Source organism: Cupressus sempervirens, chromosome 10 (assembly GCF_028749045.1).
Source record: "Cupressus sempervirens isolate cs-2001-9-10 chromosome 10, ASM2874904v1, whole genome shotgun sequence".
Taxonomy (NCBI): domain Eukaryota; kingdom Viridiplantae; phylum Streptophyta; class Pinopsida; order Cupressales; family Cupressaceae; genus Cupressus; species Cupressus sempervirens.
The window spans coordinates 631,410,612-631,554,790 of NC_143127.1; the positions used below are offsets into that span (position 1 = coordinate 631,410,612).

Consider the following 144,179-nt stretch of genomic DNA (forward strand, 5'->3'; position numbering starts at 1 on the left):
AACTAGACATAAATTCAATAAACTATCAACCAACTAATTTAATTTAAAACTAACTAAATAAAATGTATATATATACTAAAGTTTAAACAAATGACTTTGCACAATATCATAATTTAAAAAATAACTTAAACTAACTACTAAGCAAAAATAAATCAACTAATAAATCTATTAACTAACTAAGAACAAAAAAAAACATAAATTTTAAACTAATCTAAATTTCATAAATTTAAACAAGTTTAACTTAATTACATACTAAAACTATCAACTAAAAACAAATTTTAATAAACTTAAACTAATTAAAAACTAACTATCATAATATACTAACCTAACTTACTAACTAACCTACCTACTAACTATCCCTACACTGTAGTCTACCCTAACTATTTAACACCTAACTATCCCCACTTGGCCACTAGCCAAGTTGACTTGACCCCCCCCCCCAAATGGGTGCTTCCCCAAGGTTGGGCGTGCTACACAAGGGATTTGCGCGCATCCCCAACACAAGGACGTGACAAGGCTCAAGGAAAGGGGAGACTCCTAGGAAACTGGTGTCAGCTCCAAGGGTCTCCTCAACAGGTCTTGTCCCCCCCCCCCCCCAAAGCACAAAACCAAGACTTTCATTGGAGCGCTCAGGAAGAATAAAGAAGATGGGGAAAAAAGATAATGGGGACAAGTGATGTCATCAACAACCATGATGGCACTATCAAATCAATCGCCTAGGGAGAAAGCAGGGGTAGATAGAGACCATGGGGGTAAGCATTAAGTTAGAAAGTTAATTTGGTAAGAATAGGATATTTAGATATATGATGCAATAAATATATTTTTTTGATTTTCTTTGTTAATCTAACAAGTATATCTATGTTTTCCTCTATTTGTTTTATTTCAAAATTTAAATAAAAAAGGATAATTTAAGGAATATTCTCTGTTGTCCATTTCAAATTAAAATGGTCTCCCATACAAATTCTAGTGAGCAATTTTGCTCCTGGGAGTGTATTTTTTTGAAAAAAATTCTAAGTATAGATTACAAGGCAAAGTATATGTATATATTTTTTGGTCTATATTTTAAGGTGTATTTTTTTTTAATAAATTTAAAATATTGATACCATAGCTTGAGTCACATTGACACCATAATCATTTGATCTCCTATATGACTTAAATTGGAATAATTCGACCTTTGTCATTATTTCTTTTTAAAGCAAATCTATAAAGACTTGTTACAACCTTAACATGCCAAGAATTTGAATTATTCGTTTTGTTCGATAATGCAATAATTGTTTGATTCTAGTAATCATGAAAACTGAATCTACATGCATGATCATAATTTTCATTTTCAACATATAAGAAACTTGAAATTTTGCCAAATTAAATCAACACCAATTCCATCCTATTTTTGATGTGCATCCATCTAAATTTAAATCACAAATAAATCACATGATAACCAATTATACTCAAACACCAATTTTATTGGCAAACCTGATTCAAAGACTCAGCCGGGAAAGAACCAGGAAGAAAACTCGGCTTCGTTGCCATTACAACAAGGTTTTGAAATACAAATTACATAGGATATCAATCCCAATTACAACAATTTAATTGAATTTTCTTCATGACCCTCATCAAGGGATTCATAACGATTTCTGCAACACATCTCAAGAACCATGGAGGGAACAAAATCTGATCAGGTGACCACAAGTATGATCAAGAACCATTCAAACATGCATATACATACAAGATTATCACAATCTAATTCACAATGAATCAACACTAGGGAAAGGTGGATTCTTCCAACAGGAGAAGTCAAGCACAACACCAAAATAGATGCCCAATCGGGGCTATAAACCAAGAACTTCCGTTCTTCCATTTTAACATGCCATACTCATACAAGGTTTGTGCTGACAGGTAGGGGCCAATAACACCCTACCCTCTCTCCCTCTTCTCATCCTGAGAAGAGACTCTACACTGGTTGGAGTCCAACTAAACAGACCTTTCCCAAAATTGGTCACTTCTGCCCTATCCAAAGGTGAGTAATACCAAAACACCCATGCAAGAAAATCTCAAAATTTCAAACATAAACATGAAAGGAAACCATCCAAAAAAAACATGGTTTTCAAATCTTCCCAACATACCCACAATCATACAAACATTCAAATAACAACAAGGTAGCATAAGCATGAAACAAACATGAAAATATGTACAAGAGAGATGAGAATTCCTACCTTCACAAGAGGTAATGGAAAATGAACAAGATTGAGTAGAGCTTTTCCCTTCCTTGCTTCAATCTTCCAAGACTCCTCTCTAAATGTAGAGATTGGGTAACAACCTCCACTAGTCCAAGAAGGGCCTCTAAATAAGCCTCAAACTCAACCACCAAAGGGATCAATAACTTCACCCACCCACCTACAAATCTAGAAGCTCCTAACTCAACCCACACTATGGTTAAACACTAAATGGAGGTGAGGTGAGGCAACTCATGGTAGCCATAGTCAATTTTCGCACAAAGGCAAAAAGAGACTTTTTGAGTGGCCTCAAAAGTCAATAAAAGGGGCTTAGGGGTTGGAAAAGACCCCCAACCCATACCCATACCCTTTGGGTATAATTATTTCATGTTTTAAGCCTTAGGAAATAGGTTTAGAGCCAAACAAAAGCTAGGAATAAAATAGGACCATCTAACAACTCTAACAATGCAGATTAAGCACTAATCCAGATTAGGGATGACTAAACTCGATTAAGAACCAAATAGCAAACTGACACTAACTTAAACCAACTTAGGTCCAAAGGTTACACAACTAACCCTAATCAGCACACTGAAGAACATAAACAATTTACGAGTGTTAAGCGACACTAAAAGAACATAGTTACGAACACTAACATTCACTGAACACAGAAAGATACATACATCTCACAATACAATACTAGAATTACGAACAACAAAGTTTCCAAAATTAGCACATAGAGATCAGTTCTATTCCTCCGTATGGTTTCTTGGCTAAAATATCTGCACACTCATTGCACACATCAGTAGACCCGTAAAATCACATGTACATATATGTATACGTATCAAAAATTCACATAAATTGAAACATACATCAATAAGGGTTTCTTCATCCTTCTTAATTCTTAACCATTTAAAATCTCTTAAATCAAAGTCTCAATCCTACATTTACTGATTTCATCAACATACATATACATGAAACATTAAATGACAACCATCAAATATATCTGAAAGTAACATCACACGACATGAAATAATATAGTATGTTCTAAGCATCAGATAATGTCTTGACATCTCGAGTCGTGAGTATCAAAATAATAGTAATGTATCACTATGCTACGATGGGTCAGGGCGAGGCCTCACATCCTCCCCCACTAGGCATGAACTTCCTCCTGGAGTTCATAAAAAAGATACGGGTACTGAGACCGCATCTGCACTACATCCTCCCATGAAGTTGTGACCTCATCGTAACAATCCCATTGGACCCTAACCTAGTCCATCTCTCGGCCTCCAAGTGCTAGGGTTCGTCAGGCAATAATGCAGATAGGCTCCAGTGCTAGCTATCCGTCCGACTCCACCTGTAAAGCATCCCAATCTATAATATGAGACTCATCATAAATGTATCCTCTAAGTACAAAAATATGAAACACATCGTGGATGCGTGACAAGCTAGGTGGCAAAGCTAAATGGTAAGCAACATGTCCTATCCTCTCTAGGATCTCGAACGACCCAACAAAATAGGGTGCCAACTTAGAGCCCTTTCTGAATTGAATCGGACTCTTGTGTGGTCGCACCCTCAAGAACACTCTATCACCAACCTGATACTCTTGATCCATCCTCTTCGCATCAGCATACTTCTTATGCCTATCCTGTGCCTCTCTCAAGTGTTGTCTAATCAGGGTCACCTGCTGCTCCATCTCTTTTACTAACTGGAGACCAATAGATACTCGATCCTCGATCTTGTCCCAACTCAAGGGTGTCCTGCATGGTCTTCCGTACAAGGCCTCATAAGGCGGCATACCTATGGAGGAATGATGCCCATTGTTATAGGCAAACTCGACAAGATGTAGGTATTCCTCCCATTTGACCTAATGGTCCATCACGTACATACGTAGCATGTCCTCCAAAACCTGATTCACTCACTCAGTCTGGCTATCGGTCTGAGGATGGTACGTTGTACTAAAATTGAGCCTAATGCCCAAAGTTGACTACAACTCTCTCCAAAATGAAGAAGTGAACAATGAGTCTCTATCGAAGATGATCTTACGAGGAACACCATGAAGTCTGACAATGTCTCGCAAGAACACCTGAGCTATGTCTCATGCAGTGAATGTAGTACACACGGGTGAGAAATGGGCAACCTTGGTCAATGTGTCAACTATCACCAAAATGGCATCATGGCGACGAGATGACATAGGAAGACCAACAATGAAATCCATAGATATAGTATCCCATTTCCACTCTGCAATCTCATGCAGCTGGAGAAGCCCACCAGGATGACGGTGCTCTACCTTCACTCTTTGGCACTCGAGGCATCTCGCAACCATGCTAGCAATCTACACTCTCATGCCTGGCCAATGATACAACTGCCTCAAATCTGCATGTAACTTTTTAACACCGGGATGCACTGCATAAGGTGCTCTATGAGCCTCAAGTACAATGAGCTCGCGCAAACCCCTAATGGAAGGTACGTACATACGTCCCCTATGATGCAAAAGTCCATCAAACTCCAAGGAATACTCTGCAAACTTCCCTTCCAAGGGTCTCTGAGAATGTACTAACTGACTAACTTCTACATAAAGCTCATCAGCTGGTAAGTGCTGTAAGATCCACTCTCTCAAGTCAGTGCAAGTAGTCACAGATGAAAGCTCATGGCGCCTTCTACTTAAGGCATCTACAACCACATTCTCCTTTCCCTTGATGTAATGAACATCAAAATCATACTCATACAGAAACTCCATCCACCTTCTTTGCCTAGCATTAAGGTTCGGCTGCGAAAATATGTACTGCAAGCTTTGGTAATCAGAATGAAGCTCGAATCTATGACCCAGAAGGAAATGTCGCCATCTCACCAAGGCATGAACCACTACCACAAGTTCTAGGTTATGAGTAGGATAATTGAGTTCATGAGTCTTCAACTTCCTAGACTCAAAGGAAATAGGTCATCCTTCCTGCATCAGGACTACCCTAAACCATCTAAAGATGCATCGGTGCACACCACAAAATCTGCAACAGGATCTGGTACTGCAAGAATCGGTGCACTCGTGAGGGCTCTCTTGAGCTCTTGAAAAGCTCTACCACACTTCTCTGTCCACTCGTACTTCTTCCCCTTTTTCTGAAGAGATGTGATGGGGTGTGCCAATCTAGAGAATCCTGATATGAAACGTCGATAATATCCTGCTAGCCCCATAAAACTCCTCACTTTAGTAACACTGGTGGGTGCTAGCCAATCCATGATGGCCTTAATCTTTGATGGGTCTACAGAGACTCCATCACCTGATATGACATGACCCAAATAATGTATCTTAGGTCTAAAGAATGCACACTTCGACAAACTGCCAAACAACTGATTCTCTCTCAGCTTCTGCAATACCTGTCGCAGGTGCTCTTCATGCTCTCTCTCATCATGAGAATAAATCAGAATGTCATCAAGAAAAACAACCACAATCTTATCCAAAAAGGTACAGAATACTCCATTCATAAGGCTCATGAATACAGCTGGAGCATTTGTAAGGCCAAAAGGTACCACTGTGAACTCGTAGTGACCATACCTAGTATGAAAAGTTATCTTGGAGATATCACTATCCACAATCCTCAACTGATGATAACCTGACTTTAGATCAATCTTTGAAAATACTCGAGCATCCTGCAACTGATCAAAGAGATCATTGATTTTGGGAAGAGGATATCGGTTTTTGATGGTCACTTTGTTTAATTGCCAATAATCAATACACAACCTAAGTGATCCTTCCTTCTTCTTGACAAAGATCACTAGTGCACCCCAAGGTGACACACTAGGTCAAATATGCCCCTTCTCTAAAAGTTCCTCCAACTGAGCTTTTAGCTCACTAAGCTCATGAGTAGTCATCCTGTATGGTGCTCTCGAGACTGGCTCAGCTCCTGGCACAAGATCTATGTGAAAATCCATTGCTCGAGGTGGAGGCATACCAGGAAGCTCTGAAGGAAACACATCTACAAACTCCTACAGGATTGGAAAATCATCGAGGGATGGCTCCCCCTCTGGATCTTCCTCTCTGTCACTAATGGTGATAGCAAACAACTGACAACCCTTCCGCATGCACCGCCTAAGTTTCATAGCAGAAATCATACGAAGGGACACATGCCTTTTCACTCTGAAGATCTCCCTAGAGATACCATCATCCACACATTCCAACCTCTTTTGTTGACAATCCATCTTGGCGCTGTGGGCATAAAGCCAATCCATGCCAAGAACAACATCATAAGAACCTAGAGGGGTAATGCATAGATCAATCCTAGTGGACATAAAAATAATTTGGTTTTTCAAAATAATGAAAGATTCACCAATAATTTATATCTTTTTCTGGAGGGGGGTTTCTTAAAGTTTATCCTAGAAGGAATTGTGGATGTCGAAGCCACATCCATTCAAATTTAAAAGATGGTTGATGCTTGAAATCATGTTGTGCCAAAGGGGGCCTATGAGTAATGATATAGGGAAGTGATTTGAACCTAGTAATGGCAGCATATTTGATTGGAAGGTGTTGTTAGTTAACTTCCATTTGTGCGAAATGAGAAACCTATCCAATCTTACTGCAATCTGGGAAAAATTTGCTCTTTTATTAGTCCATGTGAAGGTACCATTATTAGGCTCCACATCCAACAAAATATTGCCCTCTATAAATCCTGAAAAATCTTGTATAGTTTTTATTGGTGGACAAAAACCCCCATTCTTTTCTGTCATCTTGAGGATGGCATTGAAATCACCACCCAGAATTATATGTTGGTCACTATGTATCTGAAAATTCTGAGTCAAGTCTGTCCATAATTTATGTTTACCTTGGGTTGAAGTAGGACCATAAATGTTTATCAAAATAAAGGAGAGCTCAAATTTATTCATTTTCAAAAGCTACCAGTTGTCTTTTTTGTCTAAGAGTTGCCCTTGCACATAAGCAAAGTTTCAAAGTACAACAATAACACCCAAAGCTCCTATCCCCTTTCTATGTACCAAATTCCATTTAGACCATTTGGCTACTGTCTTCTCAAAAGTTTCTTGTGACATCTTAGTTTCCTGTAGCAATATGGTGTATGCATTCATAGAATTAAGCTCCTTTCTAATTCTATTTCTTTTGTCAGGAGGATTCAGGCCCCTGACATTCCATGACACGATTTTCATTGCTGACAAGGAGAACTCCTAGTTCTCCTTGTCACTCTTTTAGATGGTGTAAATTTACCATTGATTGTTGATTGAATTCCAGCAACAATTTCCTCTTTTGTCTTAACTCCCTTAGGCTTTCTTCCCCTCTTCTTGGGTCTCATTTTGGCTTGTATGTTCTGTCTATGAGTCTATTCAATAGATAGCACTAAATTGTGATCATACCCACCTTTACAGTCATACTGAACTTCCTTTTGCAATTCCTCACATGAGTATTAACTAGTATAAAATCACATTTGTAGCTTTAATAAACTAAATTAATTAATTAAATTATAAACTAAAAAGAGCAAATGTGATATAATTTTTAATATAACTCTATTCAATTTTATTAATATAAAATTATTATGTTTCAAGTTGTAATGACTTTGTATATCACTTTGTTATAGGTAGAAGTATTCTCACTAGCACTAAGAATATTCTTTTTTCTGAATTACTTATGTACTCACATTCTTTTGTAAGTACATCTTTAATTTTGTAAGACATTCTCACATTGAGTGAATACAATAGTAGACAATCATTTATGTAAAACTATATGACCTTACTATTTCATAAAGTTAATTTTCAATGGTAAAATGCCTATCGCCTTACACAGTGGAACAATTTCATTCTTGGAGAACATGATTTATATCCAATTGACCCCTTTTGATTTTTATGCATGAATTATATTTTGCATTATATCATTTACGTGGAAGGTGTAACTGAATCCCCTCTGAGGAAACTATTATGAATTCTAGAAATAATTTCTTGTATTAATGCTCCCCTTTTACTTGTAATTTAAATATCCCTACGTGGAAAAAATGATTCAATGAAGACTGTTTATTGATAATTAGGGATAAGACACACTAGTTCAAAGAATATAGGGTTCAACTTAAAGCCCTCAACAAATGACAATGACAAGGAAGAAGTATGGGTTAAAAAATGTTTTATAAAATATTATATTGCACAAGCCCACAAATCCATATATAAGACTTCAATTAAAGCATCCAATTAAAATATAGAAAAATAATATGTACAAATTATAAAGTTAGAAATTTGGGATATATATTTTAAGAAACATGATATCTACAATAGAACATCAACCATAATTAATTTTAATTGGTCAACTACAACTCATTTAATCACTAGTTAACAAGATCAATTTGTAAACTGATATAGTAGTACTTAGCCTACTGACAAGTACTAATAAAAAATTGTGTATTTAAATAAAATAATTCTAAAATAAATAAAATAACTCTTAAGTTAATGGAACACTATACTACTTATAAGTGATTATAGTAATATTTATTGAAAAATATAATTTATTTATGAAACTAGAAATAAATAATGTACAAAAATATTTATAAAGATAATTTAACAACTAAAAAATGACACAAAAAATATGAAATGTACTAGATATACTAAAGAATTGTAGCTCAACTAGTTGAGTACAATTGATGAGGATAAATGAACAAAATGCTTTAATATCATAATATTTTAACATCACTAAGAAATCTCCAAAGTTTTTTGATAAAAATACCACTAAATAATTTTCATTTTTTTCTCATATAAGATCTCCAAAAACAAATCTTGGTTAATTTGAACTTTGTCAAATAACTATAAGTCCTTGTTAGAGTAATAAAGTTTTTTCTTATTAATTAAATCATATTGAATAGTTTACTTAAGCTAAACTTTGGGCATATAGTAACTAATTCTTTTATTAATTATTATCATGCAACTTGGGTTAGTTACCTGTTAGGGTTTTGATCTCCTTTATAAGGACGATCTCTCTTTGTAATTTATTCATTCACTTTTGATAGTAGCAATCTCTCTTTTTGCTCATCAAGAATGTCTCATTTGTAGATCTAGGAATTCTAGTCTCTATAGCTTTTGCTTCTCTCTTTCTGTGACAAGTGTTTGCACGTAGGTGATTCCTAGGAGCTGTGGGGTTGATCTTTCATCAACCCCAACATGGTATCAAAGCTCTAGGTCTTCATGCCCCTATTTTGTTTATGAGAGGTTTGGCTTGACTTTTAGATCTGTGCTTTTTCTTTCAAAGGTTTCATTTTTTAGAGCAATTTTGTATTAGATCTGGGGGCTATTGATTTTTAATGCACTCTAAGAAAAAATGGGCCTCACCATTGGATTCGTAGTGCCCAAAAACCCTTATTTTCATATAAATTTTTTAAAATTTGGACATAGTTGGAATCAGAGGCAATTTTTTTTTCTCAAATTAGGCACGTTTCTCGAGGTGATGATTGTATGATTTTCAACATGAAAATCGATATTTTTCAACACAAAATCAATATTTTTGGTTAAAAAATTGAGACAGCTTTTGGTACAAACTTGACACGCTTCTCGAGATAATTTTACTAATTAATACACTTTACGAGGCAATTTTGCTACAACACTTGCACGCTTCTGGAGATAATTTTTGTACATAACTGGCACACATCCTAAGGTAATTTCTCTTACTAGTGGCCACACTTCTCGAGGCATTTTGGCACTGGTCCCAAGGCAATGATTTTTTATTTTTCCCTTCCAACTCTTTTTGGACCTACCTTCTCATTTTTTCTCATATCTTGAGTATATGAACTCAGTTTTTTGCAAACAAGATATCACTAAAAAGCTAGTTCCGAGCCTGTCACAATGGTATATATATTTTTAAGTTTTGATGCTTTTTTAAATAATTTTTTCTGCTATCAAAGGTCAAGGGTTCTATTTTGCACTCTAGGAGACATATCTCGAGCATTTGATCTCCGATTTGGGAATTCTTGATATCGCTTAAAAGGTCTTTTAGAGATTTTTCCAATGATGCAAGTTGGTTTTTCAGATTCTACTTCGAGCACATTCTATATTTTTTTTTTGCATTTATGCATTCTGGTGGATATTTTGGTTGTTTCAAGTCTACAGATCAGTTTTGTTGCTCCAGATGATTAGTCATGGTTTGTACTATCTCTTGTATGATCCTTATGTCCCTTTTGATCTTTTTTGACATTTTGTTGTAGTATTTTTGCAAATGCACTAATATAAGGTGCCACTCTATTACATTTCAAGATCTTGCACATCTTTGTGTTTTGTTGTACTCACATAACATTATAAAGTACCTTAGGGGGTTTCATGTTGGCCATATTCACCATCTTCCTTTGTTAAGTATTCCTTCCATGAAATTAGCCTCGTGATGTGTTGATGACACATACCATTATAGGTGTTTGTACTTCTTTTGCACTCTCAATGTTCCTAGTTCTTCTTTCTATAAGAGATATTGCATTCAGTTTCATTGTTCATGTCTTACCTCTTAGCATTATAGGGGGCTATGTTGGTTATATTGCTTTCTTGGTTTGATGGAGTGAGCTATGTATTCAGTATTTGATCCTATGTCCTAGGTGATTGTAGTGGTTGGATACATATGCATTTTTGTGAGATGGATCACTTACCATATAAACATTCTTTCATTCCTATTTTTGGAGGCCATGAAGATACCTTCCATCTTCGATTTATGAGCTCTTCAAACCTAGTCTTCTCTACGTGGTCATGTTTTATACAGTGGAGGTTCTTTAGATCAACAGTTTGGTAGTGTTTGTAGCTTTATGCTTCAATGGTGTTCTTCATGATCATCCTTTTGTTCGTATCTTCTGGAATATTTTATTTCGATCTCTTTTTGGAGTAGGGTTTTTCCCATGTGGTTTTCTCTATTTCTCCTCTTTTTAGATATTTGGTTGTACTTGGGTACCTCATCAAGCCTTTTTGTCAGGACCCAAATTTACTTTAAGTAGTAGTTTCTAGGTTTTTAGCTACTCCCTAAGTTTATCATAAGGTGGGGCATTACAGTAATAAACTTTTTTTTTCTTGTTAATCAAATCACATTGATTTAATTATTAAGTCACTTATTATCTCTAACTTACTTAAGCTAAACTTTGAGTAAAAAATAATTAATTCTTTTATTAATTATTATTATGTAACCTAAGTTAGTTACCTATTAGGGTTTTGATATTCTTTAGAAGGATGATCTCTCTTTGTAATTTATTCATTCACTTTTGATAATAGAAATCTCTCTTTTTTCTCATCAAGAATGTCTCATCTATGGATCTGGGAATTCCAACCTCCATAGCTTTTGCTTCTCTCTTTTTGTGACAGGTGTTTACATGCAGGTGATTCTTAGGAGCTATGGGGTTAATCTTTCATCAATTTCAAGAATCCTTAATTATGATATTCATCTTGTTAACCAATAGAAATTGAGTTTTCCCTCTTGTATTTTGTGAACACTGTCCCATGCTCAATATATTGTAAAGTAGGATGCAAATTGAGTCATTTTCAACCCCACATTTTCTCATCATTAAACAATGTCCCTTGTGACTCAAACATGTGTTTTCAACTCAACTAATTTGATTATAACCATAAAGGTCATTGCAAATACCATGTCAACAAAAAACAATAGATCTTGCAAAGTCGAGAGCCTAAACACAAAGATTGCTATGATAAAAAAATGTGTTCTTAAAATTCTTTTATCTATTCATCTATCGGTAAAACTCGCATGAGTATCATTGCAACCATGATTATGAGAAGATGTGTTTTGCATTATATTTATTTTTTAATATTATATAATATGATTATTTAGTTTAATCTAGTATATATTAAATCATGATAGTATTTTCAATTACTCTATACAAAGTTAGAAGAATAAATTGGAGAGGGGGTTAGTGTAAGGAAATTTACTAAAAAAAGTATTACCATTTCTACATAACCCATAATAGATCTAAAAATAAATAAGCACTTAGAATCCATATGTAATATAATAGACAACATACCTACAAAAATGTGACACGAGATATACCCTAGGAAACCCTCATTGAGAGGAAAAACCTAGCCTCCAAAAGCATATATCACCATTTATTATTCAACAAATCACCATTGCAATAAAACTATGGAAGCCCCTAAAGCCATATTCACATCCAAGCAATCCATGTGAACAAGCATGAATCCACACATCTTATGCCATGCTTCCAACTTCCACAAATGCTAAAGTCATAGCCACATCCAAGCAATCCATGTGAACAAGTATGAATCCAAACATCCTATGACATGCTTCCAACTTTCACAAATTCTCCCTTGGCTAACATGTCTTTCCTTGCCTTGCTCGACTTACTCTTTCTCGCATCAAAAACTACCCTTGTGGTTGCTTTTATAGTATTGAGCTCCCACAAAACCACCAAGTGCTATTGCATAAATCACATGCTAAAACTGTGTGCTGCCTAACCCCCACTAACCCACATTTAATTATTTCCCCAATACTAAATAATTACATAAAATATTATAACAATGTTACAATATAATTCATCAAGGATATTCCATGAGAATCTCTCCATGTTGCATGCTTATCTAGGTGCTCCTTGGTGCAACATTACATATTAAAATAAAATAATAAAATATATTTTTATTATAAAATGTGTGCAACAAACATAATCTCAACAATCTCCCACTTGTTGTATACATTACATAGGGGTCAATCTATAGCTACATAAATGAACAATGAAATAATCTCCCCTAGCACATCTACTATCATGAATCAAAGTACACCATGTTCTCTAGCCTAGTACCCACAACAAAATCAAAGTATTCAACATCTCAAATATGAATGATGCCACCTCCTATTATTCCACTACCACCTGACCTACATAGATGCCATCCAAAAAGAAAATCATCCAACTTGCCACATAAGAATCATAAAATCTTATACCAATGGAAATGTCAAGCACAAACCACATGATCAAAAGGTAGTCACATGTATTTATATTTGTGAAAGTTCATAGCTACTATAATACACACAACAAGTACCAACCCATCCAACTATTCATACCTCCAAAAGTATACTAAGTGAATCTCACATCATCAGCATATCCAATCATAAGCTTCAAGAGAAATACCTACCAGATGTACACTGAGAAGCTCTTATTAGAAAAGATATTTTCAAATATGTAACCAATCCACTGACAACATCTCATAGAAGTGAATCCATGCAGTATCAATGACATCCACAATACATTAACCAATGACCTACAAGAACAACTCTCATAATATGTCTCCAACACTCTCCTAAGTTCTCCTCAACCAATAGAGATAAATGAATAACCATGTCATCTCTCACATTATATACATGAATACAAACAAGTGATCACAAGCTCCAACTAATCCCAAATCCAATGTAAGTGAAATAGAACATCTAAGAATATAACCAAGACCAAAGAGAAACCATGCAAATTATAACTTGTATCATGTTCTTGTACACACCCTCTAGATGTAAATTGTGCCAAGTAAGATCTCCTCCATAAAACCCCAACCAAGAAGCCACAAAAATACCCAAACCATACCATATAACTAATCATGGTTATAAGCCTCTCACAATATGATCAAACTTATAAGCCATTCCTAAATCAAGGAATAACCATTCATAATCCAAGGAACATGCTTAATATAAAACCATCTCCCAAACTCAACCAACATAACAATAACGTATGCATAAGGAGATAACCAATGCTAAACCATCTCTAAAATTAACCGTGCAAAAATAACTCATGTACCATAACTTATGATCCACTTCAATGAAAGACAATAATACACATAATGCACTTGAGAGAAATAGTGGGCTATACCTCTCAAGTAGTAAAGTGTCGAGTAGACCAGTAGTGGAAAATGAGAATTCTTATCAAGATATCCAAGTCTCCAACCAAGACTTGTCTAAGAACAATCTCCTCTCAAGTCCATATAAGGTGAATGCCCCTTAGACTTCATACTGAAACTATCAACTGCCCCAACAAATAGATCTCTAATCACAAGAGAAATCATCATCACCATTATCTCTTAGTATGCATGAGCACCTATATCGACCAATCCATGCCAACTCCAAATGTGACATAGTAATATCATAAAGTATCCAACAAATGATTAATATACCCAATACAAAGAGACTAAACCAAGTCCAATGTCAAATTTAAACATGAAAACATTATCTAAACCATCTCAACCAAAGAGTTAACATGCTCCATATGAACATACCATAACATGTCAAAACTCAAAACTTGTATCAAGAGTATGTCATGAAATAATATTGAAACCATCCTAACACCAAGAATAACAAGTCAAATAAAAGAATAAACTACATCCTTACCAAGATCCCCATGAGTCCTCGAGATGTAACCATCTCAACACACCATAAAGATAAACACCACCAACAAGTGCACTATGCAAATGTCAAAGATGCTTTTGCAACACACAATCTAACACATCCTTCAACATTTGTAAATACTCAATAAATATATCAATGCCTATAACTCCCACTCAACTATGGTATTGAGTCACCCATGTCATCATAAAATCCATCTCCTACATGAAGATCCTCCAGGTCTACACAGACACAACCAAAGTGTTAGTATCAAGTGAAACCAAGATCTCTACACCAAGAAGATACAAACCAAACTAGGAACCAATCCTACATTTATACATCATCACTATCACAAGCTCATACTAAATTGTGTATCCAAGCTATCCATGATGTAGTGATGAAAAACCATCCTCTAACCATGAGAATCAACCAAGTGATCAAACCATCAAAGAAATCAAAACACACATCATAATCTCCTCAAAAGAAATCAAATAACCATGATAATCAGCTAAAAAGATATACCATCATTACCAAATCACAAATCCAAACCAAGAAGCATCAATAAAGTACGTGTCTATCCAACCATGTCATGCCAAAATCCATGGCACTGTGACCCCATCCATGAATTGAGCATCTGACTATTGAAGTGTCCAACCTGTTAGCATAAAATAATCAACAACAATCCTCCACCATGAATGTACCTGATAATGACATCTCCTCTCCTCAAATAGAAGAAAAAATAGTAAATCTTATGAATAAAGGGAATACACAACCCAAATTCGAGCCACCAATAAGAATATGCATCAATATTGAAAGATAAATGGACAAATACAACCCATTTCCAAGCCACAAATGCAACCTGTAAGTATAGACCACTTACAATACTACATAACTTGCATACATAACAAGTCATCCTACTTATCCAAACCAAACATTGAAAACAATATCATCATGTGACCAATTTGAAATATAAGTTGAGTATACAATGACATCAAATCTCAAATCTCCAAAACATACAATGTCATAAACTCACAATGTCACCATATTTAATATAAATCCTAAACCATTTAGATGACTATATTACAAAATAAATCATGCCAAACCTACACCAAATCTAAATCAATGTGTAGAGTTCTCAAAGAGCTTTTCCGTGACTATTCGAAGTCCAAAATTTGACTCCATATAAGTTATGCCCAAAATTGATATAAGAATAAAAAAATATAACTTTTGGGATAAAAACACCTGACAAAATGTTAAAATCATAGAATCCAACCTATATCAAACTATAGTGCTTTGAATTATCTTTCCAATGACTATAGGAAGTCCAAAATTTGACATCTTGAGTGAAATTTGTGACCATTTTACCAAGACAACCTATTTGCTAATACAAACCATTTTTTAATTATAATGACAAAAATTCTAATGGGATTAAATTTGATAGTTGTCACAACTTGCAACAATAAAGCTTTTGTATTTTCTCTCAACATGGTCAGACTAGGGCAAACTATATATCAAAATTTATGTAAAGACCAACCTGGGTCTAATGGTGAGGTCTATTTTTGCCCGAGAGGTTATTTCTATAAAATCTCCTTGAAACCCTCATTCAAATGAAATATCCAAATAACCCTTTTGACCAATAATTTCACATGCCCAAAATTTGCCAATAATCCATCATAACAACAAACTCAAAACCCTCAAATATGCAATAAATAATCTGCAAAACTCATATATCTTACCCTTTCTTTCATGATTTCATGCATTCACATGGATTTAATATAGAGTTACAACAACAAAACCATAGCTCTAATTCCACTTGTAAGGAAACTTGCAACAAAAATTATTACTATTTCCACTTAAGCCATAATAGATCTAAAAATAAATAACCACTTAGAATCCACATGCATGAGAATATATAACATACCCACAAAAATGTGACACAAGTTATGCCCTAGAAAATCCTCATCGAGGGAAAAAACTCAGCCTCTAAAAGCACCCATCACCATGCATTATTCAACAAATCACCATTGCAATACAATCATGGAAGTGTTTAAAGCCATAGCCACATCCAAGAAGTCCATGTGAACAATCATGAATCCACACATCCCATGCCATGCTTCCAACCTTCACAAATTCTCCCTTGGCTAACTTGTCTTGTCTTGTCTCACTCGACATACTCTTTCTCACATCAACAACTACCCTTGTGGTTGCTTTTATAGTAGTAAGCTCCCACAAAACCACCAAGTGGTATTGCATAAGCCACATGCAAAAACTATGTTCTACCCAACCCCAATTGACACAAATTTAATATTTGGGCATCTAATTATTTTTTCCAATATTAGATAGTTACATCAAATATTATCACAATGTTACAATACAACTCATCAATGATATTCCATGGTAAGCTTTCCATGTTGCATGTTTATCTAGGTGCTCCTTGGTGCAACATTACACAGTAAAATAAAATAATAAAACATAAGCAATATTATGCAATGTGTGCAACTCACATAATCTCACTAGTAAGACAATATATAGATCAAGAGAGCTAGGAGAGAGGTAAGAAAAATAGAGAAGGAGAGATAGATAGGTAATCAAAGAAATAGAGAAAAAGAAAGAGACAAAGACGAGAAGGATAGCGACAGACCAAAAGAAAGAGATATAGATAAGAGGGATAAAGATGAATAGATAAAGAGAGAGAGAGAGAGCTGCCTACACCCTAATTTGAAAAATATCATCATTTGAACTCAATCAACTTTAACATACCTTAATGCAATCAATCATTTTTTTACAAATCCTGACAAGTTGGATGTATTTCCTTCTAAATCTATGTAATTGAAATTTCTACTTTGTTTACAATATAGAAAGTTAAATGTTTATAAGATCATTTTTGATTCTTAGTTATAAAGTTATAACCTAAATTAAGCCTTCTAAAGAAAATTAATTTTTCATCTTAGTTCTTCTTGTAGCTCTACTACTCTCTCTTTCTCTTCTTGTACATATCCCTATCTCTCCTTAAATTAGTTTGCTTCAACTTTTTTTACCATTGGATATCCAAAATGTTGTTTGCCAACATACAATTTGTATGAAATTGTTTTTATTTGTAAACAAAATTTGCTAAACTAATTTTGTAATGTTGTAAAGTGTGCCAATTCAATGCCAAAAAGCAAGGCAATACATGTACAATAAGGGTCCCTTTTGTGGCAATATAGGTTAGGTTTTGTAAAAAGATATTACAAAAGCATCTTTGATGGAGGTGCTCTTGTGAGTGTTTACTCTAAAATTCATTGCACTTGCATAAACATGATATCCATTTTATAGTGGGAGAAGAGATCATAAGACTTCCTTTTACATTATTGTTTGAATTGAGAAATTATTTTTAATTGGAGCATTGCTATGAGGGTTATTCTACAATTCTTTAATAATTTTGTAGTATTTTAATTTTTTTTGTCTTATGACATTTCACTTGTGGATTGTTGGTTTTCCCCTATTATTTGTGAGATAATGAAGCTCTGAAACATATATATCCAACCTGCTTAAATGGAATATTATCCTCTTCCAACACTACAATTATGCTTTGATGATAAATCATCTAAGATGTATATATGTCTAAAATGAAGGAAAAATGTGTCATTAGCACAAATCCATTGTTTGACAATGGTGTGGATTTGTTACAAAACTATTTGGGATGTGTGCATGAAATCAAGGCGACTTTATTTTATTAGATGTAACACCACAAATTGTTCATGGAGATTGACTTCAACTCACAAACTTACAATCAATGTCACCGATAAAGCCACCCAATAAATTTTCTTAATTAAAAAGCTCAACATTAATCATTTATAGCAAGGAAAAATGAGGAGACATTATAAAATAGTTAGGAGAATCAGGGTGGGGGAGGTAGGGGAGGGGAGAGAGAGAAAGAGAGTGAGGAGAGGTGTAGAGGGAAGAGTGAGAGAGAAAGCGAGTGAGGAGATAGAGATGAAGATTAAGAAGAATATATATATATATATATATATATATATATATAGAGAGAGAGAGAGAGAGAGAGAGAGAGAGAGAGAGAGAGAGAGAGAGAGAGTTTATATCTTTACAAACAAAGAGACAAATACAACAATATTTTCAAGTTAGTCAAATAGGAAAAAAATTTATGTGCATTCCAATAGCATTCTATGTTAATGTCTTACATGGAAAGTCAAACAAATGTCTTGTCTATTTTATAATGTAATCATCAAAATAGACAAATGATTTCCACATTCAACATATGTTGTTGTCAATCATCTAATATATTTACCAAACTAAAGATTATAAATATTTAGAAGTTTTGAGAAACATATTTAACATAATATTATATCTATCCATGGCCATCTCCATTAGTGTCATCTTCCTTCAAGTCATTGTAAATTACATCTACAAACTTGCTATCAAATTTAAAAAGATATTGTTCATCATCATTATCATTAGAAGGAATATTTATTTATTTGAAAGCAGGAGTCACCTTAGCCCATTTTACAAACAAATCTACAAATACCGTAAGCATCCACATTTTCTATTTATACACATGGGAAAAAAACCAAAATGTTCTTTATTTCACCTTTCATTCCTCTTAGATGTACCTAGGTATTGCGCAATGCAATTTCTAGTTTTAAACTAAAATATTAGAACAAAAATGTATGACCACCATCCTCTCCGTGGTTTTCTAGTATTTTGTATTCAATAAACTAAGCATAATATCTTAAAAGGCCAGGTAAAAATATAAAATTGGTGCTCTTCTTCGCTGGCTCTCGGATTTTCTCCATAATATCGCTCTTTGAGCAAATTCCACGAGGGTTTATCGAAAGGTTTTCGCTGGGAATACAAGAAACTAAAAGTATGGCCATGGCTTCTATGGCTTCGACTTCCCTGTATTTGCAAGGCTCAGACACTCATCTGCGTTTGGCATCTTCCTCATCTTTAACAAAACTGGCATACGCAAGAGCATCAAATTTCGTGTTTCCAAATGGTGGGAAAATACGAGGGAATGTTTTTCGGGGCTTACGCATCGCTTTGCCGAGAACTGGTAAATCTCGTTCGCTGTATGCTTGTTTTTATTTGATTTGTTGAAATTTTGCTTTGGCATATTTTTTGTGGTTTATATTCACGTTATACAGTCAGCTGGTTTGTCGTCACGTTTTACCCAATGTTAGCAATTTACTTCCTTCCTAGGGATTGAAAAGCCCCCTATTCTTCATCCCTTTTGGGACGTTTTATTTTTAATAATAGCTTATATTATAATTCTCGGAACCGAGTCATTTTTATTCATTGGTAGAGCTTATTTTATGGATTGGTTAAGTGCATCATTTCATTTATGGATGCCATATTTTATGGTTTGATGAGCTGATTCCGTTCGATATTTATTTGAACTCGTGGCTCTGCTACAAGGTCCCAGACTGCATCATTTCCTTTTCTGGAATGGGTTATTTTATGGTTTCAATATAGATTTTCATTGCTCATGTCTTTCTCAATATTATTGCCTTTGCATTTGTCGGTAAATTGAACTTTATGTTATTATGGTCTAAGAATTGCATAATTTTCTTTTTGGAATCGATAATTTTATGGCTCCAATTTAGACGTCCAGATTCGTGCCTTCTCATTTCTGAGGTTTGAACTTTAGGTAATTCCATTTGATATGTCGTTCTCTTTATCAAAAAATCTTGCTATGGATTCAGTAACTTCATTTTATTTACTTGAATAGCTTGTTTATGTTTGAGTTTGGATATTATATTCACTCAATTTCAAAACCTAATCTTCTTTTCCTGGGTATAGAATTTAGGGCTCAGCTATGACAGCCCTGACGCTTTTCTATTTTAGCTCATCCTATTTCATTTCTTGGAATATCTTAAATTCTTAACCTTCAGTTTTTATGTTTACAATCTGTTTTACCCAAGTTCAAGACATTTAATCATGTGATCTGGTAATATCAGCATTGGGTTTTTCTTTGAAAACCTTATGCTTTGCCATGAAAGTTCTAACTAGGCTTTACAACTTAAACTTATTTCATTATTTGGACCTGTGGTTCTTAGAAACTCTAAATCTTGTCGTGCTTTATCTTCTTCTGCGTGGAATATTCCAATTATTCGGATGGTTCATTTCATTTACAAGGTTCTATGGCATTGTATATTTGTTAATATGAAAATTTTAAATGAATTTATAATTTAATTTTTCTAACTACATCATTTCATTTACTGGAATAGCCTTTTGACTGTTTTTGACCCAGCTGTGGTGTTTTAGCCAATTTCAACACCTTTATCACGTCTCCAATGGTTTTGATTACAAGGTTTTGCTATAGAAACCCTATTGCTATGCTACATGATCTTATTCCACTTTAGCATTTTTTACCAATGCATTTCCTCTGTTTGAAAGCTTATTTCAAAGTTTTGATCATGTCTTGTGAAGTCCGATTTAACAAAAAATTAGCAGCCTGGGATTTTGGCTTGTTTTGACTTGGACTGAGTGAAAATCAGCCAATGATTACTATATAATTACACAATACACAATCTAATGCATGAGATGCACAAATAATGATTAAAACAAATCAAGCAACTTTTTCAGCTTTAAACCACTAACAGATAATCAGCTTAAAGCATCAAATAAAACATCCAACACATGAAATCACTCAAACATTTGACACAAGGATTTTGTTTTTGTGGAAACCCAACTTGGAGCAGAACCGCAGTAGGGATTAGTACCCACAAATAATTTGTACTTTTCTGAAATACGACATCTTAGGAGCTTAACTCTATTAGGAGTTTACAAATACACGGTTAAGTGCCACCTTGTTAGGGGATTTACCTCTTGCCCTGTTAAGAGCTTTACCCTATTAAGAGTAGCCTTGTTAGAGGACTTTAAACACTAGTTAAAGTGCCACTCAGTTAAAGGATTTACAGTAAGGACGTGTTAAGATCCATTTGGTAAAGGGATTGTACCTGTTGTAACTGTTAGGGAATGACAAAAAGATTGATCTCTAAAACAACACTACTTCTGCCTTATCAGATCCACTTAAGCTCTCTAACTCTTCTCAACTCACTTCTCTTCTTCATTGCTAGATCACACTTTCTACTTCTTCGTACACAAATTGGACCATGATAGTTTATATCACTTCAACTGACTTAACAAAACTCTAAACGTATTACAGTTGGGAAATTCAACTATTTCGCTCAGACGCAACTGCCATAAGATGTTATCTTATGTCACAAATCGCTTCACATGACCACACCAACTACTTCATAGTATTTTGTGCGGTCAAACATGTTTTGACCTGTCATCAGCTTCCTCTAGAATCTTCTTCATAAACTCAATCTTGACCATTGTGATGCCAGATCATCACATCCATCTGTACATCCACGTCACTAGATTACAACTGACTCACCCCAAGTCATTGCAACCTTGTCACCCGTCACTTATTCCAATTAATCGACCGTCACTCAAGAACTCATTCTTTGTTAACTTGTCTGTCATGACTTCAGTTGTTTGTTACAGCTTCACTGGTACATGTTTAACCTGAAACTGTCTCACCTTTCACCTTTCCATCCTGGAAATGGTTTACCTGTCATGATAATGAGTTGCTATTATAACTAAATCGGCTTCATAGTGTAGTGAGCATCATTCTGTGATCGCTCCACTCTATTCACCATGGATTTGATAAACCAATCAAATCACCTGTTTGTCACTAATTGCTCTAGTAGTTGCACTATTGCTTCACCAATCATCTTGCTCTTCATCATACACCTTATTCTCACTACAACACTCAATTATGCTTGGCAACATACTGAGAACACTAGGTGAAGAGTTGACATCATTGACAACACAATAACTGATTATCATGCAATCAAATCATCACTCTTCATAATGTTACATCATCAGTTATGCCAACAATCTCATCACACCATCAGTTATGCCAACACAGAAATCTATAGACTTTTTTGATTATCAAATTTTTAGTATTCAAAGATCATATATGTGATATGGCCTGCAAACACCCAAAATTTAAAATCTCAAAATTGTATATCTGTCAATCACAATCTGCCACTTCTTGCCCTTCCCAGTGCTAGTACTATTGAGCCTCCTCCTAGAAGGTTACTGAAGCATCACAAGGAGCGAATGATATCTCAAACCTGTTCTTCCTCTAGTGCTTTTGTCTTTATTGCTTATCTCTCCAATTCAGCAAGATTTGTGGTAGTGAATATTACATCACATCAAATTCAACTTACACGTATTTTGAAGTCATTCAAGTTGTAATGTTATGAGAGTCTCTCTGTAATGCCCCACCAAGGAACCCTTAGAACGAAGGGTCAAGCAATCACTAATACTTTTTTTTTTTTAAACATTAGCATAACTATTAAGAATGTAAGTGCATCATCAATAACATTACATAAGCAATTACGGAACAAACAATGATCAATCCACTATTGTGCACAAGCGGAGGCCTTACAAGCACTGCTAAGGGTTCCATGACAACCCCAAACCCACACTTGAACAAATACACACGTTCAGCAAGACACCTTGCAAAGGCCCAAACCATGTCCTTCTAACCTCACAAGGCAGGATCGGACAATTGTGCGTGGTCATCAAATCAATGAGATCAAGTCCATCCTCGACAAATGCATAACTAGGTTCATTTATATCCATGGTCATGTCTGGAGCTGGAAAGATGAACACAGACTCCCACTGCTGCGACTTCCTTGAAGGACTGACCTTAAGCTTCAGGCACTTTTCTATTCTCAGCTCATGAAGAACAGGATGTGACTACACGGCTTGTCTTCCTTGTGCAGAGCACAACATACACTGAGATTTGCTATAGAATTAGTTTTGTGGTAGGTGCCAATGTTGTTGATTTTGCCTTTCCAACTCGCGCCCAGTACTTCTTATTTTGTATTTATTAATACCGAATTTTGACTGACAGAAATGATGTTTGTTCCTCCTTCAATGGTGACTGATTACAAACAGTTCAAAAACAAACTTCCTGAATATTGAGCCTTGTTACACAATGCTTCCTCTTGTCTCTGACAGCCTTATCACTTGATCTAAAACACTTGAAAACACCCCATTACCTCCATCGCAGACTTCCAGCACTAGCCAATATGATCACTGGTGAACCTAGAAGCAGACCCACCTCTCAAAGATTGCAATTTCGTCCAATTTGGGATCTATGGAATGTCATCTCTAGAACTATTCAAGTTCAAGCAACAAAAAATTGGTTTCAATTTTCCAAATCACATTCGAATGGCCTCCTCCAAGCAAGATGCTGTACCTATACCCTCAGGCACGTGAGTGTTACCATCCTCATCACATGCAGCCAATAAGACAAAAGAATAACCTAGCCTATTTGGTTGCAAGAATTAGTGAATGCTAAACTCAACTATGCTGGAATAAGCTCTCTTCTGGAATTAGTACATTCTTAAAATAAATTCTGGAATACCATTTAGACCTGTTTGGTTGTCCTGGAAGAAGAGACAGAAGATGCATCTTCTATGTTTGGTTGCAACAATTGAAATAGGAATTGGAATAAGTATTTTTTTGTAATTTTTTGAATGTTTGGTAATCTTTTAAATTTATTTATAAAAATCATCTTGTTTTGATAATTTTTTTAGCATCCTTATTTTTTTAAGTTCGATAAACAGTTGTTCCAAATCAGCGAAAAAACCAACTAAAACATATTGAAGTTCACGTGTTGAATTTCGATCAACTTCACTTAAAAAAAAAATAGGCCACTACACGGAAGCAGGATTTCAATGTGGACACATATGTTCAGATCACAGTGCTTTGATTTGCATGCATAAAATTGTTTATTGGGGTTTTAGTGCCATTTAAATGTCCACTGCAAAAAACCCAAAAATGGTATTGGCTCCACATGATCCTTACCAATGACAAGAAATGGTGAATACAAACGATGCTCTCCGTCTGCTGCAAACAAGGGATGAAAAAAATGGCCGCTATTGTCGTCTTGAAACACTTTCCCTCCAAACAGTTACGAGCGGACCGGCTAGTGCATATATTGGAGCTTATCAAAAGATGTCTACAAAGTGCGGGCCCAACAGTGCATCAAATCGAGCTTATGAAAAAGGCACAATAGGAATTCATTTCTTATTCCACCTTATAAGAGGGAAGAGCGCTATGCCCATTTTGGGCTAAAATTAGCATACATTCATTCTTATTCCGTTTTGACGATTTACAAATAAACATTGAATTGATGCATTCCAGTATTTGACTTTTCTAATTCCGGTCCAATTCCTACTACCAAACGGGCAGGCCCCGTTTGGCTACAAGATTTTCCGAATATGGCATTCATCTATGTTGGAATAAGCTATCCTCTGGTATTTGTGCATTCTTAAAATAAGTTCTGGAATATCATTTGGACCTATTTGGCTGACATGGAAGAGGAGTCGAAATATGCATATTTTATGTTTGGTTGCAACAATTGAAGTATGAATTGGAATAAGTTTTGTTTTAAAATTTTAATAATTAAATTATTATTTTTAGTTTGATAATATTTTAAATAAACAAGATTTTTTATTTATAAAAATTGCTTTTTATTAATGTTTTAAAAAGCCAAATAATTATAATTAGCCTTAATTTTATTTTTTAAATTGACTTTATAAGTGAAAGATATACCACAACCTTTGAAATTCATTAAAATTCAAAGGACATATTATATTGTATATTATAAATTCAATCTAAATTAAATCAAATTATTTTAATGAGTATAACGGCAAAACTAAAATCAGTTTGTTTTCAAATATATTAAAAAAAATAAAAAATACAAATAACTTGAGATCATTAATATGATATTTAAATGATCTTTCAACATAGTTTTAATTATAAGACCAAACACAAGATTTATTTGTAAAGATAATTTTATGAAAGTTTAGAAAAGATATCAAATATGATATTAGTTCTTTTTGTCATTTTTGAAAAAATCCATATTAAATGTTAAATAATGTTGACTTGGTTTATATCTTATGATGAACGGAGACAATAGTCCAAAAGTGCATTTGATGACAAAATACAATCAGATGACAAAGTCATGGACCCGACAACACATCAAATTGGGTTTATTAAAAATTGGAATAAGAATAAGCTATTCTTATTCCATTTTTTTTAGGAATTTCGCTATGCTCATTTTGGGGTCAAATTAGGATAGGGGAATTCTAATTCCAATTTTGTATTTTGCAAACAAATGTCACATTGTCGAATGTGGGCATTTAGATTTTCCTATTCCCACCCAATTCTTGCAACCAAACGGGGCCTAATGGTGATAACGTATCCTTATTATGCTGAAGTTTCAGCATTGAATCAAATAGCATTATATGTGGGAGACTTTGCCATGTAAGAAAAATATTAATAAACATTTAACTCCCCACCACGATGGTAGGACAAACAATGACTACATGGCATCTTTCATAAAGTAAATATTAGCCTACCAAGATAGAAATAGGCTAATCACACATCCTCGAGGATTACGCATGAGAAGAGCGTGATAGTCCTCCTTTGCATGATTGCTTGCCCACAAGTAATCATAAGGTTGGATGCTGCAGATTATTCTCACTTTCCCACATTGCATCCTTAATAGGTAAGTCTTTCCATCGCACAAGACACTCTTTGATACTTCTGTTTCTCCATTGCTTCATTCTTTCTTACAACACCTTTGTAGCCACCAACACCAATTTCCTTTCCCTATCTAAAGGGGACAATCCTAGAGAAGGCATAATATGCCATCCATAGCTCTGGCTGTCATTTGGCATTCTGTTTCATATGGCACTTCTCCAACTCTCTTTATTATGCTGTTAGGTCCTTAAAATCTAGGCTCAAGCTTTTTTGAGCCATTTTTCTTTAGAGAGCTTTGCTTGTAGGGTTGGAGGTGTGAAGACACCATATTCCCAACCTCAAAAGGTCGTTTGGTTGAGTGGCGATCAATGTATATCTTCTGCTGATTTTGTGCATGCTAAATGTTATCTTTGAGAACTTTGAGGATATCCTGCTGATCTTGCAACCAATCTTTTGTTTGTGGAGCCCTGCTATCCTTCAAAGCTAACTTTAGGAAAGATAATGGTTCATAACTGTAAAGAGCTTTGAAACGGGACATGCCAATGGTCATATGGTATGCTGAATTATAACAATATTCACCCAAATGTAGCCATTTGACCCCATGCTCTCTGCTGCTTTGCAACATTATGCAACTATACTGGGAGTCAACTTTGTCCCTACTAGTCTAAATAGTTCCTTCTCTCATATGCAGTAGGGTGTCTCTCTTGCATAAACAATATGCCAATAACCTCACCTAAATCATCACATTCCAACCTAGCGCATCACATTCCAACACAAAGGATAAGAGAAAACTAGAAGTGCTAACTCTGGGCAAGTACTCATAACCTTCTTAAGCTTGTCAAATATCACCTTTTCCTCATCTGACCATTTGAATGCCTCCCTTCGAGTAAGGTCTATGAGTGGATTTGCAAGCTGAGAAAATCTCTTAACAAACCTCTTGTAGTAAGAACAACACACAAGAAACTCTGTCAAATCAAAAACATTTCTTAGTGGTTCCCAATCCAAAAATTGCTTGTATTTTTTTGTGGTGGACCTTAACCCATTAGCCCATATCACATGCCCAAGATATAGGATTTTTGTCAACCCAAACTCACATTTGGATTCCTTCGCAAATAAGGACCGCTCCTCCATAATGCTTAAAATCTCATCCAAATGTTTTAAATGCTCTACCGACTTTTAATGAATATCAACATATCATTAAAGAAAACCAAAACAAACTTATGTAGTTACTTATTAAAAATGTGGCTCACACATGACTGAATGTAGCAGGTGCGTTAGTGAGATCGAAGGGCATCACCAGGAACTTGCAGTGTCCATAATGACATCTTAATGTTGTCTTATGTACATCCTCTTCACAGACACAAATTTGACGATATTTTGAACGAAGATCAATCTTCGAGAAGTAAAGAACCCCATGTGACTCATCCAACAACTCATCAATCGTAGGATAGGATATTTGTTTTTGATGGTCCTCTTATTTAAAGCACGATTATCAACACACATCTGTATAGTTCCATCCTTCTGTTAGACTTGACATGATAGTGCTGACACTGATTGTCATTGATGCCAAAACATTCATATAGATACTTTGGCAGTATTGGTTGTTTGGTGATAGGTTTTGGAATGGTTTGTATATTCTGTGGTATGTTGGTGATGAGAACTTGGCAAAAGTTTTGGGTATGTACAAGAATGTTTTAGACGATAGATATCTCACACTTTCTGATATTATTGAGTCTGTGTACTCGGTTCTACTTACCAATACACTTGGTGTTACTGTATTGGTTCCTGGTGATAATTATGGTTATAATATGATCATTTAGATATCTCTTCATATCCTGAAACTTGTGTAGAACACCGGTTTTTGTTTTGTTTCCTTGACTACAATTTGTGGTGGTTTCTGGTTTCATCAATCATAGTGAAGATCTTTTGATTTCCAATTTTTTGATCTTGGTTGTGGCATTCCAGCAGTGGCAACAATTTTGTTAAACATTGTAATATCCTATATGTGACCTTTACTTCATAATGTAAGTGGTGATTATGTAATCCTAGATTTAGGTTTGATAATTAAATGTACCCTAGCCAATGCATTGGTGTTGTCACACGTTTTGTTATGAAGCCAACATGTGTATACTTTGATACTGATAGAAATAAAGAACTCTTTGTATCCAGTGTGTGCAAGTAGGGAATGATTGCATAGACGTTTATGGCAGTTGAGAGAACGACACCATATCTATGAGACATGTATATGTGAACTTACTTTGATAGCTGATGTGAACTTACTTTGATAGCTGATTTGAGGAAGTGCAGAAAGTAATAGAATATAATTGCAAAGGCTTGGCAACTATACTCTATGTGGGTTTTACTTTCATTCTATCAACATTGAGTGTTATTGTATGGTGGGGCGTAGCCACTTTGACAGTTGATAGTGAAGCCTATTGGTAATACCCCTTCATGTTGCAATGAGCATTTTAGTTAGTTACCTTTGTACAAAATCATCTTGATTAGTGTCACCCTAACTGGTGTTTTTCATTTCATGAAGATTAGCTTATATGCGGTTTTTTCCAGTTTGGATTTTCTAGGTAAATCCTTGTGTTGATTGTGTTGGTGTTTCCATGCTTTCATGCTTATCTTTGCTTTGGTGATTTATTGTGCTTTAACCAATAGATCTTAAGTGCTGGTTGTTGATTGTTAAGTATTAATCGACATATCAAAGTTTTTACAAGTATGTGGGAATAACTAACTCATCTCTCTCTTAGTTATTTGTTCTATTCAATACCTTCTTAACCAAGACCACTGAAGAAGCAAATGGACTAGAGTTGGGTCTAATGTGTCCAATCACAAGAAGATCCTTAATTGTTTTCTCAATCTCCTCCTTGAAATGTCTCAGATGGCAATAAAGAGTGGCAATAATAAGCTTAGTGCCCTCCAAAGACTCTATTACATGCTCAAATCCGTGATTAGGTGGTTTACCTGGAAGGATGTCCCCAAAATCCCTCTTGTGCTTATCAATCACAAACTGTATGTCTATATGATGCTGCTGCCCAATATCAAGAGCCGTTTGATCATCACGTCTAGTCTAATATCATAGTTGTCGCCACCCAGATCCTTGGTCAGAAGCAAACAGCTTAGAGCACAATTACCATTGTCAAGGTCATAAATAACCAGATCGCCATGCATTGGGTACATAGGGGTCCTCTAGACTTACTCTAGATGATTCCAACCATAATAGGAAGTAGGTGAGATGAGCTCATCTCATTGTACCACTTCTTAGGTAATGTAGTCATCATCCCATCCCCAATTTGCCCAAATATTAGGCAACATGTAAGTGATGTGCCATAAACTGATAGCTCATAGGAATCCCCACTCATCATAACCTAATTGCTGTCTTAACATCAATGTACTAGGATGTGTTTCTTGTGAGTAACAAAGATGTAGAAACTCCTTCATTCAACCACACAAATTTTCAGTCCAAATGGAAGATCATTGCAAAATACATCAAATATGATGCCTTTTCGACTTTATTAGCTAGTTTGCATTGTTTGACTAGTTAGATTCGAGTTGGAAACAAAAATGCGGTGCTTAGATCCTCATTTGTTCACACAAAATCAAATGCATTTCTTTATTAGTTGTGTCACTATATTGCATTTGTGCCATTTAAATCTTCATCTAGGCATGTTTCCATTATCATATGCAAATTGCAAATACAATGGCCTCTTAGTGCATCGATTTGGGTGATTTGAGCATCATATTTGTTTATCCACATAAAATGTGCTATTTTTTAGGTTAACTGCATCAAGTCAATTCTAGCTCACTATTGATTTTCTAAAGTCTGCCTAGATCAATGTTTTGGAATCACAACACAAGCAGAAGCTTAGATACATAACATGGTAGGTGCCCGAAGAGATCGACCATACATCCAAGTTCTCTCTGCATGATCTACAACCAAATTCTCCTCCAACATCTCAATTGCTCTGCTCACCAAGGCCTCTAGGAGCTCTTCCAAATTTCTAAACTAGCTGAGTGCAAATGAGAATGAACCACTGTATAGCCCTCATTGCCCTAGCACTTCCATTTCGTGCCTCCCAATACTACCATATGTAGTCAATAGCTTGTTGCTTTGCCCTTTCATTCTGATTTCAACTCGTCTTCTTAATAATAGCCCTCCGGCTTGGCTTTATCATCCTTTCGTGAAATTGACCTTAATTTTATTTTCTACTTAGTTTTTGGAAAGGCATCCTACCTCCATCCCCTAGTACATTGGTGCATACTAGCATGATGCCACCAATTTTCTCACATTTTGTTTGAAACAATGCCATAAAACACGTTGTCTCAAAGAGGGGCAAAATGTAGACACTGAGAAATGATTAGCACATTTTTACATTATTTCTCATCATTTATCCTTCTTAAACTAATTGAATAATTCTATTATTTAATTAAGTTAATAGCATTTCTTCTTACACAATTCAAATTCAGACTTTCTTTCCATTTGCACTTAAATAATCATTAACTGTTTAATTATTGCACAATTTTTTTTTTGGATTATTTCACTTTTAGTGCTCTCTTCTGTGAAGTTGATAGTTTTAAGTTTTATCCTTTCTTGAACACATCTGAAATTACTAAATTATGGATGCATCATCTATGGCGTTATTATATCCTAGTTGGAAATTATGTCCAATTTTCCTCGAATAAATGTCAGAATCCTAAACAGGAATTTATACAATAATAACCAGCAAATAACTAGCACAATTAACCAGTAAATACTCCAGAATTTGTTATTGCATTATAAACCAACAATACTATAACAATCCAATCTTATAAACAATGATAACAGTCAGATTGGATGATCAGAAATGAAATTGAAATGCAACTGTGAACTCCATTGCAAATTCACTAGATGAATTGGGCTACGTCCAATCCACCAAGGAAGAACTTGAGGGTTTGTGTTCGCAGACCTTGAATAGAAGTTGAAGCTTCATAATTTCTCCAAGAGAAATCTCAAACCAAATCAATATCCAAGCTTTCTTAAAATGAACTCCTCATCCTTCTTTTATGCTCAAAATGGGGACCCCTTCAATTTCCATGTTTTGCCTTTTTGACTTTTTCCTTCTTGTCACCTTTAATCCACTTTCTTAAGCCAAAATTAATATTTTATGAATTTGACTTCAGGATTCCTAACGTCCCAAAAAAGGGACATTACAAGTCCTCCCTCTTCGAGATTGCTTGTCCTCAAGCAATCGGTACCGGGATCCGATATAAATCTGCAAGTAGGCCTGTAGCCCAATTTGAAAATTACTGCTACACCCATCCGCTGCACTACTTTGATCAAAACTGCTCTAGGCCCAAAACTGTGTAGCCACTCATCAATATGTTGGTAGAGTAAAGCATCAATCATACCATTACCAGGATCCCACACTATTATACTATCACGACCATCAGATATGAGAAGATATAAATGTCCTGAGGAGATATTAATACTTGACAACTCTCCATCTGTGAGTGATCTCCTGTGGAAATGCATACTAATCTCCATCATAACTGTCCATCCTGAACTACCAATGAAGGAATCAAATTGTTCAATAGTTGAAATCAATATCAAAGGTGTAGAGAGGCCATACATTTTATCATCAGTCTGAAATGCACCTGGATACACCGCTGTCATGAGTAAAGAAAGGACTAAGAATCCATGCCCTATGATCAAATTATAACTCCCATCAATCCTCAACCAAGATATTCAGTTGGTAAAGCAAGGAGTCTATCCAACTCATGTGCAAGTCAGAAACTGAAACCTTATGTGAGCTGATTGGAGAATGAGAAACAATGTTAAATCTGAGAATCGGGTCACCACACTCATCCTGTGAACCAAACTCATTGCTAGGAATTGCAACTGGGTCCCACATCCTCCAATTAGGATCATGCTCATCACAGAAATCAGAAAGATCTTCTCTATTCAGCTCAAAAAGTGGATTATCAATTGTCCAATCAGCATCCACCTCAAACAAAGAATGTCTACTAGCTTACTATTATCCAAAATTTTGTTACTTGATCTCTTGGGGCAGCTATCCAAGTCATAAGTCTGTTGATTGCTATCAAGTTCCTTAATTACTTTTTGGAAAAACACATGCTTCCTTTATCCTCTTATTCCCTTGATTGTTCGGTGACAACAATCTGATTTTTCGCTTGATGAAGAGCAACCAGTGTATTATCCTTATACCTTTTGAGCAACAATAAGCTCCTTGTTGAGGCTATTCACCTCATCCTCTTTTTTCCTTAATTGACCAGCTTAATTTCAGCAACCTTTAAGGTGTAATTCCTCTCTGAAAGTAGGCATAAATAATCTGATTTCAAAGATTCCAATGCTACTTTAACTCTCTGTAAATCAACAACATAAGAATATCTTTCCATTTCCATTTGTCTCTTTTCCATTTGCGCCTTCATGCAAAGATCCTTCATAATCCTACAAGTGTCATCATACCTCCTAAGGCTGCAGCAATCATATTTTCAGCAACTCTCAACTTTTCCTTCAAGAATTGTTTCTCATCTTTGTCATTATGAAGAGAATTTTCTAATTGGTCACCCAAAATACCATCATCCTTGATTGCCATCTTTGTTTGGTCCTCTGAATCACAATCATGCATAAGTGAGTTGCTGATGTAAGAAACACATGACTCATCATATGTCTCAAATTCCCTGTTTGATTGATTTGTGTGCAAGGGGAAGGGTGCTGCTATGTCATTAAACAATTCCTTATGACATGAAGTTTGGTGAACCTCTTTAGAATCATCCAACATACCCTCACTTTGAGTATGATTATCTGTAATAGAATGTTTGTCAATTCCAATCTCTAAATCACCAATGTAGAGTCTTGAATGTTCCATATCTTTGACAATACTTGAGTTCATGTCATCTCCACTAGTTGTGTTGCTTTGTAAGGGTAAAAAGGTAAAATTCTTATCATCCCCATTGCTGGTCTGTATTTCTTTGGTGACCCCATCACCACAAACGTGATTAGGTGTCCAAGAATGGTGACGTGAAACAGATCTGCTTTCTCCTCATTGGATTCTTGCTTGTTTTTGGAGATCCCTTAACCTGTATGTTTGCTGAAATTAACTCAGGTTCAGTCATGAATTCTCTGAACACGTCCAACTTATGTTCAATTAACTCCTCCACAAGCTCCTAAGCCATAGGTGAGATTATGTTCTCCCTTCTCCACATAGCCAGCAAATCTGATTTTAATTGCTTATATGTGTCATCGTTCTCATTAAAGATTAAGACATGATAGTTTTAATGCAAACCTTCACATTGTCTGGATGATGCTTCCTATATCCACTTAAGAAACCATGAAACATATGAAGTATCATTTGTTCAAAACGGAGGTCCAACATGATGATAAAAAATCTAGCCTATAATATCTAATATTTTAGCTTTCTTACGAAAGGTAGGGCCTTTGTCATCTTGTAAGCGACACAAGTTGTCCACTATCAATTGTAGGACCTTCGCCAAGATGTTATTAGCATAGGGCGCAACAGGAGCTGTTATCCTAATAATCTCACTCAAGCAAGAGGCAATTGTAAGTTTCACACCGTTATTCAGATGCTCCAACATTCTGGACTGCACCAATGCAATCATTGGGGGCTGTAAAGCCCAATTGAGAAGTCTACAATTGAATTGTTCAACTTTTGATAGATGTAAATCTAATTTTTCCAGTTTGGAAAGAGCACCATCTAAGGACTTCATGGACTCCAATTCTAAGTCAATCACATACAACCAAATGCCCACTTCCCTTTCTTTTTGCAAGTCTCGAAACTTAGCACAATTGAATGTATCGTTAAATTTTTTCGAGAAGATTTTGTTCTTAAAATTTTCCATTGCTTTGCCTCCACTAATTCTGATGCACTGAAATTACCGAATATCAACTGAGATAACCTAAGCCAAAACTCTTTTATGCTGCCCTATTTGTTCCAACTGAACGTTAACCCCAATTTCAACAAATCCTTTTCTCTATCAACTAATACTACTGTAGGCACTGCCCTGCTTGCCACTAAACCTGTTTACATGCTGCTGTTATACACCAATGCCCCCCAGTTTGTCCCATTTCACAAAAGAAAAACCTATCCACCAGTTCCACTAAGAGATATATTGTTAAACAGTTTGCAGCCATGAATGTGGTTGTGTCTTCAGACTTGCAGGATAGGGCATGTTTTTTGATGATTGAATGTATAAACCACAATCATAAATATCTCAGTAGTTAGGAGGTGTAAACAAATCATTAACAAAACATTTTGATGCTTGCTGCCTCACTTGAGTGTGCTGCGTCCAGCTTCCTCAATGAGAGATAAGTTGATAATGTCTTGAGTTTAAAACTCCTTGCTGTTGCTTACAGTATGCCTAGTTAATACCAATGGCCCTGGAGGATATTGACTGCTTCAGTTTGAGCTGAGCTATGAATTATGTGGGGGAAGAGAGGACGTTACAAATCTTGATATTCTCGACTCAAATTTCAAACACGTCTCAAAGAGAAGAGCTCACACAGTTGCATCATGCATTGCATGTTTGCATGTGTTCACATGACATTTATTTTATTTACCACCATTCACCAGACCAATGATTAAGAAAATGATTTGCAACACTCCTCACGACACTAGGGCTGTTTGTTCCTGCCCGTTAGCATTCCTGACCAACTATGATCACCCGCTAGAAAGAAATGCCTTCAGACTAAAAGTCTTGGAAAATCATGAAATAAAGCAACAATATTCTTAAATGCCAATATTTAAATCTTTGATGCTCGAAAAGAAACTACCGACAGTTGTGAAAGAGTTGCAATTGAATGGGAAAGCAATTGGTTTGTGGACTCAGCCGGGTGTCTCCAGCACCACTGAATTCATGCAACTTATTCTCACAGCAAGGGTTTGTTGCGGTAATTTCAATACGTATGGAATAGTACATATGGCAGGATCTAATAACCGACCATAGTGAGAACAAGATTGATAATGCTGCTACAAACACCAACAAAAATGCTTATTCCCCTTAAATTAAAATGGCTTCCTGAAAACTCACGACCTCTCCAGAATTGTTTAAAACTAGCCACAACACCTTCCAGATTTACATGCATCCACTTGGGCTGAATCACCGGCAAGTACTGTTCCAATCTTTGTTCTGCCGTTAGCAAAGAGCACAAAATAACGCTTGATGGTCGATGCTGTAACCAAGAAAATAATTACAGCTCCTTCAATACTTCTAGCCAAGATTCCTGAGTTTGAAGAGGAAATCAATACTTGGATATGAGGCAATTTCCAACAGGTAAGGTGATTTCTGATAAAATTGAAACATACGACAGTATGTCTGTGTGAGCCAACTTTCACGATGGTTTGTTTCTGCAATGAACTTCACTACAATACCTTCACAAGAGGCTTTGATACTTGAATACTGGATTCAATAACTTGGTGCTCTGTGTCTCTAGTTGGAAGCCATGATAATAGTCTCTCAAAATACTAGAATAGGGAATGTCACGACAATGAATTGATGTCCAATAGAAATGTTGAATTTTCAATTTTTTGCTCTATACAATAGTTTATTTGCCAAAGTTACTTTTTTCATTTATTGAAACCACGATATTGATGAGAAATCAACCTGTGTAGTTTGTGGAAATATATTTCATCTCCTACTGTATTATATAAAATCCCAACAAAACAATTGGGCCTGTGAACTTTAACACTCATATAATTTTGGAGTCAACCTTTAATCAGAACAACCGCAAGCATTAAACTTGCAATACACAAGCCTTCGATATATTAGCCAATAATATATCAGCAGATGAAATATTTGCACCCCGTAAAGAATACACTATTGTTTGAATTTCTTGATAGTAATATGTTGTCGTTGCTTATTAATCTCAAAAATCGATTCCCAGGTTAATCCAAAGGAGATAATGTTACAACCAACAATTAAAAATCTCCAGTGCCAAATATTGGTGATGTCAAATTGTTTTAATTTGCACAAACCAAGTTATTGTTCTACGACAAAAATCCTTGCCTTTCACTTATTTCTGAATCTCAGGTAAATGTTACGGCACTTATATCCATGCCAAGCTGGCCCGCACAATTACGATCACCCAGATTGAAGGTTGAAGGTAAATTTTTTCTTCCGATGAAACCTAAAATTTATGCACTGCCAACTAAGCCAACAAATATTAAATCTCTATAACCACCTAGAAATTGCAGACTTACTTTTCAGTACTCTCCAAAAATGTAATTTCAAACACAAGCTGTAAAACCTTATTTCTCTAGATTTTGCAAACGCTTCAATTTCTGTTCTTTATATTTCAAGTAACCTCACAGGATGGCAGGATACATGACTCTGATACCACTATAATATCCCAGTCGGATATTATCTCCAATATTTCCTCAAATAATTTCAGAATCATAAACAGGGACTTATACAATAATAACCAATAAATACTCCAGAATCCGTTATTGTATTATAAACCAACAATACAATAACAATCCAATTGTATAAACAGTGATAACTGTCAGATTGGATAATCAGAAATGAACCTAAAAAGCAATTGTGAACTCTGTCGCAAATTCATCACAAAGATGAATCAGGACTACATCCAATCCACCAAGGAAGAACTTGAGGGTTAGCATTCTCGGATCCTTAATAGAAGCTGAAGCTTCTTAATTTCTCCAAGAGAAATCTCAAACCAAATCAATATCCAAGCTTGCTCAAAATGAATTCCTCATCCTTCTTTTATGCTCAAAACGACGACCCTTCTGTTGCCTTTTCCTGTCCTTTTGTCTTTTTCCTTCTTGTCACTTTCTTTCTAAAGCCCAAATTAATATTTTATGAATTTGACTTCAGAATTCCTAATGTCCCAAAAAGGGGACATTACAGGTGTCCATAACTAATTTATTTAAGCTGTCATTGATGCTTGAAAATTAGTTTCTTTAGCCCAAGGTGTTTAGCACATTCAAGTAGGTTCATTATAATACAAAAGCTTTATTGTTAACTTTCTTCTTTCCATTTTTTGCTAGATTGTACAGGAGACTCTTTTGTGATGAATTAGGGGCATTTTGTTGCTTTTGACCCGTGTGATATTGCCTTTGGTTCTGCAGCTTACAACTCAAATCGCTTTTTTGCACTTGTGTTTATAACTGCTCTCTATGTACATATAAATTTGATGTTTTTCTGAACATCTTCATGAAGCCCATTTATAAATTTTTTCATTTTAAACTTGCCATTGTGTCACAATAGATTTATGCAGGAACTTGTCAGATAGTGCATTACGAGCATTACAATCCTCTTCCATGGCAAATTTGGGAGATCGGAAAGATGTGGCAGAAAATATTAGTCTGGATGGAAAGGACCCAGAGATAATATCAAATACTGAAGATAGTGAAGATATCGAGTTGGAGAAAGGTTATAAAATGTCAACTGTTTGTGACAGAATGATTGATGTTTTCATGGTTGAGAAACCCAATTCAAGTGATTGGAGGAGGTTACTGGCATTCACTGAGGAATGGGCAAAGATTAGACCTCACTTTTTCAATCGGTGTAGAATGCGGGCAGATGTTTCAAACGATCCTGAAACCAAGCAGAATCTACTCAGGCTTATTAGGAAGGTGAAGGAGGTAAGACAACTTCTAGCTCTTGAGTGTGATGTGGTGTGTACTTTTTGCATTCAGATGCATTAGGTTGAGAATAATTGCAAAGAATTAAATTTCCAGGAGCAGAGCCATACACCATAACTTGTCTGAAGAGTAGAAAAGATGAACACCCATCATCATCTGTATCCTTTTCCTCCCTCCTTGTTTATCTGGTTACCTAGTACAGAACATGCTGGTAAATGGTCTGTATTTTATTTTGGCTTAGTTCCTATTTTGAGTTAGTTGAAAATGACATTTCATTGGGTGCCATATGCTGTAGTCAGGGCAAACACTCATCATCATCTGTATCCTTTTCCTCCCTCCTTGTTTATCTGGTTACCTAGTACAGAACATGCTGGTAAATTGTCTGTATTTTGTTTTGGCTTAGTTCCTATTTTGAGTTAGTTCAAAATGACATTTCATTGGGTCCCATATGCTGTAGTCAGGGCCTTTTCGATTTTTTTTTGTAATGTTCTGTAACATTTAATAATTGAAAATTTTGAATAGCATCTAAATTCAAAGTTGGGTTCCAGGTTGACGAGGACATGCAGAGGCATGATGAACTTTTTAAACAAGTTCGAGAGAATCCATTAGAAATTGATACTGTTGTTGCTCGACGTCGCAAAGATTTTACCAGGGACTTCTTTGAGCATCTTAAAATTATTTCTGACAGTTATAAAAACAATTTGGAAGCAAAGGATGGTAGGTATTAAAGTTTCAAACTTGTCTGATTGGGTTTCAAGTTTTTCTTATGCTTGAATGATCCTCCAGAGTTACTGTGAAATAATTTCTGTTGTTGCTTAGATTGAGAGTATGGTGAGGCAATGCGAGCACAAACTTTTCATTCGTTTTTTTGGCTTATAGATATATTTTCGCCATTATTAATATTGTTGACATTTTTGTACAAGCAGAACTGGCAAGGATAGCAACTAAATGCTTGACAGCATTACAAACTTATGATAAAGCACTTGGAGATCATGAAGCAATTAGGAAGGCATACCTCAAATTTGATGATGTCCTCAATTCACCATCTTTGGAAGTTGCACGCAACAAAATAAATAATTTGTCCAAGAACAACCAACTGGATTCAACATTCATGTTGACTGTCTCTAAGGCATGGGCAGCAGCAAAAGAATCAACAATGATGGAGGAGGAGGTATGAAAGGATTTGCAAGGCTTGTTAATGATCTCTTAAAAGATATTTATACACATTTGTTGGGTGTATTATAAACATTGACAATTAGAGTCTTCATCTTAGATGACCCATTTCCCACAAAAGGGGAATACATTGATATGATAAAATTAGTCAGCTATATGGATGATCTGTAGCTTATATCACAAGCTAGGTTTGGAGGCCTAATATAGTATAATATATAATGATTTTATAAAGACTTTTTGTATCGATCGCATCTTTTAGTCTTTTTGTTGATTAAGTGCTTAAAGTCTTTCTTGTTAGGCATGCTTGTATGATAGATTAAAGTAATTTTTTCTTTTAGTGCCATGATATATGGGTCCCTTATCATTTTATTAAAATAAATTAGATTTCAGCAGAGTTACACAGAGATATGCTCACCATCTTTCTTCCAACCCACGTCTCTGTCATACCTGGTACAGTGGGACAGCTAGAGATGTCCTGTCTGTCCTGCCACTGGAAACTGTTGATTTGTCCTGACAATGTTATTCAGGGGTGCTGACATTACCAGGATTGTGGGAATGGTCAGATGTCACTCCAATTCTCAGCAAAGTTGAACCATACAAAGAGCAAGTGTGTGATAGCATACAACGGTAGAAGGAAAGTGTATAGTTTTTGAATGACTGTAGACATCTAGAATGAAAAAGAAAGTATAATGACAACATGCCTGTCTCACTCTTGACTTTTCATCTGCAGTGATCTGTGTGACATGTGATGTCCCTTTCATATTTCTGATTTCTCCATAGCAGCAAAAATCTTTTGGGGGAAAAAATAAGCAGACCAAAAGTATAAGATTTTCTCAAGAATTAGGGAAAAAATGGACAAAAAGTTGGGATAAAACAGATTATCCAAAACTGCTGAAAAAGGAAAACATACTATTTTTTAATTTTAGTACATTTTAAAAGCGTAAAGATGTAGATAGAAAAATAAGAATGAAAGCATAAATTTAGGGTGGCGGCCCCTAGCATGGTGGAGATGCTTCAAATGGGGGTCCAATGAATAGTGTTCCAAATTAAAATCAAATAATATAAAATAAATTAAATTGCTTATAAAATAGTTTTTGGATAAGAATAAAAGAAAGCTCTGTTGAAATAATTTCAAAATAAAATACAATTTAATTTTTTGGCATAGATGTATGTAAGATTCTATATTTTAAGATCTATTTTGCTTTAACATATTTATTGTCATTTAATTTTATGTATATTGTCTATTTTATTTATTTGTGAAGAGCTATTCATCCATTTCAAAATTATTTTATTTTAATTTAAAATTATTGAAATTTATTATATTTACAATAATTATTTTTGGAAAAAATGGCTCCCAAGCAATGCCGTGATCAACCGTTCCTTCAGCATGAAGGTAGGCATTACAGTGGCCGTTCTAGATGGCAATGGCCTTTTAACAGGCGGAAACAACAACACACAAATTGGGCTCAATACCTATGGCAGTCAAGCTTACAAAGAAATCAGTCACTCAGCCATAGAACAAGGAACAATGTATTACGATAATAGATAGTTTTTATTATCTATGTTTAGCGTCTAATGGTTATCTATTGTAATCTTTTGTAAATAACAAGCAAATATTTCCAATTACTTCGTAATATGGTATCAAAGCCAACACTAATTTGTTTCGAAAATAATTATAATTTCTTGGTTGAAATTATTTGCCTTTTATTTTCAAAATTATTTACATGCATATTTGCTTCCAACTCCTCCTGTAATTTGACTAGGGTTTCTTTTCTGAGATATTTGAATTCGCTGACTTCTGGTTCGGTTTTGCAACCCAGTTCTGTCCAGATCTGTTTGTTTTTTCTGCACATTTCGCCATTTTTTGTGGTTTTTTTTGCAGCAGGGCTGTTTTTGTTCAAAACCCTAATTTTTTGTAATGGATCAAAATCTTTGATATAGATTCTTGGTGGGTTTTTTGAGATCTCAATTGGGTTGTCCATTTTTTCGGGTGCCTCGATTTTCATGCCTTAATTTTCATGCTAGCCGATCTAGAAACTGACAACATATTCTTTCGAGGCTTTTCTAGTTCTCTTCTAGTTCACCCTTTAAATTTTTTGGGTCTACTTTTTGAGGGTTGCATGTACTTGTATGTTGTTTGCATGTGTTGCTTTACCATGCAAAGTCTCGTGTTTTGCCTCCCTTAAAAACTCTGACGGGTTTTCATAATTTTTTTCCCTTAAAGAAAAAGATTTCTGATGGGGTTACATATTTTTTCCCCTAATTTTTTATGGGTTTCTATAAATTTTCCCTTAAAAATTTCAGATTTTGTAATTTGCAAAGTTGTGTGGGATTCCTTTGTAGGTTTGTAATTTTTTTCTCAAAAATTATCTGTTGGGTTTTACCATTTTTCCTTTAAAAAAAATAAATCTTTGTAATGTTGGGTTTTGATTGATTTCTCAACACAAAAATCATGTTGGGTTTTGATTGATTTTTCACTTCAAAAATCATGTTGGGTTTTGATTGATTTTCACCTAGAAAATCATGACTTTTTGTGGTTTGTTTTGGAGCATTATGCTTATCTGCAAAGTTTTGGAGCATTATGCAAAGTACCGTCATTAGTCTTCTCAACAAAGGTTCTTTGCTCCAGCTTCAGAAGGCTCCAGGAAAAAGAACATTCAATTCAACTATTGCCATAAGTATGGGCACCTAAAGGGTGAATGTCGGAAGCACTTAGCTGCCCTATCTAAACAATCTAGTTCGCAGCCCACAGGGAATAGTGTAGAGCACTTTGACCAGATAGAATCTGCTTTTAAATTTTTTTGACAGCTTCGTGCTCTGGATAGATTAACCATTAAGGGAGGGTATTATGATAATAGAGTCTCTATTATCTCTGTTTAGTGTCTAATGGTTATTTATTGCAATCTTATATAAATACTAGAATGTTTTTAATATTTAGTTTTCTGTTTCTAGAATAGAATGTTTCTATTCTTTACGATTGTTTCGTAAGGAAACATCGTTCAGTCTCTTGCATAAACTGATCTCTTGATCACTATTAATAACAAGCAAATATTTTCCAATTACTTTGTAATACAATGATCATAGATACTCAACACAATGCCTGGCACAGGGTTCCCGGGTTCAAATTCAACGAAACCAATGGGGGTATGCTAATCAATGCATACACAAACCTTTTAGCATCTGTAGAAACCCAAGACAACTCTGATGCACCCTGTGAAAGGTGGATGGACAAAATAAACTAAAATGGAAAAATGCTCAATGTGTTGCGGCACTAATATATTTAATTAACCATTTTGTCCATATCAATAACATTACAAGATGCCTCTATTTATACAGGTCTTCGATTGTTTCTAGAAACATCTAAATTAACCAACATAGAACAAATAGACTTTTCTAGAAATATCTAAACAAAAATGACTTCTAGAACTTTACAAAACTAAATATTAATTTGACCTAATCCTATTCGGTAATCTGACAATTTCTAGAATCCTCCATTATTCTTTTACATTTCATTTGAGGGGAAATTACACATTCCAACGACATCAAACTAGTTGAACAAAAGTTTTGGAGACTGAAGACTCCGTATGCGCCCAACCAACAATGGGAGCAAAAGCCTCACATTATTCACTCCACTGCCGTCAAGGTTCTCATAAGAAATAGAGACTGTCATTGCTCAATCTTAGATCTTCGTGACAAAGCTTTTTTTTTGAATGGAGTGTACCCTGGCCAACTTTTAGAAGGATTACAAAGTGGGTTGTAGCTCAATGGAGAAATGGATGCATCATTAAAACCCTTCCAAATGGGTTTTACCTAATCATTTGTGAGCACAACCAAGATAAAGCAAGAATCCCAGAGAACAAGCCCTACATGATGAACGGTAAACAATTTTACATCAAAGATTGAACCCTAAATTTCAAACCTAAAATAGAATACATGGATGCTGTCCCAATTTGGGTAAGACTTTATAATCTTCCCCGTGAATACTGGAACACAGACACACTCAAAGTCATAGGGAATAAGTTGCGAACCTTTGTCAAGATGGATCATGCGGTGGAAGAAAATGACTTCAGTATGTATGCATGAATCTGTATTCTCTGGTTGGCAGTTCACCCTTTCCAGAAATGATAGAACTCATTACACGAGCTATTGTCTGGAAACAAACTATTGAGTTTGAGGAAGCAATCCAATCTTGCAAACACTGTAGTGGTGATGTACACCCCTCTGGAGAGTGCCCCCATGCCTTTACTGGAAAAGAAAAGGGGTTAGATAGTGAAACTTTGCAAGACTTTATCATTGTAGAGGAGGGGTAATCCTGGAAAGAAGATTTGGCTTTTCTTGATGCAAATGGCACTACCCTTCTCCCAGATGAGCAATGTTGAGACCACTTTCGACAGTGTGGGTGATCTCTAACGCACAAGATGTTGGGAAAATTTTCAAAATCTTGAAATTGTGGACTGCTGGTTTTAGGGTTCCACCAAAGGTTGCAGACGAGGTGAATGTTTCCCCTTTTGTGCTTGATCCTTTACTAGTGGTGGCCCCTAGCTTTGTTCTACAAGACTTTGGCCTGTCAGTGGAGGAACTTAGATGCTCAGAATCCTTAGATTTGGCAGTTGGATTGGCTCGGACTATCTCAGAATTGCTAGAGGTTCTCTCAGAATCTCAGTTCCCTGACCATGTATTGTTTGCGCATGACCAATGTCAGATAAGATCCAAGTTTGACCTTGGCCTCAAACCTTACATTTTGGGTAGCTTCAACTTTAGTGGAACTCATGTGTATAAGGAGAAAGAGACAACGTCCTTCGAAGATATACAAGGCTCTCCAGAACGCAGTCTTGAACCCACTTTTGTAGAAACACTGGACAAGGATGCCAGTGATAATGGAGATACAGAGTACATCACAGATGAAGATTGGGAGGGTGATGACAGTTTGGGCATTGAGCCTTTTACCGACATCCTGTAGGAAAGATTCATCATCCAAACATCATCTAAGAAAAGTAAATACAAGGGTGGTGAATAGAAAAAGATAGGTAGGAAAACTATTACAGCCAAGTTGAAAGATGTTGGTTGTGCCTTGGGGAAAACCAAATCGAGATCAAGAAAGGAGTATTACTCCTTATCTCGGGGACAATGAAGATCCTTTCGTGGAGTGTCAAGAGTTGCAATGCCCCTGATAAAGTTCGTTTAATCAAGCGATGTATTGATCAAACTCGACTTGAAATTATTCTCTTAGAAGAATCAAAGTTAGTTGGATAAGATTTGGATGTTTTTAGTAAGCAGTTTCGACAATGGTGTTGGTTCCCAAAATTGTAGATTGGAATCCTACGAGCCTTGTCTGCTTGATGCTGGGATGCCCATTCGGTTATGGCCAACTTGACGGGATTGATCGATGCAATCCAAATCCCGTGCACTTCTGGTTGTGCAAAACCAAGGCGGGTGTACCCGATCTTGGACAAAACACTTAGGTCCAAGACACTTATAGAAGATTGATTAGAGTGCGAATGTATTGAAAGTTTCCCAAACGACAAGGATTATAGAAAACTTCAAACTTGCAATTTATGAACTAAGAATAAAAGTAAAAAATTGTATGAATGTTTTTAAAGTAAGAATAAGTATAGATTAATGCAACAAATGAATATATTAACTTTTCAAAGGAAAGATACGAAATAATTGCCAGCATATGGATTACGAATTATGGAAAATATAAAGACTAGTGCCGAAGGGCAATAGAGTTGGTATTATAAGTTTAAAACATACAACTTTATAAAATTTTACGCACATTAATTATAAATAATTTAGTAATCAAGAGCGATAGATCAAATATATGGATGCAATTTTAAAATAGTGTGGAATGTTTTTAACTCCAATGGTTTGCAGACAAACCCGACATAGATTTGGAAACAATTAAATATTTCTTAATATCTATGATGTTCAATTTTAAAATGCTATAATTGATCTTGTCCACTTATCTATCATATAAATTATTTATAAAATTAAAATAGTAATTATAAAGGACAAAACTATATAATATTTTAACTCTAAAGCTTCATGCTAATAAAGTGAATATTTCTTACTGATCTTGTCGGAAATAAAATTGTACTGGAGACACTCCTTACGGATGATCCATACATTGTAATTTGCTTCCAGAATCGGATAAGAATTTATTCAATAATCCACAATCCACGGGCTTAGTTCAAAAAAATATTTCTTTACCAATGAAAGAATAAAATATATCAAAGTGCGCATATATGTAAAAATTTGTAAGAATATGAACTGTATGTAAAAAATCCCCTATTTATAATTTTCATAGGATGTGGGGTGACTCTTCAAAACATCATGCCCCTTCATAATGAATAACCAATCCTTGATAATAATGAGAGTTTACTAATATTTTTTCTTTATAAGTAAACAAATAAATAAGTCGCATCATTTCATGGCAATCTTTTCGAAATCAAAATTTTCAATGAAGTGTCATCGATTACTGCAGGGAATGTAATTATGCTTTGGCTTTATGATTGTCAGTATCATCGCATCTAAAAATTTGTCTTCATCTTTTGCGAGTGGCCCTTCCATTCTTTCTTCTATGCTTGGGCTCACAAATTTTCTTTTGGCTTTTCATGCTTACTCACTCTTGCCACACACATGTTCATAGCACATGGAAGAATTTCACGGCAACGAGAGGGCTCCTTCAACTGAGATTTCCTCTATATATAATTGTTGTGAATGAAAAGATGATTTCCAATTATGATGTTGAGGTTTCCTTCCTTCTTGCTGGTTCATACAACTCCTTCCCTTCTCGCACATGGTTCTTTGGATTTTTATCTTGTGACAGATATCAAGTCTTCTTCCGGTTCATACAAAAAGCATTGTTAGATGCAAGTCGCTACAAAACATCCACCTATGATTAGCGAATATGACTCATGGCCTCTATTCCATTTCTATGCTTGGAAACTGATCTTGACGCATGCCATCTGGAAACATTCACATGCCGAACTCCATCATTTCTTTTATTGCCGAAACTTGCTTCTAGGACGCTGTGATTGTTTGTGAGCACATCGTAAATCATTCATATGCAAAGAATGACCATCAACGCTACCACTCAATGAAAATTATCTTTGTTTGCTTTATCTCCTTCCAAGATTAATTTGCTCCTGCTGTCGGCAATAATCATGTGCAATTTGGATCAGATTAATCCATACATATCTCTATAGTATTGTAGATTATCCTTTGTTTCTAATCCTCAAACTTCTATACTGCTGCAAAGGATGAGTCATAGTAGTCACTTAGATATGCCACACGATGGAAGATGTGTTGCACATAGTGTGTGATTACCACAATTGTAGGTATGTTGGACTTCAAATACGGCTAACATCCTCATGGTGTACTGCTGCAAAAAATACTACTAAATGATCACGTCAATAATAACTAGCTTTTAATATGATAACACCTTTGGCATGCTGACATTGCACGACTCTTACTTAATCTCTGCAATTGATGTTGTACCAAAGCTCTGTTTGTTAGATTGTGGTGACTGATCAGGAAAGTACTGTACATACTCCATAATTTTGTGGGGTTCGGGGAAATTTTTTTGGTACTATTCGTAGATTCGCCACTAAAGTTATGGCTAATTTATGGCCGACATGTTATAACCCTAAAGTGGTTCAATACTTGTATAAAAGGGCTTAGGGTTTGGGATTGTTTCATAGTGTGATGCGAAATTGGTTCTTGCGGTGGTGTTGAGCTATAAGGGATTACAGATTGTAATCAGCTTGTAATCACTGGATTGTAATAAGATCGGACTTGTTGTTTGGTGGATGTAGCCCAGGGATTGGGTGAACCATGTTAAATCTTGGTGCCTTGTGTTCATTTTTGTGTGATCTATTATTTTTTGTTATTGGTTATATTTGCATGTAGTTTTTATTTCTGTCCGTGGTTTTATCCTAACACTGTCAACTCATAGTGAATTCAGGATCTTTTAGTAAATAAGGTGACGTGCCAAAGATTGAATGTCATATACTTTCATTGTTCTGACCATTGTTAACCTTAATTGGATTGCTCCATCAAGTGGCATTGTTCTTTTGTTGATGCTTAGGGAGCCTCAAGAATGGGCCTACTTTGGAATCTAGAAGCTATTGACATAAATGTAATAACCTCCAACGGTTCTTGGTAGTTTGCTCGTGGAGTATCTAAATAGTTAAATGGGGGCTTTGATCTCATAAATGTCTATGGCCCTACAAACACATGTGGTTTACTAGATCTATGGGAACAAATTTCAAATATTCTTCATCAACATCAAGACAACTTTTTCGCCATTGGAGGTATTTCAATTCTATTCTTCACCTAGCAAATAAATTGGGGGGTCTAGGATGGGATAGTGCAAAGTAAAGGAAATTTTTGTTATAACAATTTGGCTGAAATCCCTTTCTAGTCTAGAGACTTCGAAAAAAGATAGACAGGTTCTTGACAACTAGCAACTGGGCTTTTCTTCCACGGGATTTATTTGCAATCATTCTACGTAAAGCAAGGTTTGATCATTTCCCAATCAACTTATGTATAATGGAGGGTGTTATTCTAGATCATTGCCCTTTCGAATTTGAAAAGATGTGGCTTCGTTTTGAAGTTTTCATAGAATTGATCGAAGACTAGTTGCAGGCATTTCCACAATGGGAAGGTACAAAGCTTTTAATTTGTTCAAAAAACTTAAGTTCTTAAAGAAACAACTAAAAAATAGAATAGAATAGTCTTTAAAAACATCTTTACCCAAAAAATGAGGATTGAAAGTGAACTCAAAGATCTCAATGAAAAAATTATCAAAGAATGAATGACTAGTTTTGACTTTGATGTTGAGAAGTCCTTGAAGGAAGAATACGCAAATGTTTTGCAAAAGGAGGAAGCCTTTTGGAGACAAAAATCCCGAGAGACTTGGCTTCAAGAAGGGGACAAAAGCACATTTTTTTTTCATAACTCAGTTTAAGCTAGACGCTCTATTAATAACATCTATTCCATAAGGACTCTATCGACAATCTACTATTGGAGAAAGAGACTCTTCATAGGGAAGGTGTCAGGTTTTTCACTGAATGGATTAGGATAGAGGATGCCAACTTCCATTATCCTGATAAGATAAGATAATGTCCAACAAGAGACCAACAAGGGTCTAAGGGACTGAAAGATACAACAGTACAGTGAAGAAAAGTAACCAGCAGGAGCACCCAACGGTAATTGGAAAAAAAAACGCTACAAAAAGAGAAAAGAAACAACCAGAAGAAAGAGAGAAGGACCATTAGTCCTTTTTCGGCACAAAGAAATCCTGTATAGAGGGATAAGGACCACGATGAGCAAGGGGTTGGGTCCAGCTTCTTCTCCGCCTCTGTATAATTGTGGGGGTAGGGTGCTGCTGTTTAAGGAACCCAAGCTGAGGTTTGACCGATCTAGTGTGTCTGGAGGCAAGCGAATGGGGTCATTTCCTGCAGCCAAAAGTGGGTGTGGATGGAAAGGAGTCCGTGATGAACCGATCCAGGGTCTGGTTCAGAGGGAACCAGAGTTGTAAGGTGCGATCTCTGAGCTGGGAAGCCTCTTGGAGGTAGAGTGCAAGGCACCTCTGGTTCGAGTAACTGAAAAATGCAGAGAGGGATTTGTAGTCTCTGAATAGGCAGTGGAATCTACCTCTGATCTCATAGTAGATGGGACACCTGAAGATAAAATGGATCTTTGTTTCTGTCTCGAATAAAGTGCAAAGATAGCATACCCGTTCCTCTCTAGACAGGTGGTGATCAGTCTAGCAATGGAGTCAGTGAGCTTCGACTCTAAACGACTCCAAGGTGATGCAGAGGGCATGGCACCAACGACGACTCAAATAAGAGGGGTGAACAATGATACCATCCCAGATCTCCAAAAAATGCTCAGAGTAGAAGGCCATCCAAGGGCGTGAACCATTGGAAGGGCTGATCTAAGCCGTGGAGATGTATTGCTTGTAAATGTTGAATCTGACATGTTTGTTCCGCTCCTGCCGTGGGGGAGGAGGTGAGCGGGAGCATCCAGCAAGAACTGGTATGGCAAAAGACAGTCGATGTCAATATCAATCGAGCTCAGTAAATAGTGGCTTGGGTGTACCAAGAACGAGCCCTATTTGTCCCAATTGAGCTGGTTATGTCTTGTGAGGAATTGAGCTGGTTATGTCTCGTGAGGAGCAGTAAGCAAGCTATCAGTATCTGCATCGGCCCACAAATGAGTCCGCGAAGCCTTTGAGGTGGTGAATGAACCAAATCAAGTCGAAAATGGCATTGAGCTTGAAAGGATGAGCTTCAAACTTGGCCAAAACAATACTATGTGGAGTGCAATAGTGGCAACGGATGATCTGACCGAGGAGAAGTGTTTGCACCCGCTCGATCGAAGCTCAATCAGAGTCAAGAAGAGACAAACCCCAAATCAGTGCACCATAGAGCACTATGGGTCTGACCAGAGAGTTCGATAGAGAAGGCTTGGACTTAGTGTCCTGGAAGTTGTGTCAGAAGCACTGTCTCTCAAGGAGGGCAAGATATCCCATTCCCTTAGCCACTCTAGGAAGGTGGGTAGGTCTCATGTTGAAATGAGGGCCGAAGAACTTGACCCCCAAATAAGTGCATGAATAGACAATCTCAATCTGTTGACCCTGAAAGTTGAAGTGGAGATGTGAAGTCTTCAAGCAGTTGGAGACCATGACCCGAGTCTTGCTCATGTTCACCAGTAGCTGGCATTGATTCACAAAACGAAGCAAGTCGATCAATAAGCCTCTGGAGCCCCTCCGTAGAGAAGGCTAGGAGGACCACATCATCTGTGAACATGAAAATGGAGATCAGAACTTGGTACAAGTAACAACCATCCCCAGGGACCAAAGCCTCACTGAGAAAGGACTCAAGCTCATCAATATAGATGCTGAATAGTGTAGGGGAGAGTGGACATCCTTGCTTCACCTCGATGGTGTTGTGTATCGGATTAGAAAATCCCCCAGGATTCCTAAATCTGCCAATCACCGTCTTATTGAGTCTTATGATTGTCGTCACAAGATGTTAGAAGTGCCAATATCTCTGAGTCTCTGAAAGAGAGCCCCCCTAGGCACCGAGTCAAACGCCTCACAAGTCTATGAAACAACAATAGACTTTCACAGAATGGTGCCGGACCTCCTCAATGATAGCCCACAAGGTCATATAATCTATGGTTTGATAGTTTGCATGAAATCCAGCCTATGCACTAGCACAACATTGTCGCCTGTCAAGGTGTCTGGTAAGGATAATGTTCAACATTGTGGCATAACGAGGGGGAACAAAGTGTGCCAAAAGGATTTTAGATCACTGGTGACTATCGCAAAGGGATCGACACTGAGAAGCCACAAAAGCACACTTCTTGTAGCGGATAAGGTGGTGATATGAGGAGCACAACTATGTGTATGAGGGGGAGTGGGTAGTGAAGGAGGCACGCAAGGAACGGTGAAAAGACTTACATTTATCGTCAAACCAAAGATTCATTGTTCAGGATTTACGGTATGGCCAAGGGGGGAGAAGGTGTGGTGGGGGATGGAGAGGAGGGCGGATTCCCAGATACCATCAGCAACCAAGTCAAAAAGGGGTGATACTGGGAGGGGTTAGTGAAGCGGTTTGGGGGAGCAGTTGTCTAAGATGGAGGGTGAAGATGTAGTCATCGCCATCAGAGAAGCGGAAGGTGGTATGGGGGTACCTGGATAAGGGTGGGGGGTGGAGCTAGGTTATGGCCGGGGGGGGGGGGGGGGGGGGTGAAATTGATACAAAGGCTGAGGATAGAGTGATCAGCTAGGGGGGCGAGTAATGGTGAAGCTGGTGATGGAATAACAAAGGCAGGTACAAGAACGTAGTCCACCACACTTGCACCATTGCAATGGGGCCAACAGGTGAAGGACTTTGAGCTCGGAAAGCAAGGGCGTCCATTCAACAATCAGCAGGTCAGAAGACTCGCAAAACTAAAGGAGATGACGATCATAACCCAAAAGAGGCCCCAGGCTATCAGAAGACTGGCGTTGAAAACCCATGCTAGTCAGATTAGTTTCTCTCGTGCAGATCAAATCAGTAAGGCGGCTGTGCTGGGGGGTTTGGAGGTCGCTGGTCCGAGCATTAAAGTCTCCCAAAATGATGATGTCGCCCAACCCAGAGAACTTCAAGATGCACTCAATAAGGTCAGAGAAGGGATCACCATCGATAGGACTATGGATGGCATATGGTGAGGTGATTGGTGGGAAGTAACATACTGCGATGAAGATATCTTTGGAAGGCCTCACAGAGTGGCTAACTTGGATTCAGATCCACATGAATCAAGCTGTGGTATCAGAGTGGACAACCGAAGTAGCACTGAAGAGTTCATCTCTGATCAAACAAGTAATACCACTCGAACCACGAACACCCCCAGAAGCACGAACCTCCTCCCTACAAATAGAGAGCCACCTAAACCCGCCAAATCCTAGGAGAGGGCGAACCAGACTCTTGCAAGTCTTCGTGACAACAAGAATATCCGCTGAACCCACTACATCAACAAACAAACTCGGTAATGACCAAAGAGTGCCATTACTGTTCCAACAGTTGACATGGAGGGAGCCAAAGGAGGTAACAACTCCATGTGATTGTTGGCAGGACCATCATTTGGCTAGAAGAGTCGGTCTGTGATCCCAATCGATGGGAGGGGATTCACAAATAATAGCTCTAAGGTTACAGATCACCGCCCATTTACCGACACGCCTCATGCCTCGCCTTCGCAACCAAATTCCTTGAATGTCACAATTTGGCCACCTGTGCTCTTGTGAGGTCCTCATCTAAGATCTTTTCTAGGAGAGAGGATAGCTTCCTCTTTGACTGGAGAGCCCACAATCTATCCAAAGGTGAGGTGAATCTCAAAAGAGTGTACTATCCAGTCCCACCCAATATCTGTCCAACGAAATATTAGTGATACCTAGTTGGTCAGTGAGAAAGGATTGGCAACTGTCATGGGATTTGCAGTAATCGTACAAAGGCCCTGCACTCTAAGGTTAAGCTCACAGGCCCTCCTCCATTGTTCCTTGGTAATCTGTCCCTGGACGATCTTCTCAACACCAATAAGAGGATCCTGTATGGTATTCGCACAGAGAGAGGCCCACGACGTAGCCTTTTCAAAGACTTTGTTTTCGATAGAAGAGTAGTGTGTTTGGTCACAAGATCACAGTGTTGTTTTATGAAGGAGTACAGGTCTCTTAGTTGATTGATGACTGTGTCAAAGTGTTTCGTTATGTCTACTGTTTCAGATAGGAGAGTAACAAAACAAGCGGAGATGGTGGACGAGTTGGATTCAACTTGGAGTTTAATTGCTGCAATAGTCTTAAAGAGTTCGAGAACAGTTTCATTTAGGCCCCGGTTATCAGCTTCAGCCTTCAACAGCCTATTAGAGAGACTCTAGTATGTAAGTGGGGGTTTTGGAGTGTTTGCTGTTGGGATAATAGGTCTAGTACCTGGGGAAGGCTCAGAAGATCCCATTTAAAGCTAAATGCAGAGTGCTGGCCGCAATGGCAAGAAGAAACCGCCTGGTGTTCGTGACAGTTGTGTATTAAGGCCATTGTTATCAATTGAAGCAATAGGGAACAACACCGCAGGTTGAGTAGGGAGCTGAGAGCTATATGCAAGCAACCGAAAAGGATTTGGGGCCAGAGCAATGACAGTCGTCATGTGGGAGCAAGAACAAAACTAGTAGTTGGGGGCAAGAAAGGGAGGAGAAAAACTGATGAAGCAGTGGTCGAGGGAGCCGTGGTAGGAGAAATCGTAGTCACGTGAGGGAAGCCACCAACAGAGACACGCGGGTGACGCAAGGGCAGCCACTGGCAAACGTGAGCAAGGTCGGGGCTCCAAATGCGAGTAGGGTGAGCAACTGATGACGAAAAACCCGTCCTGGTTTGAAACATGATGCTAGGAAAATCAGTCTGAGCAAAAAACAAACATGGGGCCAAAGATGAACACCACACCAAACCAGTATAGGAGGGAACCCTTGCTAGTAAAGATCTATCACAGGTAGACTCACGTCACACGGGAGCAAAACCAGAGCCATCGAGGGTCGTCGTGCGGGAGTCATCACGAGAGTCATCAAAGAACTATTAATATCTATTTATCTTCCTATTTGGGATTCCTAAATCTCTTTGATGACAACTTCATCACAATTGGAAAATCTTCTTCACCTTCTTTGGAGATTGCCATTAATGAGCTCTACCTTTCCTTCTATGTCATAGGATTCATTGAATTTCATCCATGAAGTTCGAATCTGGATGACTTTTTATCCTTTCCAACTTGAGGGTATTCTCAACTTGATTCCACCATGTGTCAATGAGGCTCAAAATATAATGTTATTGGACAAAGTCTCACTCTCGGAGATCAAATCTGCTCTTTTTGAAATGGGAGAGGATAAAGCCTTGGGTCCAAATGGCTTCCCTACTATTTTTTTCCAAAAACTCTAGAACATTTTTGCCCAAGACATTTGGGAGGTAGTTGAGGAATAAAGAAAAGAGGGTTTTGTCCCCAAGTATCTGATTAACACCTTCATTGCTTTAATCTCAAAGAAAAAGGAGACAAACATTTGAGAACTTTAGACCGATTGCTCTATGCAACACTATTTACAAGATCATTTGCAAATTTATTGCAAATAGACTCAAATTAGTGTCACTTTGTCATCTCAGTGGAATAGAGTGGCTTTGCCCTAAACCGATCAATTTTTGAAGGTGTTATAGCTGCATATAAAACCACGACTCTATACAACAAGCTCGTGCAATAGAAGGTTGGTGAAATTAGACATCAAGCGTGTGTATGATGAAGTCAATCGCTCCTTCCTACTTGTAGTACTTCGCATAATGGGGTTTGATGCCAAATAGATTTAGTGGATAGAATCATGTATAAGCATGCCAAGATTCTCCATTCTAATTAATGGTAGCCTGCAATGTATGTTTGAAGGCATGAAAGGCATCAGATAGGGCGATCCTCTCTCCCCCTTGTATGTTAATTATGGCAGAAGCCCTGAGCATATTGATTTCAAACTATAGAGTTCTTGGAAGTTGGAAAGGAGATAAGTTGGTCATCAATGTAGAGCAAATCACACACTTGCAGTTTGTCGATGACTCTTTACTTTTTGGTGTTTCTTCCCTCAGAGAGGCACACATGATGTGCAAAACTTTAGATGTGTATAGTTGGGCCCCAGATCAAAAAATCAATTGGTATAAATTGGCTATCTTCTTCCACACTTTAGGGAACAAGAAAAGTGAGATTGGTAGAATCTTAGGTATTAAATTGGGTTCTTTACTAGGAAAATACTTGGGTGTTCCACTATGTGGGGGTGCAAGTAAATCTTTTTTGTGGAAAAATCTGGTAAAAGATTGCTTTGATAGAATGGGAAGCTGGAAAAGCAGATGGTTATCTTCAGTGGGCAGAATTCTTATGTTGACATTGGTGATCTCAGCCATCCCAGTGTATTTGATGATGTGTTTCAAAATCCCCAAAAAGATCATTAAGCCAATCGAACAAAAGATGAGGATGTTTTTGGAATGGTGTATAGGATCAAGATAAGCTACCTCTTGCCTAGGATAAAGTTTGCTCAAATAAGGAGGCAAGAGGCCCAAGCCTCAAGAAGTGCCACACTAATGAAGCTTTAGGAGCAAAATTGGTTTGGCACATGTATACCCAACCATCCTAGATTTGGGTGAGAATTCTAAAATCAAATTATTTAGACACTGATTAGAATGATTGTATTTTAACTATTAGAAATCCCCCAAAAGGATCTTGCTATTTGGAAGTTTCTTGTTTCTTGTTGTCCTATCGTCACGAACCACTTACTTATCTTGGCAAGTGGGGGATGGTGTGGATGCAATATTTTGGGAGGATTCTTGGGGATGTTACAAAAATATTCCAAACACTGTAGACTAGGCACAACTGTAAAACAGGTGCAAAGCTAGTTGGGCTGATAATTACAAGATTACATAGAGCTTAGAGAGGACCCTCTTGGACAACACAGAGAGGATGGAAAGATGTGGAACATTTTGACACTCCAAATATACATATAAATTAACTACAAAGACTTCTTAACTCTAGGGTGATCACTTGGAGCAATGCAATTCATAAGATTATTTAGTGTGCAGCCCAAAATTGCTCCTATCTAGTTAAGAATGGGTACATCCTTTTTGAAAATTCTTGGTAGAGGAGGAATGGCCAGTAGAGCTTTCTTGGAATATCTACCAAAAGCAGGATCTTTCGCATGGCTAGCAAACAGAGGTAGAATCTTAACCGAAGATAGGAGAAAGAAGTTGGGTGTCCAAGGAACATCCAAGTGTGTCTTTTGTGGTGTTGAAGAGGAAACTGTTGTTCATCTACAAGTCTTATGCAAAGTTACAAAGGAATGTTGGTCAATGCTTCAAAGGAAATTGAATTAGAAGGGCCCTCGACAAAATTAACTTAGATATCTATTTCTAGAATGGCTGTAACTTCAAGCTAAGTCTACTTTTTCTAGTAGCTAGACTTCAAGTCCATCCCTGCTCATTTGGGAAATCTATAAGGAACACAATAGAAGAATCTTTCAGAAAAAAGTAGAATCTTTAGACGAACTCCTTCTCAGAATCAATAATGCTATTCATGAAAGTATTGGTGTTGTACCTAGAAGATTCGGTCTTCCCTCCACACCTTATACTTAGAGTGACCAACTTATCCAACAAACATGGCTAGATCTCATGTTTAGACCCATGAATGGGTCTGGTGAGGTTAATCTTATCACTTCTCTTACAACTTCAGTTTAATGGGAAAAACCACAATGTATGGTGGAAATGCAACTTTGATGGGGCTTCCAAAGGCAATCCAAGACCTTCAGGGACAGGCTTTATTATTAGAGATGGAAATGGTGACCTAATTGCACTAGGGGAGAAAAACTTCAAGATGGTATGAATAATGTTACAAAAGCAAAGGCAATTCGGCTAGCAATTAGACCTTCTAAAAAATTGGGGGTTACCAAGTTACACGTGGAGGGTAACTTATTATTATTAATGTTGTCATCAAAGGTAACATGGAAGCATGACATCTACAAAACTACATCCTCAACATTAACCAAGAATTGGTCACTTGGAGGATTTAGATTCACACACATTAAAAGAGCAGGTAACGTTGAAGCAGATAGAATGTCAAGCTGGGGACTGAATCTCAACATGTTTAAAATAGTAACTGAAGACTTCAGAAATGTACAATGGAATGATGTAGCTTTATCAAACTCCTTGGCCACCTCCCATAATAGGACACATTCTCAGCCTTATTAAATGAACAAGCAATAAGGTTTAGTGTTAAGTGTGCCACATTCAAAAAAGTAAAAGTGAATGTGATGGGCATTTATGGAAACACAACTTGCCACCTTTGTTGTGGCTTTTGAACTACTCCTTGTGAGTTGGCAAACAAAATGTTTTTTTCAGTTTTGTTGAGGGCAATTGCTGGGTGAAGAAATGGAGTCTTCCTTCACTCTGCAATGTGTGAATCAAAAAAATCCATCTCATGGAGTCAATGGGAAGGCACATTGGATAACATGTTTCGATTCATTAATGCTAGACTCACATATGTGATTGAATTTCTCTTGGGTGAGATGTTTTTTCTAGTGGAGAACTGCTACTGCACTAACACAAATGTTTACTCTATGATCTTGGCATGGGCATTGCAAGTGAGAGAGTCAAAGAACATTACGAGGTTTATGATGCATCAATTGGTTCTAGAGAGAGCCCTAGTTGGATTGGACAAATTCTTCCTACCTCGGTTCCTAGTTGGAGAATTCATTTGGGTGAAACAGAAATTGGCATTGACAAAATTCAAGGCACAAAACTTACCCCGTTTGTTTTGAGATTTGTGGAAAGCTAGACACACAAACAATTTAGGCATGCTAGGAAAGGTTGGTTTTCCCTAAAATTGTTTGTTATGCAACATGTTACAGACCTAGAAATTGAGCAAATGAAGGCTAGGGTTTGATGGATGAAACAAGATGGAGCTAGGCTTGAAGAATGCCAAAGACCTCGTGTGGCGGGCGACTATGGGGATAACCAATGGGCTGAAGCCAGGGTGAATGCTATGCTGCGGGCAAGGATTGAGGGCTTTGTCCCGAGAGCCCTAAGATGAAGCAAGAATGCTTCTAGACAACCCTTCAGTAGGGATGGGGTGTGGGTTTGATTGTGGTTTGATGATTGAGGTTTTGTCCTTTTCTGCTAATATGTTAAAATGCTTTAGTGTCTGGTAGTCAGTAGTCGAGGTATTTCTTGTTTTGGGGAGTTTACATGTTGGCTCCTACAACAAGGCAATTAAAGAACTCTGTTTTTTTGGTTTCTTCATTGAAGTTAACTTCTAGGAAGTTTGTTTGTCTATAAGAATCCTTTGGTTTCCTCCACTATTCCTTTTCAATAGTTGGAACATGCAATTGTACTTGTGTAAGTCTGGTTTGAGATGACCAGTTTATAGTCTTCAAGGTTACGCTTTCTTGGCCATAAAGGGCTATACAATTTTCATAATTTTGGTGGGTAGGAGATGGATGGTATTATTTCAGATCATGTGTTTTGAAGGAGAATTACACAGGGATGCTTGGAGTCTCATAATGCAGTCACAGGTCCCACCTTTTTATTGTCTTCACGATCTAGCATCACTGTTTTTAAATATTTTTCAGAGAAATGAAACAGTGGGCAATCCAGTTTTGTCAACCCTGCTGTAAGGGAACTTGTGGTTCGACAGTTTATGTGTTTGGTGGGCTTGGTTTAAAAATTATTGTAAAATCTGCCACTAGAGTCTCATGAAATTTTGAAATTTAAGGACTCTTTACTTTGTCAATAAAATAAAAAATTATTACCAAGATTGTTTTTTGAAAAATATTAAATTAATATTAATTAAAAATAGAATATATTTTAATTTATAGATATTAATAATTTTTTTGAATTTTAATATACTGGGAGTCATTTTAAAGAGCTACAAATTTATGAGGTATTTTATATCCATAAAAATTTATAGGCAATCAAGTAGTTTAGAAAAAAAATTCAAAGCTATTGTAGAAAAATATAAAGCAATTTATTTTACTTTGGAACTATTTTATTCTATTAAAGTTAACCCAAAACAAATATTTTTACTTTATATTCTTTTTATCTTAGAAGTTGAGTCCTTTAGTAGAGCCTCTCTGGTCATGGTGTGGTCTGAATTGAGTTCAGGTGTAGGCTTGGGCCTACAAACTTGGCTTTGGATAGGGTTGGGCCCATAAATTGTTGGTTTGGCTTTCGCTGGACCTGACCAAACCTAAGGGTTATTTGCACATTTGCTAAGCAATTCCTAGGCATTTTTTGCCTTTATATTTTTTTGAGTTGTTTAAAGTTTTCTTTTTGCCTGGAAAGGTCAAATTGACCCCAATTCTAATTTTGGCCACTAAAAACATTGAAAATGTAAAACTCATTCCATATATGCACAATTGAAGAAAAAACAAAACTGTTTGTTTCCATTTCCTAAAGAGAGTTGAAGATTGATTGGTGCATGCTCTAAGCTGGTTTGTAATAGTATTCCTATGAGGTTATGACTGTTGATTTGTTTTGAAAGACATTGAAAAGCAAGATTTTAACAAAATAGGTAGGCATCATTTTTATAAATTTTTTCCCTTGTAATTTTTTTTTAACATATTATAATGAAATCTCTAGTTTTTCTTTATTTTTTTATTTTAGTTCGTGGTTTTGTGCCTATCCATTTTTTCATTTTAGTTCGTGACTTTGTGCCTATCCTATACATAATTTGTTGCATTATATGTCAACACTTGCACCACATTCTCCTCATCCACCTCAACTAAGACCTCCTCTAACGCCTCACAAAGGGGTGTAACATTTTTTACATGTTGATAAACATGGAAACACCTGAAAATGAAACAATATGAATGATTCAATAAAGCATAAATTAAAAATTAGAATCACTAAATCAATGCACTGAGGGAAGTACAATCACCTGGGGAAGAAACAAGGGAATTCAGCAGTCCCCTTTTTGCTTGTATCGGTCCAACCAAAAGTCATGATGGTGCAACCCTTCCTCCATATCAAGCACTTTTCCTTTATGTGGCTTTTACATCAGCCACTTTTTCTGTCAAAATTGGATGCTTTAAGTCATCTTTATTAGGGGCTTTGAGCCCTGCCCCCAAATAATTATGGTGTCAACCATATTTTTCCAAAAAAGAAAGCAACACATCTCACAAATAAAATAAATATGATAGGTATTGTAAAATGGAGAGTTCAACTTCAATTTTAAACTCAACATACATCTAAATATAAAAATTCACAAAAGAAGCAAACAATAATTTTTAAAACAATTAAACAAAAACAACTACCTAGCTTGCACTACCATTGGAACTGAAATTAGTACTATTACTAGAAGGAGTAGTAGTAGCACTAGCATTGGGATGAAATGGAGGCATGGAATAAGCCTCTCCAATAGCATCAATGAATGAAAACTCCTTCCTTTGCCTCTTTCTCAGTTCTTTTTCCATCTTAAATTTTTCTAACTGCACTGGCACCTCACAAACAACCCCAAGAGGCACCTCTCTGCAGCCCACAATATCATGGCTGGTATGTGTGCAAGATGGTATTATAGTCTATTAATTCCTTCATGATAAATTATTTTGCAATATGCAGATTTCACCTCTTCTTTATTTTTCTCAAGAAAAATTTCAGCATGTTTCTAAGTGGGTCCTTTCTAATTGGGGTTCCAGACTTCTTGAGAAAATAATTTGAAAAGCTCAAGGCTGCTGCAATTACACATGACTGCAAGAAACTGTATGGTTTGTTCCAAAAAAAAGTGTAGGTTTTGCTCTTTCTTTGATTCAGTTAAATAAAATAGAATTGTTTTTTGAAATATTAAAAAACAATGCAGTTTTTTTGGCTAAAAAACTCAAAATAAATAAATAAATTCAAACTTACCTCTTAAATCGAACTTGAAATTAAAAAAAACTCTTTCCAATTATTGATAGACACCTCTTGATGCACCAAACATTCTTATTGGTTGCCCTACAATGCACTCTAATTTGTTTTAACAACTCTCTTTCTCCTATTTTGCCAATCAAATGAAATGACAATGCTAAGTCTCAGGGTAGAGGGGCAAACATAAGTGGAGGAAAGAGCAACTCAAACACTTTTAAGCTGCTTGACTCTGCCTGAGTCCAAACGACATGATTCCTATAGACTTGCCAAGTCTAGTGAGTCTGCCAGACTTGCTGAGTCGTGCCTAAACTCTTCTGGACTTGTCAAGTTTGAGTCTAGGCTCTTGGGACTCAAACAATGCAGTTTTTTTGGCTAAAAATCTCAATAAATAAATAAATAAATTCAAACTTACCTCTTAAATCGAACTTGAAATCAAAAGAAAACTCTTTCCAATTGTTGATAGACACCTCTTGATGCACCAAACATTCTTCTTATTGGTTGCACTACAATGCACTCTAATTTTTTTAACAACTCTCTCTTATTTTGCTAATAAAATGAAATGACAATGCTAAGTCTTACAGTAGAGGGGCAAACATAAGTGGAGGAAAGAGCAACTCAAACACTTTTAAGCTGCTTGACTCCGCTTGAGTCCAAACAACATGATTCCTATAGACAGACTTGCTGAGTTGTGTCTAGACTCTGCCGTGACTCGTCGAGGCTCCTGGGACTCACTGTTAATGTTATAGCTTCAGTCGGATTGATTTGATCAAGAGATAAACTGTTATGATTACTAGTTAAATACGTGCAGATATCAACCATGGGAAGATACTATGAGACTTAATATCAGTGGAGACACCATGAGCATATACCTTCTCTGGTAGACATCATGAGACGTGATGTCCGTGGACATAACAAGAAAAGATATGAGTATGGTGAATGTCATATATTTGATATTCTTGGGCATACCATACTCTCCTGATGTTACTGTGAGGTAACAGTAGTACACTATGTTGTTTATTTGGATAGAAATTATCCTCCCTAGCTAAGAGGGAGTGTTAATGATTGTAGCTTTGATTAGATGATTCCAATTGATGAAATCAAATGTTTGAATGGATTATTGGCCTTAAACATTTGATGTCTATCCTTCACTATTATTATCATGGAGCATTATTAGTATTGATAATAAATTATTAAAGTGTGTATAACCACACACACATGCACACACACACATATATAATAACCATGATAATTCATTGAGCAAATATTATTTGTGATATATGTTAAAGCAATAACTAATGTGAGTTAAGATATTAACAAGAGGCGCGCACACACACACACACACACACACATATAATAACCATGATAATACATTGAGCAAATATTATGTGTGATATATGTTAAAGCAATAACTAATGCGAGTTAAGATATTAACAAGATTCATGTCTCTACGGGAGACATGCCTCTTTATATCATATATATATATATTGAAAGAGTAACTTGAAACACACAGAAATCGATAGTGCAAAGTAAAGTTACATCAGTGAATTAAAATATACATATGGTGAGATCCTTAACACTCACCAGGCCTGACTTGAATTGTAACTTGCCTAGTCCATGCGAGTGTTGTTTCTTTGGTTTGTTATATTCTGCACATATTACTTTGGCAAGGAGAGGTTTGACCACAGTTGAACTAGTGATAAATTTTTGATCTAATCAAACCTGTCACCACTGTCAATTTCTTCATCAGGTCCATTTATTCTGAGTACTGAGGTCCTTTAATTTGTCCTCCTCTGTTTTCTTTTGACAGTTGGCATCTAAAACTCAGTTTTAGGTGTTAATTTACAAGAATGAGTCTTCATGTTTGTGTGGTTTGAATGAGAACACCAAGCTAGCTAATTTAACCACTGTCGATTTCTTCATCAGGTCCATTTATTCTGAGTACTGAGGTCCTTTAATTTGTCCTCCTCTGTTTTCTTTTGACAGTTGGTATCTAAAACTCAGTTTTAGGTGTTAATTTACAAGAATGAGCCTTCATGTTTGTGTGGTTTGAATGAGAACAACTTAAGTCACCAAGCTAGCTAATTTAACCAATCATATCTTGGATTACATGGAGAGTATGCTTCTACATATTGTTTTTCTTTTGTTCAATTTGTATATAGCATGCTTCCACTTGAATTTTTTTAACCATTTAGATATAAATTCAGTGATATTTTCTTAGTAATGGGATATTATGGTATCATGAACAAACTCAATTTAAGAGTAAGAATCTAGAATGTTGCAATTTGGGTCTTTATAACTTAATTGTGACATTAGCTATTTAGGTGCTTTTTTTATTAGGGCAGGCGGTCATCCTTATCAACATTTACCTAAGCAGATAATTTTGTCATTTCTATTTATAAGAAATTTCATGTAAAAGTTTGTAGAGACTCTTAACTATCTTTATTTTGTTTGTATTTAAATTTTACTTGGCTTGTCATGTTCACCTGCCTGTTGTTTAGTTTTATTAGTGACTTTCATATTAGGCAAAAGTCCATTTCTGGAGGATGCAAATTTTACTCCTTTTGAACTAAAAGTGAGAAATCATTAGGTCTGACCATTTATTTTCTTAAGCAATGGCATCTTGTTGCTTCCGGGGCCTAGATATAATTTGAGCCTTTTCCCTGTTCAAATAAATAAGAGGCTATTTTAGTGTGTGCTAGAAGATTTTAAGTCAATGTTTTTGTTGTGTACAACAATGGTCACTCTGGTGTGAACTTTCATAACTTATCACTTTTAAGAGATGAATGATGTGTGATTTTTTTTTTATAGTGCAAAGATATTATGTTCCATTTGTATATGGATGCGAGGCGGGAACTTCAGAAACAAGTACCAAAAGAAGTACGAATAATCAAGAGTCTTCTAGCAATTAAAGATCCAGAAAAACAATTGGCAGATTTGGCACAGGCCTTTTCACCTGGAGATAAACTTCAAGGGAAAAATGCAAATGCATTGTACACGTAAGAGATATTTGTTTTTCCTTCCTTTATCTGATTTAGTTACTCATCTATTATCTGCACTGATTATAGGTGAATTAAAAATATTAAGAGTTAGCAGTCGGCCTATCTCCTTCCTTTTTTCTGTGAGCTGGACCATTAGTCCATCTGTATGCTTTCAGCATTTGTAAAATTATGAATGATAGGAAATTTCTTTATGTTTTTGTTTGAATGTGTATTGAAACTTTTTTATGAAATTGTATACAATTTTTGAGCAGCAACTTTATCCTGTTTACGCTTTGTAAGCTGTAATGAATATAAAATGTTGTGAATATGATTAAACAGTTGTTAAGTCTCCCACAGATGCGTACATACAAACTATATAACTCTCTCTTTTTCTTTTGCTAGAGGAGGATACTAATTTATAATGGGTCCATCACTTATCTATAGCATCTTCCTTTAGAAGAGAGATATTGGGGAGGCTTTTCCTTGTGATACACCCATTGTTAGTTATTATTGCAAAGAGCACAATTGATGGAGAGAAGCCTTACGAATTTGGGACCAAATGATTAGTTTCACCCAACAGTAAAATCTGTTAGTCTTTGATTGTGTGAGTGCTTAGTCTTATTTCCTTGCAATTAGTGAGTTAATACATTGCTTAGAGGATTGCAGTAATTCATGTTCTTCATTAGGATATGTTGTTGAGGAAATATTATCGGTAATTACTAATTTCCATTTTAGTTTACAGATCAAAATACCTCAAGAAGTCTCTGACACTTGGTTTCATTTTGCAGCATCTAAAGGATTCCTACGTTCTTTTGGCATCCAGATCTGAATCAAACCAGTTGAAACAAACAAAATTGTGTCAAATAATTAATATCCTCTAAGAGCAATTTGAATGGTGAACTTGTTGTAGATTAATACCTTAAGCCAAATTCACCAAGTTATGCAAAGGTAAGGTTACAAATCAACAAGATTCACAGAGCATTTCTGAATCCCAATCAATGCCCTTCCAATATGAAAGATTCTACATTAAATAAGATTTTGTGAAGACTTAAATCATCCATCTTGAAAATGCACATAGATCTCCAAACCAAGTTAAAAAAGAAACTCTGAGTTTATGCAAATTCAATATCTTTATTATTTTTATGCCAATAAAAATAATAATGCTCTACGGGCGAATAGGAATTCCATGTTACATAGGAGTGAATAGAAAATTTTCATGCCACATATGATCATAACAAACTATCTTCTAGAAGTATGTTTCCTTTATCCGTTTACTTGATTACATATGCAATGAATCTAGACATAATTATGTGGAATCATTTGATTCATTGATAACGGGTGCATGCGACATCATTTTGCTTTTCTTGAAATCTTCGTTTGCATTTTGAGTAATATCTCTTGACACTTGACATTTCCATTTTGAATAACTTTTCACTTGTGTAGATATTGCTTGTGTATTGGATCTTCATGGTGGATTTTGCCTTTGAATGTCATTTACCTTGACTTTCTTACAACTTGAAATTGTCTCCATCATGTCTCTGCATCTTGAACATCCTTGATCTTCCTTATGTGGTCGTTGAGTTAGACCATTGTACCTGCATTTCTATTTCCGTCCTTGATCGGTACTCTTTGATTATAATTTCAGTCTTCTTGTGTTGACGAGTCAGTTGACATCGCCCTTGCCTTGAAACTTCTTGTAGATTTCTTCATGTTGTAATCGTCCTCTTGTTGGTTCTTGGATTTCCAAAGGAAATGAAATCCAACGGTCAAATAGCATTTCTATTTATGATGTGATTTGATTTCTTGAATTTAGTGTACCACAGGGACATGTCTCCCCAAAGATACCCACATCCTCTGTGGAGGGATGTTTTCGAAATTGGGGACTTGAGGGAAATGTCCCCCCATGAAACCACCACGTGTTACACCTTTGGCGTGGATGCTGCCAAGTCGCTTACTGTATGGCACATGCCATCATACACTGATGGGAACTTTTAACTTCAAAAGATTAGGTTTCCATATATGTAGCACTTGCAAAATGTTATATTGTAGATTTTTCCTTTGAAGATTTCAATCGGCCTCAATTTGTATAATAGCATCACCTGCCCCATCACTACTATGTCGCTGTTCCCTTCCATCCCCAAACCATCCCCTCACCATTCCCAAATTTACGACATTGGTTCCCCTGTCTTGGAAACCCATCTCATGTTCCCATGTCCCTTCATCAAGAAATTCCGTGGAACTGTGAAATTTGTTGATGTTGAACATCCCCTTTTTCAAGCTTGATTCTTGAGTTGTGAAGGCTCCTTTTCCATCCTCATTTGATGAATTATCATTCCTTGCAAAGAAAGAGAAAATTACTTGTGTTAAGTTTACGAAATAATGAAGGTAAGCAAATTTTAATTTTTTTCTTAGTTTCACATGTTATTACCTTAAGTTTGCACCCTCATCTCTGAAATTTTCACACTGTGGCAGTTTTTTCACACCTTATTGTCAAATTTTCACATTTTAGGGTTCTGATTTTGTATTTCTTCTTGCAGCATTATGTGCTTTATGTCTCTGGGTTTGTCTCCAAATCTGCATCCTAAGAATCAGACCTGAAAGTCTAGCCTTGAAAAAATATTTCTTGTCCTTCAAAATCACTTCCTAAATGATTGGATTTAAAATTTTGCCTATTGCTCTGCTCTGAAATAATCATATTGTGTTTTAAATTGAGTGATGTTAAAATGACATCCCTTTGATCCTTACTAATAGCACTCAAGAGGTGTGACTGAAGGGTTGCGTCTATTTATTAAGGAGGCCAACCTACACTGGAACCCCATCAATTTTAATTTTTTGATTTTTTTCTTGAACATGCTAATTTCTACCTTGGGTGGATTTTAGATAGGACCTGGAAATTTCCTCAAAATGCAAAAATTCTTATGGAAATGAAATTGACTTGAGGGTGGAATTCCTATAAGAAGCAAGGACAATGTAATGTCCCAAATAAATATTTACCCGTTTTTATCTCAAGATAATTCTCAGAACATAAACATATGGAGATGTATTGTAAACCAACAATATAAAGCAGTAGATTCTTATAAAATACCTTAAAATATGTTATTGCATTATACATCAGCAATACAATAACTAGCATTCAAAAATCGAATCTTAAACATAGTTTTAGAGTCAGATTGGAATACTAAGAAAAGAGCCTGTAAGCACATTTGAGACACCTGATGTGACGTCTCTAGGGACAATGGGTTTTCCTCCACTGTCCACTGGCACGAGGGTTTACATTATCAAGCTGGATGAAAGCTGAAGCTTTCCAAATAACTCTCTCAAGAGAGACTAAAATCTGAATCATAAAACCAAGCATAGCTCCGAAAGAATGAGACTCCCTATTTTAAAACTCAACTGTGACTCTTCAGATTCCTATTTCGACCTTCGTCTTATCTCCTTTCTTTAGTTAAAAGAGACATTTTAAATAATTTTTTATTGAACTCCAAAGTCCTTAATTATCTTATAACTTGGACGTGTAATTTTCTAATGTCCCCAAAAAAGGGAGACATTAAAAGCCTCCCGCCTCGAGATTGCTTGTCCTCAAGCAATCGGTACTAGGATACCATATAAATCTATAGGTAGCTCTGTTTCCCAACCTGAAAATAATCCTACCGCATTGTGAAGCAAGGTGTCAAAATTCAATCCATCCAACAACCAAATGCCTGGATCCCATGTAAATTTGTCAAGTATCGCAATATTTGTAGGCTGTGTAACTTTGATCCTAATTGCATCCAGTCTCAAACTGTGTAGAACTACCACAAAATCCTCAAAATGCCACATATACATACGGTCAACACCTAGATCCTATCATTACGATCTTGTTAGGAGTAATGGGTGTCTAACAACCTATCATTCTGGATCAACCAACTGAACAAATAGATCACCCAACCAAAACCAAAAACATATTCCATATGTAGGGAGTCCAACTTATAAGACGCCCACACATTCTGCTGCTATAAGCCATCTCATGAGGCATGTGACCCAAGAGGAAATCAAACTACAACTCACTATGTTCCAAAAGTTGAGCCAAAACTGAAAATATAGTAACAGTCCATGTGCTACTATCGTATGTGAGAAAATCCTTAATCCAATTGAGAACCACACTCCAACTAAGATCACCAACACTGCTAGAGTTAAATAGAGACGGGAACTTAACATCATGCCAACCAGCTCCCTGAGACAATACTGGCCATGATCCTCCTGAGTCCCACAAACAACAAGTCCGTCCACCTTCCATTTGTCTAAAATATCATGTTCCCCCATACTAGAAAATATTAGAATACCAAAAACATCAAATTGCCACCATACCACTCCTCTAACGAGTATGCTGGAATTGTAACTGTATTGAAGAAGTAAGCGAGATATGGCTTCCTCCTTCATGAAGGGAAGTGTAGCAAATCCAGTGCCGAGATTATGCTTGACATTTGTGACAGCAAAGTAACCGTAGGCACTAGACAAACGAGGAAAATAATGAACCAATGAATACCCATCAAACTGTCCTTTCTCCTTATATGCTTCTCGGCCATATTGTTAACCAATTTACTATCTAAGGGTGATTTATAAACAGCGTTATGTCCCCTTGTTAGATGTAATAAATCAGTCACCTCATGGCTGCGATCGTTATCAATCTGTGACTCTTGATCAATATCAAAAGATGTTTCATCATTGAGCTCAAACAATGGATTCTCCAATATCCAATCACTATCCGCTTCGAAGAGTGAATTGCTATGCTTGATCCACTCAACATTATGTGGGTTGAAAGTATTGTCATCATAAGAATAATTATCTTGGTGTGCTGCTACACAAAAGGTTGATCCAAAAGATACCTCAAAATTTCTTGAGGTTATCTATTTCTCTCTGTTGATGTATGTTTTGTGACCACTCCAACATGTAGAATATCCCAGCTTATCTTATCTTGCCTTATCCTCTCTTACACACTAGTTTATATTATTCGTTGAAATTAATAAATTTATCTTATCTTATTCTCTCTTGAACAAGGAACTTCAAATGCTAAACAATATAACAAATGTGTGATCAATGAGGCAACCCCAAGGTTTACTATGGGTATCAATGACTTTATGTTGGATACAACTTATTTTATATGATGTGATATTGATGGTAATAGTGAGGGGACTTATACGAATGTTTTTGCACTTAATCAATTCTTTGCCCTCAAATGTCTAGAATTTAAGTTCTCAAACTAGCTTGAACTTCAAATAAAAACAAAAAGGAAAAGGGTTTTGATAGTCTAAGCTACTTCCTAAGGACATTGATTTCAACAAATGATGCCTAGGTTATTAGATTTCCATTCTTGGCTTCTCCATGCAGAAACAACTACACAAAACATGATGCAATTTTCAAAGATAATGAAGGATTTACATATTGTAAACATTCATCTAAATGCCCAATACTGGAGCAATCGAAATGAACATCCACAATCGCTTGTGCGTAAATTGAGTTCAAACTAAACATGTATTGTGATTTGCAGTCAACAAATAACAAATGGTTTAAACACGAAATTCATCATGCATCTTAACATCTCTTCATTTCGATTAGTTAAGTAAAACTTGGAAGTAAAAACCATGCAATGTTTTGAAACAACACAAAGTCCACCACAACTTAAATGAAATTTATATATTGAATTCATAAGTATTCTTGACAATAGCCTTTGATCTCCTCCATCTACCCCTACTACTACTAGCTCTATGCTGCTATCTAATGACTGACTGACTGATTGACTAACCCCTTACAAATGAGAAGGCCAAGCCTTTTGCAGGCCTTTGAATTATAGTGAAGGGCCTAGATTGATTTCTAGATCGACAAATAAGATAATTCAAAGTAACTCTAATTAGGTTTTTTTCTATAACTAGCACATACAAATATTAAATGCTAGCCAACGAAAATAATAATGCTCTAGGGGCAAGTAGGAATTCCATGCTACATAGGAGTGAATAGAAAATTTTCATGCCGCATATGATCATAACAATCTTCTAGAAGTATGTTTCCTTTATCTGTTTACTTGATTACATATGCAATGAATATAGACATGATTATGTGGAATCATTTGATTCATTGATAACGGGTGGATGCCACATCATTTTGCTTTTCTTGAAATCTTTGTTTGCATTTTGAGTAATATCTTTTGACACTCGACATTTCCATTTTGAATAAATTTTCACTTGTGTAGATATTGCTTGCGTATTGGATGTTCATGGTGGATTTCGCCTTTGAATGTCATTTACCTTGAAGTAAGCTGGAAATATTTTTACCTTGAGGGCACTTTGAAACACAAGCTTTAGATGCCCTTTTACTTTGAGTGGAATTCCAAAGGGGAGCTGGAAATGACTAAAATGCTAGGTCAGAATTCTAGATGGAAGTGGGAAATGAGCAAAGGAAAAGGTCAGATTTCCGTTTAGGAGTTAGAAAAGAGCAAACTGTATTTGAACTTACCTTTATTTATGAAAAGATAATGATTAAAACCTTTTTGAGTTTGGAATAAAATTTGCCATTTTAAATGCCTCATCATCTTGGATTGGGTTTCAACTTTGCTTAGCCATTTTTTTAAATTCTCAGAATGCCATATTTTCTTAAGGTTGGAATTTCATGAGGGAGCTGAAATGCCTCTCTTAGAGGTTGGAATTCTAGCTTGGAGCTCCAAGCAAAATATTTAAGCTCACTTGGTTTTCTCTTTGAAGCTTTCACTTCCTAGTTCAAAACATGAAGACTTGCCTTTTTCTTCTATTTTAAAACTCATCGTGTAATCCAAAATTTGATCTCCCTTATAAAGAGTTTTTCAGTTTTCATTTTCAATCTCAAATTGCTTGACTCTTGCAATTTTCCTCTATTCTTGAGCAGAGTTTAGTGATGGAGCTGGAAATGCACGAGATATGATAGATAAGATAAATGTATTAATGTCCAACAAGAGACCACGAAAAGGGTCGAAGGAACTGAAAGCGTACAAATCAAGGAGGCTACAACAACAGGATCACCAAAAGGTGTCTAGAAAGAGCAGAGCAAAGGAAAGCAATAATGCGAAAGAGAAGAAGAGCAAGAACAAGAAAATGAACAGAAACACCACATAGGCAAGGACTAGGGATCCTTGGTGTAAAGAAGTCCAAAACAGAAGGGTAATGCCCAAGATAACCAAGAATCCTAGTGCGTCTTTGAGTACTCTTGGAGGGGTGACACTGTTGTGTAAGACTGCTAGAAGGTCTCACGGATCTAGAATGACCGATGGTAGAAGTGTTGATCCTATGCTTCACACCCCGAGAGGGAGGTAGGAGTGAAAAGAAGGCAGTGATAAGCTGATCCAAAGCCTGGCTTTGGAGAAAAAGAAGTTGCAGAGTGTGGTCACGGGGCTGCATAGTCTCTCAAAGGTAAAGCGCGAGACATTTGTGTTTCGTATAATTGAATAAGGTGGAGAGAGATCGACTATTTTTGAATAAATAGTAATATCTCCCTCTAATCTCATAGTAGGCGAGGCTTTGGAAAATGAAGTGGGTCCCCGTCTCTACTTGTGCCAAGGGACATTATCAACAAATTCGGTCCTCCCTAACAATGTGGTGATCATTTTGAATCTAAGGTCTGTGAGAACCTACTTGAAAGGAAGCCAAGGAGATATGCAAGACGTGGCTCTAGCGCCGTGACTAATAACCTAGGGGTGTAATAATCCCATCCTGAATATCCAAAAATTGCTTAGCGTAGACAGCCATCTGTGAACGTAACCCCCTCGAGGGATTACTCCAAGTCGTGGCATTGTACTGTCTATAGATGTCAGTTTTGACATGCCCATTCAACTCATGTTGTGAAGGAAGGAGGTGAGCGGGAGAATCCAATGAGAACTGGAAGTGGGGGAGTTTGTCAATCCCAATCAAGCTCAACAAAGAAGGGAGGCCAGATTTTTCCAAACAATCTGGAACTAGATTCTCAAGGAGGTTGGAAATTAGAAGAGATGGAATGCACAAGAGTTGGGTGGAAGTTCAAGTTATAAGTTGGAAATGTCTCTTTGATAAGGTCGGAAATTCATTTTTAAGCTGGAAATGAGCAAACTATAGGTTGGATTTCCAGCTAGGAGCTGGAAATGAGCAATTTAGATTTTCTCTTCTTTTCATTTGCACTTAACTGAATTTCATGCATTTTCCGACAAGGTGTCCACCTTGAATTTTGATTTTCACTTACCTATATTTTCTTTTTCATCCTCCATGTGTATTTTCATCTCCACTCAGCAACATTTCACAACAGCTTGATGATTTTTTACTCAGTGGAAGTTTCACTCCTTTACTCTCAATTGCAACTTTGGCAATGACAACTTTATGCCTCATTCTTGGACCTTTGCTATCGGAATTCAAACCTTGGGCAATTATTCACTCGACATCTCAAGCGAGGAATTTATACTCAACTCATCGATTCTTAGGAGACTAGGAAAAGCAAAATTGTTGCCAACTCGAGGACACCTAAGCCAAATATGAAGCTACTTACCACAACGTGGGGGTCCACATTTGCAACTGGACATGTGTTCATGGCACTCTTTATCTTGGCAAGTTTCTTTTATAAAACTAGGTGATTTATTAACCATAAAATACCAAGATTACAATGTTGCTGGCACAGAAAAAATGTAGAGGAGTTTACAGTAGAGAGAGTCAAGTGGAGTTTACAATAGTGAGAGTCAAATCAGCTATTCAAAGCAACCCATGAATAGAGCCTCCAAATGACCAAAATAGGACCATTATTGTTTATGGGATATTCTTTTAGCTTCAGGTGTTGCATCCAACCCATGAATAGAGCCTCCAAATGACCAAAATAGGACCATTATTGTTTATGGGATATTCTTTTAGCTTCAGGTGTTGCATCCAAGGTGGATTGTTTTTCCAGCAGCTAAAATCTTGAAACTTGAAAGTCTTTCTAGATCCGGATTAAGCATTATTATTCCTTTCTTTGGCTAATAATCAGAGAAACAGGCTGTCATCGATTTCCAGCTCTTTAACATCATCAAGAGCTTTATCTTTTTAACTTTTCTTCTTCATCAGTGTTCTGCAGGTATTCCCGCCTCTTTAAACACCTTGTCTGCCATAAAAACTGCAAAAACAACCAATTTTTCCACAGGGGTAACAAGCGGGGACAACTCAGAAAACAGGTTAACAGGAGTATCCAGATTTCCTTTGTTCCTATTGCTTTTCCTGGTAGAATTTGGAAATTCTTCATTCTTGCCCTCATTGTGTGTGTTAGACTTTGGCTTACTGGGGCAATCTCTTGGGAATGTACATAGTGTTGACAGAAGTTGCATTTGAAATATACGTTCATACTCAATCTTCTGAGTGAAGACCGGTTCTTTTGATCTCAGATTAATGGCCTTAGGAAGTCCCATTAAGGAGATAAACTTCCACAGAATAAAAGCAACTGGGTAATTCTTTTCGTTGGGTCAAACTTAAGTCTTGCGTGTCCCAATAGCATTTCTGTGATAACCCAATATTTTTGAAATGTAAATAAATAGGCAAGGAAAAAAGAACATACCTTGTCTCTATATTTTCATATAGTTTAGAAATTATCTTGTAATAGATGGAGCATGGCACTCACCAAGACATCCATCCACCATGTAGACACCTTAGCTATGCTGATAAGTACAAGTGACCAAAAGGTGATCACTTGTACTTACCACCACAGCCAGTGAGCTATGTGATGGACTGCTGACTTGATGATTGTTTTTAGCAACCATCATCAAGTGAGCACCATCATGCTGTGCACTACATTGAGATTTCATATGCAATGGCATCAACATATATGCATCCATACATAACATCATATATGATGGATGTATAACACATGTCATACATAGATACATCCATCCTACTGTAATTGAATAATTATGTCATTATGACATCATTGTATCATGACATAATCACATTACTCTATCACTGCATTGCCATGGCTTGTAAAGATCCCCAACCGGTTCTAACTTGAATTAAGGCGGTTTGACATTTTTTCGAACACTTATCATGCAAGCTCTGATATTACTGTAATGAACTCAACTGGCTTCTACTGAAATGCTGTATAATGTGTTTGTTTTGTAATGTCTTGCATAGTTTTTTTCAGAATATACGATTTTTGAATTCTGAAGATATGTAATACTGAAATAACACTGGAATGAAATACTATGCAAACCACAATTAACTAGAAACTCGATGCTGCAATTCTATTTCTTAATCACTCAAGGAAATTACAATGAATTTCAAGGGAACTTTCTTGATGTCAGTTTTGTACCACTACATAACATATAGCGATTGAATATTTGATATGGAATATCAAACTCTCAATCCCTCTCTTGAAAAGTAAATACTCATGAAGACATGAAAAAAACTCCAATGTTCCTTACACCTGTGGATGCTAACTCAGTTAAATTGATGTGAATTGCTGGTTGATCACATAGGCGGCCTTATGTTGTTCATTCAAGGATAACTTGGACTTCTTGTGTGATGGTGATGATGTCTGGGTCTGGTAATGTGTATGAGCACCAAATAATGTTGATGGTGATGATGTCTAGGTCTGGTAATGTGTATGAGCACCAAATAATGTTGATGGTGACGATGATGGAGGGTATGTCTGCCTATGATGCTTCTCCTAACTTCCTTCTTGATTGAACTCCAACTACTACACTACTCGCTGCTTTACAACTACTCCTATGAATGGAAAGATTAGGAAACGAGCGGGGATCAAATCTGATGAAAATTTACCAGCGGCTTTATCTCCATAGATGCAATGATTCAAGGAAAAAAAAGACTAGATTACCACACAAGGCTTCCTAACCTTTAGGATGCTAGTGGCCTAGTTTATAGATCCCTATCAAACATCCACTAATATCACCATGTAACTATCCATCTACTCTTACTTTTACTTAACAACTTTCTTGACATAAAATCTACTTTAACAACTTCAAATGAAATCTAACTTTAACTATTGGAAGAAGAAACTATGCAATAACACCAAATGTTCTTAATCACCATGCAAGTCACAACAATGATAAAGAGATGCAATTTTGGTATTATTTTAAGCAACAATTTTCTTGAACCCCTTACAAATGAGAATAAATGACCTTATATAGGGGCCAAAATTATAACCAACGGTAGAGATTAAGAGGCAAAATCAACGATCCAAATCAAATCCCAGAAACCCTAATTAGGGTTCCCCCCAATCGACCAATGAGAAGACGCCACCTCATCATTGGATCAATGAAAAAAAAGGAAAAGTGGCAACCTATGAGAAGGCACCAAAATGATAGCCAATTAGAATCAAACACCTATCCTACCCAAAAGGAAGGAGAAATTGCCGCTTGGGCTTACATCAAATGATCTTCTAATATAATTCTACCCTTTTCTTTCATCTTTTTAGCCAAGGCAATGAACTTGGCTAGCTTGTCGTTGACTTCCTTCATGAGAGGGCAAAATGTATGCTTCACCTTGAGCTCAGCTAAATTTATCATATTGCTTGCTACTTGCTGTGTCTTCTCATGGTCCTTCTCATATTCTTTCGCATATCCGATAAAGGCATTGAGGGAGGCAAGGGTGCCCAAATGTTTCTTCTTGATGGCGACCTTCCCCAACTCATTCAATCTTGATCCAAATTCTGCTTTATTGATGTTCTCCTTTTTGATATCTTCAAAATCAAGTGCGGCCCCAACATTACTCATCATGGTTGAAATGGAAGTATCAATGCCTAGGTTGTGTTGTGCAGTCTCATTTCGTATCTCTTCAAGTATCCTCAATCTGATGGTCAAGGCAACAAACCAAGACTCCACTGTACTCATTCCTCCTCCATCCACCAACTTGGCTCTCACCAAATATCTCTCAGGTAGCTCGATAAATGCCTGTAGCCTAGGAATGGCTAAGTCCTTGATTGGAAGGAAATCCTTCCACTCCCCTTCAAATGCTTTGAATTTGTCTCTAATAGCTACCAATGACCTGAGCCTTGAGATAAAGGAAAGCAAGAAATTTTGCTCATCTTGAATTATATCATGGATCCAATCCTTGACTTCGTGCAACTAAGCCGATGTCTCTTCTATGTTGCTCTTGCTGTCTTGAGGGAGGGCTGCCTGATGCAACTATTGGATAGGCTAGCAATCTCTCCAATACTTGATCTCGGCCTCCAACATCACAATCCTCTCGTTTGCCTTCCTCAACCTTTCTCTAATTGAAACCATGCCTTCCTAGATCTCCTCACATTCCATGTCATCCGTGACTCTTCCCAAGTTATGCTTTACTATCTCATACTCCCGAGCTACAATCTCAACCACTGCCTTGCTAACCTTTGGTATAGCAATCTGAACTTTTTCGGTGACCATCATCATCGCTCTTGATTACCCTTGCCACCATTTTTGCAATTTGTTTTTGTTTCTCGCTATCTTCTTTTTCCACTAACCCTTGAATATCTTCAATTGTATGGACAATCATCATCTCATCTCTTGGCATGAGCATTTGCCTTAACCATAGTGGTGCAGTGCATCTCCCCAAATCTGGATTTGGTTCGACTAGCAAAGCATCACCGAAGGCCTCAGGCACGTAGCTTATTTCTTCAATATCAATTGGCCTATCTTCATCTTCACTAGTAATTGTCACATCATCTCTATGTTGGTTCTCTAAGAGAGGAGAGTACTTGGTACTATTATTGTAATCGCTTGATTCCGAATCAGAGCTCACCTCTACTGCGGCCCCTTGTTCACTTGTATTATTGTTACTGTCTTCATGGCAAAGGCGTCATAAAAATCTTATAATCTTTGGTGTCATGCAAATGAAGTTGTGGATAGCACTCATGCACCAAACATTGCCCTGGTCCATTGCCAATCACTCCTAAGGCCTTACGTCCAGGATTTTCATATAGTCTCGCAATCAGATAGAAAAGATAGGATCCCATATAGAATTGCTTTTGTTTTTGCACTATCCTAAGTTGCAACTCTAGGTTTTCACTTATGATTCGAGCCCAATCAAATTTTCTCTTTCCATTTTCAATTTCATCAATAAAGTAGTACATCCTGTTCTCGAATTGCATACCTTGAGCCACACCCATGATTCAGCTGAGAAGCACAATTAGATCGTCGTACTCTGATTTGAAACCTGACTTGGTGAGCTTCGGTGACTTGGTAACTCCTTGCTTGCCTTCGTGTAACCAATTCTGCTTTAGATGAATGAAGCTTGCTTCCTAGTTATCTTGAAATAACTTGGCCGCTTGATCCATCATTACCACTGTCATGCTTTTATGCTAGGGAATATTAAATACTTCTTCGACCACTTAATCGTCAATGTTGGCTAACACTCTCTTCCCTTCATAAAAAATGATGGATTTGGTAACAATATCAAATTGGGATGCACACTCTATTATCAATTTTGGACAAGGCAAGGTAGGAAGGAAAGCCATTGCGTGTACAATTTCGCTTTTGTAGATCTTCTTCGCCATGGGGGATTGTCCTTCTTACAATTTGTCCTTCAACTGTACCATGTTCGTTGTATCGATATTGGTATCACTTATTCGCCTCATTTTCAAGAAGAAGGTGGTCTTAGGCATCATGTGTTCTTTGTCTTTTTTGGTATTCATTCCCTTTGGGTTCTTGCTTGTACTAACATCTACCATCCTAAACATTTATTTCTGCCATTTCGTTCTAAATGTCTTTTTTGGTATTCATTCCCTTTGGGTTCTTGCTTGTACTAACATCTACAATCCTAAACATTTATTTCTGCGATTTCGTTCTAAATGATATGGACTACACTTATCAATCTCCAACCTTCTTTCTATCAATGGAATCTAGCTTATTTCTGCCTCTTCATTACTTTGGGATGGACTACACTTACATCTCCCAACTTCAATTCTAGGGTGGTTTAGCTTATTTTTGGCTCTCCAAATGTCCTATCATGAAATCTACACTTATATCTCCCAATTTCAGCCTATCAATGAAATGATGAAGTGGTGGATGATGAGTGCAAGAAGAAAATAAGGGAAACAAACCAAACAAAAACAAGAAATAGAATCCGTCTTTAAAACCAATCTTCACCTCTAAAAATGAATAGAATTTTACCTTAAATTTGTCTTTACCAATAATCGGATCCTCTTCAAGTTCGGATCAGATCTTAAGAAATTTCAATCTTTTTTTGCAAATAATGATGCCCTAGCAAAAATCAGAATTTTGACTTCTTTGAAATTGCCGACACTTGCCAAAAATCAGACCTTAAATCATATAGCTTCTTTACCAAATAAAATCGCCCAATTCTGGAAGGAGAAATTGCTGCCAAAGATGGAGAAATCAGACTTCAAAAAAAATCGCCCAAGCTGGAAAAAATCAGATCTGCTCCAAAATCGCCCTAGGGCAGAAATTTGCCCAAACAAGGAGAAAAAATGCTGCCAAGAAATGAAAAATCTGCCCCAAGAAAAATTGCCCAAGTTTGATATTCGCCTCTAAAAGAAAATCGCACATCCAAGGAGGAGGAGGAAGAAGGAATGAGAAAATAAGAGGAGGGGAAGCCCCTCTTATATGACACTTTTTGCCTCTCCACCGACTTGTCTGGAGGGAAAACAAAATTAATTTAGCGCCATAATAAATGACCTAGACTTAAATGCAACATCAAAATTACTTAGTCCATTTAATTGCTAGTTTTGATCAAAATTTGCAAAATAGAAACAAGGTAAGCCTAGGAGATGTCAAAATTTTCATTTAATAATGTTTTGGCAATTAAAATATCATTAAAATCGAATTTAGCACGCCAAAATCAATTTTGAATTTCAATTTAACAATTGTCTTTAACATTTCTAAAATCTTCTAGGCTAAATTTCAACCAAATTAATGAGATTTTGCAATTTAATTTAATTTCAATTTTGCAATACAATTTTAATTTAAAAAAAAAAAACAAAATTAATCATTTTCCTAGTAGTCAAAATTCAAATTCCAAATTCAATTTTATTATCAAAAAATTTGTTTTTCACCAAAAAATTTAAAGATTTTCCAAAATAACTAAATCTAAAAAATTTGTTTTGAAAATGCTCAAGCTTATACAATTATTTCAAATTTTCAAAATTCCATGTAAGTCCAAAAATTTGCAATTTTATCCTGCCAAGTATTCGTTTTAACCATAAAAAAATGTTGTATTTGAATTCTGTTTGATCTAGGGATAAAATTACATGTTCCAGAAAATCAAATTTTGCACTAGGTGAAAAATAAACCAAATCAATCCCTCCAGGCCCCTTAGGTGTCCAAGGTGTAAAATTTTCAATCGAAAACCTTTGGACCACTCCAAATTTGCTAAGGAAACCAAAAAAAATTCCAAAAAAATCTGCGAAAATTGTTAAGGCTTGCCCGAAAAAGGGGTCCCCAAAAATTTTGGGGCGATGGTGTGAAAACCTCACAAGAAACCTGTATGTGATAATCAGTTGCAGAAGACAAATAATGTTCTTCCTTCAGCTTGAGAATCACCAAATGCTGCTTGAATGGGAGAAGCCAATGTCCTTTGTGTAGTCTCCACAATGCCAACAGTGGCACTGAGATTGCAGTGCCTTGAACACCCAAACAGTGGCATTAAAAATTAATACTCCCGACCTGGTATTAGATGCCCAGAATTAGGGATGCGACAGCTTGAAGAAAACTCCAGCAATGGCGTCTAACCCAAGTCTGGCTTCAAACAGGACAGCCTAATTGGGTATTTTAAATGCTACAAAATGCAAGGCCAAAATGCCCAGAAAATACTGCCCAGATTGCAAAATAATTACCATAATTCTCAACACCAAAATGCAGAAATAGTGGGTGTCTATGTGCAGTAATAAATAACGCCCTCCACTTTGCATAAGAAATAGGCGCCAATTTGCAGATATGAATGCCAAGTAGCAGAGATTATGAATGCCAAAGTGCAAGACCAATGTCGCCCAAAATGTATCACCAGCAATTTAAACCCCAATTCCAATATACAGGAAAGATAGACACCAGAAAAACAGAGATATGGAAACCACAAAATGTAGATCAAATTCGCTCAATGGAAAAGATAAATAACTCCAAAACTTCAGCACTTAAATGCCTTTCCAAGATACAGTTATGACAGTAAGAAAGGTTGAGATGTTCACCACTAAAACTCTCCTATGGATGCCACAAATCAGATTGAAAAGTTCCAGTACAATTCACTATACAACAGCAATGAAGTGGAATGTTAATTCAGTGTGAGAACTCAGATTCAATTTCTTTACAACAGCAGCAGTTGATGCACAATTCAAGAGGAATCAGAAAATCATAATCTTAAACTCTCACCAAGAAATATCAAAAAGCAATAAGCAAGAATGAATCTATTTGCTTCGTGAAGCTTCTTTTATAATGCATCTTGGCTTCTCCCATACACCTTTCATTAAGGTTGCTTCATCGACACAACATTCAATTAGAAGCTTCCAATTAATTCTTGTAAATAAATAACGAATAAGCATGTAGCTTCATATAGACACTTCTCATTTAAGAGGCTTCTCAATTACAATTTCAATTTATAACATGAAATAAAATAGAGTCTCTTACTAAATTAAAGCTTCATAAATAACTTATTACAGAAACTCCCTGAGTATGCTCAGTCCACTGTTGATGAAGACAAATCGCCAGTGCCTCCACTAGACTGCTAAATATGGAAACCACCTCAAAATAGACTTCCTATAAATAACAAGTCCACCCAAGAGGCCTTCAAAACATACTGCCAGCACACGGGGGTCGCCGTGATGAACTGACTTAGCCTAATTGCAGGAGCCTGCTAAAACGGCGACATTACACATCCACATTACCATACTTCTTTATAATAGCCGATCCATATATCATGGCATTATCCCTCAACAAGTATGTACCATTGCATTATCATAACATGTGTATACTTCTTGCATTATCATTATCAGCCGATCCATCAAATATCCTACATTTGCATGCCTAGCTGATTTGCATAATCAGGGCTGGCAGTTAGCAATACTTAACAACATATGATTAATGGCAGTACACTGCAATAATAATATTGATTATTGCCATGAACAATGATGACCTTTCATTTGTTAACTAAGATGGGAGGCGACTGATTCATCATGCCTCCTTACTTGGCCAATCATGAGTATATATATGGATATTGCATCATTGCAAGAAAGCACATTTGAATATTGAATTGATTATATAACAGTCCCTTTGTGGATTGCTCTGCTAAGAGCAAATTGATTGCTTACAGTAATCACAGGTGCAAGTATTTATATTAATATCACAGATGGCATTATCCTGAAATATCATTAATACTAGGAATATTGGAGACGGCTTCATCGACAGTGCATAAAAATAAAGAAGGATCAGACACAGTATGTACAATATCAATTGTCTATTGTACTTGATATCTCTGTCACTGGGATATCATTGGCATTATATGACGACCTGTATAACCGACGTGGGTCAATAGCACATATCAGAGACAGCCCACGCAGGTTATTAGTTGCAATTCTCATTGCCATATCAGAAACAACAGTTGTGATTATTGTTATGAGCCTCCTGATTGATTGGAAATGTATGCATTTGGAATTATATATATTTCATCACATCAGAGTATGCTTTTGAAATTATTATTCATTTTTGGCTTACTTACCGATTCGGATGCGGATTTTGAAGCGGATACGGGATTGGGGGATTTTTTTTTTGGATGCGAATGTGGGAGGAAAGATATATATATAAAATTTTATATATAATATATGCAAAGAAATGCAAGAAATATACAAAAACAAATCATTTGATAGTATGATTATGATACTTAACCCTTTATCAAAATTCAAGATATTTCAAATTCATATGATATATTGATATGTGCTTGTCCAACATTAGTTTAGTCTTAGACAATAAGTTCAAATAGGTCATGTTCAAGATTCCAAAAAAATAAAAACTTAGTTAATGATTGAAGACTCAATCAACTAATATGCATCAAAGTGTAAATCATAGGGATTCACAAGAAAATTTACATTCTCATCATCATCTCCAACTGCTGAAATATCATTTGAATCAAACATGGCTCCACTTATGCTTGGTGCACCATGTGCCACGCTATCATCATCACCATCTCCGACTATAGTAAGATCATGAAGTGTTGCATCCAAATCCGCACACTCAAGGGCTACATCCCAAAGCTTTGTTGCCCTTTCCTTGTAATTATCATTCTTATGTGACAAAAGATGCAAGTTGGTGTGGACAAAGACCAAGTCCTTAGCTTTCTTTAGAGCCCAACCGGTTGCGCTTTAGTGAATAGATAAAGGAGTATGTACTCCAATTCCTTTCAACAACAGAAGAACTAGCAACCTAGATAGTTGTCACAAAACATACAAATGAAAAGCAAATTAATTTTAAAGAATGTGTGAAAGACTAAATTTTAGAATGCAAGTGTAAACATAAAAGTTTAAAACAAAACAAAATTAAAAACTTACTTGTGATGGGACCTTGATTGCAAGAGGTTGAAGATGCTTGAAAGCTTGACCATACATGTACCACCATGTGATAGCTCCCATTCTATCTTGGTCCTTTAATGCAAATGGAGAATGCTTTAACCCCGAAGCAAATAGCCCAAATTCTACCCTCACTTTTTCATGCATTTCTTCTAGTGGAAAGAGTTTTGCAAGAGCTTAGTGGCACCCCTCAGCAACCTCCTCATCCGCAAATGGTGCAACTCTACCCGACATACTAGGTACCTCCTCACTATAGTACCTAGGAGATAAGGCATATGCAAGGAGGTGCAATGGGGTAGTCATCTTATTCCAGCGATGGTGGATAGTTGCTTGCACTTGCTTGCATAGGGCTTTCCTTTGTGTGGGGTCACTCTCATGTACTTGTATAGAATGTTTTACCTTCTCAACCATGTTGTCCATGCCATCATACACATCCCCCAAGCAAGGTGTATCTATATCAACAAAATGGAGCATAGTCATGATGGGCTTGGTGAAATCCAATACATATGCCACACGAGCCCACCAACTCTCATTCAAGATCAAATCCTGACCCTTTGTGGTCTTTTTGAATTTGAGGCCTTCCATATGCCCCATTGATTACTGATGACCATTTGGCCCAATGCATCTTTTACCTTGAGGAGTCGTCTCGTAACAATTGTATGAGATGCAAAATGAGTATCAACAACCTAAGCAAGTTAACAATATGTCAATTGACAATAAAATTATAATTTTTAATTTTTAACTAAATTATTAATCCATGAAACTTAGTAATTAAAAAAAATCAATTTACCTTCAGCAACTCTAATTTGGAGTGTGTTCTAAAAATGGATTGTGACATGTGGTGGTTTGTCACAAACATTTGTATGTCCTCCCCCTCTCGGTATATTTTCTTCACCCAATCTGTTGGAGTGCCAATCTTCTGCATGATCAAGTTAAGGGAGTGAATAGTGCATGGGGTCCAAAAAATATGGTCATACCGACTCTCAACTAAAGCATCTGCACCCCTACAATTGTTGGCATTGTTTGTCATCACCTATACCACATTCTCACTACCCACCATCTCAATGGCCTTGATGAGAATTTTAGAAATGAATTCAGAATCCTTCACTTGCCCCTCATAATCAACAGCCTTCAAAAACATTGCCCCTTCAATCACATTAATCAGTGGCCAGTTTCTTGTATCCTTTGAATAATCTGATACAATAGTTAGACCCAAAGTTTTCCAAGATTTTTTGATTGGCTGAAGGTCTTTCTCTATATGTGTCTTCTTTTGTTGCAATAAAGTTATACGCACCTTTTCATACCTCGGGCTTGTGTAGTCAGCTGGTGATTCTTTGATTACTGCCACCATTTCCTTCCTAAATGGTGGTCTTACCAAGTTGAAAGGAAGCCCATTCGCATAGAGGCAACGTGCAATAGCTTCATCAACATGGTTTCTTGCCTCCATTTTAAATGCAGTGTGCAATGGGCCTTTTTTGTGGATTGAAATTCCCACTTCTTCCTCATCCTCTCCTGGCATAGGTACTTGCAAGAATGGGTGTTGGGAGGATGCATGCATCTTGCTCTTTGAGGATGGACCTTGATAGTAACTATTTTTTGATCTATTGATCAATGCATCAACGGCTTCTTGTTCTCTTACAAATGAAAGTATTTGTACACTAGTCATCTCAATACTATTTCTACCTTTGCACATTCCAAATCCTTTGCCAACAGGGCCCATAAAATGGAGCTTCATTTGGGAATATGAGCTATTGAAAGGTTTTCCTTTGTTACTTTGACAATAATTGCACTTCCAATAGTATGAGCCACCTCTTGTGACCTATGATATCCGTGTTGTATGTCTCCACAAAGGAGAACCTATCAGTCCCTTCCCCTCCTTGGCCCCCCACTGAACTTTGACTAGCACTACCACCGGTATCCATTCTTGCCTAGTTTTTTGCAACCTATTCTATAAGAAAATAAATAAATTTTAATTAGGTCCTAACAACTATGAACATCATGCATACAAGTGGAAAGAAGTGAGAAAAAACTACTAAAATAGATACTCAAACTTGCTTCTGTATTTCTTTCAAAATAAAATAAAATTTGAAAACAAACTTGAAAAATTTCTTCAAGAACTTGAAAAAATTCAACAAAAAACTTTAAAAAAAAATCAAAATGCTCAAGAGTGGGATTGATCACTTACCTTGAATGATTTAAACTCCTTTGAGAAAGCTATCTCTCGCCCTTTTGTCAATTCTCTTTGAAAATGCTGAACTTGGCTTCACAACGGCAATGCAAACTAGAGACCAATGAGAAGTGGCTGTAGGTGCAAACAAAGTTCCAAAATGAGTTGTGAATGCTTCAACATTCACCTTTATGATCGTTTTAGGGTTTCATAGCAAAAAAAACCCTTAAAAAATCTATTCCAACATGTGCATATTGGACAACTTAAGTTGTTTTTGGGGCTTTTATATTTGTTTTGGCCGCTAGGCCCATGGATGCTCCTGGATGTGTCTGGAAGCCCTGTGGAAGCTGGCCGGAAGTCAGCCATAGGCTTCTAGATGCGTTTGGAATCTAGGTCTTTGACTTCCAAACACATCCGGAAGCCTGTGGCTGGCTTTCAGCTAGTGGAAGCCAGGTCTCTGGCTTCCAAATGCATTCGGAAGCCTGTGGTTGGCTTCCGGCCAACTTCCATAGGGCTTCCGGACGCGACCGAAACCCATCCGTATCAGCATCAACAACCGGGGGTATTTCACTAGAATCGGTAATGTAGATTTTTGGTATGCATTTGGAATTATGTATATTTCCATCACATTCAGATTATGCATTTGGAAATTTTATTCATTTTCATTTTAATTCAGTATATGCATTTTGATGGCTCTGATTTGGCATTTTTCTTCTTTGTGCACTTCCTGTATGCGTTCTGGGTGTTTATGGAGGATTTCTTTACAGTTTTCTTTCATCTAGGGCACTTGTTTTCTATGTTATGCATCTTCCACTTGATTTGCATTACTTATTCCATGGAGGTGTACAATCAGACCAAGCAGGATACAGAGGTTTCATGTGTTTCATGTAGAGCAAAGAGAGACCATTTGCATATAGGCACTGTGAATACACAACAGTCAAAGCTTGAATCACGTGTTCAAGAGAATGGTGAGACAGATGGGTAGATCCTTAAACAATGATAAGAGAAGAATGACAGTAATGTAACAAGTAATCCTTAGAAGTTTTGTTGGGCAGTTCATTGGTCTATGGATGCCATGTATCAAGAACAATGCCTTATGATGAACAGACATTGCTGCACAGTGATGACAGTGGATTAAATTAATAAGAATCAGAAACTGAAGGCAAAGACAACACATTAGTGAATGGATGTTGTATTTTAATGATAGTGAAAATCAGTTCTTCACACTATCAAGACAGTGACATAACGAGAGAGAGAATAGAAAAATAGTTCAAGAGGAATGAATTGAAAATGCAAGGGTTGTTAATATGATGAAGACCCCATGAAGGAGATAGGTTGTAGGTGTAGCAGTCAAGAAATGCATCAAGGCTAAGTTGCAATACAAAACAGAACAATAAGCATACAAAATAATAGTAATCTCACCATAGAATCATGCCATAAGTACCTGAGATGCATTTGAAGTTTTTAGACCCCTCATTGCAAGCCCTTGTTACAAGTTGGAAATGCAAACAGTATTTTCCCCTACTTGTAATGGCAATTTTAAGTTCCCTTTATGTGTCATGTTGACCATTCAATGCTGAAATTGGGTTTTGAGAGTTGTAGTGTAGATTGTTTTTACATTTGCATGTCATTGTGTTATACCCTCACTTGCAACTGCGGTTCTATAACCTGAAATTGAGCATGATGTAGTCATTCCGGGTTTTGAAACCATCATTACAAGTTTTCATTACAACTCAAAATACAAGCATTCATTCCCCAAACTTACAATATCTTATCCAAAACCCAAATTTAGCCTGCTTGTAAAATATAGCGTTCTTCCCAAAACTTGGAGTTGGCCTTCCAAAACCCAAATGTAGTCTAAAATGCATTCGATCACTTGAAATTGGGTCTCTGAGACACACTTACAAGTGCAAGCTTGTACATTCCCATTACACATGAAACACATCATTCTTCACAATTGCAATTCAATATCCTTGTTTTTACTTATTTGTAATGCAGTCTTCAAGACCCAAAATTAAGCTTTGGCACCTGTTTTGCACCTTGTTCAACCTACCTCTGTCAGTTTTGTTTGCACACAATTTACCAAATCAATAAATCAACACTGGAGAACGATACAAAGCCAGAACAACAACATGACAGACCCATACAGGAGGGGAATAAGTGAAAGGGGTGATTTAGAGCATAGAATGCTTTCAACACTGACATGGTCACAGTATATTAAAAGGGCGCTTCTCCAATAAAGGCCAATGGGATGAAAAAAGATCTAGGATGCAAGTTGCTGTCTCGAGACAAAATAGGTTCGGAACCCGGATTTCTCGAAGTGCAGCATCTTGTGGCATCATGAAGGTAGACAAAGGATGATGTAAATAGAGTCATGTCTCCAGATACGTGCAAAAAAATTACATGTAATGTAAAAAATTGTAATTGCAGGCGATCATATCACTTGTAAAGTTGTAATTACATTTAAACACATTGCAATTCAAGTTACATTAGGACTGGAATTTGGAATAAGTAATGGATATTGTGTAATAAGTTTTAATTAGCTGGACTTCTCCCACTTTTTGCTCTCAGCCCCTCACCTATAAAAAAGTGAGGGTGGGTGGTCATTGCAATTGTCATCTTTTGACAATGCAACAAAACTTTGTCAATTTGTATGTACAAGACTTTGAGGTTAGATGTAAATCAGATTGCTTTCAATAAAAGAGGTGGGTTGTTTTGAGACACTGTGCCGATTCGAAGTTGTCAGGTGACAACATTTTCTAGATTTAATTGAGCTTTGTACTTCTGTTCTAGAGGGATTTGAACTGAATCTTGCAGACTTTGAGTTGTTTATTGTGTTCAGAGTTATAGTTTGGTTTCAGATCTGGTTTTGCAGATTCTGAGTTGCTCATCAAATTTGAAGCTAGTATAGAACGCTCAAGCAAGAGGGTAACTTGCAGACTTTGTGCTGTTTTTATGTTGTCAGTTTGTGCACGTAAGGTGAACTATAGGCTGGAGAATTTGAGCTCCACATACGTTTCATCCTTGTTCCTAAATTCTCATAAGGAGCCATGGAAAGACTTTGAGCTTTCATGAGCTTCTTAACTTTTTAAAATTGTACTCAAGAGATCGTTGTAAAGATAGAAACATGTATTTTGAAATAAGAGAGTACAATGCAAGTATAACACCTACTTTGGGAGAGGAGAGTATGGTTAATTTAATGATCTGTCAATTAGCCTAGTGTACATAATCTTAGGTGTTTAGTATAGGTTGTTTTCAGTAACAGTAGATAGGGGGTGCTTTCCCTTTATTAGGAGATTGTTGGAACCACTGGTTTACAATTGTTCCTAAAAACTGTCAAGAGTGACAAATATTCACCCAACATGAAGGTTCTTCTTTGAGCCCTTATTTTTTAGAGTTAATTGGATCTATGTTGCTTGGCTGGCTTAGTGTAGTTAGATAATCGATATGAATTGTGGAACTCTGATATCATTAATTAGATAATTTCATTAATTTAGCTTTTCAGTCTTTGTTTTACCTTTATCCCATTCACTCCAGCCAATCAGAACACTGGAGGCAGCATAACTTAAATTATTATATAATTGAAATTGACAATTTTTCGTGCACTTCGTAGGTCTGTACTATGTGTCATGCATATTGTTGTTTCCTGTGCGTGTTTAGGGTTTAGGCATAAAGGTGTAAGGAGTTCTCCAAGGGGTGGGTTCTTTGGCATATACATTGATCCGTATTCTTTATGTTTTCCCCAAGGCATCTAAGAAGCAGGTGACATTTCATTATTTGCCATGTAAGTTTCCTGAGACAATATGTTGATGCTAGTCTCTTGATTTTGTGGATGTTATTTTTGGGCCATCTAGTGTGTCTGATTGTAGTGTCATGCTTGCTTCCATATTAGTGTACTGCTTTTAAAACAGAACCCTTGTTTTGGTACTAGTGAAAAAATGACTTCATTATCATATCTTCTATGTTGGTAACTTCTCCCATGACTAGATTCTCATATCCATGTATCAAGTATTTGATATGGATATGATACTCCTAGATAGGATAATGGATCTATATATGAATCATATCCGATTTGAACACAGTACCATTCAAAATGAAAAATAGAAACATTAAAAGTTTTCCCACATTTGAAATCACAAAATATACGGACATGATATAACAAAATAATTATTCCGAACTAAAATCCAAAAAATATATAGAATGTTTTCTATGCCATTAGATGTGGAAATGATTGAATATCTGTATATGTTAATAATTTCTGCATTCAAGAGCGGGCTGGAAAGTTCACCCTATCCATATCTGATACTGAATCCGTTTCCATCTATCTGCTTTTATGATTCATGCAATATTACAAGTCTTGTTCACTGGGTTAATACTCTTTATTGTAATTCTTCATGCAGGAAACCTAAAGATCTACACCGATGGATGGAAATTATTCTGCAGGCCTTCTACTCGAGTAAGCAAGGAAGTCTGATTCAAGAAGCAAGGAAATTGATGAATCCAGTAGTCATTAAAAAACTGGAGGTCCTGAAGAGAGTAGTTGAACAGAATTTCATGTCCTGATACGCATTGGCTTAATACTCCTTGCTGTTACTCGTCATGCCTTTACTGGGGATAAACTGTACAGGAAGATCTAAATGCGTCTGACAAACCCAGTTTATATTGTAGGTACTGGAAGATCTAAATGTGTTTGACAAAACCAGTTTATATTGTACGTTTTGTTGATTTAGCAAGACGTTTAGTATTGAGTTGTATATGCCAAATTGGTTGAATGTTGCAAATTCAAATTGTAATAATAGAAAAGAAGTTAAAACAACTGAAGAGGGTGTTTAACTAAATTTGTTATGCTGCATTTAAAAAGTCCTGGAAATTACTAAGCTCTGAGCTCGTGAGGTTACAAATCGAAGACCTCATCCCACACTTGTTCAAAACCTCAACTCTCCAAGCAAGAGAGGTTTGAACATTGGTGGGCATTTCACCAGCGAACAAGTGCCAAACTCAATTTAAGTGACTTTAGTTTCAAAATAATTTTGTCAAATTTATTTAAAGAGGAGTCGTTTCACTTTTAGTATATATATATATATATATATATATATTTTCAATTAAAGAGCTTTTTTTTCCCTCATTTTTCAAAATAATATTTTCATTAGATCTGTTTTTATTTTTAATTTTATTTTCCATATTTGGTAAATATATATTCTATACTAATTTGTAATTAATATTTAAATATTTTATAATATTTTATAATTGATTTTTTATTTTATAGATTCTAAAAAACTATTTCTAATTTTACAATTATGATATGCTTATAATTTAAAATTAATATAATGGTCAGTATTATATGAAATGTTTATAATATTTATTAGTCAACTACAATTTTCTTTTGAAATGTAATTATAACATTCAACACTTATTTCTCTTCAACTTATAATTTACAAATAAGATAGTAAAACAAATGACATTTCAAAAAACAAAATCAGATGGTAAATGATCATGATGGCTCTTAACAAAATGGTTTAACAATATTTTTGGACCAATCTTTTGATCTATAACCAATATCTATTTTGCCCTTAAATTAGTACCATTGCATCTCTAGTCAACAAATCTTATTGCAATATTATTAAGGTAAGTATTCACCACTATATGGTGCACATTATTATTCACGACGAGGATGATATATATAACATGCCCCACATTATTTATTATCATGATGATGATGGTATACATACATCCATACATAGTTATGACTTAAAAAGTGTTTCAAGACTTTTATTATATTTAGAGGTTGTATAATACATATGATTATGTACATAAAAAATAAAAATGATTGACATTTTATAAAGAATGTAATTATAAATATGAAATTATAAGAATATTAAAGAAGTTTAAATCACAACTAAAAAGTTTACCAGGCGCACTGCAGTTTATAGGGGGGCCGTGTTGCACTGATTCCTGCAGTCTAACCAAAAAAAAAAATCACAACTAAAAAATAGAAAAATACAAATATGTAATTTTTGAGTTTTAATTGAGATTGCTTTTTCAAGGTGGAGCTCTTAAAGGTCCTTTACAGGGTGTTAGGGATTTATTTCCCTTTCTCGAGAATGATAACATTAATAGGAAGTTGGATGTCTTACAAAAGAGATTGATAAACTCTCACTCTAAGGTGGAAAATATCTTAAAATAAAGTTAAAAATAAGTTGGAATTTATAAATCTTCTGTAAAATTTAAGCAAAAGTAAGAGATCGTTGAGATTGGTTTGGTTTGTTATTATTTGTTTTGGGATGTTTTGATTAGTTTTTATTTTTCATTATAATACTATCAGTGGGTCTTTTTCTTAGTTTAAGGGGGAAAGGACAAACATAGAGTGATAAAAGGAGGAGTAAAGAGGGTAACTACACATAATTCTTGATGACATAAAACAATGGTTGGCACGACGTACTTAAGCACCACCCATCACCACAATTGAGGTGGGTGTGGTTATTAATCTCAATAGCTTCTTTGAGCTTCCTTTTGAAGAAGTTATCCTCATAAACGATTTGGGTTCTTTCTAAGCGAAAATGATGTGTAGTGGAAGGAGTGGCTAGTTTCTTTGATGTATGGAGTGTCACAAGAACAAGGTACCCTATAGACCCTTGACTCATAGAAAACAATCTTTGTTTTTTAATAATTATTTTTCATGTTATATTTTTAACTTTTGATTTGGGCTTTTTTTATTTTTGATTTTTCTCCCTCTTTGACCTACCTTGGTCAACTCTTGTTTTTTGTGTTGATTCCCTCTATTACAATGGTGGTTGCAATTACATTAAAAGATCAACCTATCAATGCCTGATACAACTATTAGACTTTTAGAATCCGCGTGAACCAATTAGTCCTTTGTTACAAATCTCTAGGGGAGCACTGACCATTTTGCCAACAATCTCCCCCTCAGTGTTACCCAAGGAGATTTGAACCCGTGACCAAGCACTAATACTAGTTAGAGTGGTGGTGGTTGTTGCACGAAAAGATCGACCTATCAATGCCTGATACAACCATTAGACTTGTAGAATCTAGAAGAGGTGATTAGTCCCTTGTCACGAATTTTGAGGGGAGTGTTGACCTTATTCTCTTGCATGCATTGTAATGATGAATCCTAGTGTGATTTAAAACATTGATGTTAAAAAATGCCATACAATTGAATCCAATTTTTTTTAAAGCATTAGACTTGACTTGTTTTGCCCTTACCTTTTGCAACCTTGAGATGTTAGAATCTCAATATTATTTTTTGACTATATACAACAAAAAGTATGGGCTTGGCTTGTGCTTAATGCTTTGGATGTTTATTGGTAGTTCAACAGAACTCTTTTTATTGAGTTTTTTTGGTATGGTGTGTTTGGACCACTCACATGTTTCACAATGAAGTTTCTTAACATGTTGATTGTTGGTGATTGTTTGCATTGAATATGTGTATATGCTATTTTGTCAAGTTCCTTGCAATATTATATATTTATGTGGTTCTAGGATATCTTGTGATGCATGTGTAGTGATTGTATGCATGATTTATCATTATGTTTAAGGTCATACAGATGCATTGGTTTATATATTAAATAATGTTTTATCTCATTGGATTACTATGCTATGCTTCAACTACTTATATATTGAGTAGGTCCATTTGACATGTGCAACAAGAAGTTACAGTTAGAATGTTATATCTCCACCTAGCAACAAAAGTCGAGCCACTCCTAATGGTTGTTAATTTGGAGATGTAAGTTGAGCCTTACTTTTTGTTGTTCTTTGATTGTTATCATGATTTTGTAACATATAGATGCATTGGTTTATATATTAAATAATGCTTTATCTCATTGGATTACTATGCTATGCTTCAACTACTTATATATTGAGTAGGTCCATTTGACATGTGCAACAAGAGGTTACAGTTAGAATGTTATATCTCCACCTAGCAAAAAAAGTCGAGCCACTCCTAATGGTTGTTAATTTGGAGATGTAAGTTGAGCCTTACTTTTTGTTGTTCTTTGATTGTATTGAAATTGCGTATGTCATGTGATATGTTTTGACCATTTGTCAACTCAAATATGAATGAGGTGATTTCAAAGTTCAACTCAAATATGAGGTGATTTCAAAGTTCACGTTTAATTACTAATAATTATTTGGTTAATGGGTTCATTTCCTTATTTCTCATGACTACAAAATAAATATGAATGAATCAATTGTTTATGCTATGTAGCAAATATTTTTTCATGTTTTGGAAAAAAGGGAGAAAAAAATTCACTTCAATTTTGAAAATTCCTTAAGTGGGGAAATACCTATTTATATTTGAATTTAATCATCTTGATTATACAATTTCAAGTAAATGAATGTCAAATATATTTTTAACTATTGAAATAAATTGATAATTAAAATTTAGAAATTAAGAAAAGTGAAATTGGGCAAGGCAAAAGTACAAAGTTGTGTCACACTTACGAACAAATTATCAACACAGTTGAATTTGAGTTTTTATTACAAAATATTAATTTTGGTTAAACATATGGTCTAGCTAGATTTGTCGTAATTGAGTTAGGTATGACCAACAACTTTTCTAATTAAAAATGTCTACTAAATACATGTGTCATACCACTTTGGTCAAATTACAATTTTTTTTGAAAACCTCAATGTTTCAACAGTTATTTTTGTATTCTTTATGTTATGTGAAGGAAAAAATTGCTCTAAACCATCTTTTGAAATAAAAATGATTTTTGAAAGATTTGACTTTAGAAGGGGATCACTAAAAGATTGGTTTGATGCACATGGTCTTCACTAAAGGGGCTATATAATACCATATGCATTTATATTTAGAAGTTTTAAATGAGCAAACAATGGGGGCAATATATTTCCTAAATCACAAGGAGGGTGGAGATTTATATAAGAAAACAATTGTTGAGGGCATCGTGGGGGTATTGGAGGGGGTGACAAAAAAAGGGGTTGTGCCAATATTTTATGAAATTAGGGGGAATTCTTTAGTTTGCCATGAACGCACATGCTATGATTCTACTTCACTAAGTGAAATCTTCCACTACTACATTTGGGCCCCAATTGTAATGACCACCTGTCATCCAAGCGACAAAACCACAAATTGGCTCCCGTCGGACGAGCATCAAAATTTTGTTGTCGCAAATTGTGACAGCAAGGGGTTTCGTCGCAATTGTGACAGATAGAACTATCGTAACTTGGAAGAAGGAAGGGGCAAGAGTTCATCTTGATGCCGTCTCAATTGCGACAGTAGACCATTGCAACTATGACATCTTAATCTTTTAGTTTGCCGTCATAATTGTGATGGTTTTGTGATAGCTATGCTATGGAGTGACGACTATCCATCGGAACATGCCATCTCAATTGTGATAGCTGTGCTATGGGAGCGACAACTATCTGTTAGAATAGGCCGTCGCAATTGCGACAGGTAGCCAAATTATAAAAAATAAATTGTTGCTTGTCCAGTGAGGTCCTTTTACTGGTTTTGGTTTCTCTTTCAATTTTGAAGGATATGTTGGTTCTTATATTGTTGTTGAATATAAAACACCATGAGATTGACTCTTTTTTTTGCAGAAGTTCTGTCTTTGCTTGTGTGGAGTCCATTGATGTTAGTAGCTCATACATTGTCTTTTTTATGTTGCCTAATGCAATAGATATGGTTTAGTTTCTTTCCTGAAAGGGATTTCCAACTTTTCTAGTCAACATGGTGTGGTAATGGGTTGGTTGGGGATGGAGGATTGTATGCCATAAGTCTCATGTATAAAGACTTACAATCTGCACATTATCATTAATGATCTCAAACTGAGAGCAACCTTGATTTGAGATGGATAGTGGAAGAGATGATTTCTTGGAAAAGGTAAACAATGAGTATAGGGTTGGGATGTGTGGGAGTATTTGAGAATGTTAGTAGCATAGTAAAGCCCATGTTGCAAAAAGAGGAAGGAACATAAAAGGTAGATTTGAGAAGAATATCAATATTTTTGTTTTGCAGCAGTGAAGATCGAATGACTTCTTATGAAATCTAAACATGTTCTTTGCCATGAGTTCGCATCATTGTCTAGGTTGACAACATGGAAAACCAGTCATATTTGTTTCATCATTGTTCTTGTAACTCAGATAAATTTGACATTTACTTTGCAACCTTGAACCTATTTTACTTATTCCTTGGGCATGTCTTTTTCTTGTAACTCAGATGAATTTTCCATGTACTTTGTAGCCATATACAACTTCTGGAAAGAGTTATACATTCAAAAACTATGCACTTTTAAATTTTCATTACCATTTGTTATTATACCAATTTTAGCGTATCCATTGTATCCATTGTTTCAACTCATTTAATCTACCAAGACATCAACTGTATTTCTTAATGTTAAAAGATATTAATATTTGGGTGCTCAAATTTAAAGTAGATGATTGGCTTCCCTACCCATTTACATTCCCTTCACACATGGATACAATTAAAGAAGGGGCTAGTTTCAATTGTTATTTATCCTTAATGAGTCTTGTCACTTGGCAACCGATAGGAAGAGAAGGATTTGGCAGATCAATTGTCAACTCTGCCCCCCATTCGTTATATTAATTATTTGACATGGTAACATCTATTGTATGCCATGGATGATGTCAAGCTCACCCAACTTCCATACCATAACACTGCTAAACAATTGCTAGCCATTAAAAATGTGGACACAAGGACTAACTCCTATCATTCAAGGTTCCAGATCCATAAGTGAACCTACTGAGAATATGATGAGACAAGTATAATGGCGAAAATTTATTGATAAGAAGCAGATTTGGAAGTACAATTGAACTTAAATAGTTGAATTATGATTGAAGGGTGGCATCAATGGAAACTTTAATTCATTCCCTCGTTATTGATGTTGTTCTTAGGCAAAACTTGGCATTCTAAGCATGAATTTGCAACAGAGGGTCAACTACTAAATATAAAAAAAATAGAAATAATTTAACCAAAACTAACCCAACTCATTTTCACCCACTTTTCTTAACTCCTTCTAGTGATACCAATACATGAAATACGTTAGTATTGTTTAATGATGCAAGAGAGTTCGGGATGACAAGCAATCTTGCATCGCCAAAAAACAATTTTCTTCTCAAGTTCATGTTTTGCATCTTTTGTATAGGTTGTGATTTTAAGAGCATCTTGTAGAGTGTTGTAAGGACACAATCTTCTTTTTGATAAAAAATGGCTTCCATCCCAAAAATCAAAGACAACTAGGTTGTTTAATGTGATTATATTACACAATTTCAAGACTTGAAAGGTTGAACGGGTCCATTGGCAAGTTGGAAACTTGTAAAGAAGACTTAATATTTATTTTTATGTTTCTATCAATTTTGATGCCTCTAAAAGTGCTCATGAGACAAGTGACTTTTGGTATTCTATTCTTGTCTTATTCATTCAATTTGGATGCTTAAAAAGGAAGGAAAAGATACTAACTTTAGGAAAAATAATTAATGACTCCTCCATTACCAAAGTAATACAACTTGGTCTAGTATTTTGTTCACTTTCTAAAGGCATCTACAACAGAAAGGCATTTGATATGAAGCAACATAACACACATTTCAGAAAAAAACTATATTTTTATTTCATTATTTTTGAAGGAATTTCAAAGGTCATATTATGGGAAATGAAAGAAAAGATTGTCTCAAACACCACTAGAGTAGATTAGGACATAGGAGCTTGGTTGAATTGGAATTTGCACTAAGCTAGAAGAGGTTTTAACCTAGAAGTCTCCACACCACAATCCAAACGATATTTAAAAGACACTATTAATGCAATTCAATTTCTACACTTTTCACTATAGAAAAGTTGAATTTGGATGATCAAACCATCATAAGATTAAGAAGTTCAGATCTGATTAAAAGCATATCAAAAAATGAAAGATCTCTCTCCAATTCTATTCTATAAAAACTTGTGTTATCAATTCATTGCAAAATGATGAAAAATAAATAACTTGAAAAATGCTGCTTGAAGGCTTTCACATATATTGCCCTTTTTATGATTCTTAGCTTTCACAACTTGATGTAGAAACTTGACACAAAACTTAGACAAAACTTTACCCACACAATAACTTATGTCAAAAAAAAGTTCTTCCAAGCAATCGAATGAATCCCAACGAGGAAACAATATTAAAAAGAAGAAAATTTACAATTTTTTTTGATATATAGAAGCAACATAATTTTGAAATAAGAATCAGAATTCTTGTTTATGATTCAAGAATGTTTTTCCTGAAACAATAGATTACTTGATTTTAATAACATTGTGGAAATTATTAATTGTAATAAGAAAGACCTAAAAGCCTCTTAATGTTGAGGTAACATACCGAGGAAACTAATTCAAGAATTGATTATGCAAAAAAAGAACACACATATGCACAAGATTCTCAAAATAGTTGTTAACATTGTAAATTTTTGAACTTCCATTTGTTGCAATCAATATCTTTTTGAAAAATATGTAGAGTTCCTCAACATGATAATTTGCTATGTAATAAAAATGAGATAATGTGCTATTAAGCCTATTATTTTTCACATGATATAATTTATACAAATGATGGTAAGTAGTGGTATTGATTACTAATTAATTCATGTAGTTTCAGTTACAAATTTACAATGTTGCTGTGTAGATGTGATGTGTGAAAAATGCTACACACTGAATCTAATGATGTAGTAATGTAGCTGGTTTATGCGAGAAGCTACTGCATTTGATATAAAAAAAGGTTAATTTTTCCTATTCAAGAAACCATTTTCATTTAAACATAATCTTATGTCTCTATTACATCTTACAGTGAGAATTTTTCCTCTTATCGAGACTTGAAAGGGTGAGTGCAATACGATTCTAGTGTAAAGGGGAGCACATATTTATTCACTTTGTATAGCTTTAGCCATTCTACTTCAGTGACAATACATAGAGGAAAAAGGACTTGTGTTGAAGAGGACCCATAACATTTTGATGTAGTGTCAAATTGAGATTAATCTTGTTTTTGAAAAGTGGACTATGGGATATTTCCAAAGAGCATGTACTCATCAATGTTGAAGCAATTAAGTGAACTTAGCCAACTTTGAATAACATTTTCTTTGGCATCCTAACTTGCATCAAGGATAACTTTGTTGCTAGAGTTTAAATCAATGTACAATATTTATTTTTGTGGGTTTGACAACAGATACAACAAAAAATTATGGGTTCTAATGAAAAAGCTCTGAAATCTTAAGTTTAAGCATATGTATAGTTTGCAACAATAGTCTAGCAATTAACTAAACTTACTAATGCAAAATTGTAGATCTGAATGACATTATACCCTTGATTTAATAAACTTGTGAATGCCACTCTGAATTGAGAATGCATGTGCAGTTGCGCTCTATATGCATGGACAATAGGCAAAAATGAAATAACCCACCATGTTTACATTTATTTAATCAGTCTATTAAGTTTTTAAAATTATAGACCATCATGACCGTTAGAACTCTAGCTGCTATGGACGAGAGAATGTCCTCAACAAGCCATCACATAGAAAGTCTTGATTTTCTTGCATGCCGAGGACATTACCCTTCCCTATAAGAGCCAAAATTATAATATTCATGATGGTCTATAACTTAAAATACCTAATTAAAGACCTGTACCAAAAATGCAAAGTTGTTGGGATTTTTTAGCTCCACCTGATGTCATATGCATATGAATTGAGATTGCATATTGAGCTATGGCCTCCTTTTGCATTTCCTGAAACCAAGAGATTCACACAATTACTTGTCATGCAATCATAGGTTAATGTTGAGCTTCACTTGGTTTCAAGAATATTTTAATATTCTCTACTAATAAGGGCCAACCGTGTGAAAGTGGAAGCTCATTTGCACCCCCAACATCTAAATTCCCCGTTAAAAAAAATTCATTCTTTCCTTTAATAAAATGTAACATTCATGAATTATCACATGATCACATTCATTAACACATAAGTTTCATTAGAACATTCACATTAACATTAAAACATAATATTCATTAGAACATTCACATGAACATTCAATAGAACATAAATAAAACATCCAAACATAAACATCAATTATTATCAAATAAGTTACATATGTTCACATGAATCATTTATTTTTTCTTTTGTTCTTTTTTGGCCCTTCCCTATATTGTTGCAAAGGCATATCCATGTCGTAATCGATATTTCTTCTCACCCGTGGATGTGATCTCACTTTCCTTTGCAAAGGTGGGTCCTCTACAATAACAAATAAAAGGGTTAAATTAAAAAATTTGAGATTTTAAATATTTTATAGAACATTGTAGCGCTCTTTGCCCGTCAGCTTGGACCTCAACACGCTCATCAGGAACAACCTTTGTGTCCCCTACACCTACAATACAAGATGTTTTCTTAATCCCAACATATATTATAGTTAAATTTGTATTACTACACCAAATTCAATTTAAAATGTTTACTTGTATTAATAATTCAGAAATCAAATATAAAAATAGATACCTTTAGTACTATGATCCACATTCAAATCAATGCCTCCATGGTGCTCGACTGTTGTATCAAGATTGGCAGGCTGCAATCTAATGTAAATAATAGGTGCATTTATCAACAATATATACATATAAATACAAGACGAATATTGGGAAATGTTAATAATTCATTTACACACACACACACAAATATATATACACTTTAAAGTTAAAAGAAAAATATAATCATTGTTTCCTTACTCAAAATAAATATAACGACTTATGTTTTTGGAACTTAATATCAAATATAGTAATTGCTAAAGTATTCAGTTTGAAATAAAAATCAATTGACTTATTTACCTCATCAATAGATCCAATAGAAGAACCTTGGACACTCATTGCTCGGAGTCATTTAGCCACGACTGTATAGCCACGTCTGAAGGCTAATTTTTTGTCCTTTTTAAAAGTTGTTATTTTAAACTCCATGGCTTACATTTTTGCTTGATATCATGAATTTTTTGTTGTAATCAATTTCATCAAGCCCAAATTGTTTACAATTTATAAATATTTGCATATAATTTTAATTATACTTACAATTCGTGCAACAAGTTTTGAATATTCACCCAAGCCGAGGTTGTGCTGCTTGTGCTTCTCTTTTCTTGCTTCAGTTGCCTTTAATGTGTCAGGCAACCTATGTGAAGTTTGAAATATGTTAGATCACATAAGTATTACGAGTAATTATTACATAATTTCATTCTTAATATTATGACATACCTTCTTTCCTCGGGTAGTACCGTTTCTCCATCATCTCTTGCTTTTTTCTCAGTGGAATCCTTTTAAAGATTCTCCCACTCAATAATAGGAATATAGGGGGGCCGCTCATAACAAGGGTTATTTTTCATTTGGGTCATGTAGTTGTACCTAATATACTTCAAAGCTTGGCCCATAGAAGAACCTTGCGCACTCATTGCTCAGATTCGTTTAGCCACGATTGTATAGCCACGTCCAAAGGCTAATTTCTTGTTCTCTCCAGAAGTTGTTTTTAAAAATTCCATGGCCTACATTTTTGCATGGTATCATAATTTTTTTGTTGTAACTAATTTCATCAAAAATAAAATTATTTACAATTTATAAATATTTTCATATAATTTTTCATTTACTTATACTTACAATTCATGCAACAAGTTTTGAATATCCACTGAGCTGAGGTTGTGTTGCTCGTGCTTCTCTTTTCTTGCTTCAGTTGCCTTTGATGTGTCAGACAACCTATGTGAAGTTTGAAATATGTTAGATCACATAAGTATTATGAGTAATTATTACATAATTTCATTCTTAATATTATGACATACCTTCTTTCCTTGGGTGGTACCATTGCTCCATCATCTCTTGCTTTTTTCTCAGTAGAATACTTTTTAATATTCTCCCACTTAGTAATAGGAATATAGGGGGGCCACTCATAACAAGGGTTCCTTTTCATTTGGGTCCTATAGTTGCACCTAATATACTTCAAGCTTGGCCCACTTTCTCAAGGAGCCTAAGTCTTTGAAAGATGATGGGTCCAAAAAGTGTTGTAATGACATCAATGAGTTTATCCTTTAAATCTTTAGTTTGCAAATTCCACCTTTTAAGAAAAAGAAAAAAATCATTAGATTCATAAATGAATTGAAGATACCTTTTAATTTACTTGAAGAAATTGTTCAAAGGAAACACGATCTAGCAATTAAATCAAAACATGTTACCCTATGCATATGGTTGGCCCAAATATATGCAAACATTCATCACTAATTTTTTCATAAAATAGATTATTCCCTGCAAAATAATAATGAGATTAGTAGTTATTGCAAGGGACTGCATGGGAGGTTAGTGCATTTGATTATGAGTATAATATTGTATAGGAGGTTAGTGCATTTGATTATGAGTATAATATTGTATAGTAAAAGAAAGGATCAATCTTTAAAGTACTTGGAATGTTGGGCTACTCTCAGGGGAAGACCATCCTCATTACTCATGAGCAATTGATCATAATTCTTTAGTGTTCCCATAAATCTAACATGGGTACACCCAGGAATGTCCTCATCTCCTCCTGCATAAAATGAATCCAATATTACAAAATGCCCCCCTAAGAAATAATATTCCAAGTGAAACAAAAACATAAAAAATTAGAGAGAGAAAGAGGAATCTAATTACCAATAGTTGATGTGTTGCCGAATTTACAGTCAAAATTACCTCTTCGGTTTTGTTCCTTGTAGCGGGCAACATAATGAATATAGGATCAATGGTAGGAGCTGAAAATGAGATTTTTAGAGCACAATAAAAAAATATTGTTAGAGCTATTTAAAAAATATTGTTTGAGCAAAACAAAAGTGTAGGATAGAACATGCGATATCCTTAAACTGCTTGAAGTATCATCCTCTAAGGCATCACCCTTGTAACTCCTCAACATCCTCTATAAAAATAACACATGCATTTTATTTAATGACATAAATAAAAGAGTATACTATAAAAACCATTATTGAACTTTTGTTATAATTAAAAACTACATTAATACTTACTGTATATGTCTAAACTAGGTGCATCAACTCATCCTTTGTCCGTTGTATTTCAGGAGTATGAGGTCGAGTTGATGCCAATTTCTTTAACCACCTTGCTAAATAACAATGTACCTTTTGCACTACAGCCACATGATCAACAACTGGCACAAAATCAATAATAAATTCATCCTGCTCATCATGCGGTTCCTTGTGGACTACTTTTTCCTTTCCCCTATCCTAATCAACACTCGTTTGTAAGAACAATATTATTAGTGCTATATTTGCAATCACTCCAAAATAGTAGTGAAGACTGAAACATAATAAAAAAAACACATTAACATATTTCTTGTATCTAATTTGTACAACAACAATGAGATTTACTTGTCAAAAAGAAGAAGTCCTGTGAGAACCATCACTACCATGCATATCTTGTCGCTATTGATCCATATTGTAGCCCTGAATTTAAAACAAAAATCATTGAGACATGTTAAAATATGTGTTATTATTCTAAGTGGACTACTTTTTCCTTCCCCCTTTCCTGTTCAACATTCGTTTGTGAGAACAATATTATTAGTGCTATATTTACAATCAATCCAAAATAGTAGTGAAGAATGAAACATAATAAAAAACACACATTAACATATTTCTCGTATCTAATTTGGACAACAACAATGAGTTTTACCTATCAAAAATAAGTCTCATGAGAATCATCACTGCCGTGCATATCCTATGGCTACTGATCCATATTGTAGCCCTACATTTAAAAAAAAATCATTGAGACATGTTAAAACATATGTGATATTATTCTAAGTTAGCAAAAAAAAAATCAAAATTAAATGGTGTGTTGGATTCATTGATTGGAGTTGATTTTTAATGTGCATAGTACATATCACCTTGCCCATGATAGCAGCTTTGTTTGTATCTATGTGATTCAAATTGTAATCAATAAGAAGATCTTTGCCTCCACGTATTGATTCTATTGCACATACAAGTATATGATTTCCCTCACGCACCTCAAATATGCAATTGGGTTGCTTCTTAGTTGATGTAGGTTGTGTTCTATTTATGAAACATGCAATATTACCTGATACTTTTGGCCTTCCATCAATGTATATAGCTCCTATTTTACTTTCTTCACTAAATTTTTGTTGTATGTATTTTTCTGCAAATGCATACCTACACATACTTTTTTTTTATATTTGACAATCTGCATCTATCTACTATAATCATAGCAAGGTCTAACATACTCCATCAATTCAACAACCTTTTCATAAAAGACCTTTATGCCATCCATGGAAAATAGGCCCAAACCATGTAATGAGGATGGTGCTATGTGATATATCCTCTCTCCAACACAAAAATCAGTATTTTTGGAGGAAGTTCACTGGGGACCTATTGTTTTCATAGATTTTTGGAGCTAAAGGGCACATTGGAGTCTCCTTCACTCTCATCATCATAAGAACATGACCCCCCTTGAGCAAGGAAAAAATTCATGCGCTTATTGAATTTCTTTATGATATTTTGTCCTCTAGTCAATCTCCTTGATTTGGACATACTAAATGTCTCACTTTCTTCTTCCATTCCTACATTTTTCTCTCTCGAGGAAGACAAATCCAAAAAATACCTATTCCTTGGTCCTTGAAATCCATGAAATAAGAGAGATAGGTGGTAATGAGAGATATTTTACAAATGGTAAATGACATTAATCTCTATGGGGTGTATTGACTTATACTTGATCCATGAGACTGTGTGGGATGCTCATGAAAGGGCTTCACATTTTTACATATGTAAATCATCTTATGTTAGCTAAAAAAATCATGATACATATACTCAAAATCAAATTGAATATTGGCATCACCTATTAATTATAAATAGTAAAAGCTATAGATAAGTTATTCAAATTAATCATCGATCTATCAATAACTCAATATTGAATAGCATAGGCATTGATCATATAACTATACATTTCATTCTTGTTACTAATAGTCAAACTCCCCTTCAATGTTAGCTAATCAATACCCCCTCATCATTGATATTATTCTTCATCCATCTCATCATCAAGATCATTGTCATCGTCACCACCACTACTATGGTTGTTGTCATCATCATCATTGTCATCATCATCATCATCATCATAATCATCTTCCTCATCCTCCTCATCATCCTCCTCCTCCTCATCATCATCATCATGATCGATAGAAACATCATCATCATGATTAGTCGAAGCATCATCATTGTGATCAGTAGCAACATCATTTGCATCAGGAGCATCATCGAGTAGCTTTTGATCATGATCCACTTCTTCCTCTTCCTTGACATCTTCTTCTTCCATCACATTATACTTTATTGGCCTTCCTCTTGGATCATGTCTAAGAAAAAATGACCAACCTAGTTTATGTGGAACCTTTGAGTAAAATACCTACTTGCATTGGCTTGGAAGAACATAGGGCTCATCTCCAATTGGCTCAAACAAAATCGTTGGAAATCCATTCTCATGCTCAATAACATTTCTACCAGGATCATTTTGATTAAGTCATAGTTTGTATCATTTGATGAATAAGAGAAGTAATTTGAAGAAATTAAAGTCACAGTCAAGTATATCAACCAAAATGCCATAGTATTAATTTTGAGATTCTTGAGGATGTAAATCATTTCTAGATGAAATATTGGGCACATGGAAGATTGCACTTATCCTAGAATCACAAGTTCTCTTCATGTCATCAAAATCTTTGATGCATAATTTATAACCATTTCATAACATAGTCTTGTGGTGTTTCACCTACAATAATGTCAAACATGTATAAATTATTGCATTACAATTTCAAAAATACATAGTTGATTAACAAACTTATAAGTACCTAGAGATCTCTTAATATGCTAAACCTATTTCCTTTTATGTAACATTGGGATCTCCATTACAATGGTCTTATTTAACCAATGAAGACACATATTCCCATTTTAATTTATGACCAAAATATTGACATTGTTCAATCCATACCATCATCTAATTTTTATTTTTTGCAATAAACAAATGTATTACATCTCACTCTTTAGCAACTGTAAAAAAAGTAAATAGATGACTTAGAACATATTTATTTTGAAGATTAATAATGAATTAAATACAATAAACTCTCATAATTTATTACGTTTCACTTTTCTAAATCTATCATTCCCCACCAAGTACTCCCCTTCAAATTTTTTAATGGAGTCGAGATCCCAAATGCAATCTATATGGGTTTTTGCTACAAAATTAGGAATATATTGAGTAATGTACAAAATCATTTGGTATACCATATATCCCTCAATCATAGAACCCTTGAGACGTTCTCTTTGTCAAACCAAACGCTTCAAAAATTTCAAGTGTCTCTCAACCATCCACATTCATCTAGGCTGCACAAGTCCACACAATTCAATCTCCTCAACTTGGTGTATGATGTAGTGTTCTTGTGCATTGAAAAAAGTTGAAGGTAAGCACTTTTTTATTTCACACATTAGTATACCTATTCTTTTCTTCCAGTATTTTATATCTTCTTTATGGATTTCTTTAGATGACAACCACCTACAAGGGATTCAAGACACAAAAACATGTAAATAAGAGACTATACAATATATTACTTAGTTGATATATTGAACAAATATCACTTCTTACCTCATGTATTTTCCAAGATCATATATCACTTGTTTGTGAGTGATAGGGGTAGCACATATTGTAACAATTGTCCACTGATCATTTTTCATTCTTTTCTAATGTAATACAATGAAAATTGAATGCAGTTTCACAAATATATTATAAATACAAAAGACCATGACTTACCTTGATGAAGGTATGCTAATAACCTATTTTTAACCCTAGCTTAAATTCACTTTTGATATGAGATTACTTATTTTCGCAACAAATCCTATTGGAAATCAAAATTTTTGTATGACTTTTTTTATGACATTACTTTTTGCTTCATTAGTAACCAAGGAAGGGCACTTGCATTAATCCAATCTCCATTGCTATTTGATTCAATGATATTTTTCATTGCATGATTGGAATCATGAATGTCACTACAAATTTTGGCAAGTTTTTCTTTGTCATACCTTCCATCCAATATTTTCCACAGTGTCTCTATCAAATTCTTTCCAATATGCATAGTATCAAAAAAATGCACAATTTGTAGCTACTAGTAGTAGGGCAACCTACTAAATTCTCTGGGATAACATTTTAGTCTCTTTGGTAAGTGGCTAGTAATGCCTTGGCAACCTTCATGATCATCAATTACATAATCAACAAACAAAATACAACCATAATATATAATTTCCAAACATAAACCATTAGGTCGAGCGATACTACCTCAAATTCTATTATATTCCAACTGCCATAGGTGAGGTATCATTCTTTGTGGATTTGATGCAATCTCTTATTTCCCATTGAAAAGATAGTTTTCGATACTTCAAAACTTATGATTTCTATGAGGAAGTGCCTATTCTCATCAAACATCTTCTTTCTTAAACTTTTGGAATGATGAGATTTCATCTTTGAACCACACATTGGACATGCAAATTTTCCCTTGGTTTGAAGACCTACAAGATAAAGATACAATTGGATTAAATATGTTCACTTTTGGAATTAGTATTATCATGTACAACTAGATTTTAGCATAACATACCACAAAAATGTGTCAACTCTAGGGCATGATGAATTGTCCACACAAGAATTGCATGAAATTGAAATTGTTTTTATCCAATTGGTCTAGAGATATCATACATAGTGAAACCATTCCATAACACTAGCAACTCATTGATAAGATGTGCAATATATACATTCATATCTTTCACTTGGTACTTACCTAGTTGAATGAACAACATCAGATAATTATTATGGTCATTTCACTCCAAGAATTATAATTACATGTAGATAACAATAAATTAATAAAATACCTAGAACAATCATTACCAACATAATGTGCTCCTTCTTTATTAACATCCATGGAGGAAGGTTATTGTTGATAACAAAAATAGGCCACACCGAGTAAATAGATCTCATCTCTCCAAATGGATTGACACTGTCAGTTGCAAGAGAAAGCCTGTGATTTCAAGGTTATTATTTAAAGTGTGGTCACTTTTCCTCTATATCCATAAATGCTGAACCATCTATAGACATTCGAATAATGTTTTCTTGACTTCTACTATGTGCATGGTAATCCAAAAATTGTGCCAAGCTATTGCACCTAAATAATCGTTTAAGATGTGGAATAATGGGGATGTAATGAAGAACCTTGTGAGGCACCTTTTTTTTCACCTTATCATCTCGATATCTGCTTGGATGACATTTGGGGTACACTGTTGCATTTTCATGTTCTTTATGATAAATAACATGATCTTCAGGACAAGCATCTATTGCTTGATATTCCATTCCAATATGTTTCATAGTGGCACATAATTCTTGGTACGAGTGAGGCAGAACATTTGATGGTGGTAACAAATAGTCACCTATCAATATACAACAAAAAATATAAGTCATTAGTATAAACAATCTTGATGGTACATATTTCACCTTTTATAGACTATAAATATATGACAAACCTTAGTATACATGACATTTTTATGTTGGATAAACCATTCATAACCTTCAAATTTACTGACAACAATACAATAGAGAGAAGAGTTGATTGAGATCCTTTGTAAAGGGCCATGCTTACCTTCTCAAGTAGAGGTATATCATGGATGACCTCGATGTCATCCTCATCATAATAATAATCATCATCATCAACAAGAACACTACCATCAATACCAAATGCGTTATGGATCAATGTATTAGTACCATCATCTTCAAATGTGTTTTTTTGGTACATGATTGTCATCTTCCATGAGATCATGATCTTCTCCTTCAATACTGACACCTCCATGTTCCTCCATATTCACAACTCCATATTCCTTTGAGATGTGGTGGTCCATATTACGTACTATCCTAGTGAGATCAACTTATATAAAAATGAGGATAATCAATCCAACATTCGGTGGTTCATATTTATATTAATTGTAAATACAATCTAACAAACAACTTACCAATGGATGATAATCAAACCCTCCTTCAGTGTGACCATTCTCCCTACAATGTCTCTTAGTTGTTTTGATTTTGATTCTTCTTGTCTTTAAGCCGTTACAACTCTTGGAAGGACAATAAATTTTGTCATTTCTTTCTCTTTGAAAGTTAGACAACAATCCAATGATTGTCTCCCTATTTTGATCAAATTCCCTTGTATTATCTAACATGATCTTTTTTCACAGGAATAACTTATTCTTGTACCCTTATTGAGTTTGTTGTACTTAATGTTTATATCTATACATATGGTTTTGAAAGAAAAAATTGATGTAATTAATGTGTATGTCTGCAAAAATACTGAACATGTTTTACTTAATGTTTATGTCTGCACATATGGTTTTGAAAGAAAAATTTGGTGTAATTAATGTCTATATCTGCAAAAATATTGGACATGTTGTACTTAATGTTTATATCTACACATATGTTTTTGAAATAAAAATTTGGTCATCTCGCTCAAATTCACCATTATTCCTTTTCAACATCCCATCTTTGTATTTCATCCCTATTCATCACATTTCTCACCCAATGATCAACCCATTTTAATATTGTTTCTACCAAATCCAACCAATTGTAGTTGGTTGATAGTCATTTGATATGAAATGCTTGTATATGAAAACTCCATAAATTAGAATTTTATTATTGTTTGTATGTTTGACATGAAAATGGGTCCAGATTCAACTTTGCATGCTAATGCGGAAGTCTGGCATGTTAGTAGTACACGTAGGTTTCTTATGGCTCATTTAGTACATCACTCCTTGAGATTTTAATTTAACCTAAGAACATGTTCTCTTTTCCATATTTTTTCTTGCTTATGAGTTGGGGATGGGAGTGTCAAGAATGTCATAAAATCCTCCAAAAGGATCCCAACACACTTTAAACTAGCAAGGTCTCTTCTAATGGCTGCTGGTCAGTAGTTGGAAGCTTGACATGAATCCATTAACCAATCCAAATTAATTTGACCAACTAAATATATATAAGTAGCACCTTCTTATGATGATAAAATGATTAGAATTACACCCAAGTATTTGTTTTAGTTTATGCTATTTAGTATTGATACTAAATTTTTGTATGTTATTGCCACCGAAACAAATAATTAAGAAAGAAATTCAACAATATGCTTTCTAAAACAACTTCTTAGGTTGAACTATTAAATAAAATAATTCCCTGTTGTTAACAAACTAATATATAAAATTTATATGGTAGATCTAGTCATCAATAATTTTTCATCATTGTAAAGTATTTATATGTGGTTCCAAAGGGTAAGACCCACCTTTGAAAAAGTTAATCACAATTCAGAATGTGCTACAAAATGAATAGAAAAAAATGAAATCAATTTCAAACTACTTAAAGGCAAGGCAAAGAAATTTGACTTCTAATTCCCTATCTAAACACAAAGAAATATTATTATTGATTCATTATGTTTGGGAATATCAAAATATTATTCCAAAAACAACAATATGATCCATCCAGTAATACGTTGTGGACTCAAACTTGTTGTAGTTAAGGAGAACTTTGAAGAGGAATATTTTTATGGCATCTTGTTGAGACAATTAGGATGCAACTAGTTCCTAGTTCTTTGAATCTAGATTATCTTTGTGTTTCACCTATACTAAATACAACCCACCTTTAGGCCTAATGTGAGTGGAAAATATACTAGTACAATTGGGGGTTGTTTTTGGCCTAAATTTTTGATGGCAAGTCAATTTGGCTTGTCAAATTATTTAAAAAAAAAAATGATCCCAATAATGTCAAAATTTTGACTCAAGTTAAGTTGGGAGTCAAAATTTTGACGTCATTGGGGATAGAAACAAAAAAAGAAAGAAAGTGAAACTTTATTTGTTTATGTGGCAAAGTGTGGTTGCATGGGAGGGAAGCTTGAGGAAGAGTTTTACAATGGCAATTAAAGGAAAGATTTTTCTGAACAATTGATAGTTTACTAGTTGAGACAAGTAGTTGCATTTTGAAAAAAAAAAACCCTTCTTTTTTCTACTATTGGAGTTTATATACTATCAGATCATGAAGATATTACATCTATTTCATTTCCTATTCCACCATGGCGGCCATATTTGAGTTTTGGTCAAGAATCGCGGTGGCGAGTTTTGTGCTATGAGCATTTTATCAATGCCATTTTGTCAAAATGTGGGAAGACAATAATTAGAAAATATCCAAATGCACAATGGCCTACAAATCTCTACTAACATATTTGATAAGAAGCTATGTTAGGTTCCGTTAATTCATTTTTAAGAGAATAATGAACTAGAAAATTGAAAACATGAAAAATTCATCATCCAAAAATATATGGATATCGAACAACCAAAAAATATCTACCAACCATTTTCTCCTATTTATAATTTTAAATTATCCTTAAGAGATTGAAAACAATTTTAAGATACAATTATCTATTATCTTTGGAAAAAAATATTTGAATTGCAATAGATTTAAGAATGCAAGTGATATACCCCTCACAGAGATCCCCCAATGATAAGGTAGGTGAGTTGTATTGGCATGAAGTAATTTCTGCACCTCCTCTTTATTTATTAATTTCATTTATTTTCTGCAAAGTTTGATGAGAAATAGTAGCCAACCAAATTGAGGTGAAAAAAAATAGTGTCAAGAAAAATATATGTTAAAATACCTAATTAGGTTAGGTGCAGTTAGATTATTTATGTCATCATATGTATCTCTTTTTAGCTACTCTGAGCAAAATTGTATTTTGGCTTTGATAGATTTTTATTCCTATTGATTAAATAAGATGGAGTGCAAGGTTCCTTTTGAGTTTAAAGGATGAAAACAAGGTGGTGCTAAGAGTTTACCATGGTATGAATCTTTCCCTTATCTCTTTCTTGAGTTGAAATGTTAGCTAAGCATTCACCTAATGTGACATCATGTATATCCATTGCATCTCCTATATCAACTGCTATATTGTTGTTCATGTCATTACAAGTTTGTGACCATTTATCTTGGTAGTATTAATTCAAATATCTCAAGTTGTTATACACAATTTGATCCATTAAGTATGAGCTATCTAATATTAAACCATGTGACCAAAAGTATTCTCCATTGTTTACACTTATCTCCAAATCCATAAGGGGATTCCCTATCTACAAACATCAATTTTAGAGTCCACGACATCAATTTTATACAAAGTTGCATGCATATAGGTACCATTGAAACAAACTAGATGAATGGTTCTATAGCTTCATAGATTCTCAAGAACACTACAAGTGTAACCTTCCTTTTAAGTGCCAAATGGATTATCTAAGCTCATGACTGATGGGTTCTTATAATGCATCACTCTTGGAAGATGGTTCATTTATGCAATTCAAGTTCATAGTTGATGTGTTCTTGTGAATGACTAGTTATATGAATCATATAATCTCAAAGAAAGATACCTAATTATAATGTATTACAAAAATTAGACCTAATTAGTAAGACATGTAGTACAAAATGCTTGGATATATTCAATGAAAGAAGATAGGTGCATACCTGCAAAGCTCTCTCCTGCTAAGTAAATCTCTACATAGTTTAACTCGAAAAATTTCTCCAACCAACCAACAAGGAAATTCAAATTGTCTTGAGCTATAACATGATAGATGCCATTGATTTTTTTTAAGTGTATTTTTACAATTAGCACTATCATAATGCTACTAGGTATGCACTCAAAACATGTAGTATAATAGCAAGGGGCACATCACCCATACCAGATTGTGTATCATTGGAATTATTGCATGTAGTAGTATTGGAATATGAGAATCCCAATCTAGCAGGACTCTCTACATACAACATGTTTCATTCTACCCACAAAAAAAAAAACTAGCTACAAGCTTCTTGCAAGGGGAATAGAAGGTAAAGGCAAAGAATTTTCAATGTCACTTCTAAAAGGCCAGATATAAATTTAGCCATGCATTGAACCACATGACTTTCTTTTACATCTTCATCATATTTGAAAGTTTAAATTGATTGGACCTATTAGACTATAGAGATTGGTTCTAATTTGGAAGCTTTGTCAGTTGTATTTCTAACATCAGGCATAAATCCCAGCAACCAACCATTTTTCTTGAAGAAAAACCTTACAATATGCTATACATAACCTTGATTATTATAGGCTATGGAACCCATCTGCACATTGGAACCATGAACTTTCCATTTAGAATTCAAGCATAAACATCAGAATCATGATTTCCAAAATGAGAATTCCATAGAAATGCTTGAAAGACAACTTTGAAAAACAAAAATTCAATAGAAAAAATCAATGAAATTTCTTCAAAAGCCTATTAAGGAGCAAGTAACCTGCATATACTATTGTTGTACTTCTTTGATACCTATGACAGCTTTACTCTTACACATATGATAAGTTACACACAAGATTTTGAATAATGTCTACATAAAACTTATTTTCATCAAGTAGTGCATGATAATGTATATGTCTGCATGTCTCCTACAATCAAATCATCAAACGAGAGATTCTTGCATCTTAAGAATTTTTTTTTTCTTTTCAAAATTTAAATTTTTATATAGACATCAGAAAGAGTAAGGATGTTATATATGTATATGCATATGTATGTATATGTTATGGTGGGATGAAGATCGAATCAACAAGAGTAAGGCTTTTCTCACCAAAAGGATTGCTATTTCATTCCAAATCAGTATAGTACTATTTTGACCTCAAACTAGGTTGAAGATAATCAATATATAGGTCACAACTTTTGATCTTACAACTTCATCCTTCCATGTTTGATAAAAATAATGATCTGACTGTTACACTTCTAGATTGCAAGAAAAATTGCAAAAAGTTGCATGACAACTTTTATTGCATTTTTTGCAATTTTTACAATTTTTACACAAACTTCAAATAAAAGACTCCACATACTTTCAAAACTATACCACAACATGCAAAAATCTTATGAAACATAAAAATGTAGATTTTTGGTCAACTCACAATGTTTGACCAATTATTGACCAACCTTTGACTTTCCTATAACCTTATTACAACGTGTAAACAACTTGCCTTAATGCATGTTTGAGATTATCTAAACTATCTTGTGTCAACTTGGATGCTTATTAATCACCTTCTATACTATCCTATGCGGTGTTTGACCACCTTATTTAGGACCTAGGGCCCCTGCACTAAGATCTAGGATTTCTTTGTAATTCCCTTTTGATCAATGTATATGTATGTATGTATGCATATATGTATCAATGTATACATACATACATACATACATACATACATACATACATACATACATACATACATACATACATACATACATACATATATATATATATATATATATATATATATATATATATATATATATATATATATATATATATATATATATATATATATAAACATATGTATATGTATATATATATATATAAACATATGTATATGTATATATATGTGTATATGTATATATGTATTTATATAAACAGTAAAAGTGGCTCAATAGGTAGCATGGCCACAAGCTTTTAAACATAACTATATAAGGAATGAGTTAGGACGTATACAAGTCAATTGGTCTAGTTGTTGATTAGCTAGGTTGATTACAAATTCTTGTAGAATTGTCACTAGATTAGGTACAATAAAATCAACAATCAGCTATTCCTAGCTAGCATTGACTTTACTGGTTTATTTAGACCCATTGATTATTGTCACAAGGTTTAAAACATAACTATATAAGGAGTAAGTTAGGATGTATATAGGTTAACCTTACATAAATTGTGAACTACAACACAAAGGTTGCATTAGGGTATTACAAGATTGTAATTATAGAAAACCCCTTGATTCACCCTAGTGAGTTTATGATGGTGAAGAGTTGTATTAGGTGAGTAAAGATCACCAATGGTTACAAGAATACAACTACATCAAAACAATTAGAAACCAGAACTACATTTTTGTTAGAGTGAGTAGTTCAAGGGTCTTGATCTTGTGTATACGGGTATGTAGGCAACCTGGTAGGCAAAGTATGCCTCACCTTGGACATAGTTAGGTAGCATGGATCATCACAATGCAATATGCACTTTCTCCAGCCTTACCTAATGGATGTAATAGTTCAAAAGCTTTCTACCAAGTTGAATGAAGTCTAGAATCAATATTAATACTATATTATTCAAAATCAATGCCAATATTTATATTGTATAATTCATTTTATTTGTTTATCTATGTCATCTATACTAAAGAGATAGTAATATTTAATTATTTAATTATTATCAATTATATACAACATACTACTAATGCTTGTATGTTTATATTTGCTATAATTTTATAGCCTAAAAAAATGCTTATGAAGAAAGTCCACGCTTAACAATATGTACCCAAAGCAAAATAAGGCAAAAATTGCTAGATTGTGTTCTTAGTTAAAAATAAATGGTGATGGAAAATGTTATCATCCTTGCAAAAATTACAAGGGCTTAAAGAATTGAAGAATTCTAATCACAACAACTGAGGGACATTGTAGGCAATGCAATCACATTGAATGGGGAAAGGATTATCGTCCTTTGGTGAATGTGAATTTTGAACTGGTGGAACATGAAGGTGTGAATATCAAAGCAGAAGGTAACACTCCCATGAAAGAAGATGATCATGAGGTAGAGAACAAAGTTGAAGATGTTGGTATTGATGTAGCTGATAATGTGCTAGAGAACATGATTGAAGAAGATATTACTAGCACAACTAATGAAGATGATGAAGATGATGATAGTCATGCATCTAATGATGATGACAAAGAGAACCTTGATATACCTATAATTGAAAAGGCATACAAGCCCTTGTACCAAGGCTCCCAAGCAACACTTCTCTCCACTATATTATTACTGGTAAAATTCAAGGTTATGAATGGTATATCCAATGTAGCACTCTCACCTATGCTAAGGTATAGTGTCATTTTTGTCATCTTCTATGTTAGTGTACCATTAATGTTCTTTATATTAATATCAATATTTTTCCATAGGTTGATAGGTGAGTGTTTTTTACTACCATCAAACATTTTACCTCACTCTTATCGAGAATTATCGACCATTATGAAAGATATTAGAATGGAGTATCAAATAATACATGCATGTACCAATGATCATATTATATATCATAAAAAATATGAATTTGCAGTAGAATACCCTGATTGTCACATTAGTAGATATCAATTAGATCAACTAATGAAAAAGGTGCCTCACAAGGTTCTTCAGTACATCCTCATTATTCCACATGTGCAATGATTATTCAGGTGTACTAGCTTTGCACAATGTATGAATTACCATGTACGCAATAGAAGTCAAGATGACATTATGCGAATGAATGTGGATGGTTCTACATTTAAGGAAATTGAAGATAGGTGGCCAGTATTTAAACAAGAACCTTGTAATCTAAAGCTTCAATTGACAGAAAATGGTGTCAATCCATTTGGAGAGATGAGATCTATTTACTCAGTCTAGCCTATTTTTGTTATTAACAATAAATTTCCTCCTTGGATGTCTATAAAGAGGGAGCACATAATGTTAGCAATGATTGTAATAGGTATTTTTCCATTTAATAGTCATGTAAATTAATTTATAAATATAGTATCAAAATGGGCATAATAATTATGTTTTGTTTATGTTAATTCAACTAGATAAGTACCAAGTGAAAGATATGAATGTATATATTGAGCCCTTGATTGATGAGTTGTTGTAGTTATGGAATGGGGTCACTATGTATGACTTATCTAGACTAATTGATGAAAGGAAATTTCAATTCTATGCAATGCTTGTATCGACTATACATGATGCCCCTGGACTAACACATTTTTGTGGTATGTAAAACTGTTAACGCATATTTTTTGTCGTATGTTTAAGTTGCATGTGATAATTGTGAATATGAATCTTATAGTACACATGTCATCCAATTATACATGATCTTGTAGGTCTTTAGAGAAAGGGAAATTTTTCATGTCCATATTGTGGTCCAAAGATGAAATCTCACCATTCAAGAAGTTTAGAAAAGCAGATGTTCGGTAAGCATAGATACTTTCTCCACCAAAATCATCAGTATCAAATTTTTGATAAACATCTTTTTAGTGAGAAAGAAGAGACAACATCAAAGCCACAAAGAATGACACCTCACATGTGAAAGTTGGGATACAATAGAATGAATCATCAAGGTAATGTCATTCCATTTGATGAAGGTTTTTTTATGAAATTTAAATTTGGATACTATCTTTTGTTTACTAATGATATAATTGATGTTTGTGAAAGTCATCAAGGCATCGATGAGAAACTTCCAAAAGGACTTAAATGCTATCCTAAACAATTTAGTAGGCTGCCATATTACGAGCACCTCCCAATCATGCATTTGTTTGATGCTATGCATATTGGAAAGAATGTAATAGAGACACTGAAAAATATTGGATGGAAGGCATGACAAAGAAAAATTGGTCAAAATTTGCAATGACATTGATGAATCCAATCATGCATTGAAGTTTTTGGTTCAATCAAATAGATATGGAAACTGGATTAATACGAGTGCCATTCCTTGGTTATTAATCCAACAAAAAATTGATGCCATATATGAAGCCATAAACAAACTAAATTTCCCACAGAATTTGTTACAAAAATAAGTAGTCTTATATCAAAGAAAGGTGATTTTGGGTCAGGGTTGAAAATGTATGATTCACATACCTTCGTCAAGGTAAGTCATGTTCTTCTCTATTTACAATAAATTTGTAAAACATCATGTACTTTTGATTGTATTATTTTATAATAAATTGACAAGATCATTCTATTATTACTGCAGTACATTCTACCTCTATCTCTCCCACACAACTTCAACAACATGAGTGTCAAACATGTTATATATGATCTTGGGAAATACATGAGATTAGAAGTGTTATTTGTTAGATTTTTTGTATACAACTGTTATTAGTCTCGTTAATATATTTTTGCATGATGAATATCTTCTAGGTGGTTGTCATCTAAAGAAATTTATAAAAAAGACATAAAGCAATGGAAGAGAAAAATTCCTTAGTGTTTGTGCAAGATGAAAAAGTGTTTACCTTCAAATTTTTTCAATGCACAAGAACACTACCTCGTACATCTAGTTAAGGAGATCGAATTTTGTCGACCTATATCGATTAGGTCAATGTGGATGCTTGAGAGGCACTTAAATTTTTTGAAGGGCTTGGTTTGATAGAGAGCATGTCTTGAGGGTTCCATGGTCGAGGGATATATAGTCTACGAAACTATGGCTTACATTAGTGAATATCTTCCCAAGTTTGCATCAAAGATCCATGTAGATCACATTTGGTATCCCAACTCCATTAACATATTCAAAGTGGAGTACCTGATGGAGAAAGGTAGACTAAGGAAAGTGAGAGCTAATTATAAGATGTTATAGTAGTTAATTAATTCTTATCCATCATCAATATAATTGTTTCTAGCTAGTCTATCTATTTTATACAGTTTCTCATGAGTGGGATACATTTTATTTGTATATTGCAAATAATCTTGATTGGATAATGCTATGGATTGAACGATCTAAACAAAGTTGCCACTCATTAACATGGGAAGGTGTTACTTCATTTATTAAAGAAGCTCATCATAATGGAAATCCCAATGTTACGCCAATGGTAATTGATCTAGCAAATGGTTTAAGAGGTGGAAAGGTATGTATAAGTTAATCTATAATGACCCATTTGATTAATATCAACTCAAGGATGGATGCATAATTTTGACATGTTTGAAAAATAATAGGTCAAGCACCACAGAGCTATGTACTAAAATGGCCATAAATTTCACATAAAAAAGGTGGATGAGACTAAGAGAACTTGTGACTCTGGGATAACTGTAATGTTCGAGGTCATCAATATTTTGTCTAGAAATGACATGCATTCTCAACAATAAAAAAAAAAATACTATGGAATTTTGGATGATATAATTGAGTACGAATTTAGTTCCTTAAAACAAGTTCTATATGGTGTCAAATGGTACAAGCTACAACTAAATCAAAATGATCCTAATAGAACTATTATTGAACATGATAATGGAATTACAATGACTAATACAAGGTCATTTGAGCCAGTTGGAAATGAGGCCTATGTTCTTTGAAGTCAATGTGAGCAAGTTTTTTACTTTGGCGTTCCACATAAATTGAGTTGGTCATTTGTCATTAGACATGATCCAAGAGGAATACCGATAAAGTATAATGTGATTGAAGAAGAAGATGTAGGAGGAGATGATGATAATGATGGTGAAGATGAAGGAGGAGATGATGATGCTGATGATGGAAATGATGAAGAAGGAGATGATGATGATGATGGTGGTGGTGGTGGTGGTGGTGAAGATGATGATGGTGGTGATGGTGATGGTGATGATGATGGCGATGGTCATAGTGACAATCATGATGTTCACGATGGTCATTCTGAAAATTTAGATGATGATGTTCATGATGATGAGATAGAAGAAGAAGATGATCAATAACATGATCAATGGAAATGTATTAGGTGCTAATTACTTATTATATGTTTTTCGTAGAGGTAACCAATTGAAAAATATACAATGTTATGTTTTTTGTGATGTATGCATATTATTCATGTTATGTTCTATGCATAATTTGTAGCATAAGTATCATGTAATTTGTAACTAACTTAAGATAAATGATTTACATATGTAGGAAACTACACCCCTTTAACGAGAATCATACAAAGTGACATGGATCAGGAGGTATAAGTTTATTACATGCTTGCTTTCTCTTTACTTCGATATTAACTTTAGGAAAACTTTATCAATATTAGCCTTATTTTATATCTTGATATTTCGTTCCTTAAACTATATCTCTTATTTGATGGGCTCCAAGTACCATCAAATAGGTATCTATCAATTTTTTCTTCCTCAAGTGAGGGAAATACAGGAATAGAAGATGACAGTGAGACATGTAGTAGGTCTACTACTAAAGAGAGACAAACTAAAGGGCAAAAGATTAGAAGAAAATTCAATAAACACATGCAATTTTTCCTTGCTCAAGGGGGGTCATTTTATTATGATGATGAGACAAAGGGTGACATCAATGTTCCCTTGAAGTACCCACATCTTGAGAAAGGTAGTGTTAACAAGAGGAAATATCACATAGCCATGGTTTGGGCCTATTTTCTATGGATGGAAAAAAGGTTTTTGAATTGATGGAGTATGTAGGACCTTGTTACAATTACAAAAATTGGATGCAGATAGTTCAATTAAAAAAAAAGTATGCATAGGTATGCATTATCAACAAATTATCTACAATGGAAAGAAAATGATCAAAGTAAAAGACTTGTTGTGTAAATAGATGAAAGGCCAAAAGAAATAGGGAACAATGTAGGTTTTATAAATAGTAAGCATCTTGGATCAATTAATAAGTGACCCAATTACATTTTCAAGGCACGTGAGGGAAATCATGTTTTTTTATGTGCAACAAAATCAATAAGTTTAGGGGAAGAGTTTCTAATAGATTACAATTTGAATCACATAGATACAAAGAAAATTACTATCATGAGACTTGCAAGTACTATATATGTAAAATTTAAACTAATTACTTCCAATTATAACTTTATTATATAGTATACCATTTTAATGATAAGTTTTTTTGCTAAGTGGACTATTCCTTTGATTATGGTGATGTTTTTATATATATTCTTTGTCATAGGGTGACATGGCCTAGCCATCAGATGACAGAGGCAGGGATGTTGCTCCCACCCCTTCTCTCGCATAGGTAAAGCTTTTGTATAAAAATTAATGAAATTTTAATTTTATAAAATGTTAGATTATTATGTTACTTTCGTGAAGGTTTTGGACTTGTTTTGATTATTTTACTGATATTTTTCTATCACAATTGGATTCATAGGGAAAGGGAAAGGGAAAGGGAAAGGGAAAGGAACAAATTACACAACAACATTTACTTGTTGATATTACAGCCACTGTATTATGTGATGATGAAATCACATATAGTGGAAACCCTGTTAGCCTGTGTAAAAATACCTTGAAGAATGCCAATCTAAAAATTCTTGGGCTTGTGTTGGATCCAAATCCAATAGAAGAAAAAGAGGCCACAAGAAATGAATTGTGTTGTACAGAATAGTGTCTGGAAGTAAGCAACAATGAGTCTTTTGATAGGACAATAGTTCAATAAAGCTTTATGATTTATACTAATTTATGGATCATGAACCATAGTATGTATGTTTTGTTACATGATTTTTTGAGACCACACTGAGTTCTTCCACTTGATGAGGGTACCAATGCATGTCCTACATGTATGTGATTTCAATTCTTAATCATTAGAAGGGACATTATTTTCTTCATGATTATTATTAATAATTTTATATTGCTATTGTCATGTTCACTCTTCTCCTTTACTTAACCACTTGTATTCATTCTTTAATACTTAAGATAATTTTTGTATGTGGAAAACTCATATATCTTTTCTAATTATAATTGCTGAACCTTTTTGATGATATAGTCTTACATGTATATCCTCTTGACCAATTCCATGTCCATGAGCTTGTGATGATATGATTTTGATATCTGTGTTGTACATAACAATCGATCATTGGTTATATGGTTTCTTTTATACTATCTATTGGCTTTGAAGTGACTCAACATATGATTTATAAAGTTTCTCTTCCTCTCATTTAATGTAGAATACCCAATGTTGTCTTCTCTTCATTGCTTCAGCTCTACATTTCTTGGTTAATGAATAATGAGACTCTTTAGATATAATCCTGTTGTATATATACATATCACTCTTGATTTATGTGCTCTTTAATGTTGCCTATTCAATCTGCCAGATTGTTATTAATTTTAGTTGTTTCCATCTTGGATTGCTTTGTTTTATGTGTCTCTCCTTCATTTTCTATCTCCAATAGTAGTGCACTATATTTGTAAACAATTGGATCTTATTTTTATATATACAACTGTAGATGATATTTCTTCTTGGTTACTATGAGGAACATATCACTCCATATCACAATTTTCAATGCAACTCTTTAGTGAATTAGTTTGTCCTCCAAATACTACCAATTTGTCAACACCATCTTGTCTCTAGTGGATATATGAAATTTTAGTCATGCCTTGTAAGTAGCAGCAAATAAAATTTCATATCAATTTTTTATATATAAAATTACAAATAAGAAATTAATTCAATATTGATGATATTATGCAAAAAATGCAAGGCATTGACCTTAATCTAGTAGCCACAGAAGAGGACAAACAAATAGCCTTCAAGAAAGGCTATAAAGCAGTGGTTACCCACCATCGCACATATTCCAGTGGCCAAACAGGTGTAGAAGACTTTGGTGTAGCAGTTGCTTGGCCAAAGAAAGGGATCAAAATACTACAACAATGGACTGCTTAATCCAAGATTGGACATCTTGAGTGTTTCTAACCTAACTCATTTGGACTCATTTAATTTATCAATGAGGGATGTAAACTTGAAATGGTGTTTGCAGAGTATATGCTTCAAACTTCTCTCAACTTAAGAATTATTATACAAAATTCCAATGATTATGCTACAGGAAATCTACGCTAAAGCTAAGAATCAAATCTATTTTAACAAAGCATGACAATACAGTTGAGAACTACTTTAATTTCCTATATTGTAGGAACAGTCCACTAATTCTACTATCAATGGTTGTAGGAACAACATAGTCTACTCTACTTCTACGAACTAAAGGTAAATCCTATGCTAATTAATTAGTTCACTTGCTATGTACATTTCTAGATTTTGATTGAGCAACTTTCAACCAATCATAGTACATTGTTTTGGCATCTTTGGCTTGAGGCCTAAGAAAAAGTGAAATCTCATACTGTAATTCTCTATACTGGTGGGCCTAATTTTCTCTGCTAACTTCATTTTGGATCCAAGACATCAATTCCCTGAGTTGAATATCACCCACATAAAGCAAAGGGTTCCAATCTCTATTGTCAAAGACTAGTAAATTATGTAAAAAGAGTTTACAAAGTAAATTTTTGATGGCTACCGGGGTAGTATGAAAAGCTTGGAAAAATTCCTGAGGAGTATTTAATGTTAAACTTTTACTTTGCATTACATAGGTCATTTGATAATTGACAAATTGTTCTTTTGAAAAGAGAGCATAAACAGGAGAAGGAGAGCGACAAGAAATCAATTCAGGAATCATGGTAGTGACTTTTGTAAGTTTGCCACTTAATTGTTCAATCTCTGTATCATTTTTCAATAATTCTTGAGTTTGATTGAAGACTATTTTGTCAAAGCTCTCTCTCTCTCTCTCTCTCTCTCTCTCTCTCTCTCTCTCTCTCTCTCTCTCTCTCTCTCTCTCTCTCTCTCTCTCTCTCTCTCTCTCTCTCTCTCTCTTTTCCATTCTTCCCTCTCCTGAATTAACTAATTAGATAGCTGTGAAATAATGCTTAACAATGAAATAGTAGAACCAAGATGGTAAGTAACATGTGATGTAGGTGAAGGACCAAGAGGAACAACTTTCTTGGTTGCAGAGGCTAAAGCATCAAGTCTTTGCGAAAGAATCTATTCAGCAATAGTATTAATTATTTCCAATTTTATTTTAATATCTTTTTCATGAAATTCTCTCCTTTGAAGAACAAGAGGAGAGTCTACAGCTCTAACAGATACACTGTCATCATTGTTTGAATCTATGAAAATGATGAATGGCTAGATAGAGGATGTTCCTACTACTGTAGGTACACATTCTACACTTTCTTCATTTGACCCATCTTCAATGATGATATTATCCTTATTAGAAGAAGAGGATTTCTCTTTTTCAATAGTTACATTTTTAGACTAGGGGATTGAAAAGACACACCCTCATTAGGTTTTACAGATAATTGGCTCCTTTGAGTTCTATGCCTAAGGGGTACTTTTGCTGTCTTTGAAGCTACAAGAAGTTATGAAGATGTTTCATGTACATTTCCTTTCTTCTTTTTTAAACCCTAGGAACTACAGGAGGGCCAATATTTGGGGAAAAATTAATTTTCCTTTTACCCTTATCAGATTTTGGGCTTGACCTAGAGGTAGAAGCTACGAGAGTGGAAATTGGGGTTCTCTATGACCTCTTGGGTCTAGACAAGGAAGAGCCTGGTGTTGGGTTTACAAAATTTTCCTAAGGTTCTCTTTCCTCTTCAACTTGCTCTGCAGGTTGCTTTACAGGGTTTTGCACATTGTTTGAAATAAAATCATCCCAAGATATCCCAAATTGTTCCTTGAGGGATTTTTCTATGATAAGCTTGATAAAATAGTGGTGCGAAACATCTTTTGGGGTTCCTTTTTGCACTACATCGGCTCTTTTAACAAAATGCGATACATAAAATGAGGAACATTCAAAGGGCAGTCATCATGTCTTAGGCAGCTCAAAAATTTGAAATGCATGGCATGCAAATATGAATGTCTCACCTCACAAGTAAAATATCTCACAATATAGATAGCACATTGATTAAACGATTTTGGTAAAGATATGTGGATTATACCTTTTTCCTGGTCTATCTAAAGTTGTGGGTCTATGTACACTATAAATTGGGCTCTAGCTGACACTGTGTCCAATGCATTTGAAAACTCCTCCCTTGCCAGAGGTAATTCCATTATCTTAGCTACAATTTTATGTGAAAATGGAACCCTTATTCCTTTGATTATGGAAAAACCATGCCTCAATGTTTGCAAAAACTCTAAGGTAAGCTCCTCATCCCATGCAGATAGTTTGGACATGTAATTCATCCACCCCCTGGCTTGAAATATAGGTAGGAAAATTGGGTCTCCCAACAATGTTGTATGGTCAGCTGGTTCTCTTCTTTTCAAATCACCCCCCATTGTTCCTCCAAAGTGATTACAGGAGTAATTTCAAAAAATGGAAATACTTGGAACAAGACAAGAAGACAAGTGATAGTAATTGTTTTAAGCAACTGACATTTTTAGCATTTAAGATCACTTAATTCTACATTAATTGCCTCAGCTAGAACTCATACTTACTAGTTTGCAAAAATGTGTGACATAAAGGTAACTGTCACATCACATCATTCTTTTTTATTGGGTGGTGGCATATAAAGAATAGCATGAACATTTAATGAACATAAAAAAATGAAATATAATACCCCTCCCCCCAACTAAATTAGACAATAACTCTTGCAATTTCTAGTGACAAAGGTAACTAAAAATAGAACAACACATTAAGAAAAAGTTTGAACTTGAGTATGTGTACGAACCTTGTAATTTGTGTTGTCAGATGATACCGTCATGCAAGTTGATGAAGGATGAGGTGAGGTGGAAGACGAGAAAAAGTGGAGTGAGGTAGAATTATTATAGAGAAAATACTTTCGCAAAGAAAGTAGTTTATTATGATGAGTGAAATGCTCTTAGAGAGAGGATGATAGATGAGTGAGAAACTCATCTGTAGTTGCTACAAGAATTGTAGGATCAATAGATGGCTTTAATTACTTCAGGAACTCTTCATGAATAGATAGCTTATGGTAGAGTTTTAAGCGGTGCCCATTAACAAGTATTTTAAAGTGAACATGATCAATGGTAGAGAGCTGTACTACACCATTCTCAAACACATAAGTGATTTTATACAATCCAAGCCAACAGGTTTCAAATTTTCTCAGAGTTTGCTGATAAAAGGAATCATATAACAAGGCCCAGTCTCCAATAGAAAACTTCTTGTCATAGATGAACTTATCATGCCATTTCTTTCACTGCTATTGAATTATCTCAGTATTATACAGGGCAGATTTGTAGTATTCATCAGGGCATTTAGCTATAGTAACCTATCTTCTTGAGCCTTTGAAAGATCAACGTCCAATTCCAAAGCAATTTTAAAGTGTTGTGCTTAAAATTCTATAGGCATGGAAGTAGATTTACCATAAAGTAATTCAAATGGGGTAAATCCAGTGGTGCTCTTCCAGGTAGTTGTCTAAGCCCAAATTGCTTTAGGAAGCCGAGTAACCCAATCCCATTTGTGAATAGCAACTGTCTTAGTGAGGATTGCTTATATCTCTTTGCTTGTGATTTCTACTTGACCATTAGCTTGAGGATGGTATGGGTAAGATGTACCATGATGGATCATGTACTTCTTTATGAAATCTCCAATTAAGTTGGATGTGAATTGAGCTCCTTGATCTATGATAATTTCTCTAGGTACTCAAAATCTAATGAATATGCATTCATATAGAAAATTTGCTACTTTTTGATCTTTGTCATGTGTCATAGCTTGTGCTTCAACCCATTTAGTTGCATAATTAGCACATAATAAGATGTATGATTTTCCATGAGAAGAGGGTTCTATTGGACTGAAAAAGTCAATACCCCACTTGTCAAAAGGTGTGACCACCACCTGTGGCTATAGAGGCATTTCATCAAATTTAGTGGGCCTTCCCATGAATTGGCATCAATCAAATCACCTTGTATACTTTGTTGCATCTTTATGGAGAGTAGGCTAGTAGTATCCAGTTGTTAAAATCTTGTAGGCTATTTCGCAAAATGACCCCCACATGGTTCATCATGACATGCCCGCAGGATGTCATAGGTTTCATCTTCCCTCACACACTAGCAAGTTACTTGATTTGGTCTAGTGTAGAACATCAACCCAACTATCTATGAGAAATTGAAACTCTTTTCCACCAAGAGGCAACGTTGCTTGGGTGAAAAGTGTGGTGGTGTTCTTCTTGTAGCAAGTTAATTTGCTATATCTATGAACCATGGGTTATAAATTTCTATTGAAAATAAATGCTCATCAGGGAAACTGTCATTTGTGGCTACAGGATCATTAGGTACTTGAAGTTGTGACAAAAAACCTAGTACTATATTGGCTCAACTTGGTTTATCTATTATATTGACATTAAACTCCTGCATGAGGAGTAGCCAATGTGCTAATCTATCAGAAATAGCAGGTTTGTTCATCAAATATTTTATAGCAGAGTGATCAATATAGACAAAAACTTCATAGCTTTTGATATAATGCCAAAATTTATTAAGTGCATACACAACAACAAGCAATTTTTTTTAGTGATAGTATAATTGAGTTCAACACCCTGCAAATTCTTACTAATATAGGAAATGAAATGCTTAACAATACCTTCTTTTTGTCCTAGAACTACTCCTAAAGAAATATCAGATGCATTAGTGTGAATGTGAAAAGGTACCTTCCAATCAGGTCCTCTAAGAATAGGTGTTGTAGTCAAAACATCCTTCAATTACTGGAATGTTGCTTCATAGTCTTCTGTCCATTCAAATTCAACTGTCTTCTTGAGTAAGTTGTACAAGGGGGTAGCAAGCTTACTAAAGTATTTTATGAACCTCCTGTAGTAACCGACATGCCCAAGAAAGCTTCTGACATCTATTTGCTTGGTTGGCATTGGTAGATTAGTAATTACAACAATCTTTGCAGGGTCCACTTGAATTCCACAAGAGGAAAGGTAGTGGCCAAGAAGAACTCCTTCTTCCATCATGAAATAACACTTTTGACTATTAAGAGAAAGGTTGTATTCTTGACACCTTTTTAACACTTTCTCCAAGTTGGCATGAGCTTGTTCAAATGTGTCACCATAAGTAGTGAAATCATCCATATAGATTTCAACACAATCAACGACTATGTCAGAAAATATGCTAAGTACCGCTCATGGAAAAGTTGCAAGTGCATTACATAATCCAAATGGTAAGACAGAGTAAGCAAATGTTCCCCATGGATAGATGAATATTGTCTTATCTTGATCTTCTGGAGAGATCTAGATTTGATTATATCCACTAAAACCATCTAAAAATGAAAAATATCTACTTCCTGCTAGGTTATCTAGTACTTGATCAATAAATGGCAGAGGAAAGTGATCCTTTTGAATGGCTTTATTTAGCTCCCTATAGTCTACATATACTCTTCATTTTCCTCCCTTCTTTGGAACAATAACTAGAGGTGACACCCACTAGCTATTAGAAATAGGATCAATAAATCCAACACTAAGAAGTTTTTGTAACTCTACTTTGACTATATATTTTAATGCTGGGTTTACTCTCCTCTGGAGTTGTCTCACTGGCTTACATTTTGAGTTAATAAATATCCTATGTGTACAAAGACTAGGATCTAAGCCCTTCATGTCAGTATAGTCCCATGCAAAGGCTTGCTAACTATCTTGCAATATTTTAATGAGACTTGTCATCTGAGATGTAGTTTGGTCATTATTGATATTCAACTCTTTTCCTACAATAATCTCACCTCTCTTTACCTTTTCCATCTTTAAAACTTCTACTATTGATGGAGATTTAATTTCATGGGGTAATAATGTATGAAGGTAATTAGGTGCTATAGGAGATTGAGATTGAGATGCATCACATTTAGGCAATACAATTTGTAAGGATCCAGTAGGATTTGTAGAAGTGGACTCCTCAGAATCTTATTGATTAGTAAGGATTGCAGCCAGTACATCATCTTCTTCTTAGGATACAAAAAATTGGTTTCTCTCAAGCATCATGAGCTATTGAATAGAATTAGCTTATGAAGGATCATCACCAAGGTTTGGCCAAGAAACTTGGTTAAGATCTAGTTGTATTTGTGCAGGAGAGTATAGAGTTAACTTTTTAGTCTTGGAACCATCTGATATTATCATTTTTCTTGATTGACATGTAATGCATTCATCTGTAGTGGCCAACCAAGGTCTTACTAAGATTAATGGATATCCTCCAAGGGTGCTTCTAGGTAACAGCATAACAAAGTTTGAAGGAAAATCTAGGGAATCCAAGGTTACAATGATATCTTCTATCATACCATCAGGTTTGACAATTGAGTTTTCTACTAACTGAAGTATTGTAGGAGTGTCCCTTAATCCAATAATGTTAACTCTTAACAAGACTTCTCTAGTCATGACATTAATTGACACTCCTAGATCAATCAAAACATTTTGAGTTTGGATGCCATTTATGTGTATGGTAACCACAAGACTTCCTAGGTTAGAATGCTTAGGCATCAGGGCTCTGCTCAACATTAAATTAGAAAGTTGTCCCAACACATGGATAGTGGGAGAATCCTTTTTTTCTACCAGACTGCTTGACACATGCTTCTTTTAAAGCTTTATTGTAAAGGGGTATCTCCTTAAGAACATCTAATAAGAGAATCTGGATAGTCATTTGTTTAATCTAGTCTAGGAGATCAGTTGCTACAAAATTTGGTTTAGATGGAGCTTCAAGAACTAACCTTTGTGGATAGGGGGGAGTAGATGCTTGTGGGGGAATTGAGCCATTAGTTGGTTGATTTTTTGGAACATTTTTAGTATCAACAACCTCAGTTATTATAGGTTCTTTAGGTGGAGGCAACTTGGTTCCAGACCTTAGATGAATATCAATTATCTACAAAGAATAAGCCTATTGCTTATTGTTGGGATTTGGTGTTGGCTAAGCAGGAAGTTGTGGTTGCTTTTGTGGGCTAACATTGGTTGCAAGAGGTGGAGGCATTAGGGCTTGCTACTAAGGCGAAGGCATCAGGGCTTGTTGTTGAGGTGGTTGGTTAGGCCCCCACTGAGGTGGTTATTGCCAATTCCCCTAGTAGATAGGTTGGTGGTTAGGGCCCCACTGAGAATACTAGTTATTTTGATGAGGCCATTGATTAACTTGCCATGAATACTGAGGTGGTTTTTGGTAGGCTTGGTTATACTGTGGCTGCTGGTTGGGTTAATTATTGTTCCAATTCTATCCTTGAGGGGTGGAATTGGAGGAATAATGCCTTGCCATTGATTATTATTATAACCAAAATTATTTAGAGGGTCTTGAGGCATACCTTGTCTCTGAGCCCATGGTCATCTTTGAGCAACATAGATCACTTCTCCTATATCCTCATCAATTTCTTTAAAATTAGTGGGCATTGGTAGTGCATTCACGACTGCAATGGTCTTGCATGTGTAGTTCTTCTTCCTTTATCTACAACGAGGGAAAAATTCAATCAGCATAGCATCATCTTCATCCTTTTTCCTTTGGGCTTTCATGGTATCCAACTAAGTAGTGACATCATTAATGATATCTTGCTTGAAGTTAGACAGTAGGTTAGATAACTCCATCTTAGATACTTCTAACCCACCATTGGTCTTATGTGGTAGGCTCCTTAGTCCTCTACCTTTCTTCACAATAGCTCTTGAATATTTTTGACATATCTCCTTGATTTCATTCCAAGTCCTTTGTGTAACATCTCCTCTAGCCATTATGTCCAAGGTTTCCATGCATTCTTCTTGTACACCTCTCAGAAAAAGATACTTCTTAGATTCTTCATTTAAGTTATGTTGTGTGTTTCATTGCAAATTGAACAAGAATATGTAAACATAGTCTTCCAAGGTTTCACTCTCCTTCTATGACATTTCAAAAATGTTATCCCCCTTCATATCTTGACCTCTACAATATTCTTTATATTTTTGAAGAAAAAAATTACTCATTTCAGTATAGTTTGCTACAACATTTGCACCCAACCCCATGAAACATCTTAGAGTAGCCTCCTTCAGAGCAGAGGGAAAAAATTTCAACTTATGGGCATTAGTTGTGTAGTCATAGCTCCTACAGAGAATGTCAAACTTAAAGAGAAATGTTTCAGGGTCTTCTATAATAATGCCATAGAATTTTGGAAAGGTAGCAACAAGTATGTTCTTCAAATTTTGATTCCCTTGCTGAGGTGGAATAGAAAAAGGAAAGGTAGGCATAATCATTCCTAGAAGAAGAGGTGGTGCTTGATATATAACAATGGCTAGTGGATTATCTTGATATGCAAGTTCAACAAAAATTTCATTCAAGTGGAGTGATTCTTCTGAAGATGAAGGTATTTCAACTTGAATACCAACAAATAAATTTCCAAAAGATTCATCTTTGTCATTCTCTCCTTGGGGTTCATCTAGTTCAAGATGAACATCATTGGATGGTTCTTCTTTATTATCACGAGGAAGGAATCTCCCAAGGTGTCTCTTCTTCTATGCATAACATGCTTCTTTAATACTAAATTCTATTCTATAGGGAATAAAATTGCAACTACAAAGATTGGTTTGAATTAACAGCATCCCCAACAACGATGCCAAAAATGCTTGGCCAAAGAAAGGGATCAAAATACTATAGAAATGGATTTCTTGATCTAGGATTGGACATCCTGAGTGTTTCTAACTCAACTCATTTGGACTCATTTAATTTATCAACCAAGTGCATAAATTTGAAATGGTGTCTGCAAAGAATATGCTTCAAACTTCTCTCAACTTAAGAATTATTCTACGAAATTCAAATGATTATGCTACAGGAAATCTATGCTAAAGCTAAGAATCAAATCTATTTCAACAAAGCATTACAATATGACTGATAACTTCAATTGCCTATGCTATAGGAATAGTCCACTAATTCTGCTATCAATGGCTAGAGGAACAACATAGTCTACTCTAGTTCTATGAACTGAAGGTAAATCCTATGCTAATTAATTAGTTCACTTGCTATGTGGGCCCCCATAGAGAAGTGAAGTAGAACTACTCAAAGATGGAAACTTGAAATGATATTTTTATTCATAACAACAGTAAACATACATAATGATAAATAAAAAGATTACATTCAGTACTCAAAACTCAGAAAACTTCTTCCTTCTACTAAAAACCACTAATTAATTCCTGCTTCAAGAACACAAACTTCCAGTTATTTAAGCACAAACTAGGAACAAAATTCCTAGATTTTAGACTTCATCAATTATCAAAACAATGGATGACATTGAATATCACAAGAGATGTATTAACTTTGGCACCAAATGGAACATGAATTTGGGAGTTCACGACCCCTAGATTCCCTACTTTGACTTCTGCTTTCTTGAAAATAGGTACTGGCTATTATCGACGAAACGATTGGTGATGTGGAAGGTCATTAATGAAATGTACCACCGTTTTCTTAGGCTGCTAACTCCGCTTATTTGAGTTGACTTTAACTTTGAATCTACAAAATATTAGTACCTCCAAAGTAATAACATATATCAAGACTAATTCAAAATATGTCATCTAAATTAATTTACCCTATGACACATCATTGCAGGAGAACTACCCAACCTAGCTAAGGAAGAAAAACATCATTCTCACTATTTTGTAATCAAATGACATATCATTTCATAGCATATTCATCTTAGTCTTGGAAAGTAATTATGCACACATTTGTCTAAAATTATCATAAACATCATGTTCTTAAACATCAAAGTTTTTTAAAATTTTGCAAATTCAACTGAAAATGAAATGATAAAATAGACCATATTCTAATCTTATCAGTGGTTGACACACAAGTAAATAGGAAAAATGAATAATAATAGTAATTGAGAACTTCATCACAAAATTTGATGTTAATTTCGATTAATGATAACAATGCGTGCATGACATTTCATTGCAACCTACTACTCCTGGCATAGATCTTACTCATGATGACAAAGGCACATACCCTACACATGATGAAGACCTCAATGTGGATGATAATGATATAGGTACATATTAAATTCCTATTTCAAATTAATCATGTAATTATTAATAAAATATAAGCTTTATGTGATATTTTTTGAGTATGCAGAGTGTGATGTTAGTGTTGAGCATGTTGGGATTGCAGCTAAACAAAATGTAACAGTAGATGATGTGGCACTATTAGGTAAAGAAAAATCCCTATTATGTTCTTTAGATTAATGAAATACTTATAACATAAAAAAATAGTTTAGAATTAAACCTATTGTTAGAAATACTTTAGAATAACAGAGAGTGGGGGGGGGGGGGGGGGGAATTAGTTATTCAAGGTCCAAATGTCCTATTCAAACTTTTTCACTAAGTGTAGTGAACCCATTTAACCATTCATTCATCCAAGCTTTAATATTCCTATTTAGCAAGTTATTGTAAATCAACATGCAAGCATAACACATAAAAAATCAACACATAGCACAGTGATTTACGTGGAAACCCAGTTTGGGAAAAACCACCAATAACATGCTACTCAATTCTCACTCTTTTGAAATGATGCCCTATGAAAGGCCTGCCCAGTTAAAGGCTTACAACACACTGTTAAATGTGACCTTGTTAGAGGAATTATCCATCCTGTTAGAAGTGGGCCTTGTTAGAGGACTTTAGAACATTCGCTTGGAATGCCACCCTGTTAAAGGATTTACAAATGGTTATTAAACCAACCTAAGTACATAGGATTTACACATCTAATACAATTGCTAGAGAGTATTAGAAAAATCTTTGATCTGATTACAACATACAACTTGACTTGTAGATTTCAGATCACTTCTTCAGCTCATCACATTGTCTGGCCTTCAATCTCTACAACTCTCACAGCTTGCCCTCGTTTCAAACTTAATCTCCTTGAGTCTCCATGCTCACTATACCAGTGCAATCATCTCTTCTTGACCACTTGTAGAAGTATATCCTCTGTGCTCTTCCTTCACCTAGATGCCTTCTCCTTGACACCCTTCTAACCACTTCGCAATTTTGGCACTTCAATAGTAGCAACATTTGCTTCTTGGTCTGTGACTGCTTAAATAAAAGTCTTGGAGTTCCCTTCCCTCTTGATTCTTCCTTCCTTTGATTTCAATTCATATGGATTAGGTAGGATTCATTGTATCTAACCCATATTTTGTTTCTTCTAGAAACTCCTTGAATAATTCTTTTGAATTTGCCCAAAAATGGTTTACATAGAATTCTATGCCACCAGCTCATAATCCTTATCCTCCAACTAGTTCATAAAATTCAAGGTAACAACTATGTCGACTCAAATTTGGAAAATCTTCATTATTTAAAATAGTGCAACAACTCGGCAGTATTGAAATCCTAATGCTCGACACATACTATGTTACTTAGCATCAACTACATTTTTACTAATGCTCGACACTTGAAGTTTACTTAGCACCAACTAAGATTTTTTGATGCTCGACACTTAATACTTTTCTCGGCACTTGAACTTCACTTGGCATCTGAAGATCACTCGGCACACACTAGATTTTCCTTTTGCTCGGCTCCAACTGAAAATTTTCTTGGCTTCAATTAGCTTGCTCGACACCCACTAATGAACTTAGTTTAAGCTTTGCAGTCAAGTTTGTTACAACTTATTCCTTCAATGTTTCTAAGTGTGACCAACCTCTCTATCTTTGAGTATGTTATAATAAATCATTTAACCATTGTCTTAACTGATCCTTACACTTCATTACAATATCATAACTCAACCTTTCCCTTAGGTACTCTTGTTACATCTTGTTGATTAAATCCTCTTCATCAATCAACTGAGTGATAGTACTTGGATCTTATAAGCAATTTTCATTCCTACAAATAGCAAGTTTGACATCAATGACAAAAAAATGATTGAAAACATTCTTTGTCAACCAATCTCCCTCTTTGATCTTCAACAATGAGCTTTTCAATTAGATTTCCAACAATCTCCCTCTTTGGCATTGATGGAAAACTAAAGTGATCAACCATTAGACTAAACTATTCAGTAAGTCAAATGCCAAAAAGTAATTGTATTACCATTACCACCAATTTTCACATCTCCCTCTACTATCCTGATTGCTTCATTTCTACTTCTCCCTCTTGGATGTTGTATCCTTTCTTTGTTCTCTCCCTCTGTATGCATTGCTCATCTTCTGCTATTCTCTATTTTGATCAACTTCTTCATATTCTCTTTTTCTTCCTCTAGATTTGACAATCTCCCTCTTTCTCTAGATTTGATCAGTTTCTATATTTTCTTGACATTTCTCCCTCATACTTTTGATCAAATGCTATTGATCAGTTTTCTACTATAATCTCCCTCTTTGACAACAATGCCAAAAACATATTAGCATCTTACCATGCAAGTGTAGCATTTGTAGATTCATTCAATTTCTCCCTCTGTCACCTTGCTTGTGACTAATTTGTAACTTCTGCACTTGATTACTTTAAGCATGAATCTTAAAGTAAACATCCTCTGCATCAATGTGTAATATCTCAACAATCAACTCATTTGATACAGGGCAGTCTTACCTTTGCTTGAAGTAGCCTTGGTTAGGGGTATCAACCCTAACTTACCTCTAAGATACTCAAAAGCATCTTTAGGTAGTGCTTTTTGAAGATGTCACCAATTTGTTCCTTTGAGCTAACATATTCCATCTTCACTTGTTTGTCTTCAACCGACTCTTTTATATAGTGATACTTGATTGCAATATGCTTGGTTTTAGCATGCATTACATGATTCTTTGATATGTTGATAGCACTTGTATTATCACAATAAAGTATCACAGACTCATTTACCTCTTCCTTCATACCTTGCAACAAATGTTTGATCCATACAATATTGGTGCAATTGATAGCAACTGCAACATATTCAACTTCTATAGTGGACTGTGAGGTACAACTTTGATTTTTGCTAGTCCATGTAATCAATCTTTTCCCCAAGGAAAGTGCTCCTCCACCGGTGCTTTTCCTATCATCAATGTTACCTCCCCAATCTACATCAATGTAAGCTCTTAGTTTAAAATTTTTACTTCTCTTGTAATACAAACCAAAGTCATTAGTTTCTTTTAGGTACCTCAGTATTCTCTTCACTACCATCAAATGATTTTCTTTTGGATTTGTAGAAAATCTTGCCACTATTCCAACAACTAATGCAATTTCTAGTCTACTATGTACAACATACTGCAAATTTCCAATCATTGACCTATACAATGTCTGATTCACTTCAGTAGACTCATCATTTTTGGATAACTTATGTCCTATTGCCATTGGTGTGCTAACTAGTTTTGAGTCTTTTAACTCAAATGTTTTGAGTATCTCCTTGATGTATTTGGATTGGGTCACAAATATGCCATGCTTCAATTGATGTACTTGAAATCCATCAAAGAATTTGATTTCTCCAAACATTGACATTTCAAACTCATGCTTCATTTGATTAGAAAAATCCTTGCATAAAGCATCTTTTCCTCCAAATATTATATCATCAACAAAGATTTCTGATATCAAAATGTCTTTTTCTTTTTTAGTTTTGATGTACAAATTGTTGTTGTCATATGTTCTCTCAAATCCTATTTTCAATAGATATTTGTATAGTCTCTCATACCATGCTCTAGGTGCTTGCTTCAAACCATAAAGTGCTTTGTGTAGTTTCCAGACCATATCCTTGTTCTTGTCATCAACAAAACCCTTAGGTTGTTCTATGTAGACTTCCTCTTCTAGTATACCATTCAAAAAAGTAGACTTGACATCCATTTGGTAGACTTTGAAACCTTTATATGCAGCATATGCAGTGTTCTTACTCCTTCCATTCTTGCAATAGGGCCAAATGTTTCCCCATAATTCAGTCCTTCTTCTTGTGCATAGCCTTTGCAAACTAATCTGGCTTTGTTTCTTGTTATCTCACCATTCTCATCAAGTTTTTTTCTAAATACCCATTTGGTACCAATTATATTCTTATCAGTTGGTCTAGGAACTAGGGTCCAAGTTTTGTTCTTCTCAATCTGATCTATCTCCTCTTTCATAGCTTTATACTAGTCATCATCTTGTAGTGCATCTTTCACTTTTTTGGGTTCAACCTTGCTCAATAGACATGATTCATTCCTTAGTCTATTCCTTGTCATTGGTCTTGCATCTTTGTCCCCAATGATTTGATCTGCAGGGTGATGTCTTCTTACATTCTTGGCTAATCTTGGTTCTCTCCTTCTTTCCATGTTTGATCCTTTAGCTTCAAGGTCATTTTGTCCTTCACCTACTATTTCATCATCTCTTTCATGTGCATTGATTTCAAAGTCAAAATGTGCATTTTCTAAATTCTGCAACTCGACTTCTGAATGCAGCTCGACATTCATTAGTTGTGACTCGACTCATACTAAAATTTGTTGTTGATATCCAACTTGATTAGCAACATTGTCTTCAATAGTCATTCCTTCATAGAAGTATACAAAGGATCTATAATCCTCTGATTGCTTAGTTCCATCAACTTGAACTTTTTCATGCTCATCAAAATTTATATTTGCACTCACCACAATCTTATTAGTGTTAGTATTCAAACACTTATATGCTTTGCTTCTGGTGGAGTATCCAAGGAATACGCCTTCATCACTCTTTGCATCAAACTTTCCATTTCCATTATCTTTAAGAATATAACATTTGCAACCAAATACTTTGAAATGTTTAACATTAGGTGAGTGACCATACCATAGTTCAAAAGGTGTTGCATTTGTACCTTTCTTGACTTGAACTCTATTCAATGTGTAGACTGTAGTACTTACAGCTTCTCTCCAGTACTTTAGTGCAACATTTTTCTCCATCATCAAGGTTCTAGCATAGTCTATAACTGATCTATTTCTTCTTTCAAAAATTCCATTCTGAGGTGGCGTCCTTGGTGCTAATGTTTTCCTTTTGATACCTTTATCATTTTAAAATATTTCAAATTCTTTTGATGTAAACTCACATCCTCTGTCTAATCTTAGGCACTTTAGACTCTTTTTTGTTTCCTTCTCAACTCTGGCCAAATACAACTTAAACATTTGAAATGCATTAGATTTTTGCTTCAAGAACATAGTAGTGATCATCCTTCAGTAGTCATCTACAAATAGCATTATGTATCTGTCTCCGAAGTAGCTTTGCACTTCTATTAGACCACATAAGTCTGTATGGACTAACTCTATTACTTCTATGGAAGTGTATGTTTTTCTTTTGAAACTAGATTTGGTCATCTTCCCTAGATGACATTGTTTGCACATTGTGTTTTTAGGTTTCTTCAGTTTAGGCAACCCTTTGACCTTATTTTTGTTGATACTAATTAGATTATCAAAATTAACATGACACAATATTTTATGCCACAACCACACATCATCAAGTCTAACAACAAGACAAGTTTCATCTTCCATATCTAGATAGAATAGATTACTCCTAGTTTGTTCACCTTTTCCTATCAAATTTCTATTAGTGCCATAAATCTTGGCATTTTTGTTTTCAAATTCTACTTTGCAACCTACATTACTTAACTGGGATACACTCAACAAGTTGTAGTTCAATACTTCAATGCAGTATGCATTGTCACATGAAATTTTCTCTGAGTTGAATTGAGCCTTTTCCTTTGATTTGACATGGAGCATCATTACCAAATCTAACACTATTTCCATCATATTGAGTAAAGGTAATGAACTTACTTTTATCTCCTATCATGTGATGTGAGCATCCACTATCTATGATCCACTTGTCATTCTTGTTCATATAGGTAATCAATGGTATTGCTTCATCTTCATCTTTATCTGATTCATTCTTCATGGCCACATAGACTACTTCATCATCATTCTCATTATAATCTTCTTCAACAATGTAGCATCTTTTTCCTTTATCCTTGTAATCTCTGCTATCATCTTCTCTCTTATTCTTGTACTTGTTTCCTTCTTTGTAATTCTTCTTCTGTGTACATCTTGCAATAATATGACCTACTTCATTTCAATTAAAACATATGATAGGGAGCTTAACTTTGAATTTACCTTTGCCTGTATGGAATCTCCTAGCCAATAGTGCTTCTAACTGTTCCACATCTTTTTCATCTGTGCTGCTATCACTGGATGCGAGCTTTCCTTTTCTTCTCTTCTTGTTTGATGTCTCCTCCTCAGTGTCTTTTATTGTCATCTTGGCCTTGGAAGCGGATTCAAGGTTTTTAGGTTCGTAGTTATCAAAGTTGGACAATTCAAATGTAGTAAGTCTTCCCACTATTCCTTCAAAAGTTAGTGTGTTTCCTTGTACACACCTTAGCTCTTGGATGGCTGAAACTCGAATAGCATAGATAGGAATTAGAGTTCTTAAGTGTTTGTTGTTAACAGTTTCTTCTTCCAATTGACCACCTAGACTTCTTATTGCACTTACCACTTCTTTCATTCTAGTAGCATATTCTCCTTCCTCCATTTCCATGTCATCAAAATTTCCTCTAAGGCTTTCTCTCTTTGCTCTTTGAACATTCTAATCTCCTCCATAGATATCTATTAGGGCTTTCCACATCTTGAATGTAGTGTCACAATCTTTGATGTCATCATATTCTGCATAGCTAAGTGCAGAGGCAATCTCCAACATTGCTTGATTTTTCTCCTTCCCTTTGCTCAAATCATCTACAATAAGAGGTCCAACTGAATTTACATATTCCTTTCCAATTAAGGTTTGTGCATAGTCACCTATTGATCCAAGGTGCAATTTCATCAGACTTTGCCATGTAGCAAAGTTGTCTTTGTTGAGCTTGGGAACTTCTCTCTTGGACATCTTTATCTTCTTGCTTCTAGTACCTTTAAACTAAATCGGTAGATGGCTCTGATACCAATTGTTAGAAATACTTTAGAATAACTGCGAGGGTGGGGGGAGGGGGGTGAATCTGTTATTCAAAGTACAAATGTCCTATTCAAACTTTTTCACTAAGTTTAGTGAGCCCATTCAACCATTCATTCATCCAAGCTTTAACATTCCTATTCAGCAAGTTACTATAAATCAACATGCAAGCATAACACATAAAAGGTCAAGACATAATACAGTGATTTATGTGGAAACCTAATTTGGGAAAAACCACCAGTAACATGCTACTCAATTCTCACTCTTCTGAAGTGATGCCATTTGAAAGGCCTTCCCTATTAAAGACTTACAACACACTGTTAAATGTGACCTTGTTAGAGGATTTATCCACCATGTTAGAAGTGGGCCTTGTTAGAGGACTTTAGAACATTCACTTGGAATGCAACCCTATTAAAGGATTTACAAATGGCTATTAAACCAACCTAAGTCCATAGGATTTCCATATCTAATACAATTGCTAGAGAGTATTAGAAAAATCTTTGATCTGATTAGAACATACAACTTAACTTGTAGATTTCAGATCACTTCTTCAACTCTTCACATTGCCTAGCCTTCAATCTCTACAACTCTGATAGCTTTCCCTCCTTTCAAGCTTAATCTCCTTGAGTCTCCATGCTCACTATACCAGTACAATCATCTCTTCTTGACCACTTGTAGAAGCATACCCTCTATGCTCTTCCTTCACCTAGATGCCTTCTCCTTGACACCCTTCTAACTACTTCACAATTTTGGCACTTCAACAGTAGCAACATTTAATTCTTGGTCTGTGACTCCTTAAATAAAAGTCTTGGAGTTCCTTTCCCACTTGATTCTTCCTTCCTTTGATTTCAATTCATATGGATTAGGTAGGATTCATTGTATCTAACCCATATTCTGTTTCCTCTAGAAACTTCTTGAATAATCCTTTTGAATTTTCCCAAAAATAGTTTACATAGAATTCTATGCCACCAACTCATCATGCTTATCCTCCAACTAGTTTAAAAAATTCAAGGTAATAACTATGTCGGCTCAAATTTGATGAATCTTTTTTATTTAAAATAATGTAGCAACTCGACACTATTGAAATCTTGATGCTCGACACATACTGTGTTACTCAGCATCAACTATGTTTTTACTGATGCTCGACACTTGAAGTTCACTCGGCACCAACTAAGATTTTCTAATGCTTGACACCTGATAGTTTGCTTGGCACTTGAACTTCACTCAGCATCTGAAGATCACTCAGTAGACACTAGATTTTCCTTTTGCTTGGCTCCAACTGAAAATTTGCTCAGCTTCAACTAGCTTGCTCAACACCCACTAATGAACTTAGTTTAAGCTTTGTAGTCAACCTTGTTACAACTTATTTTTCCAATTTTTCTAAGTGTGACCAACCTCTGTATCTTTGAGTATGTTATCAATACATCATTTAACCATTGTCTTAACTAATTCTTGCACTTCATTACAATATCATAACTCAACCTTTCCCTTAGGTACTCTTGTTACATCTTGTTGATTAAATCTTCTTCATCAATCAACTAAGTGATAGTACTTGGATCTTATAAGCAATTGTCATTCCTACAAATAGCAGGTTTGACATCAATGACAAAACAATGATTGAAAACATTCTTTATCAACCAATCTCCCTCTTTGATCTTCAACACTAAGCTTTTCAATTAGATTTCCAACACCCATTTATTTCTTATTGCAAGGGTGCATCGGCCTTGTCCTTGATGAAAGAAGAGGGATCCTCATGTCGTAAGATTAAAACCACAAGAGCCATATAATGCTGAGGATAGTCAAGATGTGCCTATTAGCCTTTATCTTCAAAAAAAGGAAAAAAGAAAAGAATAAATGAATGTGTCCATGGATATTTATGAATGTTGCTTATTAATGGATTTTTGTGATGATAAATTTTTCTTATTAATGATGATGAACGTTTCTTATTAATGTATTTTTATGATGATGAATGTAGCTTATTAATTGATTTTTATGAATATTTCTAATTGATGATGAATGTTGAAGGATTTTTACAAATGTTGATGAATTTTATGTCATGTTATTGAATATTGTTATGTGATTATAATGATTGACACGTTTATTAATGATTGATGAATGCTTATAGGTATTAATGAATTATATGTCATGTTAATGAATGTTATGTGCATATAATGATTGACATGTTCACAAATTATTGATGAATGTTTATATGTATTGATTAATTGTATGTCATGTTAATGTATGTTATGTGATTATAATGATTAAATGATACAATTCTAAAATGAATGCATGAAATATATATTTACTTAGTTGTTAATTGGGAATTTAGAGTGATTATGCGTGGGGGGGGGGGGGGGGCAGGGGAGGCCAAATGAGCTTCCACCTTCACATGATTGGCCTTGTTAAGTAGAAAATATGAAGAGATTTTAGAAACCAAGTGAAGCTCAAACATGGGAGTTTTCAATTGGTTGTTTGTTCCATATCTCAATGCACATGATCTATTAAGAGCAGAGCAAGAGAGTTTCAAATATTTTTGGTTGGTGCAACAACTAGTTCGTTTTGATATTGCTATGATTAGTAATCATACTATAGGAGAGTAAATGACTAAGCCATTGAAGCATTGGAGACTCAAGTATCAAGTAGTTTCATGCAAGACATTGAATGATTGTAAATCGATAACAATACTATAAAAGAGACAAAAATAGTAAATAGGAACAAAAATCTCACTGAACAAAAGTTTAATGTCTTATAGTGGGCATGAATGAGTGATATATGATGCAACTATCAAAATGGCTCTAAGATTAGAAACTCAGACAAATGAGTCTTGAGTATGCCAACCTTCAAATACAAATTGTTGCTATAGATTCTGTATTGAAGGCCCTCAAATTTAGTAGTTGGTGTTTTTTCAGGTGTAGTAAGTATATGGAATCTTGAAAATAGAAGGTTGCACTCAAGGGGTTGGATGTGAGTATCTAGTGTGCTACATTCATCATTCTTCTTATTTAGTTACCCTTTCTCTATGGTAGATTATCCTGAACCTTCGAATAAAAAATTTGGGGAGTCAGAATCTTATAAATTACTTTTAAATATTTTAGATTGTTATACATTTTAGATTGAGTTTGGTTGAAATTAAGAATATTGTGGACTACTGCAACATCACTATTCATTTCAGACTGAATACTATTACAATTAAGGTTCATATTAGGAGTCTAAGTTTCAAATTAGTATGTAACTCCTACTTTTTTACCGTGTGAATAAGAATGGTCTATTCCAAAACTTGACAAAAAAACACTTGAAGATACAATTTGCAAGCTAATATCAAAAGGAAAACTTATGCATACAATCAAATTGTTTGATGTAATGTTTGAATGCCAAAAATGATGAAGAGAGAATAATTTATAATAAACATGGGGTGCTACTACGAGTAACTTGCTTAATGTATGAATTCATTGGATTCTCCCATTCTAGAGCTGTCCTTGGGTAACATTATCTGATCCTTTCACTTGAGACTGTTGGTTGATAATTATACGAAAATTCTACTGCTATAGAAACTCTTATTAGTGGTAGCTTAAAAATTTGTAGTTTATCATCCCATTCTTCAACTTTATTTGTTTGTTTATATTTATAAGCTTTATATATTTTTATAATGTTCATCTTATTACATCATTATAACTCCTAAGGCTCTTTTCTAGTAGGATTTAATGAAAGATGAATACATCTTTTCTTAATTTAGGAATGGATTTCCTTGAGAAAATATTTAGGCATTTGTAACTAGTTTATTTTATAAAGAATAAGCTTTAGTTCAACAACTCAAGTTGTTGTAATGGCGGCGAAAGCATTTTTTTGGAAATATTACTGCAAGGATATATTTAGTTGAAACTTTAAAGAAGGAACGATATCTAATTTAATTTTCTCTAGGTATGTGTGTGTGCTTGAACTCTTCCTTTTGCAAGTGGTCTCTTTTGGTCCTTACAAGATGTTTACATGGCATGGCTTTGTTCTGTTGTTACAAATAGATAGAAAAGACAAGGTTTCTGTGATGATGCCCAAAATTTGCACTATAATTATTCTCACATTTGGAATTTGAAATGTGGCTATAATGCATGAATTGTTGAATAATTTATTTGGTATTTGACTATTCATTCAAGTTTAGTTGACCATGGTTTGTTTTGGAGTCGATTTGCTGATAGTGCTTACTTTTTCCTATCAGATTTTTGCAAAGATGCAAAATGATTTTTTGGTGAATTTCATCTTGTGCAATACCACCCAATGTTATATTCGATCATCTAAAGTATGCCAAAAGCCAATACAGTGGCCACCTATTCCTCATTCAAAATCTAGTTTTTACTGTGGATCATTTGTAAGTATAAGCTTTTGTTCATTGGGATCCAGTATAAAGGTAGCTAGATTTCAATGTCATTATACCTAATTCAATAAAAATATATATTGTATTCACATAGGGAGTCTAAATGTCTTGAAATTAATTATTTTGTTGATTTCACCAGCCTTAAATAAAACAAGTATATTCCAAATTGTCATAATGGTTAGAAGTTAATTGCACATCTTACTTACTAATAAATAAAATATAGGCATATTGTAATATTTGTTCAGGTGGTTGCACAAAATAAGAATAATGTTAGAAAAGAGATGAAATATAATGTTAATGTAAATATTGTTCCAATGCTTCCTTTGTGGCTTGTGAGTATTTACATTTTCTAGAAAATTATCTGTACCATATATCCATCTTATTTCTAGAATATGTTAAGGTTAAATTAATCTATATAATCATATCACAAAGATATTATTTCTTTTTTTTAGTCTAATATTTATCAAAGGACTTAATGTTAAGTGGAGGGACGCTATCTTTGATGAATTTGCTAGAGAAAAAGGTTAATTTAATTTCATTAATTAAATTACATTTTCTCCCTTCTTAAGATTTCACTTTATGCACCTTTTACATTCTCATTTAATAATTAATTAGTAATTATTAAATAGCATTTACCTTTTAGGTTACCCTTTTCGGGTTTCAATCTCCTACTATAAGGATAGATCGTTTGTAATTATCTTACATCTTTTTCATTTCTGAGAATACAATTTGCATACTTTCAGAGAAAAACCCTCACCTCTTGTCTTTTTCTTCTCTATGATAGGTTTTTACATGCATGTATTCTTTGGGCTTTGTGGATTTGTATTGCTCAAATCCTTCATGGTATTAGAGCCATATCCATTGCAACTTGTTTAGTATTTTGAGAAAAATAAGAACAAGGGTTTGACAAAACATATCTAACATTTTTTGGGTATTTTTCTTTGATTTTTGGAGGTGCAACGACGATGATTTAGAAAAAATAATTACAAAGGAGATTTTCAAATAGTGATATCTCCCTCACATGGAATCCTTTTTTCGAGCAATATTTTTTGTTTTGGGTTAGAATTTCATGATCTGCACATTGGTGCAGGTTGTTTATGATCTCTATTTTTGAACTTTTCTAAAGATCAAAAATCCTAATTTTTGTAACTTCAAAGGCTTCGTTCAGGCTCATATGGACACATATTTTGGTGCTTTTTTAAAAAAGTGCATAATTTATTGTTTACTTTCTAAATATGGTATCAGTTTGGAGCAATATTGAATGGAAATAGTACTTTCAACATTTGGTCATTTTTTGACATACAAAAAATAGGTATTTTTAATTCATATCTAAAGATTTTTTCTCTTTTCTCATTTACGCATTCCTTGTAGTAGCTGGGGTTCAATTTTTTTATTGTGGGGGGGGGGGAGGGGGGTGTTTTGTATTATTATTTTTGTTATTTACATCAGTAAACCATAATTTTTTTCAAAAACAGTTCAACACCTTCTAAAACAATGGCCAAGACTTCTTCTTCTCTAGAACTTCTGATCCCTCATAATTATCACACATGGAGGCTCCATTCTTTCTAGCATCAATAATTATAGAGCTACAAAAAGGTATTTCAAGTATTCCTGTTGTTAATATTATTTCTCCTACTTTTTTTTCTTTTCCTATCATTTCTACGATTATTCCTATACCAAGTGTATCTACAATAAGTGCAAAGATAGTTGAGGTCAATCCTCAACCGAACACAAATGTTTTGAGCAAAGGAAAAGAAATTGTTCCTTCTTCTATTCAGAAAAAAAGGGTAAAGAGGTCGAAGCCTCTAAGGAAGAGATTGATCTAGAGGAAGAAATTGTGATACCAAATTGGGATCTTTCCAATCTGACCCTAATCAGATGGATACACTTGGTGAGCTTTGGAAAAAGAGAGCTAAACAACATAAGCTTAGAGAAGAAAAGAAAAAGAAAACTCAATTTCTTGAAGATATCAAGGGCATATTCATTGATGCACTAAGTAATGAGGTTGATGAGAAGCAACCAATTTTGGACCAACTTGTTGAAATTGTTCACAAGTATAATGAGGAGTTGAATGGTCAAGAAATACTTCTATAGAGGACAGAGAGAAAGTTTGAGAACAAAATTTTGGAGCAGGTAGCACAAAAGATAGATATTGACCAAGTAGAATTATCTATTATTCTTGCTACCCTTGAAAATTATGTAAATAATGTTGTTTCTTTATTTGTCAAGTTAAGTGACACATCTATCTTCACTAAGGAAATAAAGGATAAACTATCCAAGATAGATGATGACATAAAGGCAAGTGCACAACAATTATCACTTGATCCTAGTTGTAGTTCTGCACATTTTGTGAAGATCAGGTACCTAATAGATCTTTAGGTAGAATTACTAAGGGAGTAAGCTAGGATTAGGGCCATGCTTGTAGAGATTCAAGGCATGATCCTTCCCAACATGGATGCACTGAAAAAATATATTGCAGATGTAGAGAAAATGATCCATGAAAATAATTCTCCATAGCTGACCACATGATGGAACTTTCAGAAGAAGTATAGATAGCTTTGCATGCATCTAAGGTATTGCAAGAGAATTGGGAAAAAACCATGGCAATAATTTTGAAGGTACATAATGATTTCTTGTCACATTTTGGTATTAACTTGTAAATATTTTGCACCTTTGACATTTATGTCAAAAAGGAGGAGAATATTATTGGTACATTATCATACTCCATATATATGTATAGGGGAGAGATATATGTGTGGGGGAGTAGTAATATGAAAGGAAACAAATGTACTAATAGCAAAAAATATGTTCACAAAAGCAATTTTGAAAAATAAAAAAATTAAGAGTAAAAATAGAAAGATGTTATTGAGCAGTAGCAGTAGTAAACATCAATCAAAATTGAGTTAAAGATTCAAATTGTTGACAAGGGGAGTTTTGACTTGTAATTTTGAGAATTTAGATTTTTGGTATGATAAGTGTTTTTTTCAC

The 144,179-nt window shown here is 35.0% G+C and overlaps 1 protein-coding gene across 1 annotated transcript; it reads left to right on the top strand.

Moving 5' to 3' along the window:
* The first annotated feature begins 19,274 nt into the window (after positions 1–19,274).
* Positions 19,275–88,315, top strand: LOC149535421 (uncharacterized protein At4g37920-like). Its single transcript, XM_089807748.1, has 6 exons — positions 19,275–19,588; positions 37,363–37,739; positions 38,288–38,456; positions 38,666–38,910; positions 62,671–62,858; positions 87,900–88,315. Exons 1-6 carry the CDS (start codon positions 19,402–19,404, stop codon positions 88,060–88,062), a joined length of 1,329 nt encoding a protein of 442 aa, XP_089663874.1. The 5' UTR covers positions 19,275–19,401; the 3' UTR covers positions 88,063–88,315.
* The last annotated feature ends 55,864 nt before the right edge of the window (positions 88,316–144,179 follow it).

Coding starts and splice junctions, on each gene's coding strand:
- LOC149535421 (XM_089807748.1), top strand. CDS start 19,402: ATGGCCATGGCTTCTATGGCTTCGACTTCCCTGTATTTGCAAGGCTCA. Junction 38,911..62,670: donor CAACAATGATGGAGGAGGAG/GTATGAAAGGAT, acceptor TTTTTTTTATAG/TGCAAAGATATTATGTTCCA. Junction 62,859..87,899: donor AATGCAAATGCATTGTACAC/GTAAGAGATATT, acceptor TTCTTCATGCAG/GAAACCTAAAGATCTACACC.